General features: G+C 44.8%; 2 long non-coding RNA genes across 3 annotated transcripts; both read left to right on the plus strand.

The window, feature by feature from the left end:
- Window positions 1–44,522: 44,522 nt before the first annotated feature.
- LOC141573905 (uncharacterized) lies at window positions 44,523–89,700 on the plus strand. 2 transcript variants are annotated; one of them, XR_012500346.1, is made up of 4 exons: window positions 44,523–51,873; window positions 52,423–52,539; window positions 76,297–76,381; window positions 77,046–89,700. It is a non-coding gene; the product is annotated as an uncharacterized LOC141573905 (long non-coding RNA). The 2 variants fall into 2 exon arrangements; XR_012500345.1 differs by having other exon boundaries at window positions 44,523–51,581.
- Window positions 89,701–93,708: 4,008 nt separating this feature from the next.
- On the plus strand, window positions 93,709–120,368 carry LOC123618555 (uncharacterized). The gene is made up of 7 exons (XR_006727005.2): window positions 93,709–95,170; window positions 107,834–107,986; window positions 109,227–109,335; window positions 111,114–115,850; window positions 116,028–116,234; window positions 116,553–116,714; window positions 117,353–120,368. It is a non-coding gene; the product is annotated as an uncharacterized LOC123618555 (long non-coding RNA).
- Window positions 120,369–130,635: the final 10,267 nt, after the last annotated feature.

Genomic DNA, 130,635 nt, shown 5'->3' on the forward strand with positions numbered 1-130,635 from the left:
CCGCATCTCCTCCCCATTCGCGCTCTCAGTTGATGATCATGCTTCTTATCTCATTGGAAGAAACGAAGCGGTCAGAAGCGGGCTCACACTGCCTCCCACAACCTCATCTCCCCACGTTCTGACGTTGGCGCTCAGTCGTTCTGACTTCCCACACTTGCCCATAGGGGAACTGTGTGTGCTCCCATCTAGAGACATTTCCTCCACTGATGCCCTGCAGCCCTCCTCCCTTTGACTATTTAAGAACATCACTCCATCTATTCTTCCCTCTCCTCCTACATCATTTTTTTTCTTCCTTTCCAGATAATTCTCATCATTATATAAACAGACAATTATTACTTCCATCTTGAAAAAAAACCCCACTCTTTTGAGCCAGACTCCTTAGAGGTTCTGATTCTAGGGCTTGGGCAGGAAATACACGAGATAAGCCTGGAGCATCTAGGTTGGCAGCAAGTGAAAAAATTCAAAAGAAAGAAAGAAACAGAAAAAAGAAGAAAGAAACTACCTCAAAATGATGGGAGTGTGTCCAAGAGATACAGGAGCCAACGGAATGAGCTCCCAGCCGCCAAATCTGGGACAATCTGAGCAAGAAAATCAAGCTATATTGGATTAGAACCCAATGCATAAAATAAATACCCATGAGTCCATACTGAGCTCATCCAGCCTCATGGCTTTGGATGTCAGCTTTATGGTGAAGACTCTAACTTATTTCTCTAGTTTGGACCTCTCTCTTGAACTGCAGAATTATAGATCTAAACTTCACTTGGATATCCAATAGACACCTCAAACTCAACACATTCAAAATGAAGCTTCCGATCTCTTGCCCCACCCAAACCTACTCTAGCCTTCCTTGTGTTAGTTGATGGCAACTCCATCCTTCCAAACAATGAGATCAAAAATCTCTTTCCTTTGCATCTCATGCCCAGTCCTGTGGAAAATCCTCTTCTGCCCTTCCTTTGATATATATCTAAAGTTCAGCCTCTTCCCTGCCTCCAATGGGCTTGGCCACTATCATCTTTCACTTGGGTTACGGCAATGACGTCCTAATTGATTCTCTTGCTTCTCCCCTGTCTCTCTTCAATCTATTCCCAACACAGCAGGCAGTGGCTGTTCAAATGTGAGGTCATGTTGTTCATTTGCTCCACAACCTCCTCATTTGACTTCAGTTAAGAGCCAAAGTCCTTAGAATGGCCCATGAGGCCCTCCAGGATTGGATGTGTCCCCACCACCTCTCTGACCTCATCTCCTATTACTCCGCCTTCACTCGCTCTGCTCTAGGCACTTGTCAACTCCCCTGCCATCTCACGGTCTTTGCATTGATGGTTCTCTCTGGCTGTAATGTGTCCTTTCTCTCTTCCTCTTCACTTACCTCCTTCAATTCTTTGCTCAAATGTTGCTCTTCAGACATCATGACCTGCCTCCACTCCACATTCTTAGCTCTCTTGATCCCCCTCCCCTATTCTACCGTCTCTTCCTTCCTTCCTTCCTTCCTTCCTTCCTTCCTTCCATCACTTAATAAGCCATACTTGTACTTATTTTGTGTGTTGGTTGTCTCCACTGCAAAAATGTCAACTCTGTGAAAGAAGGGATATTTTCCTGTTTTCTTCACTAATGTACCCCAAGTGTGTAGAGCAGTGTTTGGCACATAGTAGATGCTCAATAGATGGTTGGCAAATAATAAATCAATTAATCCTGCCATTTGTGACAACACGGATGAAGCTTGAGGGCATTATGCTGAGAGAGCCATCAGACAGAGAAAGACAAATATTATATGGTCTCACTTAAATGTGGAATCTAAAAAAGCTGGACTCATAAAAACAGTGAGTGAAGTTGTGGTTACCAGGGGTTGGGGTGTGTGGAAATTGGGGAGCTCTTGTCTAAGGGTACAAACTTACAACTAGTTGGTAAATAATTTCTGGAGATGTAATGCAGGGCAGAGCGATTATAGTCAACAATACTGTATTATAGACTTCCAAGTTGCTAAGAGAGTAGATCTTAACTGGTCTCACCACAAAGGGCAATAATAACTATGTGACACGATGCTGCAATATATAAATGTCTCAAATCTACATGTTGTACACTGTAAACCTACCTAGGTCAATTACAGATCAATTAAAACATGCTGGAAGGAAAAAAAAATCAAAACAAAGTTATCTCGCTGAGTTTAGGATAAATAAAGTAGAGACAATGACTTCTTTGTCTTTAAAACAGTGGTTCTCAACCAAGGGAGATTTTTGTCTTCCTTCCTCCCTCCCCCTCTCCCCCACCCCCGGAACATTTGGCAATGTCTGAGACATTTCTGGCTGTCACATACTGGGGGACGCTACTGGCATCTAGGGATCTGGTAAGCATCCTACAGCGCACAAGGAGCTCCCGTAATAAAATTATCCATCCCCAGATGTCAGTGGGTCTGAGGTTGAGAAACTTTTCTGTAAAAGAACCTGTCTGAGAAATTCCAGATCACTTGAACATTAATTTCATCCATCACAGCCTTTGCTGACACAGAGGGCCTTATTTACTTGATTCAGACAATGTTCCCTTTCCCAGGGGGCCACGTCTGAGAGTAGGAGCGGATTTCATTTGCCTCCTCGTAAATCTCTGAAATGGAAAACAGGTCTCCATCTCCCTCCCCGCTCGCCAGCCTTTGAAGCCCTCCAAAGTGGGCCTCGGTGGTTTGCTCACAACAGATTCCCCAGGCACAATTTAAATGTCATTTCAGGGCTGGGGCCAGGGCATGAACATTTAAGATGTAAATTGTTTGGGTCGTGCCTCAATCTTTTCTGGATTTTACTCGATGAGGAAAAAATGAGTCACTACTTTTTGATAAAGTTTGCTTTCCCTCCATATTATTAACAAACCCAGCCAAGTGAACCAGACTGCATCTGCCAGGGAGAACAGAGATGCTCGTTTAGGGGACAATATTAGATTCTGTTCTGTTCCTGGCATGCCATGTTTATGGTTCAAAACCCAAAGAACGGGTAGGCTATTTGTCCTAGGTCACTGTGTCCTGGCTTGCAAAAGCATTGCGGCATACCAAATACATCTAAGGAGTGTTCGGAAGTGAATTAAATAATCTAACCCTGGGTGGAAAATTAGGTGCCTTGATAGTTGATCACATAGCAATATTGAAATTACCAGACCCTAACGCCGGAGATGAATCCTTTTCCATTCTGCAGATTGAATCTCAAAGACGGGGTGTAGATCTGTATATCATAGGCAAAGAAAAAGGTACAAAGGACGGAGGGGAGACAGAGAAAGAGAGAGAGAGAGAGAGAAAGAGAGAGAGACAGGGAGGGAGGAAGGAGAGAAAAATATTTAATGCTTTTAAATTCCATGGACTCCAGAAAGAATTTCTATTTTAATCTTTTTGCAAGAAATTATGCTTCCTGCATCTCACTCCCAGCCTCGACCCAGAAATTAATTTTGAATGTTAATACGAAAGCAACCTCTCTCTTCTCTGAATGCTGCGTTTGATTTTGACAGGGTATCTAAAAGGCTGCTATTAGACAAATTTTCATTAACTAATAAGCTAGTTTTGGGACAAAACATGAATTTTTTGTCATCTCATGTGAAAATTGAAAAAAAGCCATAATTAGGGAAAGAATCACTAATTGTAAGGCACAAGGCTTGTTTGCTAAGAGTAGTCATTAAGAGGCGACAAAAGCATTAGCGACTTCAGGATCAGAAAACAACTATTAAAATGCAAGTGAAATTGAGGTATTTGCCCAGACATAATAATGGCTTTACGCTTACAGGTCTATAATTGTGGTTTGATTTGAGGTGTTGCTGGTTCTTTTTTAAGGAACACTATGCAGGAGGCCTAAATACTTAAAGTACCAAGGCTTTTGGGTTCCAAATTACAGACTCAAGGTTTAATTTCTAGGGAACAGGACCCAGAGAGAGTTACTCAGCTATGCTGTCAATGCTGTGATTGCTTCAGTTGTGTGATGAATTGGGCACAAACAGGACAAAGAGTAACGTTCCTGTGGCTCAGACAGTTCACGGTATCAGTTTTGCACGTAAAGTGTCACACGTCCGACATCCGGGTGACGTTTGCACATCACCGTCTGATACATTTCCCTTCTTAAGAATGACTTCTATTGCTTTTGCTTCCTGACAAATACACCCTTTGTAGAAAATTGAGAAAAGGCAGAAACTTGTAACGAGGGAAATAAAAAATTCTTCTTAATTCCATCAAGCAGAGATAGACCCAGTGTTAACATTTTGGTGTATTTTTCTCTCCTTTGTATTGCATTTTAAACTTTTATTGAATCATAGCAATCGTATGATAAAGTACACAAATTTGGAGTGTCCAACTTTTAATAAATTTTTACTTATTGATGCATCCACCACCTAGATCAAGATAAGTAACATTTCTAACAATCCCCTCCCCCCACCCCCATTGTCTTTTCAATCAATACTCACTTCCCTGACCCCAGTCCCAGGGAACCCTTACTTTGGTCCTTCGCACAATAGATTCCTTGATATTGAACTTAATATAAACAGATTCAGACGGAATATTCCCTGTGGGTCCAGCTTCTTTGACTCAACATTATATACTGGGGAGACGCATCCATGTCGTTATACTGTGTGACTATATTCTTTGTTATTACTATTCTGCTGTTAACTGTGACTCTGTTGTATCCTTTCCCACAGTTTATTTATCCATAGGTGAACATTTGAGTTGTTTCCAGTCTTGAGCTATTATGAATAAAGGAACAAACATCCTTGAAAATGTCTTTCGGTGGAAAGGCACTCATTTCTCTTGGATTCCTCTCCTTTTGTGTGTGTGCACGTGAGTGTATTCTATTTGATAGGAAATTAAACTCCTGTCATAGCTATTTCTCTATCTCCATATCTATCTCTGTATCCTTATTAATCATAGGAGTCCAGTGTCTCCCAGGAAACAGGTCTGTCTTAACAACCTGGACGGGCACAGGCATTGGCTGGGGCAGCCTGTGGGAAGCAGCAGGGCTGTCCATGCTCGATAATTCTTTCAGTTCTTTAGGTATATATTCTCTCTCCTCCTTCGTCAAACGCAGCATCTCTCCAGCCATTTCATCCTGGGCTTCAGCCCTAGTTAGCGGCAGGGAAGGAGGTGAGGGTGGTTCTGATGGGGAGCACCTGTTGCCTTGTGAGGGCGAAGCTCCCGCAGCACCTTCCAGTACCATGGAGCTCTTACTAGAGGATAGAGGGCCACCCCCCCTGCAAAGCCAGAGATGCCAGCGGAGTTTGCAGCATCCATAGCCTCCATACCCTGGTGGGCATCCATCCAGGTGTCTCTGTCCCGTGCTTCAGGGTTCCAGCTTGCCCCTACCAGACCCCTAACCTTTGCATAACAGACCTGCCGTGGCTGAGCGCTCGAACATCTCCGGAGCCCTGCAACTTGGAGCACTTAGGTTATTAGCCTGTGTCTGCTCTTCCCTCGTTGATGGCAAAGGCTTTCTGGGCCTCACACTTTGCCATTAACTATTTGTTAACAGCCTTCAACCTGTCCGTGTTCTTTTGCAGGGCATCAGTGCAACTTGGCAGTAACCGGCCAACTCTGCGTTGCTGGCCCCCTATTTCTAGACTGCTTGTGTCCCTCCACTTCCCACAGCATTTCCCTCCACTGGGACATTTTCCCAGGCCACCATTAGTGAAATTTTCCTTAGCGATTCAGCCACCACCTCCTGATGGAAACGACCCATGTTCACTTACCAACCAGGAGACCATCTCCACCCACCAGGCGGTGGATGAGCCAGTCTCATCCCCACCCTACTGCCTGTTGTCTACTGAGACTGGCCTCACTTCTGCTAGTTCCAGTGCCCCGAGAAGCAGACACCAAGACAGGGTCAAGGATTTTATTAGGGGACACCTTCGTGAAAGGAAAGCATGGAGGAGCTGGAGAAGGCTGGGGGAACCATTGGACCACAGTGCAAGTCTGACCCTGAGTGAAGGAGGGAAGGACGGGAGGGTGGGTGGAAGCATCCTAGACTGTCACGCAGTCTAAGGAAGGTTCACAGGCTGTCAGGGATATTGTGAGCCAGTGCTGGCTGTCAGAGGAGTCTCGTGTCTCCCGGGATGTCCTGTCTTGCTATCCTGCAGCTCTCAGACTTTGGCTGGAAGCAGCCCAAGGTTGCCTAGCTTCCATGAATTATAGTGATAGATTTCCAGTGGCAGCACTTGGGCCCTTGGTCAGTTACTGTCCCTTTAGCTAGAGCTCTGTGAAGTGCCTTCTCCTGGTCACCAGAAATGGGATGAACACAATATCCGGAATAAATGTCCGTGCGGGTTAGCTGTGGTTGCTAAACATTTCTGTACATCCCTACCACTTAGAGTGTTTTTGATTTTTAGTTTCATAAGCAGCGCTGCTTTGAACATTGCTGTACTTCACTGCTTCCTTAGAACAGATTCCTGGAATTGGAATAGTGGAGTGAAAGAGTGTGAACATTTAACACTCTCGACACAGGCGTACTGATTGCCTTCTTGAAAGGTGGGACCCATTCCCATTCACACTCCCCACTTTGGAGCCAGAGGTGCCTGCTTCCTCTTACCCATGTGTGCCATACTTCTGTGCTCTGGGTACGTGAAAGCTCATGTTGCACGGTGTAGAGCGCGTGGCTGGGCCTCATGACCCGGGCTACCGGGAAAGGGAAGAGGCCAGAATGATTCGTTTAGCATGGGGTGGTTTGTGCATGGGCTTCCTTGACCAGAATGGTTAGGTGAAGAGGGGGCGTGGATTATCCGGGCTCATAGCCTCCTCACGTCATCTTCATAGTAGATATTTAGTTGATAGAACAGCTATCTTCTATTTATACCTAATTTTTGGAGGAAGTGATATAGAAGCCGAGAGCCACCGAGTGGCACAGTGCGTGAATGTCAGCTGGAACAGTGGGGAATGCCCTGTAGGTGGACCTCGGGTTGAATCCTGGCTCTGCAGGTGGATTGCTGCATCTCCCTGAGCCCCCGTCTGTCCAACTAGTAGCAACTGGAAGTAAGCATTTCCTTCTTCCTTCCTTCCTTCCTTTCTTTCTTTTGTTCTTTCTTTCTTCTTTCCTCCCTTCCTCCCTTCCTTTCCTCCCTTCTTTCCTCCTTCCTTTCCTCCTTCCTTCCTTCCTTCCTTTCCCCCTTCCTTCCTTCCTTCCTTCCTTCCTTTCCTTCTGGCTGCCTGTTTTCTAGTCCCACTTCCTTACAGAAATCAATCTGCCTTTTGAGGAATTATCATCTCTCCGTGATGATGCGATCACTGTGGGGCAATAATACACAAGCCCTTTTCCCTTTGGAAAGCCCTTATGCAGGCACTTCCTTTTAAGAGTCAGGAACAGACAAGGAGCAGGCCATGTGACCTAGGATATGGAATTCTGAGCAGAGAGATGCAACCTCCGTAGGTGCCAATTCAGTCCTGTTGGAGGAGGGCACTGAGGTGAGAATGATGAACAATTTCTTCTGCCAGGAGCATCTCTGTTTAAGTCCTAGCTCTTCAGTCTTCCCCCTGATGAACTCTTTAGTAAATTCCTTCTCTGCTTGTGTCAATTTCTGTTGCTTGCAGCCAAAGATCCCCCAACCAATCAGCATCTATGCCCTAAGGTTTCTGGTTTTGTGTGTGTGTGTGTGTGTGTGTGTGTGTGTGTGTGTGTGTGTGTGTGTTTTCAAACGAGAATTAAATGAGAGTGCATATTAGTTCAATCACAGTCTAGAAAGGTTGAATTTGGGGTGGGGGGAAATCTTGATTTCTGTTTTTCTCTCATCCTCCAACTTGTGCCTCCTTATTTTTGCTAGCAACTGGCCTGTTCCTCCACCAGCAATTTTTCCTTACAAAATGCTTTATAAGCGTGATATAATTATCCATGCTGATATGCTGTGCTGTGGAATTCCTTTGGAGAACAGACAATATGAATTGCAAAGAGCTGGAAATTAACTTATCATCTGTTTTGAAGAGATGTGGCGGGGGATGGAGTGGGGCTTTTTGATTGTGGCTCAAAAATTGATTTTAATTGCTGTTTTTATTGCTGGTGTAGCTGATGCTGCCATTAGTTCTTTACCTTTGCTTCTGTTTCTTTTCTAAGTGACTTGGGAAACAGCATACTTGACTCCACCCCAGATGTATTTATTCAAACATTTAGAACATGTCTCCGTTCTCATGCGGTCAGGTGGTTTGGGAAACATTGCACACCCAGCAAAATTCCAGTTTTACTTAAAATATTGAGACCAAAGTCTCATCTGACAAGAGTAGTGCTTGACAATCTGAATAATGTTCTTAAATACTGAACTACTCATTTTATTCTGAATACAAAGATACATCTATGGTACAGTGCTTAACGGAATTGGCTTTGGAGTTAAAGCTTGGTTTAAATTCTAGTCATGCCATGTATGAACTGTCAATGTAAAAACAGTTTTCTCAGTGGTGAAATGGAATGATAAAGCTATTAGCATAGGTTTATCTTACTTTATTCTTCAGACTTTGGATAAAGTCTTGGGGACACTTTCCCCAACACGACACTCCCATCCTCAGTCTAGACTAGATTCCCTTTTGATACACATTCACAGAATGAATTCTTTCAGAGACACAATTGCAGTTTGAGTCAGTAATCTTTAAAAAAATGTTTTAAATTGAAGTATAGTTTACAATGGTTTACAAAGTCTGGTGTACAGCATAGTGATTCAGTTATACATATATATTTACATATATTCCTTTTCACATTCTTTTTCATTATAGGTTACTAAAAGATATTGAATAGAGTTCCCTGTGCTCTACAGTAGAAACTTGTTGTTTATCTATTTTATATATTAGTAGTTAGTATCTGCACATCTCAAAATCCTAATTTATCCCTCCATCCTCTTCTTTTCCCCAGGTAACCATAGGTTTGTTTTCTGTGTCTGTGAGTCTGTTTCTGTTTTGTAAATAAATTCACTTGTGTCTTTTTTTTTAGATTCCACGTATAAGTGATATCATATGATATTTTTTCTTTCTCTGCCTGACTTACTTCATTCAATATGATAATCTCCAGGTCCATCCATGTTGCTGCAGATGGCATTATTTTATTCTTTTTTTATGGCTGAGTAGTATTCCATTCTGTGTATATAGACCACAACTTCTTTATCCAGTCATCTACTGATGGACATTTAGGTTGTTTCCATGTCTTGGCTATTGTATATAGTGCTGCTGTGAACATTGGGGTGCATATATCTTTTCAAATTAGCATCACCTCTGGATATATGCCCAGAAGTAAGATTGCTGGAGTATATGATAAGTCTATTTTTAGTTTTTTGAGGAACCTCCATACTGTTTTCCATAATGGCTGCACCAAATTATATTCCAGTCAACAGTGTAGGAGGGTTCCCTTTTCTCCACAGCCTCTCCAGCATTTATCATTTGTGGAACTTTTGATTGATGGCCATTCTGACTGGTGTGAGGTGATACCTCATTGCAGTTTTGATTTGTATTTCTCCGATAGTTAGTGATAGTGAGAATTTTTCATGTGTCTATTGGCCATTTGTATGTCTTCATTGGAGAAATGTTTGTTTAGGTCTTCTGCCCATTTTTTGGATTCGATTGTTTATTTTTTTGTTATTGAGTTGTATGAGCTGTTTGTATATTCTGGAAATTAAGCCCTTATCAGTCTCATTGTTTGCAAATACTTTCTCCCATTCTGTAGGTTGTCTTTTGTTTTTGTTTTTTTTATGTTTCCTTTTTGAGTCAGTATTCTTTTATTAGGTTATTTGATTACATCTGCCCCAACACCCTACCTCACACTAGATATTAAATTAATGATCCTGCTGTTTGGTGAAGCAGAAGGAGCGGAAGAGAGGCCAGAGAGACAGGGAGGATGGTGGATACAGGACAGACTGACTCTCTGTGATGTCATCACATACGTGACACAGGGGTGATGGAGTGTGTGCCAGGGATGTGTTTTTCAATGTTTACGGATTGAGCCGCAAAAGGCCAGCAAAGTAGAAAGAAGGATTAGGAGAAAGGCTGTTGGGGAGGGCGGTGAGGTGGGAGGCGGAAGGACTAGGACCCAGCAGAGTCTTTTCCTGTCATCTGTGTGTCCGTTACAACGGGAAGCAGAAATGCAGACTTGGACTGCCCACCCCGGCCCCACCAGCCTGCCACTCTGCCAGACGGCCGCCCCTGCCAGGTCATTGCCTCGGAGACTTATTCATTGCTCCGAAATCTGGGGCCAGGAGGAGTCGCTGCCGGGATGCTCAGGTGGAAGCTTCCATCTAAATCCTGGGCTTGGTCTCGAAAGTCACTGCGGCTGAATGGGAGGAGCAGTGGGAAGACAGACCTTGATCTGTACCATGGCAGCTTTTCAACCTGGGGAGGGTGGTGTTTTTTCTGCAAGTGGCAAGGAGAGCCCTTCCTGCTACCTAGGGTTGAGCCTTAGCCTTATTCCTCCCTAGCAGAGAAACACCTTTTAAGACCCACACAAATTTCCTAATTCAACTCTGGCTATTTTTAACCAGAGTTTAAAAACTCAATTATAAAGTAGATTCCAATGATTAAGAAGTTACAGTGTTAGGGTAAATCAACTATACTTCTATAGTGAAAAAGAAAAGAAAAAGAAATATAAGAAGAAATAAAACTTGATTAATCTATTAAAAAAAAGAACTTACAGTATTAGGAATGCTGCAAGGGTTAAGTCACTTGGTCCTGGTACAGCGTTACGAGGGTGGCACTGTAACTTCCCGCTTTGCAGGTGAGATCACTGAGGCTCGGGGACGGGGAGAGACTCACCCAGGATCCTGTTTCTGTGTGCAGATGAGCCCCTCTGTCTGGCTGCATTTCCCAGTCACTGTGCCCCGCCCTGCCCACCCCACGCCCATTATACAGATGAAGACATCGAGGCTCAGTGCGTCTAACCACTTGCCCAAAGTCCCATTAACAGAAAGTTGCAGAATGAGGACTTGCACTTAGGTCTGTTTATCTCGAGGGCCTCTGCTCTGACCCGTGGGGTTGGGGTCTTTTAGAAACAGAGACTCCCTCCAGGTGGGGGTGTGCTGCACGAAGAAGGAAAGAAACAGAAAGCTCCAACGGAACTGTGTGCACACTTAAAAATGGGCAAGACGGGAAACTGCGTGCTATGTGTATCTTACTACAATTACAAAGTTTTTTGAAAAGAAAATAAAAAGCTCCAGTGGTCACCCTGATGGGAGTGGATAATGCACCTGGGAGTCGTGCTATTTTTATGATGGATGGATGACTTCTGCACATTCATGGCTTCTATTGCTTCTTGCAGTCTCTGTATGCCTCTGGGCTTCTACCCAGCCCCTCTCTTCTGTCTGTCTGTCTGTCTATCTACCTGTCTGTCTGTCTATCATCTATCTATCTATCTATCTGTCTATTTATCTTCCAAGTCAACCTTCCTAAGACAGAAGATCTGATTGATTGGCATCTTAGTTCTGGCTCCCTGGAAACAGGCTCTCAGATGGAGATTTGCCTCAAGGAATTTTGGAGGGAGAGCTTTTAGGATAAGCAGCACGGAGGAGTTAAGCAAACAGAGCAGGGTAGAGGAGGAGTTGCACGGCGATGCAGTCTTGACAAAGGCCTCAGAGGACCCCATGGCGCCTTGAGCTGGGATGAGTGGTTCCCTTCAGACAAGCAGGTTACAACTTTACACCTTGACCTCGGCCCATCTTTGGATGCGGGTTGCCCTCAGGGTGGGGTGGGGGTGGGGGGACATGACCTTGGGCGAGGTGACTCCATTCCACTCAGGGCGATTCCCAGAGAGGGAGGAGGCAGCTGAGAAGTGTTAGGCACCAGCACTCCCAGTAGCGGGGAAGATGGGAACCTGGGAGGGAGACCTGGGTGGTCCCCCAGCCGCCTCTACTGAATACGGCTGCCCCAGCGGGGCTCCCCAGCTGCTCCTGGTCTCCCCCGCTCCATCCTACAGAGGGCTATGTTGGCCTCAGGTGCTATTCCTGGTCCAATCAGGTGTGATTACGTCCTCAAGTCATGTGACACGGAGTGAGGCAGCCACGTGCAGGGCCTGCCTGAGGCTTTGCTCAGCAGGGGCCAGGGGCAGAGCAGGGTCATCAAGCACAGCCATAAGGCCTTTCCTGCTTCCCCAAATCCAGAGAACTCCTGTCCTGCAAGTTATTCATACTATTTAAGACCTGTTGTCTCAGCTAATAAGAGCAGAGCGCGAAGGAGCCTCTAAAACTGATCTCCAAACAGCATGATTTCTCCCTGCCCCACAAGCAATTTCCCCTGGTGTCATCCGACCCCAAAGTACTGGCCGCTGGACACAGATGAAGCATTCTGAGCACGCAGGTCAGTCCGAACAAAGCCACCGCCCCTCCGGAGCAGGAGCTGTCCCTTTGCTGTTCAGCCGGACTGCCATCTATAATTCCCCAATTCCTCTGAAGTTTGCTTGTGGACAATTTTTTTTTCCCTGCTTAGTCTAGGTCTTTCTTTCCTCTCTATCTATTTCTCTCCATGAAGTTAACGGAGGTGGAGACACATGCTACACGACACCAATATAACGCTGTCAGTCAAGCTGCACTCTCCCCCGGCTGCAGCTAAGCTGTGGCAGGGCTCCCATCCTCTCTTTCCCCCTAAGTGATTTCCAAATTCAGCCTCCTGGGATGGTGCCTTGGCTGGCTTTCCAAGTTCAGCCTCTCAACCTTAATTTAATGCTTCTCGGGTGGTGAGAACTTATGTTTCCCACCTACTAGTTGGCATCTGGCTGATTTCCTCATCCTGAGGAATTTAGTTTGATTAATGTCGAACCTTCGTACGTTGCGTTCGGGTTGTCAGAAATTATGCGTACTCATCTTGTTTCCGGTCCTTCTGAGGAGAGAACTTGCATCTGCTCCAGGTCAGAACTGGCATTTGGAAGGGTCCGGTCGTGACCCATACCCAGATTATCAGCTGCAGGATTTGCTCCATGAAACCCAGGAATCAAAGGACCCTGGCTGGGAAGATCTGATGGATGCTAAATGCAGTCTGGGTGATTCAGAATCTGCTTAGCTTTGCCCAACCAGCCTGGTGTGAGGTCTTGGAATGAAACCTTCCCACTTTCTCCTTCCAAGATTGAGCCAAAGAGTCTATTCTTGGAGCAGATAACTTCCAGCACCGAGTTGGCAAGTGTTTATGATTGGTTTTTCACACGTCCTCCTGGACCTGAGACAATTTTTGTTATAATTAAAATTTAAATATAGGGTTATGATAACCCAAGGCACCTCAGAAGGGCGGGCTCTTGGCAGAATAGCGAGTGACATGGTGAGACATGCTTTCTGTATTTCATTTCCACAACTTGATTCTTTTTAACCATTGAGGAAACTCACTTTAAGATAAATGTCCAGGCGACATGGGCTCATAGCTTTTGCTTCCTCCTGCTGGACCCCCATGAGTTTCCAGAAGCCCTCCAGGAATGTGTCATGTGTATAGGAAACAACCCCACTCAGTTTCTTTCGTCCAAGTCTTTCCCTGAAGTGCGCCCTGCAGACCGTCTGAGGGCACCCACTCTCTGCTGCACTGCTGCTGAGGTCTTCCACGACAAGTCTGATTCCCTGCCACTCTGCTGGGCGCTGTGGGCACCGTGGGTTCTTGCACAAATGTGCCACAGTCCCTGCTGTTGTGTCCCCCTGCTGCAAGGGGGAGAGCTTCCCTCTGCCCATCCTTGCACTTAACTGGGCCATCAGGCCCCCGGAGCAGTTCTGCCTGTGTCCAGAGCCTCTCCACTCAGACAAGTGTCAGTTTCTCCTCTCCCATCCGGGCTCAAGCCATCGAGACATAGATCAGTATTGCTTCTCAGGTCTCAAAGCTCATGAGAACTTTACCGAAAGGGTGATTGGATCTCTGGGCTTTTCTCCCTTGTGTTCAAGGCATAGAAGACCCTGCATTACTATTAGGAAGAGGGGGAGGGGACACCAGGGGGAGATGCGCCATCAAACAGCCGCTAAACAGATTTAGTGATTTATACGCAGTAACATCCATCAATCTAGCTCTCCAAGCTGTTTTTCTAGTGACGTTGTCTAAGCCACACGTGGTGGGGGGAAAGGACTTAATTCGTGCCAAATGAACCACAGCAAAAATCATGACATCATGGACAACAATAAAGTAACCCAGCAGCAACAGATGGAAAGGAAGAATTCCAGGTATGCTGGGGAAATGCATAAATTGTTTTAGGTCCTAGCTGGTCATTTCCACTAGCCAAAGAGTTATAAGAGACTGTCCTTTAGCCAGAAACACTAGCCAATCAATTCCACTGTCCAGCAAAGTTGTCCTTCAGGGTGTGTGTGTGGCGGGGATGGGGAGGCAGGGCAGCAATTTCAAAACCTCTCCCTCCGCTTGGCGTCAAAGAGCCCTGGTTTTTCACTGACACCTAATACATCAGAACCAGGGAATCAGACGAATTTTTCTCTTGCCTTTTAGTTTCCTTTATTAATGGGCGCTTTTAGAAATCTGTTTATATTTTTACTTGGACAAAATCACAATCCTTCACACAAAGGGAGCAGATGGTACTGAAAGCTGGAGATGGGGCTGGAATACATCTCCCATAACTGGTGTTCACAGAGCCTTGTCTTGGGTATAAAAGAGCTGGAATCTAATTGTGGGGTTGGGTTTTCCATTCTATATAACTACTTGTTTCTTTGTCTGCGTTTCTTCCCCTCAAATTTAATGCTTCTCCTCTGAGCTCCTGTCAAATAGAAATCTGAGTAGAGTAACCGAGATTGAGTTTTAAGACGACAGTTTTCCTGGAATGGTGTCTCTAAGACTCTCAGAGCACAGCTCCCTTCAGAGGCTCCTGTTGAGATGCCATCTTAACGTCAGGTGAACCCTCCACCTGACCACAGGTAGCTGGGCAGCGACTGGCACCTGAGCCAAAAGCAGCCTACGAGGTGGCCTTTTGTGAGAATCCTGCCTCTGTACAGGATTATGATTAATTAGCCCAATTAGATTCTCTTTCTGAAGGATCTGAATATGAGACATTCTCAGAAGGAGTGAGGTGTAAGTTCATGCCAGTAGGAACCTTGTCTCTTTACTGACTTATCACCATTGTCTCTCAGAGTATAGGTACATCCAGTGAATACTTGCGAAAGAAATCAAATGCATGGGCCCTTATGTAGCAGTATTTTCTTGTCAAAAAATGAATCTGCATCCATCTTCCTGTATTTTACCTTTTTCTTCTGCCTCCAGGGAGCTAGGAGCCCCCCACCCCCACCACACACACTTCTAATTATTATTTTAAATACATTTTATCTTTTAGAGCAGTTTTAGGTTCGCAAGAAAATTGAGCAGAAGATACAGAAATTTCTCGCATATCCCCTGCCCCTTCCCACGCACAGCCTCCCCTATTAGCAACATTCTGCAGCAGAATGGAACATTTATTGCAACTGATGAACCTACACTGACACATCGTTATCACCCAAAGTCCGGAGTCTACATTAGAGCTCACTCTTGGTGCTGCAGATTCTATGGATTTTGACAGATGACACATATTGTCATTATAGTATCGTACAGAATGGTTTCAGCGCCGTCAAAATCCTCTCCGCTCCACAAATGCACCCTTCCCTCCCTCCTAACTTCTGGCAACCACTTTTACTGTCTTTTACTTTCATTTTACTGTCTCCATAGTTTTGCCTTTTCTAGAATGTCATGCAGGTGGAATCATACAGAATGTAGCCTTCTCAGATTGTTTTTTAGTGATATACATTTAAGGTTCCTCCGTGTGTTTTCATTGCTTGGTAGCTCATTTCTTTTTCGTGTTGAATAATTCCGTTATCTGGATGTACCCCAGTTTCTTTATCCGTTCACTGCAGGTCATCTTGGTTGCTTCCAAGTCTTGGCAATTATGAATAAAGCTGCTGTAAACATCTATGTGCAGGTTTTTGTCTGGACGGAAGTTTTTAACTCCTTCGAGTAAACACTGTGTGATTACTGGTTCATATGATAAGAGCATGTTTAGTTTTGTAAGAAAATGCCAAGCTGTCTCCCAAAGTGACCAACCAAATCATTTTGCACTCCCACCAGTGATGAATGAGAGTTTCTGTTGCTCCACATCCTTGCCAGCATTTGATGGTGTCACTGTTCTGAATTTTGGCCATTCAATTAGGTGTGAAGTGATATCTCATTGTTGCTTTAATTTGCAATTCTCTGATGACATATAATGTTGAACATTTTCCATATGCTTTTTTTGGTCTTCTGTCTGTTTTCTTTGGTGAGGTGTCTATTCAGGTCTTTAGCTCACTTAAAAATTATTATTATTATTTTTTCACTGTTGTGTTTTAAGGGTTTTTGTATATGTTGGATAACGGTCCTTTAACAGATGTGTCTTTTGCAAATATTTTCTCCCAGCCTATGGCTTGTCGTCTCATTCTCTTGACTCTCCCTCCTTTTTGTGACTTTCTACTCTGAGGGGCAGTACAGTGTAGTGTCTAAGGATTCAGATTCTGGAGGCATCTGCCTGAGTTTGAGTCCTGATTTTGCCACTGGCTCAGGCAAATGATCATTCCCTTCTGACTCACCATTTCCTCACTGGTGAAAAGGAGATAATAATAGGGCCACCCTGTAGGGTTGTTACGAGGAGTTAGAACTATCCTGGCAGGTAGCTGGTAAGTACTGTATAAGTGGTAGTCATTATTATTGAAAAATTTTTTTTTTGCTGATTTGAACCCAGGCACTAACTCGGTCTCCTCTTTCACTCATTTTCTCCCTCCTTCACCCACTCTATTCGAGTCACACTGGCTTGAATGTCTTTTTCCTTTTGTTTCCTCCTCCAAATGTGCGTTCCTCCCGATATCCTCGCTCTTGCTCTATTATCTCATGATTCAGGATTTTTGGCAGTCTAAGCAAATGCAGTCTAAAGGCAACGGAGTTTCCTGTTTTTATAGAAGCTGAGCCCACTGATGCCAGGTGTCCCAGAGGGGTGGGGTGTACTGGAGAAGCAGGGAGCTGCGGAGGAAAGATCCCATGAGACTGGAAGGAAGAGGGGTCTCTGGATCAGAGAGCAGTGGGGACTGAGCCCGGCCCTCTCAGGATGTTCCTCAGGGGAAGGATGCTGATGCTCCCAGGGGAACTGGGTGCCCTTAGCCTGCCAAGGGTCCTCAGTCCCTGGGTGTGGTCTATAAACCGTAGAACCCTTAGAACTGAAGGCACCATGGGGACTGAAGCAGCTGGTACCCTGGTGGTACCCAAGGGGGCTGATGCTTGGGGAGACACTCTCTAATGCCCCTGCAACATGAAACCGTATCCTCTGTCTCAGCCTTGAGTGAGAGGCTAGCCTTCCTGCCAGTTCCAGGGGTGGGGTTTCAGAGCCGGAGGGAAAGCCCACATAATGCCGATTTGTAACTGCAAAATACAGAAAGTCCTGTTTCCTTTACCTGTAAGTTTGGACTTGAGAATTGCAAATAAAATAAATCTGCTCCCAGGTTCATCCCTGCACGTTGTAACTTGAGACAATCCAGTTTCTGGTAAGGTGGCCTTTTAGACAGCTTTCAAATCTGCTCTTCCCCGTGTCTTTCTTCCTTTCCTAACCCGCTCCTCTAATCCTTCAGTTACTGGAAGCAAGTTCCCTTCTCAGACCACACTTTTTTCCCCTAAATGCAAGCTCTTAAAAAAAAGTGATATCAAGATACAAACTTTAAAAAAATTCAGTATTTTCCATATTTACCTAAAATTATTTTTTCCCTCAGTGTAAGCCCTAAAAAAAAAAAGTGCTATCAAGATGCAAATTTTTAAAAATTCAATATTTTCCATATTTACCTAACATTATTTTGCCAAAATAAGTTACATAGGTTCTTCCTATGTAAGAAAGAAGTGAAAAAGTGAAGAGCCACACTATGCGATTAATTTTAGAACATGACCCTTGTTCTAGCTGTAATGTAAATTAAAAATCATACCTCAAAGTACAGTGAAGTTAGAAAAACATGCTTTGGAAACACTGTAGCTTGGTTTTTGCTTCTGCGTTTTGTTGTGTTGTTCATTTTTTCAGATCACACTTCTGAATTGCTCACCTGCCTGGGACAAGTCTTGGTTATTGTGGGTTTATCAAGCCACTTTTTTTTTTTTCCCCAGAGGGAGGTAGTCATTACCGCTGATCAGTGCAGATTTCTAGTTCTCCTCCCTATTGGATACTTGACTGGAACACTTCTCCTGGCTTCTTGTGGTTGGAGGAGACCTGCTAAGGCATCCTGACCAATGACCTGTGAGTGGACGTGACGTTCGCCGATCCGGCATGGGGTGGTTAGTCCACGACTCTCCGGAAGTCTTCCCCCTCGCTGGCATGGCGCTGGCAGTGTCTGAGATGGGAGCTACTCTGTCAGCCTGCCCTGAATTAACTAAGATGAGCAGAGCTGCCCCTAGCAAGCTAGGGGTCGAACTCTGGGCAAGAAATAAACTTTGATTGTTTTAAGTGAGTGAGATTTGGGCATCTTTGTTATCACAACCTCAACCAGCTTATCCTGGCTGATACCCACATGTTACTCTCTAAAGACACTGTTGCCAAGCTGTTGAAGCCAAAAAAAAAAAAAACCCCCCCAAAAAACCCAAAAAAACCCCAAAACCCAAAAACATTGGAATTGGCATATCTCTACAGACAAAATATTTCGGCTTGGCGAACATGTCCGGGAGGAAGTGGATGTTGCTGTATTTAGAGCATGAAGCAAATGTACTATTTTGGAATGTTCAGACAAACATGCTCAAAATCATGTTCAAAATGGCCCACCTAATCGCCTGATTGGAAACAGTAACAAAGTAGAAAAGTTGACAGTGTTCCCCTTTGTACGTCGCACGCCCTGCACCCGTGGACACACGCACATGCATATAGCTAAGAGTTGTGTGGTTGCAAGAAACAGAGAGCCTTTGATCAAATTTAGAGAAGCTGTATTAATTGTTCATGATCAAACTATGACGTGGTCTTCGGCCTTTTGTGTCCCCTGTTGTCATTTCGAGGCTTCCGAATTTGATAAAACCATGAAGAGTGTTTTCAGTCTCTCCTATCATCACAGTTGGTAGAATTTTCACAGCATTTGCGTATCAGTTCCTTGTTGAATTTTCCCTATTTGACCGTCCTGTCTTATCCCCTCATTTCTTTTTATTAGATTCTTTACCCTCCTGGGACATTTTTCTCCCCGTTTTATGATATACTTTGTAGTGTTTGTATGTCTGTTATCCAAGGTCAGAATTTCTATGAAGGATGGGTTTAGGAGTCGAGTTGGAAGGAAGGTTTGGACTAGAGGTACGTTTCTACAGCACTTAAGAATGAGAAGGTGTCAGTTGTGTATATCAGGATGCGGGAGTTGCTGATGGAGGTTATGGGGGAACAAAGCCCTCCTTACTCCAAAACCAGCCCTCAGCACCATGACTGTTATCATCCCAGAGATTTTTTTGTTCTACAGGGTCTGGTCCCTTTCTTCTGTCCGTTCTTTGGAACAAGACTCTCACCAGCTCGTTTTGGGTATTGTCACAATGGATGGAGAGTGGAATGGATTGGTATCTGGTCAGTTAGCGGTGAGACTTTCTGGACAAGTTGCTTAGCTCCTTAGGTGGGGGGTCATGCTATGACTTTACTGAGTTATTATACAGATTACACAAGATCATGTCTGGGAAGGGCTCTCTTATGGTGGGTGCTCAAGAAACACTTAATTCCATTTTTTTTTTTCCCCTACAGTTAAGGAGAGAAGCCCGTAGCCTAGTGCTTAAGTGTGCAAGCTCAGAAGTCATACAGCTGGGTTTGGGTCCTAAATTCTGCCTTCTGCATAAACCGGTGGCAAGTGACTTCACTTCTGTAAGCCCCCTTGCCATGCCTGCACACAGAGAGTAAGACGGGCCCTTGCTATGTTGTGGGAATTAAATGAGATATTGAATAGATGACATTCAGTATGTTGTAAACACTCAAAAGATGGTAGTTTTCATTAGCTCTGCTATTAGAAACAAGTTTTTCATTTCCAGTCTCTGTCTTCCAATACAAGCTCCCAAGCCCTGATCTGGGAATGTGGTGCCTACACCATGCATTCTGCTATGCCCATCCCCTCCCCTCCCCTCCTCCCCCCTCTACCCACCGCCGCCCGGGGTCTGCGGTTGCCCTTCGGGATCGGCTCACCACTGTGGTGACACACGTGAATGCTCATGCTAACTGGGACGTGGGATAAAGGGTATAAAGCCTCATGTCCGCTCTAGTCCAGTTTTGCTGCCAGATGAGTTCGTGCCAAAGTTAATAAAGAAATGTTTGGCTGCCTGAGCTTTTTTGAAATTCAGAGACCTGTGCAATCATTGTAATGTCTCCTGTTCTGTGTTTATAAGCGATTTCTAGTACCCATTTCTGCTTTAAGCTGTGCTTCGCCTGCATTTCTGTGCTGCTATTTAATCCTTCAAGGCTTCCTTTGAAGGCTTAGCTCCCCTCCCTCAAAATCCTGTGTTTTACTTCGTCCTCTCATCTCTGACTCTGTTCTTTATCTGCTCCTGGATTTCTCCTCTCTTTCTGGGGCTCTCTGGCATAAAGCCCATTTCACTTTTTTTTTCTTCCTTCTGTTACATTCTCTCTGGGCTCTCATCCCTGCTGCCTCTGCTCCTCTGGATTTCAGACAGTCGCGCCTCTGCATGGAGGGCTTCCTGCCTCTTCTTGTGGAAGGGTCATCTTCTAATTGCCCTTTCTGTTTATTGCTAATGGCTTCCCCTCCCCAACTACCATATCATCATCTCTCTCCTTTAATTTCTTCATCTCCTCCAGATATTCCTCTCTGTCCAGTCTTCATTTTACAATGCCAATAATATCATTATGATAATTTATTGAGCTCTGACTGTGTACTAAGCACTTTATATGGATCATTTAATTTCATCCTTACAACTCACCAAGAGGTAGGGACTCTCTTAATCTTCGTATTTCAGATGAGAAAATTCAGGCTGAGAGATAAAGCGACTTGCTCGACTAGTCAAGTAGCAGAAATGGAATTCAAACCTTGTTCCATTAACTCTTTGCATTTAATCCTCATTGCATTAAGCTAATTCGGAAGCTCATGATTTCAATCACTGTGCGTATATTTCCTCCACTGCCGAGAATATTACCAATTAAGATATTAAGAATCTTGTAGATTCCAAATTTGCCTCACCTCTGCCTGCCTCCTTTTTCAGTGTGCCATTTTACTTAGGTGGGTTGTTCAAATGTGTCCCTTTCAATGGTTGGTCCTTATCTTTTCCTGGTGATACACTGAAATTACTTCATAATCCCCACATACTTAGGGTGGACTATAGAGAGAGCCCCAATTTCAAATATTCTTATTCTCACAAACCACTGAGGTGTCCTGGAAATAGATACTGGGCTGCAGAAGTAGTATCTGTTTCCTTTGCTACCATATGCCTGCCTCAGAACACATCATTCAAAGTCACCTCTGGGCAAAATGGCCTCATATCATAGACTTGCCAGGCATCTGTGAATAACTGGACCCCTGGCTATTACATTAGTCAGTCTAGGCTTGGCTATGCTGCAGTAAAATAAACCCCATATTTCTGGCTTAACACAGCAAAGATGCGCATCTCTTTCGCATCACCATCGGAGTGGTTCAGGCGGCTCTCCTTGGCTTTTCTCATTGAACAGTGACTCAGAGGTCCGGGATGCTTCCATCTTGCAAGTCTACCATCCCAAAGTTCTTTGCTTCCAGCCACTTGGATGGGAGAGCAGGCGTGGCATATTCATAGACTATTAGGCACAAGAATGGTCATTATCATTTTCATCTTTCAGATGAGGAGACATGTTCATTAAGATGACTTGCTCAAGGTTTTCCAAACTAGTAAGTGGTAGATTCCACACCAAAAATCACAGCTCCCATTCTTCTTTATGTTATGTTTTGTACAACTAGAATATTTTATTTATGTTGCTGCTTTCTGTCTTGGTCCATTGATTCACAGTAAGTTATTAGAATTTCTCTTCCTTTTTCCTGATAATTCTAGCAGGGTTTTAGGGAAGACTCTCATTGGTTGAACCTGGGTCACATGTTTATCCTCAGACCAATCAGCATGGCCCAAATATTGCAGTGTTCTGACTGGTCAGGTCTGTGTCAGGTGTTTAACTCTAGCATGGAGGAAATGGAGTAGAGGGTGTGAGCAGAGCATTCACTCCTACTCTATGTGCCGGGAACAGTGGGGAACTAACCCTCTCTATAAATCCAAAGTGCTGTTACTAAAAGAAAAGTTGGTAGGTGTCAGGCAGGCAAATCAAGATAAGGTTCATCACACTGAACAACTGAGTGAGGAAGGAAATGTAAGATAAAATTAGTGACTAGGGAAACAAGTTAATGGAAGCATGACCTGACCACTCATAACACGTCATTGTCCTGGGCCATTGTGATTGGCTTGAGGGTGATCATGTGGCCCAAGCCCAACCAATGAGAACCCTCCCTGGAGTAAATGAATGAACAAATGATGCTGCTTTAGTGGAGGATGGGAGAATCTGTCCAGATGGTGAAAAGTGAACAAGGACAAGATGATGGTACAATGAAGATAAATTTTGCCCATGGCATAGTTTTTTTGGTGGGGCTTATCTTGTTTAGGGTGAGTTTTCAAGAACCCAGAAAGTTTTTGGTGCAGAAATGATCACGGTCTCCCAGTCCCCCTTTGACTTCTCTCAATCCCACTGAAGTGGGGACAGCTTTGGCTGTTAGTCTGTTCACCCCCAACAGAAGGAACTTTGTGAAGAGAGGGTGGTCCGTCCCTTCCTCGCCACCCCCCATGCTTATCCCTCCCCTTCAATTTCCACGGGCCTCACCCTCCTCTTTAGAGAATACTTTCTCATCAGCGAGGCTGAAAAACAGCCAGGGGGCCCATCAGTGTTCACTTCCATGGGCAAAGTGACTTCTGCAGCATCAGGCCTGGAGTTTGTGTATATTCCTCTGAGTCAACGAGATTTTGTCTATAGGCCTTTGTACTATGTTTCTCCAGAGAGAGGTAAACTGCCTTTAAGTAATTGCTGAAGAAGGCATAAACCAGTGAAATTTGATTTGAACATGGAATTCGAACTGGGAGATGCTCATATAAATAACCAGGGCCGCTGAATGCGGCGGGTTTGTGCTCTATAGGTTTTTTTTTTTTTTTTTTTCCCCTAATCTCTGGGACTTCAGAATAGAAGTTCTGCTGCAGCAGCTTAAACCATCCCAGGCCTTTGCTCTCTGCTCTCGTGCTAGCTAGTTTGGCATTGTTAACTGCCTGTCTGGAGTTTTGTAAGTTTGCCTAATTAACTTGTGTAGTTGGAAAAGGAAAAAAAAAAAAAAGATTGAACCCCCAAACAATACTATACTCTAGAAAAGTGACACAATCTTAACCAAAACCCCACAGTTTTTAACTAGGAAGGAGTTTGGAATCATCTAGTGCAAATCCACCCATGAGGAAATTAGAAACCAGAGAAAGTAAGTCATTTGCAGGAGGTCACTGAGACTTTGGAAATGTCATAGTCAGCTTTTCCTGCTTTATTCATGGTAAGTTATTAGAATTTCTCTTCCTTTGTCCTGATAATGCCAGCAAAAGTTTCAGGGAAGACTCTCATTGGTTGAACCTGGGTCACATGTTTATCCTCAGACCAATCTCTATGGCCCAAATGTTGCAGTGTTCTAATTGGTCAAACAGCCTCCAATCCCAGAGGTGTAAGTTTCTAGCTTATATTCTGTCAGAGCTGCAGGTTGCCCCTGGCTCTCCTGGGCTGGGCCAGGCTGGCCCTGCTCCATGTGTTTTCTCAAGGAACAACCATCGTCTGGGGCGCGCTGATCTCTTGCTGGGTGATGGAAGCTCAAGAGGGGCAGAACCAAACCGCAGGAGTGTACTTACAACTTTTGTTTGGATATGGTGTGCCTCACATCTGCTCACCTTCCACTGGTCAAGACAGGTCCCCTGGCTGCCAGGCCCAGTGACAACAGGGCAGGGAAAGCTTGGTAAGAGTGGGTAGGGTACAAATTGTTGTGCACAAATAATGAAGCCCACCACTGGAAGATGTAGAGATCCTTGCTGTGATGGAAATCCAAGGAGAAAAGTGTTACCTAGAAAGTCTCTGAAGTGTCCAGAGTCTACTTATTTGATGAAGTCACCCATTTTGATCAACGGCTAAATTTACCCAATGATATAAGCTTGCTATTCGGGCATCATCCCAGATTCCTCCCTCGTCTCTTCTTTTCACATCCAGTGACCACCCCAGTCCTTATCAGTTTTACTTCTCAAATATAACTTAGAAGTCCAGCTTTCCTTCCTGCACCCCATTTCTCTGGTCTCTCTTTCTCTAGTCCAAGTGCTGCTCTGTGGCCAGAGCAACTGTACTCACATCATCTCTTGGTCACTCCCCTGCCTAAAGTCCCTACACAGATACCAGGATAAAATGCCCTACTTCTTGTCTCCTATATTATAGATTCAGTTCTTGCTACTCCCCAGCCTGCACCCAACCCTGCTTTCAATATGTAGTTATCCAAGGCTGGCCAGCCGAGTTACAGATTAACCAGGTTAACATGGGGGCAGGACTCAGGACATGCTCACATCTCCACTGAGATTTGCAGTGTAGGCAAGAATTGAGGAAGAACTGATTGCAAGTCCCAGGGAACCTGAGCCAGGATCATAGACGCTCCATTTGTAGAGGGATGGGGTGAGATCCTATTCTTCCACAAGGCTCAGCTGCAGAATGAGATTCTCACCTCGCGATACCCTGGGACCAAAAAATGTGACTCATCACCTCTTGCAGCTTAAGCCCCATGAAGTGGTCCCAGGACTCCGTTATGTTCTGAGTCTGAACCACTCTCTCCCAGGTGCTGGAGCGTTGACTCTCATTTCCGTCCCCCTATTCGTGAGGTGGTGACTGAGCTTGGAATTAGTTGTAAATTTCACTCTCTCCAGGTGACTCTGTGCCTTGGGGCACGTTCAGTAGTAGATCTTCGGCTGTGAGGCATTTTACCCTCCATTCTGTCAGTCCTCTGTCCTCATCCTGCTCCTGCTTTTCTGCCTTTGTTCATCAAGAAAACACCTTTTCAACGTTTTGAGCCTAGCTCATAGCACCTCTTCATTGACAGCTCCATCCTGTCTGGAGCTTTTTACATCCTCTCCTGAGCTCTTAGACTGCCCTGCACATCATCACCTCCATTCATCCGGCCAATTAATGGTTAGTTGTTGGGAGTTTATGTGCCAGGCACTGTTCAAGGCACTGGGAGTACAACTGTGAATGAGACAGACAAAGGCCCTTCCATCGGGACTGGCGGGAAAATGATGTCCAATGAACCAACAGATGCCCCAGATGGTTATCAGTGGAGAGAATGGTGTGTAAGAAACAAATAGGTGTGAGCTAGGGAGTACCTGGGAGAAGTCGCTTACACAGTGAAGTCTTTGAGGAAGTAACATTCCAACTAAAAGATGGGAAGGAACCGGGCTTGTGAATAAATGGAGAAAGAACAGTGCCCAGGGAACAGCAGGGCAAAAACCTGGAAGCAAGAAAAGGCTTGATGAGCTGAGTCAATAATCAGGAGTGAATTCTGGGGGGAGGGTGTAGCTCAAGTGGTAGAGCTCATGCTTAGCATGTATGAGGTCCTGGGTTCAATTCCCCAGTACCTCTTCTAAAATAAATAAATAAACCTAATTACCTCCCTCCTCCGTCAAAAAAAAAAAAGGAGTGAATTCTGCGATGAGGTTATGGGAGGAGGTGGGGACAGAGCATGTGGAAACCTGGAGGCCACATCAGGGATTCTGGAATCCAGTATCAGAGCAGTGGGAAGATGTGAAGTGTTGTCAGCGGAGGACCGGCATGATGTGATTCATGATTCATGATGTGATTCTTTTAAAAGATCTCCCCAGATGTTGTGTGCAATGCAATGGGATGCAGGTATAGACACAGAAAAAAAACCACTTTTTTTTCTTTTTTTTTTTTATTGAGGTATAGTTGATGTACAAGGTCATAAAAGTTACAGGTGTACCACATAGTGATTCACAATTTTTAAAGGTTATGGCCCATTGATAGTTATTGTAAAACAAAGCCACTTTTTTTTCTTAAGGGTGGCCTTTGCTGAGCTGGTACCTTGGACTGGGGGTAGTGGCCATGAGCCTGCGGAGCAGAGAATGGAATCAAGAGCTCTCATGGTGCTGGATCCAACAGGACTTGATAGATTGCAGGTGAGGTCGCGTAGGAAGAGAGCACTCAAGGATGACTCCATGGTTTTGGACATGAACAGCGGGACAGAGGCAGAGGTCTTTTACTGAAAGATGGAAGACGGCGGAGGGGCACGGGGTTGGAAAAAACTAGAGCTCCGTTGGAGACAGAATCAGTTCAAGATGCGCATCGGTGGGCCAAGCCATCTGTCTTCCACTACACTGTGCTGTGTCCCCAGTGTTGAGCCCAGTGCTTGGCGTGGATCGGGCGCTCGGAAAGCATTTGTTCAATGAGAGAACCGAAATGATACGCTTAAAAGCTACAGATGACTAATGGCTTCTAGAACAACAGATGATCCAAAGTCCGTAGCGATGGCTAATTAAACCACTCCAATCCGATGTCCAAAAAACTGTATGCTAGACACCGCCCTTCCATTCTCCCCTTTAATTGAACAGGCTTGTAGCCTGCTCTTGTAGCCCATTGTTCTTCAAATGTAATTAGCCTTTGTGTTTTGACAGTAAACAAGACTCTGGTACACCACTTTGACAAATGCCTTGTTTCTGGGAAAGGAGTGTTTGTGAACACAAAACCCAGCCTTCGCCCCGCTTTCTCCCACCTCTTCCTCCTACATCTGGAGGCCCTTGGGCTACACTGTTACCTTCAGGAGGACCACGTTTCTTAGGGAAGGATGGCAACACAAAAATCGTAGTTATCATGTCTCGAACATCTATCACATGGCAGGCAGATACATTATATGTGTTAGGACAATCTTGAACAGTAATTTAAAAAATCCATGTGTTCCAGCTGAGTAAACCAGAAAAAGCTCAGAGAGGGTTAAAATCTCCCAATAACCAGGAGGCTGAGCTGAGATTCAAAAGTGTCCAGGTGTGTTTGATCCTGGAGGCCGAGTCCTTTCTGGGATTCTGTGTTTCCCTTAACAGTAAGTACCTGGACCTTATGGAAGAAACTGTAGGTGCCTCATTAAAAAAAACAAACAGTTTATTGAGATATAAGTCACAGGCTGTATAATCAGCCTATGTAAAGTGTGCAGTTCTCGGAGCCTCATTTGTTATTGGAATAGTTTCAGCTCCCACTCTGAGCAAGGAACAGCACCCTTCTGGCGTGTGTGTGGGGTGATGAGTGCCTGCACCTCACTGCTGAGAAATGGACGACGTCACGCACGGCTGTGGTCAGCATGTCTGAGCACGGAACCTCGGGTAGTCTGACCATCAAACCCGCTCGCTTAGCCTCTACATGATCTGGCCTCCAACAGCTCTGTAGCCCTTCTCCACTGACAAAGGTGGTTTTGTCATGTCCATGATCTCATTTGACCCCCCACCCTGAAACTGATTTGCCAACTGAGATTTTTTTTAGAGCTGAGAGCAAGATGAAGGATCTCCCGAACCAGTTCGGCTGGTTTCCCTTGTCCTGACCCAGAGAGGGGTGCTGAGTTTCTCAAAACTCTCTGTAGTGACCTCATACACATTAGGATGGCCGCTTTGAAAAGAACAGAAAAAGACAAATGCGGTCGAGGATGCAGAGATATCGGAAACCCTGTGCCCTGTTGGCGGGAATGTAAAATAGGGCAGCCACTATGGAAAGCAGTAAGGGGGTGCCTCAGAAAATAAAAAATAGATCTCCCACATGATCCAGCGACCCCCCCCCTGCTGGATGCGTGCTACTCAAAATTCAAGGCGGCACCTTGACTTTTTTAGATGCTACATTGAAGTGAGATCATACGATGTTTGTTTTTCTGCGTCTGACTTATTTCACTTAACATAATGTCCTCCAATTTCTTCCAAGTTGTCGCAAATGGCAAAGTTTCCTTCTTTTTTATTCCACTGTATATATTTACCACATTTTCTTGCAATCTAAACAAGTCAGACTCATGGAACCAGAGAGTAGAATTGTGGTTTCCAGGGGCTGGGGCTGGGGGATGGGGAATGGAGAGATATTGATTAAAGGAGAGCTTGTTTGTCAAACTTTCCGTTGTAAGGTGAATCATACAACCTGGTGACTGTAGTTAATAATACTGTATTGTGTACTTTTTTTTTTTAACATTTTTTATTGATTTATAATCATTTTACAATGTGTCAAATTCCAGTGTTCAGCACAATTTTTCAGTCATTCATGGACATATACACACTCATTGTCACATTTTTTTCTCTGTGAGTTATCAATTTGCTAAAAGAGCAGATCTAAAGTGTCCACAAAAAAATGGTAGCTATGTGAGGTGAGGGATGTGTTAATTAACTCAACCGTGGTTATCATTTCACAATGTATATGTACATTAAATCTCACGCTGTATGCCTTAAATAGATACAATTTTCATTTGTCAATCATATCTCAGTAAAGCTGGGAAAATAAATAAATAGAATCATACAGCATGGAAAACAAACTTAGGATAAATAAAACACCAAAATGCTAAAAAAGTGCAGAACCTCGAAGAGGTCTTTGTATAGCCATGTTCATTGTAGCCATAGTGGCAATAGCAAAGAAGTGGAACCAACTCAAATATTCATCAATAAATGCGTGGATGAAGAGAAAGTGATACATACATGCAAAGGAATATTATTCAGCCTTCAAAAATGAAGGAAGATCTGATACTTGCTGTAACACAGTTGAAACTGGAGGTCATTAAGCTCAGTGAAATAATCCAGCCACAAAAGGATAAATACTGCATAATTCCACCCACGTGCAGTATCTGAAGCTGTCCAAGTCATAGGAACAGGAGATGGAGAGATAGGGGCTGGGAGCTGGGAGCAATGGGAATTAGTGTTCAGTGGGTGCAGAGTGTCAGTTTTGCAAGATGTAGAAGTCTTAGAGATGTGGTGCCCAACAGTGTGTCCATGCTTAGCACTATCGAACTGGACACTTAAAAATGGTTAAAATGAAAAATTTACTGTTATGTTTGTTGCTAGCATAATCAAAAAAACTGTCTGTGGTGGACTTAGGACTTGAACACATGTCTCTATGATCCAGTGTAGTTAGCCCTGAGGGAGAATGCTGTCTGCACATTTTTTTGCCAGGGTTGTACTTTTGTCTCAGGTTGGGCTTTTTTTAAAATTTTTTTCCTTTGGCCCTAGCATCTTTGAGAAATAAAAGAGTGCTTTTGCCAGATCTCAAGGGGTATCAGGTGAGCGGGGTGGACCTGCCAGAGAGTGCCTATTGCAAAATGGATTCATCTCCCCTAGGATGGAGGCTGCAAATGGCCCTGTGAGGTAAGCAGGGGTGGCAGTATTCATCCCACATGGAAAAACCAAATTCAGCATGATTAATGGGGCATCCAAGATCATTTGGGGCATCGGTGATGGAGTGGAGACCAGATCCCAGAAATTCTAATGCTGGGTCCAGTGTTAGTGAAGTGGGCAGTGTAGCTCATTTTAAAGGTTAGAACTTAAGAAAGAGGTGGAAAATTTGCATGCTTTCCTTACTTTTATTATTTTACTTACAGAAATTTCTAGAACACCAAATTGCACAGTTCCGTTGAGTTGTTCAGCCCTGACTCTCAATCCCAGTGTGAATAGTGGCCTTAGGCCTGCCAGACCACGGGACAGGTACGAATGCACTTCCTCCAGGCCCTGGGGCCCTCTGAGCCCTCTCCTTCCAGCTGTAGACTTTTCTTTTTCATGCTTGAACTCCAGAGGTCCCCAAGGGCGTCTGCCTTAATTAAAATTTAAATTCACAAATCATCTCTTAAACTGTCTCATAGGCAGCCAAATAATCACCGACATGAGCAGCTGGTTGGAGTCACTTCTGCTTTGATGCTTTTCGAGACATCAGCTGAGTCCCAGCCGGTCACGACAATCTTCCAGCAACCTCTGTCGCCACAGACCTTGCCAGGGAACTCTGCTTGAACACTTTCCACTGTTCCCAGTTCAGAGTGTGCTCAGGTGTCCTGGTCTGTCCCCATCCCTGTCTCCCGGAGCTTGTTTGTGCCCTGGGGGCGTATCTGGGGAAACATCCTGACTTGGGGACCAGCTAGGTAGCGGAGAAGGTCTTGAAGCCCAGGCAGAGCGAAGACCCACCCCCAGGCTGAGCAGACCGGGGCCCTGGCCTCCGCTCCTGGGAGCTCACAAGCTGCCCGTCACAGCCTCCCACCCCACCCCGCCCCCCGCCCCAGCCCAGGGCTTCTCGGCCTCCGCGGCACTGACATTTTGAACTGGATTGTTTTCATTGTGGAGAGGGCTGTCCTGTGCATGGTAGGATGTGTAGCCACATCGCTGGTCTCTGCCTACCAGATGCCAGTAGCAGCCCCCAGTCGTGACACCCAGAAGTGTCTCGCGACAAGGTCAGATGTCCCCTGGGGGCAGGGCCGCCCAGCTGAGAGCCATTGCCCTAGTCCACTGGCCTCTCTAAGGCCAGTCCCCTAGATTCAGAGTCCTTTTCTCATTTCCCTATAGGTCTGTCTTCATATCTCCAGACCCTGACATTGTGTAAAGTAAGAAAAGTGTATCCTACTGCCTTCCCGCTACAACAAGGTCTTAGAGCCTAAAAAGAAGGACTCAGACCTTGGAGACCAGAAAGAGTCTGTTTATTCTTTGTGGAGGGAGGGCCGGCCTGGGTGGAGGCGAAACATCAAATGCCTTTCACTCCTCCTGGAGAAGCCGCCGCTCCGCACCACTGAGGGTGGCCAGCCAGGACCTCGGACCAGGGCTGTCTGAGCCTGGAGCCCATGCTTCTTTCATTTTCAAATTTTTTATTTAAAAAAGTTTTTTTTTTTTTAAATTGAAGTATGGTTGCTGTACAATGGTATATAAGTTACAGGTGTACAATACAGTGATTCACAATTTTTAAAGGTTATACTCCGTTTATACTTATCTTTAGTAAGAAGAGAAAACTTCATACAACTATGAAGAGAAACATGAGTAAGAATTCCATTTATACTTATTATAAAATATTGACTATATCCCCCATGTTGTATAATATATCCTTGTAGCTTAATTTATATCTAAGGGTTTATAAACCTCTTACTCCCCAACCCTTATACTTCCCCTCCCCCTTCCCTCTCCCCACTGACAGCCGCTAGTTTGTTCTCTACATCTGTGAGTCTGTTTCTTTTTTTTGTTATATTCACTAGTTGGTTGTATGTTTGAGAGTCCACATATAAGTGATAGCATACAGTTCTTGTCTTTCTCTGTCTGACTTATTTCACTTAGCACGATGCCCTCCAGGAACTAAAAATAGAACTGCCATATGACCCAGCAATTCCACTCCTGGGTATATAACCAAAAACAACCCCCCACTAATTCGAAAAGATACATGCACCCCAATGATCATAGCAGCATTAATTTCAGTAGCCAAGACATGGAAGCAACCTAAGTGTCCACTGACAAATGACTGGATAAAGAAGATGTGGTATAGATACACAATGGAATATTACTCAGCCATGAAAAAGAACAAACTGGAGCCCATGCTTCTAACCTTCCTGCTCCCTGCCTCCTCCTTGGACTCACCTCAGTGGTGGGGTGGAGGAGCTGGCAGGGGGGCACTGGGCCTAGCTCACTAGCTAGCTATATCTCCCTGGGTTTTTCCATCCTCCTCTCAGGGCCTGGGAAAGTGTAAGAGATGAGATAGATAGTCCCTTCCATTATTTCCAGCTCTGATGATTCATGCGCCCTGGCTTCCAGGCCCCACAGAAGGGAGTCCTCGCTGAGTGGAGGCAGAAATCCATCCACCAAACAGGTCGTGGGCTCCTCATGGGCTCCAGGGGCTGGACTGGGTCCCAGTGCTCTAAAGATGAAGGAGAGAGGGCTCTGTGACTGAGGACCTCCTAGTCTGGAGGGGGAAACAGACAGGCCAGCAGGAACAACAATGAGTTATTGCTTGTACAGGCAAAATAAGGCGTAGGTCAGCTGGGGCAGTGAGAGATCATCTCAGCATGAGGGGCGAAACAAGTTCCTGGAGCAGCTCTTTTCTTAGGGCCATGGGAATCGGGCGACTTCATTGTCCCAGCATCTGCCTGTCCCAGCATACAGCTCCATTGCTGCATCTATCTGGTGACAGACCACCCCACATTTAGTGGCTTAGAGCAACTGTTTCATTACAGATTCTGAGGGTCAGGACTCGGGGCAGGAAATTTTGGGGCTACCTTGCCTAGGACCTCAGGTGGGAAGGTTTGGGTGGGATCTGGAATCACCTGGAGACTTCTTCCCTCACAGGTCTACCATCTGGGCTTGACTGGGACTGTGGACCGGGGCACCTGTACGTGGTCTGTCCCAGTGACTTGGGTTTCCTTTCAACATGGCGGCCTCAGGGCGGTCAGACTTCTTTCAGAGGGGCTTGTGGCTCCAATAGCAAGGAGAAGCTGCCAGGAGGAGGCTGCATGGCTTTGGATGACCTAGGCTTGGAAGCCACATGGCATCCTTCCTGCCACATTTCATACATCGAGGCAGCCCTGTCTCACTCAGATTCAAGGGGACGGGACACAGACCCCACCTCTTATGGCTGGGACATAAAAACAAAAACCAAAAACCAAACTTGCAGGCATCACACCATTCTTATTTCCACGTTCAGGGGTCTGAATTTCTTCAAATCTTGAGCAGAGAATCCCACCTTGAAAAATATCTCTCCAGGTGTATTTACACCAAAGCCTACTTCAATTAATCAATTCTAATGCTCCAATTACTCAGCTTATATTTTCAGACACTCTAACAAGCAGCACAAATGAATAGGAATTAAACTGATGGTGCAGTCACCCTCGACTATTAGAAAGATTACACTCGATTTCCCCAGCAGCCTTCCCCTTTGGGAGATGAACTTCCTTTTCTCACTTCTGTTTAGCACAGGGGAGTGTTTCCCTGGGGCTGGGATGGGGTTGGAACCGGTGGGAAGGCTTCTAAAAAAAAATACAGCAATTGTAATAAAGATAAGTTTTAAAGGACGGCTGGAACCTTTTGGGCGGGTGTCTTTTTCATGGTGGGAAGGACCGGGGTTCCTACCCAGCCTTTGGCATTAAACAACCTGGGCTCCGTTCACTCATCTGTAGAGTAAGAGGGTTGGGTTTGACCATTTCTAAGAACCCTTCCAGCTTCAAAAACGTCTGTGATTGTAGGAATATTTACCAAGGGCAATTTTCTAACACCAATACCCAGAGGGAGCACCCGTGTAATAATCACATTCATTTGCATAACTTGCGTTCAAGAAATACTGCCGCACTCCTGGTAACCAGACCTTTTCCTCTGCGTCTACATAAATACACACGTACGGTAGGTTTTTTCCTGCAATTTCCTCCTTTTCCCCACCACGATAATATATACTGAGAAGTTTCCATATCAGTACATAAAATTAAACTTAATTCTTTTCTACTGCTATGTAATAGTCCACTGTCTAGATACACCATAGACTATTTAAATAGGCCCCCTTTGATGTAAACACAGATTCCTTCTTTTTTTGTCTTTGTTAATAAGATTGTAACAAATAATCATGTACATACGTCATTTTGCCCATTATGCAGTGTGTCTATAAAGTAAATTTCTGGAAGAAAATTTGTTGGGTCAAGGGCTTTTTGTCATTTTGATAGATATTGACAAATTCCTCATCATAGAAATTATACCAATTTATTCTTCTATCACTAGTATATGGAGGAGCCTCTTTTCCCTCTCTCATAATAACCGACCCAACTTTATAATTCTTGTCATTCTGACAAGGTGAAAATGGCGTCTCATGGTGGTTTTAAGTGGCATTCCTCCTGGGTGAGAAAGCTAGCATCTTTTCTTATATGTGAGAGTCCCTTGTATTTCTTTTCCTCAGAAATGCCTCTTTATAGACTTTGGAAGGGGATGCACTTAAAAGAGTTTTAACAGATATTGTTCAGTTTGTCTGGTGGACCCACTAAGTGGCACCACTTCGGTGTCCTCTTTCTACTAGTTTCCAAAATTATCCATGAGCCCTTAGGCAGATGGTGGCCTCTTCAGCTCAGCAGTCCGCCCCTTTATAAGAAGCTTTGCCTATAGGTGGGCTGGAGCAGGACACCCCCAGCCACCGAACTGGTTTCTATTTGCTACAGAAACATTTTGTAGAGAATATGAGCCGCCAAAGCCTCTCTGACTCCCCCACGCGATCTTGTCCACCAGTCTCAGGAAATGATTGCACTTCATTTCTGATGAAGACCGTTTCTCCCAAGTACATTTTGTTATCGTGATGGGTTTTGTCATTTAGAAAAAAAAAATAAACCAAGCCATCGCCCTTCTAGAAAAAGGCAGACATTGACGGGTTTCAGCCTTTATTGGCATCAGTTTTTCTACTGGCGATGATGGTGACAAACCGCTTTTTCTTGACACCTGCTTCATTCCTGCTTTTCACGGTCGACACATAGAGACAGAAGGAAGGCTAGGTTTGGCCGTAAGCCTAGGGCCACGCTCGCCAACATAGTGGAGCCGAATTTGAGGTGAATGGCCCTCTGCTCAGCCAGGGATGAAGATGATAACTTTACTTAGGCTGTCATGTAGTCTTGCTGTCTGGTACTGTAGACAGCTAGGGGAGGTGGTTCCCAGAGCCAGAGAACCGGGCGAAGCTTTCTTGACATAAGAGAAGCCATTTTAAGCCTAAGCCATTTTGTGACCTGAGCCTGGCCGCAACGCTCACCTTTGCAGGGGACGGGTCTCAGTGGTTAATTATTTTAAGGGAACAAAATGATGTAAAAACAAACAGCTATTACCAGGCCCTGGAGATAACCACATCGGAGGCGATCTATCAGTTGTAAAGACCCTCAGTTGGGTTTGGAAGGTACGGATTTGCCCAGAGCACATTCTTGAGCTGTTTGGCAGGACCCTGACCCTTCGAGCACTCGACCACCAGATTAACTGTAACCCAAGGAACGATGATGCTGATCTTCGCTGACCCTCAAGTGACTTCAATTAACTATGCTTGGACTCTGTCAACCTTTGTCCTGACTCTAGGCTGAATTCTCCTCTGCTTAAGCACCTTCATGAATACACACGCACCCTTGCCTCCTCTGTAACTATGTGCGTCCTCTTAGTTTAAAACTTCCCCAGTTTTCTTGTCCGGGGAGACACTGCTTTGGGAAATATTCCTGGTGTTCTCCCTTCTTGCTGCAAATAATAAATTCCTCCTTCTTCTTCTCTTTGGTTTGATTGCGTATTTTGGCTTGATAGCCACCAAGAGGCGAGCCGACTAGCTAAAATCCTAGGGAGAGGAAGTGCAGACAGTTAGCCGAGTTCCAGCATTTTGCACACTCCGGGTTCTGTGTTAGGGATGCAAAAATGAGTTGCTGAGATGCAGCCCTTGGGCTCAGGTAGCTCAAACACCAGCATAGGGCAACCCATCAGCAGAGATTTGTAACACAGTGTGGTAAGTTCCAATCTAACCCAAAGAAGGATTCCTGGAGGAGGTACACCTCGGTCATACTGTCAGTGTGCATTGCTGTTAGACGGAGGCAAGACCGCGTGGTCAAACACATGGAGAAGAGAAATAAAAAAGTGTGTGGATGTGTGTAACCGAAGGTGGTTTGGCATTTTCTGGAGCAGAAAGCATGTCACGGGTAGTGGTTGAGGAGGTAGACAGAGCGTGGCGTGGCCTGTCTGCTCTCTGGAAGACTTGTGATTTACCCTGCAGGTGAGCTTGTGTTTTCCGCAGGGCCAGGCACACAGGAGGCGTCCACTGTGTAAAGGAGTCTCTCGGGTGAGCCGGGTCCCACGCACAGTTACCATCTCAGTGTCTCCGTCTGCACTCCTTCCTCTGTCCAGCAAGACGGGGAAAAGATGAGGCTTTCACAGTCCTTCTAATGCCTGGACCCACCAAGTTTGGAGCTTGAAGAGGAGTTGAGGTCAAGGGAAGAGAGTCGAGCAATAGGTGTCATGTCCCAGGAGCTCAGACCCCTTCCTATGGAGTCAAATCACCTGTGCATCTTGACTTGATCTAACTCAACTTTTCACGCCCAGCAAAGAACACGAAAAAGTGAAAGACGGAGACCCGCAAGGGAGGCTGTGGGCACAACATCAATGGTCCAGCAACTCCATCCTTCACTCCCTGCACAAAAGGGCACGGGAGGGGAGGAGCGAGGTCCATGTCCCCAGCATCAGGTTTCTCGTGTAACTCTCATAGATTTGGGCAGTAAACGCAAGATAAAAGGCTCACCAAGGAACCAGTGAGTGACATAGCCATCGCTGGAAGGAAGGCTGGCAGGGTGGGCCATATACAAAACCCAGCCTATGAGGGGCTTTAAAGAGGTAATTCAGTTTAAATGAGGTCATTAAGGCCCTAATTTAATAAAACTGGTGTCTTTGTAAGAAGAGGAAATTTGGAAACAGACACACGCTGAAGGAAGACCATATGAAGGACACAGACAGAAGAGAGTCTACAAGGCATCTCAGAAGAAACCAGCCCTACTGACGCCTTGATCTCAGACTTCCAGCCTCTCAGACCATGAGAGAATGCATTTCTGTCCTTTAAGGCACCCAGCCTGCGGCAGTTTCTTGTGACAGCCCTAGGAAACTAAGACATTTTAGAAGGGGGCTTGTCACATCAACTCTGTCTGTCCCACCCCTCTCCAAACTGTTCAGATTTATACACAAAAAATGAAGCCACTCACAAACATTGGCACATTAGTTGCTTTTGGTTGAAAATGCCTTGTGATGCCCCTCCCAGCTCATCAGAGTGGGAAAACATTGTCGTGGGCGAGGGGGCCGTGAGATCATTGAAAGCAGAGAAGAACAGGGTGGATCTGAATTTGGGGTAGATCACACACGTAGTCACAATATGTGACTGAAAGGGCAAGACGGGAAATGGAGAACCGTTAGAAAGCTTTCTCATGCAGTAGCAGCACGGATGGAGCTTTTGGAAGGGGTCCGAGAAATACTTAGGTATGAGAAGAGTATTGGTTCATGGGATGGGGAGTGAAAAGAGGGAGGAGAGAGGGACGACTGCTGCGTTTCTAGCTTGGGCGTCAAGTATATGGTGGCGCCATCGACTACCGGAGAAAGAATTTGTTTATCTGCATGGCACCTCATTCCAGAAAGAACTTAAGCTGGCTTGCACAAATACTGACCATGTCATCATGAAGATAAGTAGATGAGGAGAGGAAACCAAAGAGCAGTTGAAGTAGGAAGGAGAAGATGAATCCTCATCTGCAGTTTCTAAACACTTGTCAGAGATGGGCTGTATGTTTCTCTTTAGCCCAACGAAGGACATTATTCACGCTTGTTGGTTTGATCAGTGTTGTCCACCTTTTCCAAGAACCTAGAGTCTGGAAATCCTAGCTTGGTGAAAATCTGGCTTTTGAGGTTCTAGGCGTCAGAGGCACCAGGGATATGGGGAGAAGCATAGATCAAATATTTGGAGAGTCCATACAGAGAGGGTTCAAAAGCCATGAGCATCCCCAGATGCACCCTAGGGCAGACTGACATCTGAACACTGAGCTCAGAGACTGTCTGAGCAGACAGGGTGTCTGTGCTTTGATGCGACCACGTAAAATCTGTTTATTTGGGGAAATGACATGGATATGTCAGATGTCTTCCATGATGCCACTTGACTGATTTGCATAGTGTCACTGTTTCTGCTATGTGAACATACAGGTTATATAAGCAATCTGGCAGCTTAAGTCTGGTTCCTGTCATTTCTAAGGTGGCAGATGGTTCAGAACAAGGGGACCTTTTCTGTCACACAATCGAGCGTGAATGCATCGCCAGTCCAGGCACATTTCTATTATCCCTTCATGATTGCACCTTTGGAATACGCCCAAACCGCCAGTGTGAAGGCTCTTGGGTTGGGAAAGGAAATGGTTGTCCCTGTGCTCTGTTTCCTAGAGAGGCTTCTTTCTGACGGATGTTCCGGGGTTGTGTGCAGAGTGTTCAATAGATTTACATTCTTGCTGCCTGTGGGGTCCCTTTCTCTCCAAGGAAGGGCCAAGAAGAGGGACTTTGGAGAGTGAGTTCTATAAAGTGGCTCTTGGCACTCGTATTACTTGACCTCACTAGTTCCAGAACCAGCTGGAGCTTGATTTGCTAATCTTTGCAGCTCACGAATGTGTGCGTGCATGTGTGATGTGCGTGTGGACATGTGGGGTTGACTTGCTCTGTTCCCTGCCGTGATCATCTGTTGCTGCTGCCTGCCTGCATCCATCCCCTCTTCTCCAGCGAAATTACCCTGATTTCCTCTTGGACGGTCACCTTCTCCGACTTTCAGTCCAGAGGTGGTGACGTGACTCAGGTCACTGGCTCCCATCTTCCTGACTTCTGTGACTGGTTCAGGAAGGGACACATGACTTCATCCAGGCCAAAGAGAGCAGTAGTGGCCCTTTTGATGGAACTGTTGGAGATGAGATGTTCTCATTTCTTCTGGGGCTGCTGACCTAGTACCATATGAGCCGGGAGTTGCTGGCCGCCATCTTGTCCCCTCGAGGAGAGGGCATCCTAAGGATGGAACAAACACAGGGCAAGTGAGACCTGAGATTTGGGAGAAGACAGCCTGCATTGAGCCATAAATGAAGCCCGATGGCATGTGGACTTCCCAGAGTCGTGAACCAACAAATGTATTGTTGTCGTTGTCATTCTGCTTACACCAGCTTTATTTCTGTCACTTGCAACTGTCAGTCTTGCCTAAGACAATCTCTCTACCCTCTTATGTTTGACTATCTCCAGACAAGCTCCCGACTGGCAATCAGCAATATCGTGGGGTGGGTAGCTTCACCCTTTACAAATTTATTCCTCCTTTACCCTCTACATGTACCGGGTCAGTCACGTTGGCTTTGGAGTCACAGAGATCTGGGTGGGAATCCACACCATGTCTTTCTTTGTGTAACTGATTTAACCTCTCAGGACCTCAGTTTCCTTATCTGTAATGCAGGGGAAGTAACTCATGGGATGGCTGCAACTGTGACAAGAATGTAAATGGGTGGCTATGAATTTGCTGCATGGCATTCAAATGTGACAAGTGACAAAATATTTTATTCACTTTAAATCAAATTAAATCTGGCTCCAGACCCCCACTAGGTGGAGTGTTGAGACATTTATTTATTTATCTGGGGGGAGGTAATTAGGTTTATTTGTTGATTTGTTTGTTTGCTTATTTAAATAGGGGTACTGGGGACTGAGCCCAGGACCTTGTGCATGCTAGGCACGCACTCGACCCCTGAGCTCTACCCTCCCCCACTACAGCGCTGAGACATTTAATCAGAGGCATGTTTAGGGTCATTCCCTGCCAATCCCTAAAGATACACAAAGTCCAAGGAACTTGTGGCTTAAAAATGAGGGAGGGGGTTGGGTCTCAGTCTTTGGGAGCCACCAGAGTTACTGATGCTCTTTCTGCTCCGTGATATCACTGCCCTTACCTCACTTTGTCCCTCAGCCTTTGTCCTCTCCAAGGACCCAAGGATGCCCCTTGTTGCTGCTGTATTTTCCTCTAGCCAGAGGTTTGGCCAGAGTTTTTTTGCCGGCACTGTCAAAGCCTTAGCAGCTGAACACTGGAATTTGACAGAACATTGTAAAATGATTATAAATCAATAAAAAATGTTAAAAAAAAAAACGAAAAAAAAAGTCTCGGCATCTTGTCCAACCTCCCTGGTACCCCACAGGGATCTCTGTTCAAACAGGATACCAGTTCTAACACTTGTGAAGATCTCAGCCTTCATATTCCTCCTGTTATGGGGAAGCCAATGCTTAATCTACCTCCCCGCCACCAGTCCCCACCCCACCTGCCTATTTTCCCTGCCCGTCAATGAGCGTCCGCCTCCTAAACAAAACGAGGGTGAAGGTTCTCTTCTGGATGTCTCATAATTTGTGTCTTTGGCCCTTTGACCAGAATGCTAGTTGTCTCCATCAAGTTTCTCTTTCTTTCTTGCCAACGGAAGTTTTAGCTGTCTAAGCACATGCCCAGAATAAGGCTGATAATTTACCAGCCTGACTTGCAGCTGAGGGAAGCTGTACAGCTAAGTTCTGGTCAAAGGGATGTAAGTAGAAAGGGTGGGTAGAAACTTCTGGAAACCTTCTTTAAGAAAGGGTTCACACCTGCCATTTGTCCCTTCTTCTTCCTTTTCCCCATCCTGCTGCCTGCAATGTAGGTGGTGCCATCTTGAACCAAGGGCATGGTGGTCATATCCTAAAAGATGTGAGAGCAGTGAGTTGGGAGGGGACTGATACTTCAATTATAGAAAATACGCAGAGGAGGAATCTCCCCTATCTTTGGCTTAATGTTATGATGATTGAAATGGGCAGCTCCCATCTTGTGACCATCAAGGGGCAAACTCAAGGATCGAGGCGACTACTGAGCATGACAGAACTGAAGGAAGGAGAGAGCCGAGTCCCCTGGGGCATCACTCCCCTGAGCTTCCCACCTCCAGACTTCTTGTGATGTAAAATGAAGTCGTTCGCTTACTGTTTAAGCCACGTTTATTTGGGTATTTCATGACCTAAAGTCACCCCAACTGATGGGACATGAAGGAGCGCAGTCCCAGAACACCAAGGCTTGGTGGCTTGTTTTTAAGATGAGGCGAGGAAATTCCCTCTTGATCTTTTGAGCATCCTTTCAGCAATGAGAACAGAACACAAACAGATATCACAGTAAATTATCCGCCCCTATGTAAAAAGCACAGCATGGAACCTGACACATTTAAGCAGCCAGTAAAAGGTAGCTATTTTTCTTTTTCTTATTAGCATAATGCCTCAATAAATGTTAGTTTCCGATCCTATCTCCTCGAGTGTCTCTCCCTCTGCTGCTAAATTCCCCAGTACCTTTACATTTATCTCCCTTCTCCCCTATTAAACCTGACTCTTGAAAAGACTGTCAACTCACTCTCATTGAGGTGTCAGTGATAGATAAGGCTTAATGTATGACCTCATTCCCCAAACACTACCAGCTTGCCAGGGAGATTTACATTTAATAGAGGATTAAAGCCTTAAGCCAAAGGAATGAATCTTTAATGGTGAAATTTGAGGCATGGGAAAGCTTATGAAAAACCAGTATTGCAGGGGAGGGGTCTCCCTGATGATCCCAGTTTTCCCAGGGGTTCTCATAACATTCTCCAAACTTTCCCAGGTTTAAAAGCATCATGCCATAGAGCAATTCACAATTAGTGTTTGGCCAACAGTAGATTCTCGAGGAAGCTTTGTGGAACTGAACTGGAGTGGGAGGGGGACATGTGAAATCAAAGGCACGAGAAGGGGGTGTCGGGTCCAGAGGGGGTTGTCTGTCGGCGGGGTGAGTCAGGCTGCCTGGCTGTGTGGATGGAGCTTCCCCGGGGGCAGGTGCCGGCTGTGTTGAGCCACATTTGTTTTTTGAAGCAGTGGTTTCTTGCTTCCTCTTGACATCAGTGCTTCAGGGGCTGTACCAGTTATCTCCCTCCCCACCCCCATCCGCACCCCCCCCACCCCCCATGTCTGCACTTGAGTTTTCTCTCCTGGGCTCATCCATACCTCCAGTCTTCCTTCTGCTTGTCCTGACCTCCTGGAGGGCTCTTTGCCCAGGCTCCTCGAGTTCTGTGAGTCTCTCCTTGGATCCACCGTGAAATCTCTGGGCATCTTGGTTGGACCAGCAGTGCAGACGGGACAGGCTGTGTTCTTGGTCTCCAGGATTTCCTCTTTGAGCTCCAGCCTGCACTGTTTCCTGCCCAGCATCTCCTCTTGGATGTCTCTCTGATACTTTAAACCCAGCACGTGTGTGCCAGATATCTCCCACCTGTCCCCCAGATCCGCTTTCTATGGAAGACTGAGCCATTTGAACCTCATCAACTCTGGCTGGGTTAGACCTGTTAGGAGGAGGGAGGGGGGAGGCTACAGTGTTTGTTCTCCAACCCTCCTCCTGAAAGCTAGCTCCTGCCTCCACCAAAAGCCTGCCCCGTTCAAGGTGGCCTTCTCTATGACACACCCTCTTTCCAAGCTGTGGCAACCTCTGGTTTCCTTGTCCCTGCAGGTTTGGGGTGGTAACAAGCCCTCCACCGCTGCCAGCCCCAGGTTACTGCTCTCACCCTCATGTAGTTCCCCTGAATGAGCTAAGTCAGCCTCGCCTGGGAATTTACTCAAAATGCAAATTTGGGGGCCAGGCCCCAGGCCTTGGGAACTAGCAATCAGGTGTGGGGCCCCACAGTCTGCATTTTAACTTATCCTCTTAAAGAGCAGGATTCTGATACGTGCGGAAGCTTGGTGTCACCACACTTTAGCTTTCCACGCTTCTGTGCTTAGTAACAATTTCCGCCAATGAGGCGAAATTGAGCGCTACCTCTATTTTCCATTGAGATTCGATCTGAATAACAATAATGATGATAATAACAGAATTCTGATCCTCCTGCACAAAAGTGACTCTCCTAGGGCCTCTATTTCACCGAAGGGAGCACCATGGGATTTGATCTTACAAGTCTTTTTACTCTCAGCACTTGTCAGCCTGTCTAGTACCTGGTAAGTGCTCAGTAAAGCTTCATTTCAATGGAAGTGTTTTTTTTCTTCTTCTTAGTTTTGTGCTTTTCACAACACACCATCCATCGATTCAGCCATCCACCCACCAGGTACCACCATGTAGGTGGGGGGATAAAAGCCAAATACAATACAGGATTTGGTGTCATAGGTTCCATGAGTAAGTGGGTGAGAGGCCAGTTCTCGGAGCTTTCACGGAGGATCATCATATTGTCTACCTCGGGAGGGGCTGGTTGTGAGGACTGAATGTAGCAATGCATGTGGGATGCTTGGCGCAGTGCCAGACATCAATGTTCAGTGTCAGTGTTATTTATTACGATCACAATCGACAAATTATGATACAGCTTAGCAGGACCCAGACAGAACTTCATGGAGCCATGCAGTGTGGGGGAGTGGGTGGGAGGGAGTTGGGGGAAGGGGCAGGGAGCGCTTTGCTTCCTAAAGGCTCATCAAAGCACTTTGTATATTACTTGGCGCTACTCAGTATAAAGGCTTTGCTTAACTGCTCCGGCTGATATTCTTGACCTTGTGTGACATTTCCTCTCTGCTTTCCCTCTTCAAGGCTACTCTTTAGTTTCCTTTTGACCTGGTTTTATTTCTATTAAAAGATTAGCCAGTACATAGGACTGACCCAATGATTTATCACCATCAATCTCTGCACTTATTTTTTTCTCTCCAAAATGAGTATAATTTTATCATTTTCGTTGGTTAAGAAGGTTTCATGTTCACTGTTTTAAAAAAATCATTTGATAAAAAGAAGTGCCCTAGAACAAAACACACATCACTCAGAAATACTACTTGTAACGGTTTTGGTGAGCCTCCTTCCAGATGTAGCATGATACATTCAGCTTAACCTCTATAAAACTTTTAAATTTTACTTAAATGAGGTCATTTTGTACAAGCAGCTCACTTTTTTGATAGAAACCCATCAGCAGAAGCGCTAGGAAAACTTTATCAAGAGATGCTCCCTGGCTCTCTCTACTATGACCACCAGATGGCGGTGGTTCTGAATTTATCAGACTTTCCGGTCCGCGGTGCTGGCTGCAGAAAATAAATGGTCCACGTCTCAGGTCCTGGTCCTTCCTATCACTCTGGCCCGGGGTTGAAGACGGATTGATTTTTGTCTTCAGCGACGCCTGTGGAGGGAAAAAGCCATGCCTGCATTCTGACATGGAGCAAAGCTCTCTCCTCTGTGCCGCCCCACCTCACCAAGGCAACTCTCTAGGACTGAACAAATTCTGACTTGTCGCCTCCTCTCTCAGCCTCCTGTCCTTAATCGGATTGAGCGATCCCTGCAGGAAGAGAGCCCTCACCCAGAGCTTTGGGCTTGTAAGGCATTCGATACCTGTTGAATATTTCAGTGAAGAATAAGGTGACTTGGAAAATAGAGTTTGGAAAGAAAAAAAAAAAGTGTGTGTTTCAAAGCAAAAAAAAAAAAGCATAAGAAGAATATTAGACTGGGCATCCGAAAATGTGATTTTCAGGCTTGAATTTGGTATTAACAGACCAGCTGACTTTGGACAAGCCATTTGATCTCTGTGGGGTCAAGGTGGCTGATGTGTACCAGGGGGAGACTGGGCAGAATGATCCCCAGTCCCCTTTAGACTTGACATGCCTGGTTACAGAGGTCTCTCTAGCTTTTTTCTTTTTCTCTTCGTCCTTCCTTCCTTCCTTCCCCTTTCTTTCTTTCTCTCTTTCTTTCTTTCTTTCTCTGTTTCTTTCTTTCTTTTTGTCAAACTGCACCCAGAGATGAGTCGCTCTGGGTGCTGCTGGGAACCCAGAGAATCAGGTCCGGTGGCGTCCAGAACCCATTATCTACCCACCCGCGTGCAGAGCCTCACGCACCCGCCGCACGGGCACAGCCCATACATCATTATTAGATTCCCTTCATCGTGCTAATTGACACAGGATAAGAAATATCCAGCCAGGGAAGCAGCAAACGCTTTCGCATGCAGCCGGAGTGGCTGGCAAATGGGGGAAACTGCTGTAAAAGTTAACTGAGATTGAAAACAGGCCTGCTCGCCTCTTGTAGGGCGAATGTTTCCTGTTCCAGGGAACAGGGTCCGATTGGCAGTGGGAGTGGTGGGGCTGGGGCGGGGGAGGGCGGCCCGGGGGTTCCTCGTCTGAAGCCTCTCCAGCAGCTGGGGTCCAGATCCGTGGAGAACCAAGACAGAACAAACAGAGAGGGAGCGAGAGGAGAGAGAAGGGGCTGCTTTGTCACTCCCAAACTGCAGTGACAATCACAGCCCCTGTTGAGGATCATTTTCTCGTGAGAGTCTAGTTCTGGGCAGAGGGGAGTGAGGGAGTCCTGGTTTTGGCTTCAGAGCTGTGCTTCTCAACTCAGGGGGTGGGGCTGTCTGCCCAGGGGACATTGGACAACGCCTGGAGATGTTCCTGTTTGTCATAACTGGGGTGGGGGTGACACTAGCATCTTGTGAGTAGAGGCTGGGGTGCTGGTAAACACCCTACTGTACAGGACAGTCCTCTCAACAGAGAATCATCCAGTCTCAGATGTCAGTAGTGCTAGGGATGAGAACCTCTGTTCTAAAACATCTTGGGATTTTGGACAAGTAACTGAACCTCTCCGGATCACTGTTTTGTTAAGCTCTGTTATTAATTTCAGATGGTGTAGTAGATGGCTGAGAAAAACACCCCAGTTCTCCAGCCTCCTGCCCTGCCCTTTGCAGTATGACTTCATGGCTCCCGCTCTCCAGACGTGGAGTCTGTCTTTGCAGCCCTTGGATCAGGGCTGGCCTTGTGATGGCTCCAAGCCTAGGCTTTGCACAGTTCTGCTAGTTCCTTTGGTGCCAGCTCTGCAACAAGCCTGGGCTGGTCTGCTGGAGGATGGGAGGTCTTGTGGAGAACAGACAAGATGCCCTATCTTATGGCCGGCCACTCCCCCCAGATGTGAGAGGGAATCCAGCCCACAGCAAAGCCACCTACCTGACCCACAGATGACCAGACCACAGACCCAGCTGAGACAGGAAGAACCACCGGCTGACACATTGTCTCAGGGGCAACCAGAGATTCTTGCTGTTTCAACCCAGTGAGTTTCAGGGTGGTTTGTTATGCAGCAAGAGATAACTGATACACATGGCCTGGAACTTCAGATTCAATTCATGGTGAACTCTCAGGGCCACGGAGGAACTGCTCAAGATTTGCCCTCTTTCCTAATATCTGACATTTTCTTAAATCAGATAGCTTTCCATGGCCCGAGATGCACAGAACTGCATCTGTGACACCCAGTTAATGGAGCTGAGCAAGAGCTATCTGGATAAATCTGACCAGATTTATCCACTTGTATCATGAATCCAACTCTGACATAAACACTGGCCAAAGGGCATCTGTGAGAGGGACCTGGAGAAGCCGATGGATGAACAGTTCTCAGGGACATGAGAAGTCAGTTTCCCTCCAGGGTGCTCAGCAGGAAGGATGTGTGATTTTCCTTCTGGGACATTGTCAAGGGTGACCACAGTGTCCTGAACCCTTTCATTAAAGTTGAGGACCAGGATGGGAGACCCTGACAGACTTTCTTGTGCACCTGCCCTGTCGATAGAGGTGATATCATTTCATTGGCAGCTCTGCCAAGCCCAGATGGAGAGGGACAGGGGCATCAGACAGAAGCCAAAGGTGCCCTCCCCTTCCCCTGCCCTTCCAGCCCCAGTGTGACAGACTGGGACAGGGGAAAGGAGTATGCTTATGATTTTTGGTATATGGTCTGGATGGTTGGGACATTTCATCATGACCCAGTTGGAAAATGAAAAAGCTCAGTCAGAAAATAAAAAAAGTCAGACTTGGCTGTGCTGCTGTAACCTTCCCCGGTGACTCTCGCCTTGTCACATGGATGTCAGAATTCGGGGTGATGTGTTGGAAGTCGATAGGGCAGTGAGAAGGGAGCTGGCCTCATTCTGTGAAGGTCTCACTCATTGAGTCACATTTGGACCAGGACATTCTCTGCCATTTATGCCACAGCAGACGCCACATATTATCAGGACCTCCTGACTCTCTTGACCAGACATTAAGTTCTACTGTCCATGAGTCACCCCGAGATCCCAAAGCGTCCCGGCTATAGAAATGCATGAGGCCCTATTTCCCAGCTGGAGATTAAGGAAGCTGAACAAAATCAGTGGTTTCCAACTTTTAATCTTCCTGAATCCAACAAGGGAAGGTGGAGCCCTTCTCAAAGAAGGGGCAGTAGGAGGAGGAAGGGGCAGCCTGGGGACCTCACCTGGCTTCCCCCTGGCTCCACCACGGCTCCAGAGACATCTCTGTGGTCCCTCCGGGGTCAGGAGACAACTCTGTGAAGATCGTGGTGCCACTAAGCAAGCTTTGAGTGTGATGCTCTGTGAGCAGGTTCGAGGGACTGGCCTTCCTTTGTGCCGAGGATTGAAGGTAAATGGGAGGACGAGCCCCAGAGACGGCAGACGCTGGACCAGGTTCCCGAGACAAGGAAACTGACGGTCATTCAGTGTTTTCGCCAAGGATGAGAGTGGCCTCCAGGGAGGGTTTAAGAGTCTGGGATGTGAAAGAGGAACAGTCTCGGGTTCGAGTCCCCTCGGTTCCTAGAGCAGGAAGTAGATCTGCATGTAATGGTGAGGTGCTTGGCGGAGTGGTAAGTCCTCGTGAGTTCTTAGTGCTGCTAACATTACTGTGTCTGCAGGCAGGCGGAGAGCTGGCTGGAAGCAGGATCAGGCCGTGAAGTCTCTGCTCTTTGCCCCTCCCCACACCTCCTTTCGGGTAAAGGAGATGAAGAAAGGAGGGGGGGAGCACCCCTCCCGCGAGGGGAGTTTGCTCTTGGCATTCTCGTCGCTGAGGCTGAGGTCCGGTCTCCTTTCGCTCTCTTTCCTGGGCCATTTTCTCGTCCTTTTGTCCCCTGGGAAGTACACCAGGAGAGAATTAAAGAAAAAGGGCTCAGCTGTCCGCAGTAAGAGGACAGAGCGTGCGAGGACGACATATAAAGCTAAATGCGCTAAGTGGGCAAAACCAGTGCTCCAGAAGCGAGTGAGACCAAGCGAAAGCCGTCCCCGAGAGCTGCAACACGTAACCCAGCAGGAGCAGCGGGGGCCGCGGGCCCCTGCAAGAGCAGCTCTCACTCGCGTGGAGCAGGGCCTCGGCCCGGCATCCCTAATTCCCCGGACGCAGCAGACCGGCTGCAGCTCCCGGCCCCCGGGGTTCCAGCCATTCGGAGCAGGGCTTCCGGCAGCAGAGATCCAAGGCCCAACCTTAGCCCCGTTACGGAAGGAAGGGAGAACTGGATGGACCCCTGGGAGACCTGGATTTCAGCTCTGCTTCCCTGCTTTTGTGCTTTGTGACCTTGATCAAGGTGCTTCACCTCTCTGAACTCCAATTTTTCTCTCTCGTGGAGGTTGGATACAGAAATGTCTACCACTGTGGGGACGGGCAGAAGCCCTTTCAAGCAGGGTGGTCCCACAGATGTGATTTTTGACATTCTATTTAGAGGACTGGGTCTCAAAGTGGAGCCCTCGGGAGGAACAGTATCAGCATTCCTTGGGAAGTTTCTAGAAGTGCAATCTTTGGGCCACACTCCAGACACACTGAATCAGCAATTCTGGGGGTGGCATCTGGCAGTCTGGGTTTGAACAGGTCATCTGATGTATGCTGACATTTGGGAACCATCCCTTTGTAGGAAAGAATCCCCAGCTTGTTTTCTTGTTCCCTCGCATCCTAGGTGCTAACTTAATTTAGAACAGCAGAGACAGCGCAAACTCAATGTCTGGGGGTCCAGCTGGGCTCCCACGCAGTCCCTGGGACTGGTAATGAGAGTCCCTGTTCCAGGAGACATTTGAGGGGGGCTGGGGTGAGCTCTGCACCACTCAGGGGGTTTTCCGCATGTGTGTGTGTGTGTGTGGTCCCTTCATCCCAGACCCGATCAGCTTTCCTCCCTTTTCACTGCCCTTGGCTTTAAAAAAAAAAAACTTTTCCTCTCCCAGACTCAAAAACTGCTTCCAGTCAGGGAGGTGAGAACTTTCCTTTGCCCAACTGCAATTTTTTTTATGCTCCGATTTTCTTTAGAGATGCCCTTTTGAAGCTCAAAAGCCCAAGTTTTGAGATTCACAATATGAGCCATTTGAAGCTCACAGGCTTCTCTCTGCTCTTCTGCAATCCCTTCCTTAAATAAATAAATGTCATAAAACCTAGTTGCCGCTAGATTAGGGGAAGGAGTTAGCAGCAACAGGAACCCATGGAGGAGAGAGCACAGGCAGTGATTTCAGTGGCAATGTCTCGCCACATGTGCTTGTAAGACAGAGGGGCAGGCCACTCCCCTGAGCATCGCTGGGCAAGCTTACTCTTTATTTAGGAAACTCCGCACACATCGCTTTGTTGGGAGGACAGGGGCCCATGATGAGGACGCCGCTCTGGTCAGCCTCTTAACCCACATTCCATGACCATTGATTGTCAGAACTTTCTATCCTGTGCATAACCCGCGTCTCTCTTCCTCTAATCTTACGGAAGACCTCATCCTGCTGGAGTGAACCATCCCCACTTTTCACGATCCTTGTCCGGGTACTCCTTTGATGAGAACTACAGGGCAAAACTGCTTTGTGTCTATTTTAAAACCTTGCAATGCTGGTTTCAATGTGGTTTTTAGTAGTTACACTAGAGAAGCGTTGCTTTTATGGTGTCACACTTTTAAGTGTGATCTCACTGTTGTTGTGAATCCAGTGGGGTGGGGACTTAAAGGCACTGCAAACAGCCCAGCTTCCACATGATTAGAGATGCAAAGAAGATTTGAAGAGACTCGTTCCTGGAATCCTACATTCCTGGAAGTGTAAAACTCCACATTCAGCAGGAGTGAGAGAGGGGTCAGGTGGATATTTAAATTTCACATGTGTATGATGCATTAGCATTTATAAACTGTATTAATATATATTAAACATTTGATGGGTAACTAATATGAGCTGGGTTAAAGTAAGAGGGGTTGCGAGTCTGTTTCTGTTTTGTACATAAGTTCATAGTGTCCTATTTTTTTTTTTTTCAGATTCCACATATGAGTGATCTCACATGGTATTTTTCTTTCTCTTTCTGGCTTATTTCACTTAAGAATGACTATCTCTAGGTCCATCCATGGTCGCTGCAAATGGCATTATTTTACTCTTTGTTATGGCAGAATAGTATTCCACTGCATAAATATACCACAACTTCGTTATCCAGTCATCTATTGATGGGCACATATGTATGTATATGCATGACTGGGACACTGTGCTGTACACCAGAAACAGACACATTGTAATTGACTGTACTTCAATTAAAAAATAAAATAAAAGAAAGAAAGTTGAAAACATAAATAAAAAGAGAGGGGTTGATAAGATTTAAGGACCAGTCAGAAAGTTATCAAATGGTGTATTTTTGAATCATGCCTTCAATTGCATATGATCTGTGGTTAGAAAAACTCATTGAGGATTATATTTAACTTTTTAATAAAATGTTCTGTTTTATTTTATATAGAAAAGACATATTAGAGCAGACTACCCTTAGTAATAGTAAGCTGAGGTAAGCCCCAGCTAATACCACCTTCTAACTACTGTACAGGAAGAGCTTTCTAGAGGGTTTCCTTGTAGAGATTCAGCAATGCCACAAGGCTGAAGCCAGAGCAACTGCAGGAAATACAATGAGGTCAACCAGCTGGTGCTTCAGATGACCTTGGTTCCAGTTTCCCCATGGTCCTCTGTCCAGTCTTGACCAATGGCACGATTCTGGTTCTAGGTGTAGTTGAAGGTCTAGGTCAAGGTCTAAGTCTATGTCAAGGTCTAGGTCAAGGTCAAGTCTAGGTCTAGTTCTAGTCATGGCACTGACGTGCTCTTCTTGCTCAGCAGAGAAATGCTGGTTATTCCTTTACCTGGGAGGTTGTGCTCTAATTCAGCAGAAAGAGGATGAAGAGGCATAGGAGGTGACAGCCTGGAGCCAATGTGGCTTTTGCTGGACATCAGCAATGCCAAGTCAGGTCCCATCAGAGGCACACATTCTTGTGTCCTATGGACACATCCGACTGACTTGTGTCATGGAGAGAAATTAGAGCGGGGCTTTGGCTGTCCTTTCTGAGTGTGATGAAGGATTTGCCCCTCATCCTCCATGCCTGGCTACAACACACCAGCCCAAATGACCTGCAGTTTGCAGCCCAAATTAGACATCAAATAGTCAGTGACTTCTCTCTGGTCAGATAATGAACAGCCTCAATACCACTGTGGAGGGTGATTGGTATTCAGCTCTCATGGGAAATTCTACCTTAATTGCTGCATGCAGTGACAGCAGGGGTAGGGGGCCCAAATAACGAGGTGCATCTCTAAATCCATTCCGTTTTGGCTTGGCAGGCGTGTGGGTGGAGCCTGATTCTGTCGGCCCCTCTCTCAGGACTTGCTAGAAAATATGATCAGTAGAGATTGAGGAAGATGGGAAAGGATTATTGACCAGAAGGGGTGCCTCAGTGATGGTGGGTGGAGAGAGATACATGATGTTGCTGCCTCAGAACATTTCCTGTGAGGAGTGCTCTCCCTCCTTGGACCCACAAAGATGGCTTTAAAGTGGGGAGTGAGAGAACAGGCAATGGACTAGGAGTCAGCAGGTCTGTGCCCTGCCACTTATAACCACCTGATTCTTGGACCCCGAATCCAACCCCTGAAACGACTGTGTCCTGGTAAAACCCCAATCATTGGCGTGGGAGCTATGTTGCCAGCGCATGCTCAGACTGTCCCTTCTGATTACTTGTTAACAGCTTCTTTGTCCTCCTGATTCACAGGTATCAGAACTTGTCAGGAGCAAGAAATAGAAAACTCAGCTCAAACTGGCTCAAGCAGAAAAGGATATTTGTTGGCTTAGGTCACTCATTTAGATCAATGCACTGGGGATCTAGGGACTCCAATGGCCTCATCAGGACCCAGTTTCTTGCCATCTCTCAGTTCTGCTTTCCCCTGTGTTGACTCTATTTTCAGCAGGCTCGCTCCTCCTGGTGGCAAAATGGCTGCAGAAATGCTCAGCTTATATCCTCAAAGCTTCAACTTCTGTGTAGTAGAGAGCTAGCCTCTGACCCAGCATTCTCGGCAGAAGTCTCCTTGTGTTTCACTGGCTTTGGAAAAATCACGGGATGCTCCTGATTTGGGAGGAGGTCAAAGTTTCCCCCACCCCCACAACTGCAGGAGGTGAAGGTCCACTTGAATCACTTGGGCTAAAACTGGGGGTAAGTTTGATCCCAAATGAAAAGCGGGGGTGTGGCAAGAAGAGGGAATGGATGGATGCAGTGGTACCTTCATTACTTTACCTCCCAAAATGAAACCTGAAGGCTGACAAAGACTCTTTGACCAAACTTCAGTCAGGCTCCTCTGAGCCCTCTTCTCAGCAAAGCCCTAATCTTGAGCTTCTGTGTCCACCTTTTCTCTGCCTGGTTTTAGCAAGAATCCTGCTCAAGTTGGTTTAGATGAACCTCCACCCTCGACATCTGGTGAAATTTTTCATCCTCCACCATCCCTCAGGTGATGATCACCCTGGCCTTCCTTCAGCAAGAATCCTGTCAAGTCAGCTTAGCCAGAAATCCCTCCTTACCCTGGCGTTTCCTCTTACTAGTAGCTTTCCATCCATTGACCCCCACCCTGCTCCTTGGCCAACCCCCCTTGTCCATGCAGTATTCAGAACCGAGCCCACTTCTCTACTGAGGCCTCTTCCCCCCATTGCAGTGGCCCTCAATGGAATCTGTTTTCACTGCTTTAACTACTGCCCAGCTCTGACTTCCCTTGGACAACGTTCTCCAAGAGCTGGGATCTTCAAGCCACTTGATGTGAGCTCTGGGAAGTGGTGCACTAGTTTCTAAAATTCGCTAGAATTTGTAAGAGGTTTTTATGTTTTAAAATAAGTTAGAGTGAGTTCAGTTATCCTCGGCATACTTCTCAGTGATGGGTTTGTGGACATTTATTATACTGTGGTTTCTCTTTTTGTAAAAATTTGAAACTTTTGGTAATGGGAAAGATATATCCTGTAAATAATGTCAATGTCACTCACTCGTTTTTCAAAACACTTCCTTGCAGGGGCGTGAGGAGGCTGGAGCGGGAGCCCTCAGACCTGCCCAGTAGACCTGCAAAGGCTTCCCGGCCAAGTGATGGCTAAAAAGATTCCAGAAGGATGAGGGAAGACGGAGCACCCAGGTGAGTGGGTGAGCGTGCGCTTCAAATGCAAAGTGGGAAGGACTTTGCAAACTGTAGAGCGCCATGAAAGTATTGTAATTGTGCAGAGGAAGAATATTTTTGAAACAAAAGTGTGTTTTTTCCTTATTCACTTCCTCCCCTCTCATTACCTTTGCTTTTCACCTACTCAGCCAAGCCCTTCAGTGTTCGCTCTGCCAGGAGAAAGAGGATGACAGCAAAATGAAGACTAGAGAGAGTCTGTTCATGGCGTTTGAATGTCAAAAGCAGAGGCTTGTGGGGAATAGAAAAAAAAATAGAGTTCGATGGTCTTCCCCATCTCCAGACGGGGCCGGGGGAGGGGGACATCCACACATTCTGTGGCTGCTGCTCTCTAGTGGTAAAATCTGGGCTGGGGGAAAGACAGTACCCGATGATGCTCCAAACCGTGGACCATTACGCAGCCATTAAAGTGAATGCCGCTGTAAATCTGTGAATTTCTCAGGATGCGTGCACTGAACCATGCTTTCTGGTTCATGACACAAGCGAGATGGAGAAAATGTATGTTACAAGACCCCTTATGATAAAACCAACGATGATCACCCTAGTGATTAACATATATTTGCATGTTTACAGATATTATTAAAAATATGGACAAAGGTAAGGAAAGGTATGCCTTGTTTCCTGTCATTGTTTTCCTGAGGAGAGAAAAAAGATGGAAGGGGAGGAAAGGAGAAAGAAAAGAAGTGTTCATTCTAACTGCTGAGAATGTTCCTCTCTGGTTGGCTAATTTGTGCTAATAGTGGTGGAAAAGCCTGCCTGAAGCCGGAGCTCTTACCATGCTGGTGCTGGCTGCCTGGGGAGGGGGGTGGAGGGGGCTGGGTGGGCTGGAGTTTGGGAGAACTTTCATGTTCGACTTACACATTTCTGTATTGCTTGATGCTTTGCAAATGTTAAGGCATACATTGTATCTCTAATTGTAACAAGCAATGCATATTATATACATAGAGAGGCACGTATATACACATCTACACATGTTAAAAAAGTATGCGCAATAAAAAAGCGTTTGTGATCATTCCATTTATATTAAATTATATATATTTATATATATATATATAAATATATATATAGGAGAGAAATGGAGAGAGAGCTGTGAATATATTACCACCAACTCAAACGGAACAGATTTGTATTAGGAAGCTCGAGATAAAATAATAGTTTTTAACATTTTCAGTAGTTGAGTGTCCCTACACTTCTCTAAATTGTTTGAATTATTTTTTTACAAGGCTCATTGATTCCCGACTTTTAAGCAGGCATTAACAGCACCCATCCTAAAGACAACACATGTGGATTTACCGACGCACAGTAGGAACATGATAAATGGTTTAAAGGGAAGTAATACAACTCTTAAAATCCAGTCAAGCTGTTGTCACTGTGGAGAAAAAAAATTTTTTTTTGCTTGGAGAAGCCAAGGGTGGCCAAGAAGAAGCTCACACACCATCCTCTCATTAGAAAGAAAAGCAAAGGCAGGTTCAGCTCAGGAAGGTCCAAGAATGATGGAGAGTGGAAGAGAGATTTTCAGCCCAATATCTTACAGCCAGAACTTTGCAGCAAGGGCTGTGGACCTTGTGCATCTGATGTGCCAAGAATCGACCTTCTTACCACGAACAAAGTCAGAGACATGAGATGGACTTTCAGTTTCCCGCTACTGCTTGGAGTGTGCGAGGCTGGGAGGCTGCATAAATTAATGGCTAATGGTGCTGCTTTCCCGATGCCCTGGCTAAGCTGGGAGCCACTCTTTCGTCTTCTGTCCATCTGGTGAGTCTGTGGGGTTGTGTGCACTATTTTATTCCCAAGGGCCAAGCAGAGCGTCTGGTGCAGGGCAGCCACTCAGTGATTTTTGGGTGAGACACCAGTAAGTCAGGGAATGAGTGAAGGGAGGGTTGAATAACTGAGTGAATAGATGAGCCAAGTGAATAAACACGTATCTAAGAAGAAACCCCGACGCGGTTTTGAATTATTCCTCCAGGCGAGGGTGGCGGTGTGTACAGCTGTCCATCGTCCTTACCCAGTCTCTCCTGGCACAAAGATGCACTCGAGGACCATGACCTGTTGGCTCGCAGCACATAGATGGCAGCCGTGGATGGGAGCAAAATTAACTAGCCTCCATCAGCCTCCTTGTCAAACACCGCTGAACCCTTATCACATGCATGGCATTGACCAGAAAGATTAAGTGAGAGATGGAGGAATTCGAGAAACTCCTGACTCTCAAGGAATGTTCAGATTTACAGGGTAGCTATTCGATAAAGGCATAAGAATATCCCCTTCTAAAATGCAAAACTGTATCTGGGTAGATGCTGTCATCCCTGAAGACACTCTGGGGAAAGTGGTGCTGGAGGAATGACTTTGGAGGTCACAAAGGTTCCCCAAGGAAAGGAGGAACAGTACAGCATAGCGGTAAAGAGCGCGGACCCCGAAGCCAGGTCACTTGCCTGGAATTCCAGCTCCCACTAGTGCCTGAATGTGGGCAAACGATTTCACTTTCCCCACCTGTAAAATGGGTATAATGACAGTAATGATCTCCCGATATTGTTGTGAGGATTAAGTAAGCCAACACACAGGAAAGGCTTAGAACAGTGCCTGGCGCATCATAAACATGATAGGTGTGAGCTGGCAGCCTTACTCTCTGCCCTGAAGAGCTGGTTAGAGAGCACAGGGGGACCCTGGGAACAGAGGGGTGCAGCACAGAGCAGTGGCGAGTGTTTGGCTGGCAAGTTAAGCTAACCTGGTTTGAAGCCTGGTTCTACCATTTTATACCCTGGGTGACCTTGACCTAAACTCTCTAAAGCGCAGTTTCCTCACTTACGAAACGGTAACAATAACCCCACCTTCCCTGAGAACATATGTTAACCACGCCACGCTAGAGGGTGGTTATTATTGAAGAGAAGCGGAGTCAAGCAGCTCCCGGGGGGAGGTGAATGAATTAAGCCTGATGACACGTCCTGCTTCTTCTCCGTCCTTCCCTTCTTCCCCCAGGTCTGTTCGAGGTTTCATCATTACCGGTTTGCAGTTCTATTTTCATCATGTGAAAGGTTTACAGTATTTTTCCCCCTGCATCTTTATCTGCTATAATTTGGGTACTATTTTTACACAACGAGGCCATTTTTAACCGAGAACAGATTCAATTGTCTTTCAGCATATATCATTGTTTATCTTAATTAATGCTAAAATATTCTTAGGGGGAAAAACACATCCCACAGAGTATTATGCAAGGAAACTTAGCATTCATTTTTGCCTCCCTCTTGTCTGGCATATCAATTTATAAAGGTTTTAGTATCCTGTTATTTCAGTGACAAGAAGGCACGCTCTTTAACACAGACGCCCATCTGTGGGAATTAAGTCGCAAGGTGTCAACAGCAGGTTGGGGGATCAGCACCAGCAAGGTGTGTGTTGGGAGATGGAAGATTGACAGCTGAAGGAAGACAGGAACTCTGCAGCCGTGAAGTCTGCAGTCACAGGCTTCGCCTCTGATTGATCGCGGAGCGTTCCTTAAGTAGAGCTGATACAGTCCTGGCTCTGGGCTTGGCATGCCCTAGTGGGGTTGTTAGAACTCCCAGCCACTGATGGCCACCTTCGTTTTCACTCAGCATCCTCAGTGTTCATTCCCCTTCCTTCTAACCAGATGCCCCGCTTGACCCTGGGGGAATCACCCCTTCCGCACTCAGCCCAGTTGTTTTGGGGGAAGCTGACTCCCTCCTCAGTTCCCAGGGTGGACATACAAGTCAGAGCTGATCAATCGATACATATTAGCTCCCTGGCCACCGTGATTGGGGGAGGGGTGGCCATGTTCTAACCCAGCGGGACCCTACGGGTCCTTCCCTGGACAGATTCCTCACTTACACAATGGTAACATCCTCTGCCTCTTGTTTGTAGAAAAACTTCAGCCCCCTAGGCCTTCCCTGGGTTCCAAAGAGCAAATTTAATCAGTGAGAAAATGCAGAAATGAAGGAAAATAGTCAAGCAAGACAAAATAATAATAATTTAGCCATTAAACAAAGTCAAGGACCTTTAGCTCTTCCTCAAGGGCTCTAGATAATATTCTGAGCCATGTCCTTGAGCTGTTTTGCAGATAGAGCAACCCCCACCAGAGAGAAGAAGTTAACTGTATCCTGACCACAAGCACATAGTGCCCAGGCTGGTTGGAACCAGAAGGTTGATAATGTTGACTCCTGATTGCTTCACCTCCCACCGATCAGAAGAATGTTCACAAGCTGATCATGCACCCCACAACCCTCTCCTTCACCCTATATTTAAAAAATTTCCCCTGAAAGCTATCAGAGAGTTCAGGTCTTTTAAGCATTGGCCATCCATACTCCTCTCTTGGCTTTGTAATAATGCTACACTTCCCTTCACCACAACCCAGTGTCAGGAGACTGGATTTACTGCATGCAGGCGAGCAGACCCAAGTTTGGTTCGGTAACAACATGACCCAATCAGAGCCGAAGAGACTCCCTTTTAGGACTTGAGATGGAACCACTGGGAAAAGGGGTTCTCTTTCCATTGGGATGCTAAGCTGGTAGAAGTATTACCTGGAGCTGTCCTCTTTACTATGAAAAGAAGTGAACTTGTCTGAGAATGAAGCCAACATGAAGCAAAGAGTTGAGGAATGGAGGCAGATTCTTGATGCCATCTCCTGGACTGTGGATCAAGTCTTGCTCAAAGCTAGACTACCCTCTGGACCTTTAATGTAAGCCAATTGATTCCCTTTTTTGCTTAAGCTAGGTTGAGTTGGGTTTCTGTCACTTGCAACCCAGAGAGCTCTGAGGAGTGCAGAGTCTCGATAGGGAACCAGGAGAAGCTGGGATATTCTGCTGCTCAGAGGAGAAGGATGTGGTCTTGACTCATTCTGGGGGCATCTCTCACCCAAGACCCTGCTTGTCTTCCTAATATTGGGCAATGGTTTGGTACCTGGAAAGTTCCAAGCAGTCTTTAAATCACACAGTTAGTTTAGAGGAACTCCCAAGAGGCTGGGTGACCCTGAGATATAAAATGTGGAACTTTACTAGGTTATGCAAGAGCCTCTGAGGGGGATTGAAAGGGAGTATGTCAGGGTATAAAGAACTCAGGCTGGGGAACTAAGATGGCACGAAAGGGATGTGGGGAACTTGGGCTGTATCCTGCTGCAGAAGACGTTCGGGGGCTTGATCTGAGTGGCGATGTGAGGGCTGAGTTATGGGAAGTGTCCACAGGAAGTGACCAACTTTTACTGCCAATTTAGCATGAACTAGATACTGTTCTAAATGCTTTGCACACAGTGTTGTATTTAATCCTCCCAATAAGCCTGTAAATGATAGGGCTTATTATTTCCGTTTTTATAAGTAAGGAAACTGAGGCTTAGAGAGCTGGAACGACTTGATCAGCCAAAGCGAGGATTTAAACTCATGTCTGTTTGGCTCAAAAGCATCTGGTGGGTGGTGACCTTGGGTTCTGGACTTCATATAGGATTTTAGCTAGCAGCTAGGGGATGTGGAAGAGCGGATGTGTCTAACCTTCCAAGTTGAGAGGGCTGCCAAGACTAAGCCCTTGGTCATACATACACTCGACAATACAGGGAGACCCTGATCCCAGTGGGGGGACAGAGTGTGACAGTGTTGGCTGGAAGGACTGCCATGGGGGTCAACGGGCATCTGGGGGCTTGTGGCAAAGGACAGACACAGGACTCCAAAATAAATTCCAGGACCTCTACCAGAGCTTGTTCAGGGTTGATTCAGGACTGGGAAAGGCTGGGAAGGGACAGAGACTGACAGAGGAGGGAAAGGAGAATCTTGCGGAGTCTTGAGATTAAAAAGAAAGATGCCTTTTTAGCACAGGGAACTATATTCAGTATCTTGTAATAACCTTTTATGAAAAAGAATATGAAAATGAATATGTGTATATAAATGTATGACTGGGCCATCATGCTGTACACCAGAAACTGACACATTGTAACTGACTATACTTAAAAAAAAAAGATGCCTTTTATTCATTAAACAAGTACAAATTACCAAACACATGGCCATCACTGGACTAGACTCTTCCTCACATGCTGTGATCTGAAACTCAGAGAGGTCAACTGAGTTGTCACAGGTCACACAGGAGCTGAGCAGGCAGTAGAAGCCAGATCTGCTTAAACATAAAGAACTTTCCACAGAGCCAGACGGAGCCTACATCTGCTCGAGAAGTGAAGTAGTGAATTGACCGTCAGCTTGAAAAGATGAATCCTAAAGACAACTCACATTTACTGACAGGTCCTCTGGTTGAGGCAAGTTGCTAATTATCTCATTTCATCCTTAAAACCATCCCACGACATTTCTCATCATCATCATCATCATCTCTATTTTACTGATAAAGGAACTGAGACTCAGGAAGGTATTTTGACCTCTACTTGGTCAAGATCACACAGCCAGTGAGTGAAGACTCAAAGAGTGTGGCCTGAGGCAGCATGCACTTGTAGACAGGCCCCAGCTTTTAGCCATGACACCACTGCCTACAGCTGGGCCTCAGTTTCTCCATCTGTAAAATGAAGACAGCGGTAATGCCGACGTTCTAAGGTTATTAGACTGACCCGATACATACAAAGAGCTTGGAAGAGCGTCTGGCACACAAAGCTCAATCAACGTTGGCTTTCACTAGGGTTATTTTCATTTTTGCATCACCTGCTCTAACAAAAAGGTACTTCTCCCTTTCCCACGGCTAGTCTGCGGTGCTCAAGTGTGCCAGGAAAAAGGCGAGGTAGCGTGCATGTGCCAGGCCTCTTAGGGTAATCCCAAGGCAAGAGGTAAGAGAATCTCACTTGACATAACTTCATAAACCCACTTTAGTCCAAACATTGATTTTCCTTTGGAGTAATCCCCTCCCAATTCACACGTGTAGTCCCTCCACAGAGTCTGCGCCTCTAACACAGACGTGGGGTTCGCTGACATTATTGAGATAAAACAGTCACCTCTTTCTTATTCCTCTTATTCATCAGTCACCCGGGCCTGTCTCTGTCTTTTTTCACCCTCTGTTACCCAGCATCATTCACGGAAGTGCCTTCCTATCCCTCACCAGTCGTAACTCAAGGTGAAGATTTCAAATAATGACAAGAAGTAAAAGATGAGCGATTTAAGCAAATTCAACTGGAAATAGTGTGAAAAAATATTATTCGCTCCAGACACGTGCCTTTCTTTTGATCTTCCTTGTCCAGGACACATTTTTTTTTTTTTCAGTGCTCCTTTGATAGCCAAAAGCGAGCAGATGCGAAAAGGAAATCTTCTATCTTTGTTGGGAAATAATTAGTCGATCGAGTTGCTTGCTTTCTGGTGGACAAAAGAGTCTTTAAAGAAAATCATTTGTGTTTTTTCAGCCCCTTTCAGCAGCAAGGCCTTCTTAGACTTGGGGTTTTCGGGGACAGTTGGGGAATGGAAAATTTCCTTGAATAAGAAATCAGGAAATTTGACCTATACAGTTACGTCCCTCTTAACGTGACAATTGGCAATTACTTTTTGATCCGAAGTGTGAGGGTGAATATGGAGAGTTAGGGCAAATCATTCTCCTTCTTCTGCAACTGACTCTTTCTTTAGCTCAGCACCTGAAGCTGATTTCCTTTTTTTCAGTCCCAAAGATTTAATATAATCTCTAGCTGGAAATACCTATATTAGCTGCAGCTGGGGGGGAGAAACAGTTGGTAAATTCATGAATCAGAGTTTCTTTTCTTCTCTTGCAAAGGGTATCTGTTCTCATAGCTCAAGGATGATTTGAAATCAAGTGTGAGCTGCTTCCTAGTGTTAGCACACTGCACAGTAGTTTCAACCAGCCTGCCTATAACTGAGGGTGGCATCCACCCATGCTCCCGGCGTCGCAGAGACACCAATGGCTCTAATGAAGGCAGGACATTGAGTCTGATGCCTAAGCATGATTGTTTATAGGTCTGATGGAAAGAGAGGCTCTGAAATCCATCAGACTTGGGTTGAGACTCTGCCACGTCTGTGGTTTGGAGCTGATTGCTTAATTCTTCTGATACTCCGTGTCCTTGACTACAGGACAGAAATGCTAAGAGCAGCAATCTTACAGAGCCAAGTTTCTCAGCCTTGGCACTGTTGACATTTGGGACCAGACATTTGCACGGTCCTGTGCGTTGTGGGATGTTGAATGGCTTCCCGGGCCTCTACCCACTAGGTGCCAGCAGCACAATCTCCCCACCCTCAACCCCAGGTTTGACAACCATTAATGTCTCCAGATATTGCCAAAAACGTCTCCTGGGAGGCATAGTCCCTCATCTCGCCCTGCACTGAGATTCACTGCCCTGGAGCTATTAATGAGGTTGAATAAAGTGGTCCATGTAAAGCTCTCAGACCTCTCCTAGCACATACTACATAGCAGGTGCTCAACCAATATTAGTTTTTACTATGTCATCATAACTGTAAAACAGAAACCTAACACAATCTTTTTTTCCCCTTTCCTCTTAAATTCTAATGGGATTCTTGAATCTCTGGGGTCCCCAAATTTCCTGGTCTTACACACGAATCCCCGGTCACCCCACCTGCCACTGGTATAATAGTTTGCTTCTTTGCAAAGCCACCAGCTGCTAGGAGTAGAGAAGTTGATTTTCAGGGAGTTCTGTGCATGAGGGCTGTCATCTCCCCTTGGTCCGAGGGGAGTAGAGAAGAAGTTTAGGAGTCATGAAAGGAGAAATATATTCCACCTCAGCAGTGGCAGTAACACTGAAGATCTGAGTTATTAGAAGCATCCATGCCTGGGGCCTGGGGGAAGACACAGCGTGTCCAAATTTTAGTTGACTGACTGCTCAAAATTATTAACATGTTTAAATACAGTTATGGGCTGAATTATGTCCTACTAAAATTTGTATGTTGTGGGGAGGGTTTAGCTCAGTGGCAGATTGCATGTTTAGCATGCACTGGGTTCAATCCCCAGGACCTCCATTAGAAATAAATAAACGTCTTCTGTATCAGTGTCTGGTAGTGACCTATAACAGGGCACTGCTGCTGGGAGAAAAGAGCTGATGTCTGGTCTTAAGAAGTCATGGGAAAAGTTTTTAAACTTTACCTTTTCTACAATTTTAATCCTACCAAGGATTCTGGGGATGCGTCATGGGCGAGGAGAAGGTTCGGGGATGAAGGACACGGGAAGACCTGAGTGGTGGTGAGCTCACTCCAGAGCAGGAGGCGGCCAATGCCATTTATTAGTGGTCGCAGGCTTGTTTCTCGGGAATCTGCATTTATGCAAATTAAAACCAGAGGTCTCAGCCTGGGGAAGGACAGTGAACGCCCCTTCCCCAACCAATTTCATTCCAAGTTATGTCCTTCTCCTGTTGGGGGCTTAGCAACAAATTGCTTCTCCCTCCTTCGTTTCTATCCAAGGACAATGAATAGTGATGACTCAAAGCAGCGCCAAAGAGCCTACATTTGCGTGGCGCAGGTCTCCAGTGTGTTTCGAGGCTGACTGACTTTACCTTCTAATCACCAAGAGGCAGGTGCTTTCTGGCAGATGAAGTCAAGGTACAGAAGTCAGGACACTGGACCTCAAACCGCTGTACTTTGCCCAGGTGCCGCCACTGGGCTGGTGGTAGGGCTGTGGCCGCTTGGCATCCCGTCATGGTGAAGGGCGGATCGAAGCTCGAATCCTACCCCTAGCCACCTTGCTGGCTTTGTTCACAGTTACCTGACCTCTTTGAAGCTGCTTTGGATAAAATAAAGATGGAGACAATCATCATCTCCCAGGGTCCACCTCACGCAACTTGGGCTTATGGATGGAAAGCGTAGTGCTTGGCATATGGTAGAGGCTTAGTAGCTATTTTCACTGCTCTCGGTGGATAAGAACTTTCTAGAATGTGTAAGGTCAGTACTCATGATCCTTAGGCATTCCCAGGTTGGGGGGGGGTACCCTGAGGGACCTTGGAAGTTATTCTTATTTTGTCTGGGGTTCCCCTTGGGTAGGGAAGATGACATAGTTCCAAATCAGGCAGTATCTGATCAGCGATCACCGAGCTGCTGGCCAACAACTCTGATGCCTGAGAGTCAATGTGGCATATCATTGATGAGCCACAGGCTGGACGTCAGACTCAAGTGCCAGCTCGTTACTTACTAGCTGTGCAACTCTGGTGCACGTCCCAGTGGGTTGTTAGAATCTGATGGGGTGTGATGTCCGGAGCCTGCCTGGCACGCAGTAGCTGGTGGGCTGACTCGGGCTGCCCACAACCCCCCACCTCCCCGTGACCTCCGGGTGGAAGGTGGACAAAAGTAACCCCACAAGTAGGTCTGGTTTCCTATCTGTTCCTCCTTGTCTTCCCTGCTGGGGGACAGCTAAGGTAAAAGTCACTTGCTTTTCCTGAAATGACCCAATATGGTGCCTCTGCTCCACCCAGTTGTGTTAATGGTCACCTTTCCTTCTTAGAAAGGAATTTTGTATGAAAACAAATACATGTATGTATACGCATGACTGGGACACTGTGCTGTACACCAGAAATGGACACATTGTAACTGATGGTACTTCAATTAAAAATAAACAAACAAACAGAAAAGAAAAGAATCTTGCAATTTTGCAACCAGAAGTAAAGATCGCTCCTCCTTAGTGACAGATATGAGGCATAAGAACAAATTTAGGATTTGTTTTGGATTTTGACCAACTTCATGAGGACTGAGCACTTAGACTTCCCCCAGGCTCAGTTACGTTTGTGATGTAAGCATGGAATCTGGTGCCAAGAACCCTGGAGTTCTTGGCCAACACTTGCCTCTCACTTCACACAAGCTGGGTGAGGGCATCCTGCGCACTTGAACCTCAACTCAAATGGCCTGAAAGACAAGGCAATGTCTCAGATCCACCCTCATTTGGATATTCTGTGTTTCTGCCATTCCCTTGATAAGCAGAGAGAACCTTAATCATTCCTAAGACCTAAGGTGGTGAAGCATTCATGCCATGTCTTGTGTGTCATCCTCTTCCCTGTCTCCTTAGCTTAAGTCTGTATTTTGATTAGGAAGACTTGTGACAAGTGATGGTATGTTCTACCCAAAGCTCACGTTACTTAAGTCTGACCACACCCCCCGCAGTGGGTTATGGTCATTAAGACTGGGGGTTTGGAGTTCAAACCCTATTTCTGCCACTTACTGGCTGTGAAGCTGAGACCTGGTACTTCTTCAACATTCATTCATTCCACAAACAAATAGTGAGGGATGCCTTCAGCTTGTGGATACAGTGATAAGTAGGGTGGACCCTGCCCCTGTCTTCAAAGGTACGATCTAATGACAAAGACAGCACTAGCCAAGTGTCACCGATGCCAGGACACGGGAAGACCTGAGGCTATGAGGTCACATAGCAGAGGCCCCTAGTGTGGCCTGAGCAGGGGGAAGGTCAGGGAGGTCACCAGTGGGAGCAATGTCTAGGCTGAGAGTGAAGAATGAATGGGACGTTGTGGCAAAGAAAGCCCCACGAGTAGACGCCAGCGGGCTGGAGAGAGTGGGGTGACATAGACTCTAAAATAAACTCAGAAAAGTCCAGATGAAGGAAAGCAGAGTCAGGAGTGTGTGGTGGAGAGCTGGGTCATGAGAGGGGTTTGTAAATCATATTAAGGAGCCTAGACCTTAATCCTCAGAGTAATCTGAACCCCTCAGACAATTGTGAGAGGAAATGACATGATCACATTTTTATTTTGGAGAAGTCAGCTGCACAGCAGAGGAGGGTTTGTGTGGGAGGAGAGACGAGGGGGAGCACCCTGGAGGATGTGGCAGGGATCCAGGCAAGAGAGCGCTGGAATGAAGCTTCCCTGAGGGCTGGGATCTTGTTAGATTCGTTTTTTCCACGTGTCCCCAGGGCGTGGGCCAGGGCTGGGTGCACAGCCGGTGATCAGTAATTGCTTGTTGAGAGACAGTCTCCTAGACCAAGACAAAGGCAGTGGGGCAGAGGGGTAGAGAGCCATGCATGTGGATTTGAGACCTAATTTGTAGACCAAAGAAAAGATTCATAATTTATTATTTGGAAATTAAGAACAATTCCCAGTCCTGTGACTTGGACAACTGGGGGGAAAAGGGTGGCACTCTGGGAGATGGAAAATCCTTAACCTCTTTGAATCTCTGTTTCCTCATCTGTAAAATGGGACCAATAGCCCCCATATGACAAGTCTGTACAGGGCGTGGCCTGGCGCCTGGTACACATCAGAGGGAATCAGCACATCAATCCTGCATCCCCCGTGCTCGGACCCCAGCTCTCCAGAATGCAAACCCCCTCGGTGGGTTAAGAACAAAGCCCTACACATTTCCCCAGGGTCTCCAGGCTTGAAGTCCCCACAGAGATGTTGGCGGTGGCGGCAGCAGCAGCACAAGTGAAAAATGAACAGCCAGGAAATGAAACAAGCAACCGAGATTGCTAATTGGAGTTTATTTTCTAAAAATGAACTGCAATTCTCAGTACAGCTCAGTCACCTGCAAACCTGGTCCTTGATGAGCTATTCTGCTCTTTGTCAACGTGAAGAATTTTATTGGACAGAGGAGGAGGCTGGTAGTGAGGCTTTCTGGAGCTCAGGGGTATTTGGGGGGTGGGGCGGGAGCAGGGAAGTAGCTGAAAGGAAGTACGTTTGTTTCTCAAACTCAGGATCCTCCCTGGAATGCAGTTATTTAGGATCACTTCTCCAGTTCATTTTCTGGGGAGGGGAAAATCCCACCTGGTTGTCGGCAGGGATGGTATTTTTGAGCTGGTTTCCGACAGAGAAGATGCAGCCGCTGATGCTACAGAGGCTGAGAGGCTCAGTCCAGCAGAGCCATCACCACCCCGCCCCTCCTGCCCGCTCAGCGAACGGAGACTGGGCGACAGCTCTGCCATGCGCCACACTGCCCTAGCACAGGGGATGCTGAGATGCACACGTCCCAGCTCTGCCTTTTACAGGGAAAATAGACCAGCAAAGGGGCAATTAAAATCCTGTATGATGGGTGCACGTGTGAGCTTCCTGGGGCTGCCGTAACAAACGATCCCAGGCTCGGATGGCATAAAACAACAGGAATTTATTTTCTCACAGTTCTGGAGGCCAGAAGCCCAAAGCCAAGCTGTCCGTGGGGCCATGCTCTCTTTGAAGTCTCTACAGGATCCTTCCTGGCCTCTCCTGGCTTCTGGTTTTGCTGGCAATCCTTAACATCCCTTGGTTTGTAGATGTATCAGTCTCCGCCTTTGACGTCACATGGCCTCTCCCCGAGTGTGTCTGTGTCTAGTCTTATCAGGACACCAGCTGTATAGGATTTTGAGTCCAACTTGCCCCAGAATAACCTTATATTTACATTTGTAAAGACCCTACTTCCCAATAAGGTTGTATTCACAGGTACCAGGGTTCAGGGCTTGAACATATCTTTTGTGGGGAGGGGGCCACAATACAAAATGCAGCCATACAAGTGAAGGAGTATCTGATGATCTGTTTCATCAGATTTCACCTTGTTACCAGTGTTATGGGAGGAACCCCAATGATACGATCCACTCTTCCTCCTCCCTCCCTCCCTCTCTCCCTTCCTCCCTCCCTTCTTCCTTCCATTTTTCCTTCCCTCCTCCCTCCCTTCCTCCCTTCCTTCCTTCTATCCTTCCTTCCTCCCTCTCCCTCCTTCCCTGCTCCCTCTCCCTCCTTCCCTGCTCCCTCTCCCTCCTTCCCTCCCTTCCTTCTTCTCTCCCTCCCTCCCTTGTTGTTGGCCTTACTTTTTTACTTGTTTCTCCCCTTTCAGTGCTTCAGTCAGCACGTGCCTGTAACTTGTCTTCTGTGGACTGGGCAGTATGCTAAGTGTGGAGGGGGTGGGGAGCCAGAACAGACCAGTTCCGCCCTCTGAGGCTTACTGTGCTGTCGGGGAGAGACAGTAACCAAACAGCCACACAAATACATGTGAGATGACAGCTGAGATGTTTGGAACTGGAGCCCTTCTGAATACTTAAGCTAACATCTTGAATTGACTTTCTAGAGTCACAAGACTTCTAAAGTCATAAAGACCAATGTCTAGCTATGGACTGTCTGTGTATTTCTGCCCCTAAACTTCAACATCTCCTTATTGCTAAGGCACAGAACAAGAGAGGCTAGAAGCTTACTTATTTAGGAGTGACCATCTGCATGGAAACTTCTGGCTAAAGAATGGGCTTGAGAAAGGGGCTTTCCAAGCTCAGCAGCTGTCCACATCCCCAAAGTGGGCAGTTGGAATGTGACATCCACAAGAACCCCTCTGCAAGAAGCCACTAGGATGTAACAATAAACTGACCATCAGATTAAACCAGGGGCTAGGATATTAGAAATGGTGTGAGGCATCCTGGGTAGTGGGAACACTGACAAACCTGGCATTTCCTAGGGGGACCCTGAGGAAGCCTCTGGGAAAACCATCGTTAGTGGTGAGGCTGCAGTGGTGGGGTACATGGTGTGTGGGAGCAAATGATGGCCTTGGCCTGGTCAGGGGAGGCAGGGGGCTCCCCAGGAAGTGATGCTTGCCCTCTGTCAGACCCATGAAGACAAAGGTGGTAATAAAAGGCATTACCTGTGGACGACACAACACGATTGGATCTCTGGGTATTACACACAAACGAGTTCACGCTGGATGATTTCAGTACATGAAATTCTAGAAAAGACAAGAAAAAAAATGTATAGAGATAGAAAACACTGAGGAGGGATTTTCCGGAAAGGAACAGAGGGAACTTTTTGGAGAGAGAGAAATACTCCATGGTTTGATTATTGTGGTGAAGAGGAAGGTTGTGTTTATCAAAACTCACCAGAATGTACACTTAAAATGGGGGCATTTGATTGTTTGTAAATTAGACCTCATTAAAGTGGATCTTGAAAAATGCTGGTCAGGTCCTTGTTTTAAATCTAAGTCAAAACCATGGTAGAGGTCTTCCCAATCTTTCCCCCAAGTCATTGGGTCTTCTTATGACACATGTCAGCGCCAGGAGAGACCCTCTAGACAATCAGGATCAAACCCAGCATTTCATACAGGAAGTGATTGTGTCTTAGGAAAGAGAAATGATGAGGCCACGTCATGGAGGTCAGAAGGATGCACTGCAGACTGGAAAAATCCGGCTGGTGCTCACGCCACTCACACCGCATCTGTTAACAGTCACGCACACTGTTTGCATTTCTTTTCATATCTCTTTGCGAATGTTCTTCCACACCAAATATGTCTTGATGTGGCTCCTTGGCCTCAGTGGTTTGGGTAACGATGTAGATTCAGCTCAGGCACAGAAATCAGTTGGGGGCCAACATCACGCAATGGAAGAAATTACAAGCCCAGAGTCATAGTCTACAGCAGAGGTCCTCAAATTTCCATGTGTATCCGAATTAATGTCCAAATCCCTGGGATTCATGTCCTAAGAGTTTTGATTCACCGGGCCTGGGTCATGCCCAGGAATCTGCATTTATAACTCACACTCCAGGTGATTCTTGATGGAGGCGGTTCGAGGACCAGGCTTTGAAAGTCACTGTCTTCTAGGGAACCTCTAAGTAGGTGAGACAAAATATCAGACCTGTGTTGTTGACTGACCAATCGACTGTCAAGGTGGCCCAAGTTCAAAAGCAGATTTTTCTCTCTGTCCAAAGTGAGGCTGTGGGAAAACAACAGTGGAAACAAAACTGAGCACGTGCTTCTTTCTGGCAGTTTCCCAGAAGTATATTATTTTCTAATGATGGAGTTATTTGTTTTTCTTCTTCTCTGTTAAGCTTCCTTTTTTTGAAAAAGAGCTTTATTGAGCCATAATTCACATACCATACAATTCATCCATTTAAAGTGTACAATTCAATGTATTTTAGTACAATTCAACTCACGGAGCTGTGCAACCATCACCACAATCAGTCTTAGAGCAGCTTCTTCACCCCCCTAAAGCCCACGCCCATTAGCAGTCACCCCCCATTTCCTCCCAACACCCCTCCGCCTAGGCAACCACCAATCTACTTTCTATCTCTACAGATGTGCCTGTTCTGGGCATTTCATGTAAGTGCCCACAGGCAAACAGTACATGGTCTTTTCTGATTGGCTGCTTTCTCCCAGCATCATCTTCTTAAGGTCCGTCCATGGCGGACTCCATCTCCATAGTTTGTTTCTCTTTATTGCCAAGTTACTTTCCTAACGATGGATTTTAAAATGTTGGCCTCTCTCTTTTTCATTAATATCGCCAAAAGTCGAGCCATGTTATCCAAGGCCCAGGTGACTTTTCCATCCCTTCTCATAATGTCCTAACCACACAAAAGGCCTCTGGGGGCCCTCCTGTTGGCCTCTGCTGGGGATGACATGCCCCTTGGTCTCTGCAGTCAGTGCATCCTCTAATCCTGAACACAAGCATCTCTTTCCATGGGCCTCCTCCTCATTTTTGACCTTTCATCTTGATATGCATTAAATCTCTTTCCATCTTGTGTTATAATGGGCGATGGGCTTTCCCTCTGCATGTGGCTCCCCCAAGACAGAGCCCAGGGCTTGTTTATTTTTGTATTCTAAGTGACTGACTAGCTCTTGGCAAGTCTGAGATGTTTGGTTCATACTGATTGAATGAATGAATGAATGAATGAATGAATGAAAGAGACCCACGGAAGCCGGCATATACAGCCTGGAAGCCATTTCTCCCGGCAGGTTTTAACACAGCAGTTTTAGCTCCTCCTATTTGAAATGACTTGTTTGAAAGAGAGTGGGAATGAGAATTTAACAAATATTAAACTGCATAAGCATGAAGTGGTTATTTCTGGGGGAGGGGAGCCGGCCAGGCTGGGGGTGGCTGTTACTCATTCTTTCATTATAAACCTCAAAAGAAGAAAGTGGTGTCATAATGGGTGACTTTTACTCTTATGATTTGGGGGGGGCATTTTTCACACAAAGAAATATAAAAGGAGCACATGAATAAATGAGGAATACTGTTTTAGGGTTGGATCTGAATACTAGGCTGGCTCTGGGCGACTTGGAGAAGAATCACTTTCCCCTCTGAACTTAGTCTCCTCGCCTGGGGAAGGGGAATGAGGAAACTTGCCTCGTGGGTCTGTTGTGAGGACTGAAAAGCATGGAGCCCAGCACAGAGGAGGCGTCGAACAAATGACGGCTAGTCTTACTGTTAATGACAACAGCAACAAATAGGCAAATGATAAACCAGGGTGGACGGAGGTCTGTGCCATCTGGGGCAGTCCTCGAATCCTATTTTATTTAGAGCCTGTCTCCTTACACTGAGAGGCTTATCAGATGGATTCTCTGAAAACCATGTGACTTAGCCCTAGAATGGAGGCTTTTTAAAAAAAATAAACTCTACTTCCTGGGTGATTATGCAGAAGGCAGCTGCAATGACCTCAGTGACCAAGAGAAGTACTGTGGTAACAGTAGCTGCCATGTACTGAGTCCTTACTGTGAGCTGCTTGGTCCTTAACACAATTCCATGCGATCTTATAATCCCCATTTTACAGATGAGAAAGATGAGGCACAGATGGGTTAAATGCTTTAAGACTGCACAGCTAGTAAGTGACTTACCCAAGATTCAAACCCAGGTCTTCTGGACTAAAGTCAGCGATCTTTTCATTAGACCCGATGCCTCTCAAGTTGCAGATAATGTGGGATAAGAAAATGGAGGAGATGGTGCAGAGGGGCCATGGGGCTTTGCAGAAAGGTTTACAATTTCCCAATTTCTGATGGCTCACGTTATGCTCCAGTGAGTCCTAGAAGTCTTGGAATGAGGCATAATTACTTCTGGCTGCTGTCCCTCATGCCAGGGGTGCTGTGAACTCTGTCAAAGAATGCAGGCTGCGTAGGTAGGAGGGTTGCCATGGATACCTGAGGATGCTGAGCAAAGGACTATCAGTTGTCCCTCTATCCAGTCTTCATTTCTTCTAGAGTAAAAGGATTTTTCAGGGAGCACATGGTCACCTAGAATAAAGACTACGTTTCCCAGTCTTCCTTGCAGCCACAGGTGGCCCCATGTCTGAGTTTTGGACAAGGGAATATGGGCGGCGACATTCAGTTTTTACTTAGGAGCAGAGCATTATGGTTTGCAAAAACCATTTCCCAGGAGTGACTCATTTAAAGTTGAGCTTTTTTTTTTTTTTTTTTTAATCCGAACAACTGTTCTTCACTGAACTTCCTTGATAGATTATAATAAAAACTCAGAACAGAAGGGGATGCTATCAGGCAAGTCCCAGCTCCTATCTAGAGACCAGGGAGGGGTAATTCTTAGTCTACTGGAGTCCAGAGTTCCAGTTCCTTTGCTGGATGGTTGATTTAAGGTCAACCTCTCCTTGACCTGAAGTCAAGGGGTAATTTTTTAAAAAAACATTTCTCCTTCTGGGTCAGATCCATGGAAATGTCCCAACAGGAGAGAAGGAGGGAGTCTTGCTCTCCTGCCTCACATGTCCGTGTATCGGACTTCTAATCACATTCATTTAAACCAGTGCTCATGGGCATCTACGATGAGCCATGCACTGCATTCCACCTGGGGGTATAATGGAGAACACGACACAGACATTATCCTTACCAAGCATACAGTCTAGTGGGGAGACGGACAAGCCAAAGGTATAATACTGGGCTGGGAAGCAGGGAAGCGGAGGTTGCACTGGGTCCACAGAGAGACGTTGAAGCCAGCTTGTGGGATTGCAGAGGGCTTCCTGGAGGAAGTTCTGTCTAAGCTGAGACTGACGTATGGGAGGGAGCCGGCCAGATGAGATGTGGAGAGAGGAGAATGTTTCTGGGGGAAAGGGGAAGAGAGAGGGCAGCTCAGCACTGCTGGAGGGAGGGTGGGACTGGTGAGGGGAGGGACACGGGGCCAGAGTGGCAGGATGGGGTCAGACATCTCAGGACCTTCTCTGTCATGTTTGGCATTTCAGACTTCTAAGAGCAATGAGGAGTCACCGGAAGGTTTTAACGTGGAATGATAAGATCAGACATAAACTTAGAGCCTCCTCTGAATGCAGCGAGGGAAGAGATCGGAAGGGCCGAGGCCGCGGGTCTGGAGCCCAGTTAGGTAGCTATTTTAAGGTGTGTGCACCCACACATACCTTGACACCAAAGATTTATGCAAGCACCAGAGTAGGTCCACCGTCAGGGGCTGGAAAAGAGTGTCTTAAGCCCTTCCACCGTTCAGTGCTTAGTTTCCTCATCTGTAGAATGGGAGCAAGCACAGCTGTCTCTCAGTGTCTCCCAGGACTTCTGAGAGAAGGGAAATGTACAGCTCAGCGTGGATCCGCACCGAGGGCTGCTTCTGCCCCGTCTCCCTTCATTGCCTCCAGGCCTTCAGTCCCCAGCGCGTGAGGCATCCCTGAGGGCTGCACATGGAAAAGGCATTCAGGAAAGATGTCCAGGTGTCAAGAAAGGACAAGCGTTGATTAGATCCCATTTGGTGTCAAAGTTGAAACGAGGGTGGGGAACTGGGGCTTTACCTCTGACACTAAATTCTAGAAATTACATAATTGGCTGGAGACTCGCAGGCAAGGGTAGGAGTCCATCCGGCCTGGGATTCCCTTGAACGGGCAGTTCCGGTGATTATGAGGGTGCGTTCACGCTGTCCGTGGTGGGGAGCGTGCATGCGTTTTCTAGGACTTCCATAAAAAAGCGGCACAGACCGAGTGGCGTGAACAGTGGAAATGCATTGCTTTACAATCCCGGAGGATGGGAGTCCAAGATCAAGGTGTCAGCAGGGTTGGTTTCTTCTGAGACCTCTCTCCTTGGCTTGTAGATGGTCACCTTCTCCCTGTGTCCTCACGTGGCCTTCCCTCTGTGTGCTCCGTGTCCTAATTTCTTCTTGTAAGGACACCAGTCTTATCCGATGAGGGCCCAACCTAATGACCTCATTTTACCATAATCACTTCTTGAAAGACCCTATTTCCAAAGACAGTCACATTCTGAGGTACAAGGGGTTGGAACTTCAACATGTGAACTTCGGGGGGTGGGGGGACACAGCTCAGCCTGTAACTGTGCCCAAGTGGCTTATTTATATAGTCTGTGTAAACAAACTGCCAGGAGACCCAAAGACTGTGAAAACTCCCGCTGAAGTTTATCCCCAGACTCAGAGTCCCCGACCGAACTAGATTCGCTGCCGCCTTGGAGGGGGTACCACCCACCATCCACGTTTTCCTGTTCTTCATCCCGGCTGCACTGCGCTGCTGCAGAAAAGTGCTGGTCTCCACCTGGATTTCTCATTACTGCTTTGCTGAGCAGGTTTTGCTATGGCAACCGCTGGCTGGGAAGTGGTCACCCGGGGATGGCTGGTCAGCCCACACTCGACTCTTCTCAATCTCGGACAGCGGATGGTCCGGGGTGCACTCTAGCTGCTGCAGAAATCTCCAGAGTGGAGTTTATTGCTAATAGTTTCGTGTGTGTGTGTGTGTGTGTGTCTGGGCAAAGTGGGACCTTCAAGAAAGCAGTCACATGGACAACAGGATCCCCCAAAGAGGGAAGCCTCTCATTCACCAACTGATGGGTCGTGTTGGGTTTTCTGCCTCACGCGGACCTGCACTCTGATTATCTAGCAGCTGTGGCTCCAGTGACACTTCCTGGGAGTTTCAGCAGGGCTCCTCTGCCTCCCCTGCAGCTGGAAGTAATGATCTGCAGACTTCAAATCCTCCTCAGTCCTTTGAAGATGGGTTTCACCCACGGTGCCCCTTGGGGTTTGGAGTCCGGGTCGTTCACAGCATCCCCTCTGATGTGTCAGGAGGAGCAGTTCAGCTGTGGGTGGAGGAGGCTGTAATGCAAAAGGATTTGACGTTCAAAGGGGCATGGGACTCAATGATTCACCTGCCTGAGAGCCATCCTCTGTGTCCCCAGGGCCCTGAGACTTCGTAAGGCAGGTCTGTGTGTTGGGGGTGTGGTGGCAGGAAGTGTGCAGAGCAGAGGGAGTTCGTTCAAGTCTCCTGATATGAGCCAGATCCCTGTTGTGTGGTCCCAGGGGTCCTGAAGCCTCTGGAATCTGCCCTGATGCCAGGATCTCCTTTGAGTGTCTTCTGTTTGCACAGTGATGTCGGCTGCCAGCTTTGTGCAAAGTTTGCCTCCCCAGCTCAGCTCCTCCGCCGCAGTTTAGGAGACTTGCTAGTTGACAGGCATAGCCTTAAGCCGTCCCTGCAGCTTCCCGGGCATCTGTCAAAGCAAAACGTGTGCACAGAAGCCAAAGGAGGCCTCGCTCCCCAGGAAACCAGACGTGGCACTCATGATGGACACTTTCGATCTCTGGGCTGTTTCTCCACCTCCCCGCTGGCCCTGTTTAGATAGTTTTAGCATTTATTGTTCATTCATTCATTTCACGAATACTCATTGAGCACTAATGGTGTGCTAATTACGATTTCGATTTCCTGCGGTTCATTTTATGGGTCAACTTGTCTGGTCCCCAGGCACTTGGCCAAACATTATTCTGGGTGTGTCTGTGAGGATGTTTCCAGATGAGATTAACATTTGAATCCACAGACCGCGTAATGCAGATTGCCCTCCCTGATGTGGGTGGGCCTCACCCAATCAGTTGAAGACCTGAATAGAACAAAAGGGCTGACCTTCTTATGAGTAAGAGGGACTCCCCCTGCCTGACAGCCTTCAAGCTGGGCCATTAGTCTTCTCCTGTCTTTGGCCTCAGGCTCAGACTGGAACTTACTCTACTGCTCTCCTGGGCACCCAGCGTGCCAGCTGCAGATCTTGGGACTCCTCAGTCTCTGTAATCTTATGGGTCAATTCCTTATAATAAATTAATCTCTCTCCTTGCCCCCTGCTCCCACCTTCTCCTTATATATACCCTATTGCTGCTGTTTTTCTGGAGAACCCAGACTAATACGTCTGAGAAAACAGAATTAAAATAAGCAAAGCTTCTGCCTTTGGGTGCCTACATTTTGGTGTGTGGGAGTGGGGTGGGAGGAGGCCTTTACCCTTAGTTTGTCATGTATTATGACAAATTTGCACAGCACTTTTAGTCACATAATACTTTCTAAGTAGAAAAGGAATTCTCTGAACACACACCTCCCTGCTCACCCCTCACCTCCATCCCAAGACTCATACTATTTTTTCAAGTTGATCTAGTTTTTGTAAACCTAGATCCAAACTCAAATGAATATCCAAAAAGCCATAGAGTGGGGGAAATTAATTGCCAAATATGTATGTGATAATGGTCTGGCATCTAAAATATGCAAAGAACTTTAAAAACTCAAAAATAAGAAAACAACTCAATTTAAAACTGGGCAAAAGACCTGAACAGACACCTAAGCAAAGAAGACGTACAGATTAAAAATAAGCATATGAAAGGATGCTCAGTGTCATCTGTCATTAGGGAAATGAAAATGAAATTAACAGTGAGACGCCACTCCACATCTTGCTGTAGACTGAATGCTCATATTCCTGCCCCATTGATCTACGGAAATCCTAACCCCCAATGTGATGGTCTTTGGACGTGAGGCCTTCGGGAGGTGATTGATCAGGTCATGAAGGCAGAACTCTCACGAATGGGATTAGTGGCCTTATAAGAGAGACCCCAGAGCGCTCTCTCACCCGCTTCTGCCATGTGAGGACACAGAGCGAAGATGGTCTTCTATTATGAATCAGGAAGTGGGCTCTCACCAGGTACCAAATCTACTGGTGACTTGTCCTTGGCTGTCCCAGCCTCCAGGGCTGTGAGGAATTTCTGCTCTTTATAAACCACCTAGTCTACGTTATTCTGCTATGGCAGCCTGAGTGGACTAAGTCCACCCACTAGAATGACTAAAATCCAGAAGCCTGACAACACCGAATCCTGGCGAGGATACGGAACAACAGGAATTCCCATTCATTGCTGGGAGGGATGCAAAATGGTACAGCTCTTCGGAAGACAAGTTAACATTTTCTTACAAAACTAAACGCATTCTTAACATACAATTCAGCAATCAGGCTCCTTGGTATTTACCCAAATGAGCTGAAATGTTACACCTGCAAAAACCTGCACACAGATGTTTATAGCAGCTTTATTCATGACTGCCAAAACTTGGAAGCAAGCAAGATCTCCTTCAGTAGATGAATGGATAAACAGACTGTGATGCATCCGGACAATGGAATATTATTCAGCTAAAAAAGATAGGATCTATCAAAGTATGACATGACATGGAGTAAACTTAAATGCATATGGCTGAATGAAAGAAGCCAGTTTGAAAGAGCTACATGCTGTACAATTCCAATTATGGGACAACTCATATACGGCTTGTAGTCTCTCAGCAGAGTCCTGTAGGTGTGCTCTGCTCACACTGCCTGTCTACCTGTCTTTCCTTACTTTGTCTTAAGCTGTGTAGGCGCTGGGTTCACGTCTCCCTCATTGTTCTGTCCCAGATCCTGGCCCATCATAAATAAACAGCAAATGTTGTTGAACAAATGAATGGATGAGTGCGCGAACTAAGGTTTCTGGAAGCCACTCTTTGCAAATGTGCTTAGGGTCCTTCCCTCTGTGTCCTCCACCATGTTTGATGTCATCCAGGGTGCTGGCACTGGGTACGTGGAAAATCAGTCTAATTAGTAGAAAAGTTGAAAAAATCCAATAACTGTGGGATGTTTATTCCCTAAGGGCTACCTTATTCCCTCCACACGTAGATGGTTTATTCAGCGAAAGTTGTAATGTTTTGGATAAACATCCGGGTCTCCTCGTAAATCCATCTCTTTTGCCAGCTAACTGCCACTCCACTTCTGGGCTCAGTTTAAGTGCCACTTCTGAGACGCCTTCTCTGGCCACCCCACCCCCTGCCTGCTGCCGTTCGGCCCCAAGTTACCATTTTCTATAGTGGACGTATCACAATTTATAGTTAAGTATTTATGTGAATTCATCCTTTCTAATGTCTCTCTGGCCCAGGACACTGTCAACTCCAAGAAGTTGAAGCTCATCCTTGTTGTGTTCACATCTTGTCTCCAGGACCCTGCACGGAGCCCACTGCGTAGTAAGTGCTCGTTTGTCATCATTGGATGAATCTTGTTGCTGATGGCAGGGGCTTAGCTGCAACACATGCTCCAGGGGTTTCCAAAAAAAAAATTTTTTTTTTAAAACAGCAGAACTCCTTTCACTAAATGAAATTGTTTAGACTTCTTTATATAAACCAACTCATTTCTGTGGTTAAATTGGGGGGTGACTGGGGAGACCTGCTGGCCTGGTTTCTCCTTGCTGCTCTAATGGGATCCCAGAGGCACCTCACACAGTGCCCCTCGGCAAGCTTTTCCAGGCGCTCCCTTTGAAAATGCCAGAAGGGTCAAAGGGTCTCTTCGCCAAGGTGACGCCCTCTTTGTAGGTTGAAAGGCAAACAACGTGTCCTCTTCTCCCAGCTCCCTGGGGAGCCTTGTGGGGCACTTTGCTAATAGAGCCATAAAATCCCCCCTCTCATTGAGCATCCCAATTTGATTTGCTCTTCAGATGACCTCTTCCTGGGGAAAATGATATGTTTTCCCTGCGTTATGGCAAAGACCCCAGTGGGCGGCTGTGCTGTGTCCTGCCTCCGCCATCTGATAGTCTAATTCGTCTCCAATTTACAGGCTTGTCAGTTCCCCAGCCAGCTCCCACCTCGCTGTCGCTGACCCAGTAGCAATATTTACCTGTGTCATCTTGCTCAGACAGACACAGGCGTCCCCGCTGAGGAGGCAGCCATCCCAGCCCTGTCATCTCACTGACCGACCCTGGCTGACTCCATCCATGTCGGGGCAGGAAGACCAGACATCAGAAGGTGGAGCAGGCACAGCTCCCACGGCCAGGGAGGCTCTCCTGGTCATCTGCTTCCCCGCCGGGAATTCTCAGGACAACTTCTACCTTTCAAAGGCGTGGGGCTGCTTCCTGCCCTCGGTCCGGTCCTTTCTTCCTGCTGGGCTTTCTGACTTCCGTATCCTCTCCTCCTTGAATGCTTACTTGCACATTCTGTGGCAGGTCAGGTGCAACCCCCTTGCTTTGAATCTGACTCCAAGAGTGGCAAGAAATGGAACTGGCCGTACTGTCTACGTGCCTCCATTTCCTGGCCTCTGGAATGGGCACAGTCATGTATATCATACCACATTTTGTCTTGTAATCTTGGGCAGAAAAAGAAAACAGACACACACATTTTGCATGTCATGGCAAGGGGCTGACAGAAGCTGTTAAGTCCACCCACTAGCCCTAGGCTGAGATATGATGAGCTAGACAAAAATTGGACACAACCTAAATTGTCCATCAACTGGTAAACGGATAGTCAGATGTGATACAGCCTTAGCATGGAATACTACTCAGCAATGAAAAGGAACTGTTTACAGATAATGCAATGACACAGATGAAACTTCAAAAATATTATGCTCAGGAAAGGAAGCCATACACAAGAGACCTGTATAGTGTATGGTCTATTTATATAAAAGATCCAAGAAAGATCCAAAACTATAAAGACAGAAAGTAGACTAGTGCCTGCTTGGGACAGAGACAGGAACTAACGGTAAATGTGCATGAAGGATCATATGGGAATGATGAAATGTTATAATACTGATATGGGGATGGTTGCATAACTTAATAAAAAAAAATACAGGCATATCTTGAAGATACTTCAGGTTTGGTTCCAGACCACCGCAGTAAAGTAAATATCACAATACAGTGAGTCACATGAACCTTTTTGGTTTTCCAATGCATATAAAAGTTATGTTTACACTATACTGTAGTCTATTAAGTGTACAATAGTGTTATATCTAAAATACAATGTATGTTACACATCTTAATTTAAAAAATACTTTATTGCTTGTGATATCCAATGGGGAGTGTGTGATTGTCCCAGGGGTTGGGGGCATACATAACGGACTTTCAGATGTGGTAGATGCGGGGGCTAGAAGTCCCACAACCTGCAAGGAGTTTCAGGAGTAGAGTCAGGATGGAAGTATCTCAGCCCATTGGGCAATGTGTTCTCTGTCATGCATACCTGATGTTGCCGTTGGAGTGTAGAAACATTGCAGGGCATTACTGAATCCCAAAAAACCTTTATTTAAAACAATACTTTATTGCTAAAAAATGCTCACCACCATCTGAGCCTTCAGCAAGTCGTAGCAGTAACACCAAAGATCACTGACCAGGATCACTGTCACAAATATAATTATATTTTATAAGATATAAAGTATAATAATAAGGTTTTGAAATGTTGTGAGAATTAACAAAGTGTGACACAGAGACATGAAGTGAGCCAGTGCTTTGGAAAAATGGCACCAGTAGACTTGATCGATGCAGGGTTGTCGCAAACCTTCAATTTATTTAAAAAAAAAAAAAAAACAGAGTATCTGTGAAGTGCAATGAAATGAGGTGTGCCTGTACGTTTATGTGTCTCACAGGGCTCCACGAGGTGCAGGATTTAGGAGTGAAGTGTCACGAGGGCTGTAAGCACTTTTGAAGTGGTTCAGCCTGTGCCGACAGCTCCGGCAATATCTGTATTTAAATCAGTTTTAGTTTTGTGGGGTTGCCTCAACAAATTAGCACCAACTGGGTGGCTTCAAACAGCAGAAATTTATTTTCCTATGGTGCTGGAGGCCAAGTCTGAAATCAAGATGTTGGCAGGACCATGATCCAACTGGCTCCAGAGGAGATGCCTTTCTTGTTTCTTCTGACTCTCATGTTCCTTGTTCTCCTTGGCATCATCTCTGCCTCCATTTTCACGTTGCCCCCTCTCTTCTGTCTGTGTGTCTCTTAGAAGGACACTTGTCATTGGATAATCCAGGATGGTCTCTTCACCTCAAGATCCTTAGTTAAACCTGCAAGGAATTCTTTTCCCAATAAGGTAACATTCACAGCACCAGGGATTTGATGCAGTTATATTTGGGGGGTAGGGGGCTACAATAACATCTATAATCAATACCATCCACCTCTGTAGCTGCATCATCTACATCTTATCATCTATATCTATAGATTGATGGAAAAGCAAAGATGCTGCAAAGGTAACAGTGTCTGGATCTAAGTTGCGTGTATATGGGTGCTCACTGTACATGTAAACAATTGCTTATCCAAAACTCTTGTGTTTTCGAATTAAGATGTTTCTAGATTTTAGGAAGGCATTCAGGTGCATGCACTGCATGTTCCATCACACCCTTAATGGGGGTCTGAGCAGCACCTCATAATCAAATGTATTAATATGTCTGCAGAGGTATTTTTGGAATAGTCACACTAGGTGGATTAAATACGGACATAGGTAATTGTAAACTTATTTGGGTCAGGTTTTGCTACCAAAGGACTTTTAGCACCAAATGTGGATACACTTCTGGATTTCAGAGCTTTTTGAGTTTCAAACTTATGAGGGTGGGGAGCTGTGCTATTCTTTCTCCTTTTTGGTATGTTTGAAAAATTTCGTAAGAAAACATTTTGAAAATGAGATTGTGAGTGTAACACGCTTAGTGCGGTGCCTGGCACATAACGGGAACTCAGAATGTATAAACCTTCAAATTAACTGCATAATTATTATTCTTTTAAAAGATATTTTTAAAAGCTTTTTGTAAGATTTACTTTTTTAAGCCTTATTTTATTTATTTATTTTTAACTTAATTATTTTGGGGGGGAGGCAATTAGGTTTGTTTATTTTATTGTTATTATTTTAAAAGGAGGTCCTGGATTGAACCCACGACCTCATGCATGCTAAGCATGGGCTCTGCCCTTGCCCCCATAATTATTATTCTTAATGACAGTATTAGACAGCAGGCCGTTAGGAGCTGTTGAAGATTTTTATGCAGGAGAGGGATGTGATCAGGGAAAAGCGAATTTAGAAGGATCCCCAGAGCGGTAGCACAGGAAATGGGTGGGGCAGGGATGGGAGGGAGACTGGCTAGGAGGTTACTGTCCAGGCGAGACACAATGAGTAGGAAGAAAGCTTGACTTAACCTGACAGCACTTGGCGAGCCTTCTGGGAGAGCAGGATGGATTCTTGTCAGCTTCCCTGATACGCTTCTGAGTGACAGCGGAAGCGAGACATACAGGGTGCCTTTAGGAGGGAAAATACACATTAGACAATTCAGGAACAAGTCAAGTGGGACTCTCAGGGCTACCTCAGCCTCCCATTTTGGACAAGAGCCTTAGTAAGAGCAATGTGTTTGATTGTAAGGGTTAATATGAGGCGGTGGGCTTGCTAATCAGGTCCACCTGGGCACAAAAGACAGGCTAGTGCTTTTCTGCAGAAGAAGTGTCACTCCAGACCTCACTCCTTTTAGCCCTACGGATGCCATGTGGATTACAGGGGCTAAGGTATGGCTTCTCAATGCAGGCTACACATTAGAACCACTTGGGAGGGTTTAAAACTCTCCACTGCAGACCAAGTACATCGGAGTCTCTGGGAGGGGGGCCTTGGCATCCTAGTTTTAAGACATTCTTCCAGGTGATTCTAAGATGCAGCAAGTTTGCAGGCCACCAGATTTCGTGTTCGAAAGGGAAGATGCTGCTGCCAGCCTGAGGGCTCTTGGTCAGTAAGGAAACTGTGACCAGCTGGGAAAGGATTTAAAAAGTGACAAGGAGGGAGAGAGAGAAGACTAACTGAAACTGGGTGATACACAAAATGAGCAGGAAGGCAACACTGTCGTCAACGGTCTCTATGGTAAGCGTGATGAACTACTGCAAAGCCATAGCCCCTGGGGCGATGGAGGATGGAGAAGCAAGAAAAGGACAAACAGAGAGTGAGGTGGTTCATAGGGTCATTGAGACCCTTCGTCAATGCACATGGAGTGTATTCTAGAGGTGGGATTAAGACGTTAGGTACGTGACAAGGTGGGGGAACTATGTCGCTGTAGTAAGAACGATTATGACTGGGAAATCACTCTGCAGCCTTTTACAACATCTCTGGAGCATCCCCCAAGGTCTTCCTGGTGGAGAGCTGTGAAAGAGTGGGGTCTGAGCCTTCACCCCTCTCACAAAGCCCAGGCAGCTTCCTATTATTTCTTTAAAATGGTTTGGTTATTTACGAAAGCCGTGTTTATCCTGGAAGAGCTTGAGAAATACAGATAAGCCGAAGTAAAACAAGACCAAAGCCACATCCAAGGGTCACTCACAAAACCATCGCAGAAGTTTCTTTCCCATGGTCTTTCTTCTCCTCTGAGTGCATACTTTTTCTTTTTAGACAAAAAAAAAAAAAAAAAAAAAAAAAAAAAGATCCCACTAGATCCAGTTTTATAGTTTTTTTTAAATTTAACAATAGACTGGCAACATTTTTCCTATGTTAAAAAAAATCCTTATGACCCTTTTTAATGGCCATCATTTCACTGCACACATGTTTCAACATTCTCAGTTCTCTCTCTTTTTCATGGTACATCTGTTTCAACACTCACTACTCAACTCTCTCTTTTTTAAAAAAATTTTTGAGGGGGGAGGTAATTAGGTATCTATCTATCTGTCTATCTATCTATCTATTTATTTAGAAGTACCGGGGATTGAACCCAGGACCTCGGGCTTGCTAAGCACGCACTCTACCACTGAGCTATACTCTCCCTCCCATTCAGTTTTTTTAATGAGCATATACGTGATTTCCAGTTTTTCACTTATAATCATTATTGCAGTAACAGCCCGGAATGCCCATCTTCATGCTGACTTTTGCTTTAGGATAAATTGATCCAAGTGGAATGGCTGTGACAGAAGGTAGATACGTTTTTAGGTCTTTTGATATGTAGCACGAAACCACCTGTGATTGCCCCCCCCCCCCTTAACCAACCAATTCAAACTACTTTAAGCATTTTAAACTCTTCCTGCCCTCGGGCACGTATAGTCCAAGCAGCAAATTCACAAAGGTGGCTATTGCATCAGCTCAAAGAAAATTAGACTCCTTTCATGTGAAAGTTCCCCTCTGCCAATGCACTGTTTAAATCATCACTTCCAGACAATTTGTTTTATAATCACCAGACCTAATAAAGGGAACTTCCTAGAAATTAATCAGCTGAGGAAGAACTGCAAGGGTTTGGTTGGGTTCTGAGTGGGTGTTTTGGCTGGGGACATACTGGCTCCTTTTGAAAAGTGAAATTTCCAGAGCGTTTGCAAGCCCTAGTGGATTTCATGCCTGTGGGCCCTTGTTTTACGTCAGCCAGAGGTCCAGCTCGGGGTCACAATCTTCCTCACCAACCTTCACTTTCCTGTCCTCTATGCCTTTGCTCACAAGGTACTTTCCCCACCTGGAGTTTCCTCTGGGTGGGGTTGCCAGATTTAACCAATAAAAATACAGGATGCCCAGGTCAGTTTGAGTTTCAGGTAAACAGCAAATGTTTTCAGGGATGCTGCCAGTTGCTGAGCATGTCTGTTCCATTTATGCATTCCAGAACTGAGGAATTAACCACAGGACGGGGTCAGGGACCCACCAGACCTGCTGTGAAATGGACCTGAACTAAAACTTTGATTGATAGCCTGACCTCCATAAGACCCTTCTCTGGCTGGTGGACCACAGTGATGTCTTGAGTCTTCTGGAATTTGTGTTAGTTCACAGCCAGTGTCCAGTATCCCCAAAAGGTCTGATTGCTTCCTTTTATCTGATGCACAGTCATCCTGGTAAAAGGCTGTGTGTCCCTCTGGGGAAGGCTGGGGGAAAGGTTAACCACATACAGTTTTGGCAGCATAGCCTGATTCTTTCATGAGGGGACTCAGCCCCCTTTTCATTCAAAGAGTTCTGGTCTATTAACTGGCTCAAGTCTGGACATTGATTGGGGGGGCCATGACTCTCTGTTTTGGTGATTCAAGTTAGGCTTCTGTTCACGCGACCTAAAACTCTTCTGCTTGTGCAGATCAGGTGAGAATTTAATAGTCTGCCCATCTGTTTATTTTCCAATTATACTGTGATCGGATAGCTAACGGCATACATCTCTGTGAATCAGACTATTCTGATTACTGCTTTGACTCTGCTGTCTATTACTGGAGCCACGCCCACCTTGACTTTGGTGATTAAGTGAGGCCACTTGGCCCCCAACCCCCAGGACACACTTATCCCCATCGCATGTAGGGATCTCAGCGTAGTGGCAGTAGTTCCCACTGTGACTTCTGCCACACAGAGAAGAGTGACCACAGAACTCCTCAAGGATGCTGGGGCTCCTCTCACAAGTTTACTTCCTACAGTTGTAGTGACCCTCCCAGGGCAGGTGAGCGAGTCTTACACAATAAATCTGCTCTGACGTACCATTCTCCCTAAGCCTTTGAATGCCCTCCTCCCCTGTCCTCTGCAGCACACCAAAGCAGCTCTGGAGTTTCAGCTTCACTCAGTGTCGGCCACCTTTGGCTCCATATTTCAGCCAAAAAACCACCAACCGACCAATCAGCCAACCAGCCAACCAGCCAACCAGCCAACCAGCCAACATACCAACCAACTAGCCAACCAATTAACCAACTAACCAAACAACCAGCCAGCCAATTAACCAACTAATCAAACAAACCAGCCAACCAACCAACCAGCCAACCAATTAACCAACTAACCAAACAACTAGCCAATCAACCGACCAACAAAACCATAAAAACCCTTTCTAACCCCCTCAAGCTGCAGCAGTGCATCTCTTAGTGAGCTCATATAAATAAACTTGGCCTGATCCAACCCTAGATTCCTTCCACCATTATCCCACACCCTTAATATCCATTCTTACACATATTTCCCAGATTTCTGTCTATACATTGTATAAGCCAAACAGTTCACTTGGAGTGTAGTGCCCCTCCACATGGGTCCCATTTTGCACCTTACTCTTTGGAATCTGCTAGGACTTGAGTCTAATTTTAGGTCTAGAAGCAAAAGGGGGTGGTGGGGGCAGGTGTTGAGGAGAGCAGCAGTGTTTTGCAAGGTAACTACCTCAGGGGAGATGGTTACAGTTTCTTGCAGAAAAGCAGGGTTAACCCCAAGACCAGGATAGAGTGCAGTGGGTAGGAAGTGAGGAAGAGCTGTATCTATTGGTAAAGTAGACTCAGCTAAGTTTAGGGGTCCCATGTCCCCAGATTCAGTGGGATCTGCTCATGTGGCCCATTCCAGGTTTCAAGTGGCCTGTCTTCCTAATCAATGCGTCACTTTAACAGTAGCCGCCTGTTGGGTTGTGAGTTCAATTTGTGTTATAATCCAGCAACTCTCAAGTCAAGACTCTGGATTTGGTTTCCAACAATCTCAGCCCTACAGGAGAGACAGAGAGAGGGATTTCTTCCAGGGCAGATACAAGGCTTGCTGGCCATTTATGCAGAGCCTGAGCTGGGATTTGAAGTCCTGAAGCCTTCCTTTTCTTTCCCTGCTTTCTCTGGCTCAGTTACGAACAACCAACCAATCTCATTATATTCATCAGTTTGACTAAAGTGTTCTAAGTTATCAGGAATACACAGTCTTCTAGAACCTTGCCTATTAGAGGTTTTTGATTTGGAGTGCCCAGTATTTGGGACATGCCTATACTATGGAATTATTAGCTGTTTATTTGAAATTCAAATTGAACTAGCCATCCTTTATCCAATCTGGCAACCCTACCTAAGGAAATCACCTGGTCCACCAAAATCTAACTAAAGTGCTACGTTCTCTACAGATTGCCCCCAGACACAAGTTATTTTGTTTTACTACTTGTTCATATCATTTATTGACAAAGCACAGTGTGCCAGGCATTGCCCTAAGTGCTTTACATGGACTAACTCATTCAAACCTGACTATAACTCAGAGGTAGATACTCTTATTATTCCCATTTTACAGATGAAAAAACTGAGCCTCAGAAAGGAAGAATAACTTGTCCAGTAGCTCACAGCTAAGAGGCAGTTGAGTTAGAATTTTACCCCAGTCAGGGACCTGGACTCACAGAGATGACCACGGATAACACGATGCAACTCTGTGACCTCTTCTATCGGGAGATTCCGTGGAGCTGTGCGTGTACATCTCCCAGGACCCTTCCCTCACTGTGGTCTGTCTGTACTACCAGGCTGTGTAGGTTGCTGGCTGACAGCAGAAATGATGTTTTATCTATCATCACACCCCCAGTGTCAGGACACTTTCATTTGCACAGTTATACTCATTATTTAGTCTTAAAAAAGAATGAAATCCAGATACACGCTACAACAGGGATGAACCTTGAAGACATTGTTCCAAGCAAAATAACGCAGACACTAAAAAACAAATACTGTATCACTCCACTGATACGAGATTCCTAGAATAGTCAAATGCACGAGACGGAAAGTAGAACGGTGGTTGCCAAGGACTGGGGGAGTAAGGAATGAGGAATTATTGTTCAATGGATATATAGAGTTTTAGTTTGTGATGATGAAAGTCCTAGAGAAGGCTGGTGGTGAGGGGTGCACAATAATGTGGATGTACTTAATGCCACAGAACTGTGCATTTAAAAATGGCTGAAATGGTCAATTTAATGCTATGTGTATTTTATCACAAAAAAAGTTACAGCCATTATGGAAGACACTCTGGAGTGTCCTCAAAAAACTAGAAATAGAGCTACCAGGTGATCCAGCAATCCCACATCTGGGTATACATCCAAAGGAAGTGAATCTGGATCATTGCAGCCTTGTTCACAGTAGCCAAGCTATGGACACAAGTCAAGTGTCTGCTGATGAATGAATGGGTGAAGAACATGTAGCATATACACACAATGGGATATTATTTAACCTTAAAAAAGTAGGGAATCCTGCCATTTACAACAACATGGATGAACCTGGAGGACATTATGCTTAGTGAAATAAGCCAGACACAGAAGGACCAATACTGCACGATCTCAGTTATACGTGGAATCTAATAAAGTCAAACTGATAGATGCAGAGAGTAGAGTGGTGGTTACAGAGCTGGGAGGTGGGGGACATGGGGAGATGTTGCTCAAAGAGCACAAAGTTTCCATTAAACAAGATGAACAAGTGCTGGAGAGCAAATGCACAGCATAGTGACTATGGTTGGAGACGCTGTATTGTATACTTGAAATACGCTAAGACAAGAGGTTGTAGCTGTAACCACGGGGGGTGATGGATGTGCTCATCCGCTTGGCCATGGTGATTATTTCACAACGTATATCAAAACATCACATTAGACACCTTAAATATATACAATTTTAACTTGTCAATTATACTTTTATAAAGCTGAAAAAAAAAGTTATACTTAATCTAACATCGGAGGTTAAAGGACCCGGGCCCAGAGTTCAGGTCGATCTGGGTTGAAGTGTGGCTCAGCTCCTTTGCAGCTGTGGCGTTTGAGCCTGTCACTTCAGTTCCATCAGCTGGGTGGGGATGGGTGATAATGCACACGTCTTAGGTTAGTTGTGAGGAGTAAGTGAGATAAAGTCTGCAGAGCGTTTGCCCAGGGGTTCCCATCCCTGACTGCACAGTGCCATCACTGCGGGGAGGTTTTTAAGGCTGCTGATGCCCAAATTCTCACAGGCCAATTAAATCAGAATATCTGGCATTGCATCTTTAAAACTTCCTGTTATGAAAAATTCCAAATGTGCCCAAGTAATATAATATAGTTCCCATACACCCATCACACAGATTAAATATTTACCAATATTTTAGCATGGGGATGTATCTTTTTTAAAGACCAAAGAATTACTGGGATAACACAATGTTTGGCACAGAGTACTTGTTCAACAAATTTAGCTATTATTATTACTTTTATTCAGCTTCTAATTATGGAGTTTGGTCCCTTAAGTATCTTGATTTTGCAAAGGATGCTCTGAGTGGGAGAGGTGCCTACTGGCTTCACTGGCAATGTATGGCCTCTACTTAAATTTTCCAGAGACAGTTTTCTTCTGTCAATCATCCTTGAAGGATTCCTCTTTGCGAATGGAAAGAAATCAGTCGAACTAATAGTAAATTTATTTTTGAACTGCCATGCTGCAGTGGATCGGACAGGAAGGTAAGCTGGGGAGAAATAAGCAGCATGTGGAATATGGAGAGGAGGTAGAATGTTCTAGGCCTCAGGAAAAAGAGCTTTTCATCTGGGGACGTTCAGTTCCAGCATTCCCCACCCGCGCACCCATGGCAGACATTACTAATCAACCAACATGCTCTTTCCCCCTGAATCTAAAGCTGGGTTGGAATCCCTCTTAAGATGATGCTCCAGGCATCCACTAACAATCAAGGAGAGGTGATTTAAGAGAAGAGACCTATTTATTATTCCTTTTATACTCTCTTATTGTGCCTCAGGTAAGCAATACTATATCCTAAGAAAGAAGAAAGAACTTTTTGAGACAGAGAAACAGCAACTGTCTTTAACTTCCTCAAAATCCACCCACAAAAGATAGAGCCTTTCCCATGAGATCACCACGGGGCCACAGGTCATTCTAAGACGTGGATCCTTAGAATCCATCCAAAAGCAGCAAAAGGAAAACTGCAGAACTGCAGGTCCGGCCTGGCTTGCTGCTCTGTGTTGGCAATTGGTTTGAAATGAATGCGTTCCAACGCTCTTCAGGTTATAAAAAATTTGCTCTGCCTCATGGTGTCAAAGTAGCTCCGAGTCTGCAATGTGTGTTGAGGCAGTTAAAAAAAAAGAAAAAAGTAAATAGGGTCCACAGAACTGGGTCAGCGAGGGGCTGAAGATGGCCATAATAACTCCAGTGAGAATGGATTGCGCATTTTCCATTTGCCCTGCCTCGTGCTAAGGTGAACCCTGTGGGGTTTACTCATTCCTCCGAACAAACAACCCTTTGAGTCAGATGCTATTATTATCTGCCTTTTACAGATGAACATCCTGGAAGCTCAGAGAAGTTAAGGAATTTGCTCAAGGTCATACAGTTTGCAGGTCATGAATCTCGCTGTGGGATTTGAACCCAGTTTCAAGAAACTATAGTCTTGAAACTGTGCATTTCAGATCAGCCAAGTCTTTTCTTACAGCGTGAAAAATGGCAACTTGGAGTTTTAAGCATCTCTCCTACTGCCTCATTAAGGGCAAGGACTTAGTCACCTTTGTATTTCCTACTGCATAGCACAGTGCCTGGCGCATGATCCAGTCACCTGGGGTTGGATTAATACTCAGTACAATTCAAGGTTTTCCAGTTCAGCAGTGAGCTCCGCCGTAGAGCAGTCATGGGTTCTTCTCAGCCTTCCATTGCTCGTCCCAGAGCTGGGGTGGGTACGGTTCCAGTGACCGTGCCACTGGCACTCTTGGTGCGTGCATTCCACACACAGTTTTTGTGCACCTACTATGTGCTAGGCAGTATGCTAGCAGGACAGCACTGAACAAGACAGATCCAGTGTCTGCCTTTAGGCTTGCAGACCAGAGGGAGAGTCAGACTTAAGCAAATGATAATGGAAACATGGGAAAGAACTAAGAGCGGATGCTCAGAACTGCCTAGGAGGGGCTCTTCAACCCAGACCTGGGGGCTCACGGAGAACATTCTAGTGAAGCCTGAGCAATGATACGTGGAATGCTAGACAGGTGCCAGGCACAGATCTTAGAACGGGACATGATCACTTTTTGGAAACCTCCCATCTATTGTCAGTTCACACAGTGATCCTCTCACCGCCAATGTAGAGATGAGAAAATTAAAACCCAGAAACGTTAGGTAACTCTCTCAAGTACGTGGTAGAGCTGGATTCAAAGCCAGCCTGTGACTATAATTCAACCGCTCTCTTAATCTACTGCTCTGATCTGATCTTCTTCTTTTTTTTTTTTCCAGTGAGAGCTGAAAAATGAGTTGGAGTTAGCTTGGAAAAATAGGCAGAGAGGACTGTTTGAGCAAGAGGGAGTGGCAGCTGTGAAACTCAGTCTGGACAGGAAAGGAGGGGAGAGAGGTAGGACGGGAGGCAGCTAGTTGGGCATGAGTCAGATCTGAAGGCTTTGTAAAGCCCTGCCAGGGAGTTCAGCTTTCATCCCGAGGGTGCTGGTCAGCCATCAGAGGGTTCTTATCAGAGGAGAGACAGGATCAGATTTATCCTCTAAAATGATCACTCTGGCTCTAGACGAGGCTAATGAGGAGAGAGGTTGGGGAGATGCTAGAGATGGAGGTAGGGGACCTTTTGGCAGGGCTGGGACTGGAGTGGGCAAGCGAGGTGCCTAGAGCATTTACACAGCCCCAGGAGTCAGTGTCTCCTTAAATTTTGTGGCCTAGGTGCCTCCTTGTCTCACCCTAAGTCCAGGCCCTGCTACTTGGACAGCTGCTGTAAGAATCTAGGTCAAGGTCACATACACCAGACCCACATCAGGGAAGCTGGAAACTCATAAAAATGGAACAATCTTTTTCACCTCTTGGGTATTTATGTTCGTTTTTGACTGTTAGCTCTTATCATTACTCAGCTCGTTTTCGCTTTGACATCAGAAAGGGTGGAAGGTTTTATAGAACGGAAATCTCTTTGAGGTCCAAGAGTTCTTTTTTTTTTTTTCTAATTGACAGTGGAGGAGGGGGAGGCAGGAGAGGAGAGAACGGTGGTGGGGGGGGGGAAGTTACGACATAGGCTTAGATTTGAAAAAAACAAAACCACCTCCTTTGCAAGAGTGGAGCCGAAGGATAAATAATAAAAGCAACTTCCAGCAGAGTGGAAAGAAAGCACAATGCTACCTTGAAATGAATGACCTGCTCTAAATGTGTTAACTGCACTTTCTCAGCATTATTACAGGGTGTTTGAGGTCCTTTTGTGAAAGACACTGTTCATTAACTACGCCTTCATCTCTGGGCACATTTAATCCAAAGGCCATAGGAACCTGTGGGGTTCGCTGGGACTCAACTAACTTAGATGCACTCTCAACAGAAACGACATTTGAGGTCGCTCGCTAGAAGCCCCAGGAAGTTCCTAAAAATCATAAAGATTAAAGTGCTTTTGAAGCTGGTTTTAAATACGCACATCAGGAGAATAGGGAGCCGAGTACAACAGAATTTCAATAAACTACTCTTTGGAGATGCTGAAGCGTGTGGGTCTGTAATCTGGGATTCTGAATTGGGGCAGCTTCCAGACGGTGACTTTCTTTTTGTTTTTCCAGATTTTTAAATTTTCAATGTAACTAGTCAAGTAATTTCATGAATACATGTTCAATGCAAAAAACATTACAATGACACATAGCTCTGAAGAATTAAAAGAAAATAAAATGTATTCTTCACTTTCTGTTTGCACTCGATTCCATTTCTTTCTCCAGAGGTCACCACAATTAATAGTGGGTGTGATACTTTTGAGATTTACACACACACATGTGTATGCACAAAAATACACTATTTTGAAAAGTAAAGAAGCCACATTAAAAAAAAAAAACAACTGGAGGTTTATAGCAGTTTTATTCACCATAGCCACAACTTGGAAGGGACCAAGAGCTCCTTCACCAGGTGAATGGATAAACAGACTGTGGTACATCCAGGCACTGGAATATTATTCAGCACTAAAAAGAAACAAAGGATCAAGCCATGAAAAAAACATGGAGGAAACATACGTGCATATTTCTAAGTGAAAGAAGCCAATCTGAACAGGCTACACCTGTATGATTCCAACTATATGACATTCTGGAAAAGGCAAATCTATGGAGACAGTAAATAGATTTGTGGTTGCAGGGGTTAGAGGGGAGGGAAGCATGACTGAGTATAGAAGCTTTTTAGGGCAGTGACGCTACTCTGTGTGACACCACAATGGTGGATACCTGTCATTATACATTTGTCCAAACCCATAAAATGTACACCGAGAGTAAACCTTATGTAAACTCTGGACCCAGGTGATGATGATATGTCAATGTAGGCTCATCACAAATGTACCGTCTGGTGGGGGATGTTGATAACAGGGGAGGCTGTGCACCTGGGGGTGATGGGGAAAAATGGGAGAAACCTCTGTATCTTCTGCTCAATTTTGCTGTTGACCTAAGTCTACTCTTAAAAAAGGTCTTTTTTTTTTTAAGTAAGAGGGATCACATTACACATAAAACTTGCCTTCCTTTTCTTAACATATCTTGAGTTTCACTCCATTTCAGAACATAAAACCCTATATTGTTCATGACCACAGCTGCAAAGCATCCCACGTCATGGCCGTACATGTCCTCCTATTCATGGATTTTTAGGGAGCCCCCCCCCCATGTAGTAGCCTCCTAAGCCCTTTAGCAGTGGACAGCTTTGTGTGCACACCTCTGTGGCACTTGGGTGAGACACAGAACTGGGCAGGGGTTGAGAGCTGGCCGTCTACCATCCCAGAATCTGGGCTGGAGCTTTAGTTCAGCTACTTGCTGTGTTATCTTGTGTCAGTTAGTTCTCCTCGCTACACCTCCTCTTTATCATCTGCAAAATGGGAATATTGATAGCCCTTCCAGAACTGTTAAGCATTTGTGAGAAAAGCCACCCCTTAGCACTGTGCCTATGCATAGCAAATGCTCAGTGATGGATAATAAGTACATTTATTTTTCATGCAGAGTCCAAGGGGCAGGACACCATAGTGACGGGAGCACAGACTCTTAAGAGGGATCTCGTGTTTATAAAGTGCCTTGCAATGTCCTAATCACTGCATAACCATTTCCTATTATTACTAGTATCCTAGGGGTAGAATTGCTGGGTCAAAAAGATATGGTCGGGGGAATGGTATAGCTCACTGGTAGAGGGCTTGCTTAGAAAGCATGAGGTCCTGGGTTTGATCCCCAGTACCTCCATTAAAAACAAACAAATAAATAAATAAACCTAATTACCTCCCCATCCAAAAAAAAAAAAAAAAAGATTAAAAAAAATCATAGATTGGCCACTATGTGAAAAATAATTACAAGGCTGTCATTAAAAGCAAGAAAAAAAGATCTGTGCCCTGAATATGTTAGGACCTACTGCCAAGCCACAACCCCCTCATTTCAACCTCTAAGGCACGACCAGTTTCCATTCCCACTGACGCACGGAGACTGCCGGTTTCCCTACACCCTTGCCAGTACCGGGTACTACCAGTTGGTTTAATTTTTGCCAATATGATGGGCTCATTTTTCCTTTACTGAGTCTCTTACAACTGGATCCTGCCATAAAACCAGTGTCTGTGGGCCTTTGAGAAGGCTGTCGGTGAATGCCAGCAAAAGCACGCGTCCCTCTAATTTGCCACAAGTTCATTTAGGCTCTTTGAAGGATTCACAAATGGTTATCAGGGTAATTCTGAAAAGAAGTGGGGGCAGAGATCCTCAGACAGAACCTAATGGTTTCCCGGGGGAGGAGGGGCTTTGCTTTGATTGGCTGCAGGACCCCTTCTGCCAGATGTCAGCAAATCAAATACATTCATCCAGCTGAAAACCAACCCATTCAGCCTTTCTGGGCAACATATTCAGATAGAACCCAGCATGCCGGGCTCAGGGTGGTGAAATAAATAGGACTTAATTTATATTTTAAAGCCTTTTATCTCTCTTTAAGCCCCTGTGCCTCGCTGAAATAAAACTTGATCGAGCTGGAGAGAGGGCAGAATGCACCTTTAATAATGCATATGATCTGCAATCTTGGCCCTTTCTTTCTTCACCTTAACATTTTATAGGAGGTTTGCCATTTCCCTGTGCTTTCTCTGCGTGATTCTTGAACGACAGTCCTGTCCCTCTTCTAAACCAGGTTGCCTCAGCGTTCAGATGGTTTCAGGTGGGACTGGCAGGTTTGATATCCACTCCGCCCAATGAGAGACTCTAGGGGCAAACTGCGGTCCTTACCCTTCTCTCCACGAGCCACGATCTGCCAGTCAGCCGCCATATTGATAAGATTAGCTGGTAATGAGCAGCCCAGCCCAGCCCAGCCGAGAGGAAGACTCAATTAGCAGGATGGCACTGCATCTAATTCACTTTGCTGATCAGAGCTTGATTCTCTAATGACTACAGGAAGAAAAGCAGGGCGCCTTCAGTGCAGGGATCTGAGGGGTTTAAAAGCTTAAATGTGGTCTAACCTCTGCCTGCTGGTTTGCCGGGCAGTAAGGAGGATCCTAATGCCAGTATGGACAAGGGATTGCACTGATATGTGTGCCTTGAGCTCAAGACAAAGGAGATGGAATGACTCTCAGCATGAAAGCTGGTGCTTAGATTACAAAGTCTTTGCTCCTTGTTTGTTGCTTAAATCTCTTCTCCCTTTTTTTTTTTTAAAGCTAAACTTGTTTATCATATTTACTTGGTGTGGAAACTCCTTCCATGGCTAGTTAGCTTTGGTTATAGTAATAGTAGGAGCAAAAGTTCTACCTGCAATAATAATAAAGAGATAACTATTGAAGTCCTCAGGTATGTCAGGCGTTGTATTCAACCTTCCACATTGAGTGAATAACTTCACCTTCTAAGCAGGCGCTGGAAAACTTTTTCTTAAAGGGCCAGAGAGTAAATATTTTAGTTTTGCAGAACGGAAGGTCTTGAAGCCACTACTCAACTTTGCCATCGTATCAAGAACGCATACATAGAATACACGTAAATAAACGAGCATGGCTGGGGTCCAACAAAGCTTTCTTTACAACAACGGGCATTGGGCCCAGTTTGGACCGTTGGCCAGAGTTTGCCAACACTTGCTCCAAATCGGTGTTTCTCAAGCTTCAAGTTGGGCTCCATTAGTGATAGAATCAATTTAGTGTGCTGCAAAATGATTTTTTGAAAATATGAAACAAACCAAAATAGAATGAAAACTGTGGGAATGCATCACATCGCATATGGATAAACCCCTATTTGGGAAATTTAAATTTCAGATATGTGCATATATACATAAACATGTATGCATATATGTGTATACGTGTGTGTGTGTATTTGTTTGTGTGTGTGTTCTGGGCTTTGCTGTAAAATGTATAATCTTATGGATTAGGATCATAAAATTTCAAAAATACTGTTCTCAACACCCACACTGACATGTGTCAATACAATATGTGTTTTACAGCCAAGGAACCAGAGACACGGAAAAACTTTGCCCAAAGTCACACAGGTGGAGGGGCTGGGATTCAAATGATACTAAAATACATCGCCTCTCATACAATCAGCGGTTCCTGGTGGTGGAGAGCTGAGTCTGGGGAGGAGAACAAAGTGCCCAGGCTGGTCTAACAGGTGTTCTATTCTAAGATGACAAGCATTTGAGATAAGCTTTTTCCCTTGCGCATTTTGGAAATGCTAATGAACAGTCAAATGGTTAAAATTCTTTCCAGAGGAAGGAGAATAAAGGAAAACAGGGGACAAGATTTTTCCACATATAGAACGGTTTCCTGCTGAAACCAACCGAATGTCTTATTTCCTTCCTGGCATTTCCACCGCATTTGCTCTTTATCACAATGTATTTTTTTTCCCCCAACACATTTTAGAAAGTCAGTTGGAATTGATTGGAGACTCTAAACAGTCTCTTGAATGAAAAAAGCAAAGTGTAACCTATTCAAACAGCCCCTCTCCTTTAATCTAGTAACTCTGGGAGATGCAATTTAAATGATAATGTTAACCAAAATGGGAGAAACTCAAGGCTACAGTATAAGAGTTTTTTATTTTAACCCCCACTGAAAAGACAAATGGCTGAGACATTTATATCTGCAGTGCTTATTAGGTAGAAAATGCTCAACCCATTAATTTTATTGCTCCGGTGCCAAATATGGAGCGAGAATGAAGTTCGGAGGCTGTTACAAGACTCTAGCGGCTCGTGCAAGATGACAGCCGGCAGAGAGGGAAGCGCCAACAAAATCCAGGAGTTTTTTCAGAAGCTCTTCCCCCAACTTTCATCCTGGTGTGCAAAACAAGTGTTTCTCTAAAGTGAGACTCTTTGGAAATTTTTTCTCTTAAATGGAGACTTGAGAGTCAGTTTGTAAGTTTTTGTTTTTAAGGCAACCTTCCATAAGATGCTTGCTGATTAATTTAAAGATGGTCTCCCTGGCAACTGTGTTTTACAAGGGCGGATTATGCAAGCAGAAAATAGAAGCTGGAGTTATCGCAGATCATGTAAGTACATGCTAGTTTCAGTAAGAAAAACAAAAAAGAAAGGGAGCATATTTTTTTAAAAAAAAGTATTCCTAAATTTAAAGACATATATAGAAAAAATAAGGAGGAAAATAAATTATGTGTCATAATGCTACCTAATGAGACCGCCATTACTATTTTGGAACGTTTTTTTTTCCCTAGACTTTTTTCCTACGTGCTTTGGTTAAGAAGCTTCATGGCTCTTCAGAGTTAGCATCTTAGTAAGCAAAGCGAAAAAATGTAAGATGGAAAAGGTAGCTCTCTGCACTCAGTTTTACCTTGTGCCCTCCTGCTTCAGAGCCTGGGATTTGTGTTCAACAACCAGGGAGGCTTAGAAGAGTGCGCCCTAACCACCTCCACCCCAAAGCCTCCTCTAGAGCATCTGGGGTATCAGTACCTCGCCATAAACCTCTTACACATGCCTTGCGGGTTTTTGTCTACCAAGGCTTTGTTTGCAAGAAATCCAGAACTGAGAGACCCCCACTTAGTGTATTCCTTCTGGAGCTATGCCTTCAAGTGTCAGGCTTTGCTATCCACGTCTCATTACCCAACAAATTCAGTTTCTCCCATGGGCATGTGTGGCTCAGCGAAATTGCAAATCCCCTGTCCTATGCATGCCTGTTGACTGATTTTATATACATACATACAAATGCACACGTATATGCACATACAGGCGTATTAGTTTGTATATGTATATATATCATATATATAAACATATGTGTGTATATGATCAAACTTAGATGTCATTTAAAGAATCGAGAGTTCTACAAGCTTGTTAAAAAAAAAAACAACAGAGCAGAAACTTGCTTCCCTTCATTTCTTCCCATTTCTCCCTCTCCAGAAGCAACCACTGTTGACTCTTTCCACTGGATCATTGGGGCTCTCCGGATATCTCAATAACATGCTTATAACGTTACATACAGATTCGTCGTATTTAGGCAGTAGCTCTTTCCCTCAAGGAAAATGAGGATTTAGCTCTCTGGTCACCCCTCCTGGCTTCCACCCCAACCACATATCCTATGCACATTTCTTGCCCCTGAATCTTCCCACTGATTTTTTGATTGTTCAATATTTGTTTGTTTTCTATGCCACGACCATGCCAAATAGCTTCCACGGTTGAACCATGTAACACATAGTCCATGATTTTTTTTTTCTTCTTTACGGCACAAATTTCCATTTTCCATGAAGTTAATACTTGCCTTTTTAAAATTTGCTCAGTTTTCCATGCTCTTGTCACAAAGTTGACCTCCCATTTTTGGCTAGCAATGACATTTATTCTCATCAGGTAAGTTAGCAATTTTACCCTTTAGGAGTTTGAAGCTCCTCGGGGCTTCAGATCTGCCCCTCTGCTCCTGATGTCAGGGAAAGCAGCTTTCATTCTGGCTCGTTTGCCCCTCCACCCTCGCCCTTACTCCCAGGTTCTCTGCAGTGGATGCTCTATTTCTCATAACCCACGTGATCAACATTCCTGACGTATTCTCTCAGCATAGTTGAGCACTACTTTCACTAGATTTCTGAGAAAGGAGTTATCATTATAGTTTTTATTATTGGAGATATGGTACATAAATGTTGCACATAGAATCCTAGGTTGGAAATCAGTTTCCTCGAAATTTAAAGACATTTCTCCGCCATCTTCTAGCTATTAAAGTTGGAACCGAAAATTGAAGCCGCTCTGTTCTGACTCTTTGCACAGGACCCGTATTTTCTCTTGGGAACCTTGTGCAATTTCTTGGAACCAGCTTTTTCAAATCCCATGGCCATGGGCCTTGGTCACAGCGCTGGCCCTCGGAAGCTGGAAACGCATGCTCTTTGGGTCGGGAGAATTTTCTTGAATTATTTAATGAGTAATTTCTTCCCTTCCTTTTTTTTCTGTTTTTTTTTTTCTTTCTTTCTTTCTAAAACTCTTGTTATCTAGCTGTAGATTCTCTAGTCTAACAATTTCTTCTTCTCTCCTATTTTGCGTTCTTCTGCGTTTTTATTCTGTTCTGGAAATTTTTGTCAATCTAATTCTCCCAACCCTTTCATATTTTTCAAAGTATGTCTTTATGCTCTCAAATCTTTTACTTCTGAGGGCTCTTTTTCACTCTCTGAATGCTCATGTTTTTAACAGCAAGTAGAACAGTCAGCATAGTGCCCAAGACCCCTAAGAGTAACAGCAAAGAGGAGGACGTGCCTGGAACACAGTGAACAAGAGTGAGTGTGGGAGCCAAAAAGTTCAGAAAAAGTCATGCAGAGGAGGGGGGCACATCAGACAGGGGCTATGGACCCTGACTTAAAGGCATGCAAGCTAGTGTCCATGCCTAGCTTTGTCCTTCTTTGGAAAACTTGCTAACCTCTCCGAGCCTTCGTTTTGCATCTGTAAACTGAGCTGTTTGAATCTCTGGGGAGCCTTACAAGGCTAATGTTCTCCTGGATCTTTAACTGCATCAACATTCTTTCCCCAAGGGAGGAACATCAAAATATTTACATTTGTGTCTATGCACTCTATGTTTTTCTAAATGCCCATGTATATCTGACCTTTACCTCACCCAAGAACAGAACTTTGACCCCCGAGGCAACTATGGATTGGTGGTTAAGTGACTTGCCCAAGGTCACTCAAGGAGTTAATGGCAGGGTCAGATTAGAATGAGGGTCTTTGGTCTCCCCAGCTGAACTTGGATGCAGAAGCCATGAGCAAGTCAAGCCTCTCAGTCATGACCAAGTAGAAGCTAATTCTTCGGAAGGAAAAGTTGAGCCTGCCTTCAGAGTCCTTCCAAGCAAGCCTGCTTCTCCACTAGCCGAAGGAAAGGACAGTGCTGGGAGTTTTACACCAGAAATTCATCATTACTCAGCCAGGAGCTGACACGATATGAATGGCATACATGTGGAGCTACTGAGATACAGCCCATTAAGAAGGCACCTTCTTACCCAGCATGGGTTTTACAGCCACCAAGAGCCTGGCGGGCTGGACAGTCTGGCGGTTCAGTTTTCCCCACTGTTTGAGATGGATTTGCCATACTGGGGACTGACCTCTGCTGAATCCTCTCTCCTTTAAAGGACTGTCCTCTCTAAATCTATCTAGTTGATAGTGAGAGCAAAGAGGGCCAAATTGATGGCACCCAAGTCCATTGGGGAATGAGCAGAAAGTGCCAGGGACACCGTAATTTGCATAATTAAAAAGTATTGTTTTAAGGGAACAAGGATCAGGGTTTTCCATTTTGAAGTTGAAAAGGCCCCATGATTAATTTCCTCCAACCTCTTCCTTAATGATATGAAAAGCAATCAAAATAAGCGATCAAGACAATCAAAGTGTCCTAAGTACTTTAAGATAATAATGCCAGCAACAGCCAATAACAGCAATAACCAGAGCTATATTTGACCTTTGCATTTTTAAAACTAGGTGTCAGGCACTGTGTTAAGTCTGTCAAGGTCTTATTTCATGCCCAGAGAGTGTCATGATGTGGGGACAATTATTCTTGCCATTTTACACACGACTTAGATGCATTGCTTGGAGCTGAGCTGGATGTCCAGAGTCACACAGCAAGTAAGGGCAGGGCTGGAGTTTGAATCCAGGCTGTCAAAATGCAAATTCCAACCCTCTCAACTTGCTCTGCTATATTGCCTCTTAAAGAAAGCCTGCTTTACTATTGTCAACTCTGAATGTCACGTTGAGTACCCGAGAGGAAGTTTACCTTTTCTTTACCAGTCAGCAAGAAAAGTTATTTATTTTGCAATTTGTAAAATGTGGCCACATACACCTAACAGAAAATTTACCATTGTAAGCAAGCTTGAGTGTGTATGAAGTACATTCACAATGTTGGGCAACCATCACCGCCATCCATTCCCGATCTTTGTCATCATCCCAAACAGAAAACTTTAAGCTTTAAACACTAACTGTCCATCCCCTGGGGGAACCCCAGGCCCTGGTCAACTCTATTCTACTTTCTGTCTCTATGAATTTGCCTGTTCTAGGTACCTCCCGTCAGTGGAATCATACAACATTTGTTCTTTTGTGTCTGGCTTATTTCATTTAGCATACTGTTTTCAAGGTTTGTCCATGTTATAGCATGTAGCAGAATTCCATTCCTTTTTAGGCTGAATCATATTCCATTGTATGCATGGATGGATCCCATTTTGTTTATCCGTTCATCTGTTGATGAGTATTCGGACTGTTTCCACCATTTGGCTGCTGGGAATGACGGTTACTATGAACACTGGTGAACAAGTGTTTGTTTGAGTCTCTGCTTTCAATTCTTTTGGATATTTCTCTAGAAGTAGAATGACTAGATCCTATGGTAATTCTATGTTTAACTTTTTGAGGAACCACTACATTGTTTTCCCTTTTCCATTCCTACCAGCAGTGCACCAAGGTTCCAATCTCCAACACGTCTTATTTTTGGTTCTTTTGATAATAGACATTCTAATAGGTGTAAACTGGTACCTTGTATTTTGATTTGCATTTCCCGAGTGACAAATGATGTCAAACATCTCTTTATGTGCATGTTTGGAACTTGAATATCTTCTTTGGAGAAACGTCTACTCAAGGCCTTTGACCGTTTTTTTTTCCCAAGTGAAAATATTTTATTTTATTTTATTTTATTTTATTTTATTTTATTTTATTTTATTTTCTAACATTTTTTATTGATTTATAATCATTTTACAATGTTGTGTCAAATTCCAGTGTAGAGCACAATTTTTCAGTTATACATGAACATACATATATTCATTGTCCCATTTTTTTCTCTGTGAGCTACCATTAGATCTTGTATATATTTCCCTGTGCTATACAGTATAATCTTGTTTATCTGTTCTACAGTTTTGAAATCCATTTGACCATTTTTGAATTGGGTTTTTTTTTCTTGTTGGTGAGTTGTAGGAGATTTTTTGTTGTTGTTTGGTTTTTTGCATATTCTTGATATTAATTCCTAATCGGATATGATTTGCAAATATTTTCTCTTGTTCTGTGGGTTGTCATTTCACACTCTTGATAGTGTCCTCTGATGGACAAAAGCTTTTAATTGGATGAAGTCCAATTTGTGTATTTTTTTCTTTTGTTGCCTGTACATTTGGTGTCATAAGAAATTATTACCAAATACGATGTCAAAAGATTTTCCCTTACTTTTTCTTCTAAGGATTTTAAAGTTTTAGCTCTTAAATTTAGATCTTTGATTCACTTTGAGTTAATTTTTGTATATGGTGCAAAGTAAGGGTCCAACTTTATTCTTTTGCGTGTGGATATCCAGTTTTTCTGGTACCATCGGTTGAAAAGGCCATCTTTCCCCATTGAATGGACTTAGCACCCTTGCCAAAAGTCATTTGACCATGTATGTGAGGGTTACTTCTGGGCCCTCTGTTCTACCCCATCGGGCTATGTCTGTCCTTACGCCAGCAACACACTATTTTGATGACTGTAGCTCTGCCGTGTGGTTTTGAAATCAGCAACTTCGAGTCCTCCAGCAAAAGTCATCTTAATTCACATGAGATGAAAGTTAAAGTGTGTATTCATCTTAGATCAGTGAATGCAGAGATGTCAATCAAACTAGTTTGAACACCAGAGTTTCTGTTAGCATTACGCAAGCTGTAGACTTCCTTGGAAGCTGCGCCTACCATTTTTCAGTCTTTTAGATGGAGGAAGGGGTCAGGATGAAGACCAGGGATAGTGGGCAGGTCTATGAATTGATCCGATCATTTTGGGAGGCATTTGGCTTTAAGAATCACAACCCTCGGCAATGGGCTACCATGACCCAAGAACAGTGTTTTCAGGTAGATTAATAACAAATGGACTTACGCAAAAATTTGCCTGCAAAAACGTCTAACCCAGCATTGTCAGCATAATGATAAACAACAATCGAAATTTGAGTGGAGCTGATTAAATTATGGTACAACTATACAATGGGATTCCAGGTGGCTGTTCGAAACATTTTCTTGAAGTATGTTTGTTGACATGGAAAGATGATGATAACTATCTAAGTTAAAAAACAAATTTTATGTGCTATGCAATTTCATAGTCGTCAGATTTAGAGATAATAAAATATCCCAACACACACACACATGCTGAGAGGATAGATGCCATTATTAATCATCACTATGTTAGGTCTCACCTTCCGGACAAGATTTTGTGTGCAATGAATTTATTAAGGAAATGCTTCAAGGAAACACTGGTCAGGGAATGGGGGAAGTGGGACAGAAAAAGGGAGGAAGCAAAGTGAGGATACAGTTTCAGGCCAAATCCTCCCAAAGTGACTCCAGACTGATCCCCTAGAAAACCTCTGGGGTGTACCTCAGCCTTGTCCTAACCTAAGGCAAGGAAGGGGGGTTTGCAAACTCCCTTGCCCAGCAGTCATTGGCCAAAGACCACCCTGGGGGGATGTAAACTCCCAGGCATTCTGGATAAAGCCATTGACAGCCTAAGGGCAACCCTCTGGGGGTAGAGCCACAGGTGACCAAAGTCTGCTGGAAGAAGTCTGCAGAAATGGAAAAATGGGTTCTAGGGTATCTGGGTGGGGCACCCCATTTAGCATTCTCTAAACTTTCATAGGCAAAGGCATTATTTTTGTAATGATGACAAGTTTTTTAAAATATATATGTCAAAACATATACCTTTCAAAGTCTGCAATCTCACATCTGTTTCATAGATTTATGCTCAGTCTTTAGTGACAAAAGGCTCTCTTCTTAGCAGCCATGCTGGATTGGCTGTTCTAGCAACATTCTAATAAAGCTTTGAGGCTTTATAATCCTCATTCCAGGGAGACAATATTTGTAAACCATATATTTGACAAGAGGTTAATATTTAAAATATAGAAGGAACTCATACACCTCAATAGCAAAAAAAAAAAATAATATGACTTAAAAATGGACAAAGGACTTGAATAGACATTTATTCTCCCCCCTCAAAAAGATGTACAAGTGTCCAACAAATGCACAAAAAGAGACTTGACCTCACTGACCATCAGGGAAATGCAAATCAAAACCACAATAAGATATCACCTTCCACATGTTAGAATGGCTATTATCAAAATACAAGAGATAACAAATGCTGGTGAGGATGTGGAGAAAAGGCAACCCTTGTGCACTATTGGTGGGAATGCAAATTGGTGCAGCCACTAAGGAAAACACTATGGAAGTTCCTCAAAAAATTGAAAATAAAATTATCGTACAATCCAGGAATCCCACTTCTGGGTATATATCCAAAGGAAATGAAACCATTTTTTCAAAGAGGTATCTGTACTCCCACATTCACTGAAGCATTATTCACAATAGCTGAGAGATGGAAATAACTCATGTGTCCATCGACAGATGATGGATAAAGATGTGGTGTGTATGTATGTATATTTCATCTGTAAAAAAGAAGGAAATTCTGGCATTTGGGACAATGTGGGTGGATCTTGAAGACATTATGCCAAATGAAGTAAGTCAGACAGAGAAAGACAAATGTTGCATGATCTCACTTATATATGGAATCTAAAAAAAGCTGAGGTCATAGAAAGAAAGAGTAAGTTAGTGGTTGCCAGGGGCTGGTGGTTGGGGGAAAGGGAGAGATACTGATCAAAGGGTACAAACCTCCAGTTACAAGATGCATAAGGTGTAAGGATGTAATGTACAGCGTGGTGACCATAGTTAGCAACGTTGCTATGAGAGTAGATCTTAAATGTTCTTACCCACCTCCAGAACAGAATGAAAATGGTAATCATGTGAGGTGAAGGATGTGTTAACTAAACAATTGTGGTAAATATATACATGTATCAAATCATGTTGTACATCTAAAACTTACACAATGTTATACGCTAAGTATGTCTCAGTAAAACTGAGGGCAAAATCCTCTTTCCAGGGACCAACATGTTTCATTAGTAATGAAAACAATAATGGTAACAGTGACGATTCTTGGAACCATCCCGTGCATTAATGTTATTAATAATAGTAACGTGTATTGAAGCTCTCTGTGGACTGGGTCATGGGTAAAGCACTTCATGCATTATCTCACTGAATCTTCATAATAACCCTACGGGTTAGGTACAGATATTAGCCCTATTTCCCTATGGGAAAACTAAGGCTGAGAGAAGTTGAATAATTTGCTTCAAAAAAACCAGTAAGAGGCAGAGCTTGCCCTTAACCCAGGCTTGCCTGGTGCCACAACTGACGTTCAGAATCACTGCAGTGCATTAGATCTCAATCCACGGGCCTTTCCTCTTACGTTTTAAGAGAACGTAAATCTTGAATTCTGATCATGGGCCAGTTCTTCTGCTGTTATATTGTGCTCTTTCTTTTTATATGTAATCCTGAGACTATTTCTCTGTTGGTTTTCCCAGACTCTTTGGACAAGCCATTTTAGCTTCTTTCTGTTCATAATCTCTTGGGAGAAGGGCTGATGTATTTGTAAAATTATAGGCAAAACCCATTCTATTATCTATGGAGAATACCTGCCCCAGTGCATGCTGGGTTGAGCATTTTGTAATATTCAAACTTCAATCATTGCATTCCCTGAATGACAGCTTTCTCTGATCTAAGGGGAAACCTCACCTTTTTGTCTGCTGCAAATATACATGGTAAAAATGGACAGAGGCCAAGAGGCAAATTATAATGCGAGAAAAGCATTTTCTAGGACAGTAGAATAAAGGTGATAATTTTAGAAATTGCCACATAGGCTAAATGGGTGGCTTCCTTCTTTTCCTTAACAGTTTTCCTTTCATCATCAGCTTGAGTCTAAATTCCTGGCATAGAACTCAGCATGACACAGGCTGAAAGAAACAGGTTGAAAGAAATGGAAACAAACAGATAGTTCAAAAGAAATGGAGAGGATTTAGTTGACTTTTATAGGTTAAATTTCTATCCAAAGATTAATTTGCTCTCACCACAGTCATAACTTTCCAGATTTCTGTTTACTTATGTATGAGGAAAAAAAAAAAAAACCAGAAAGCAAGCTCAGCTAGGCTGAATCTAGCAATTAGTTAAATTACGCAGACATCCATTATTGAGGAACCTCGATTCCACTTGGAGTTGGGGTTTGTTTAGTGCCGCCTGATAATAACTTTCTGCTTGACTGATGGCTACTAATTCTGACAGCGCTAAGTGAATGTCAATCACAAATGGAAACAGACATGCAAACTCTAGGACCCATTAAGCCGGTTGCCATGATCGCGCTCCCAAATGTGTGTTGATTCAAAATACAGGCCAAAGAGATTTAATTGCCTTCTGGATGGGAAACATCTATGCTTTGAGTTTGCCGTTTGAGGTGTGCAGCAGAGAAAAGAGCTTAGCAGAGGGGCCTCGGGGGATCGGGAGAGCATCGTGCCCCGCTGACAGGTGCAGGAACAGACTAAACATCTGTGAACGGAAAGCCGAGTATTTAGAGACAAGGTGGTAGGAAATTAAAGCACCAAGAGATACTTCAGATTTTCAGGGAAATAGGCCGGGAAACTGATTGTGTTTGTGTTGATCAGGAGCCGCCGAAATGAAGACAGAGCCCACCAGCCTTCACTATCTCCCTCCTCTTTGAGCCCACTGGTGGTGATGTGGGCTTAAAGCGTGGAAGGACGCCTCCAGGAGCCCAGCTACACTGTCGTGGGGTGAAAATGAGCACTTAAGATGTAAACGCTTCTCCCAAATTCACGCGCTCCAGGCAGATGGGTTTGGAAGATGTTCGCCCGCTGTTCTCATGGAGTGGCTGCTCTGTGGGGCTCCTCTGGGACCAGCTAGGCTGGGGTTTTTTTGCTTTGTGTGTTTTTTATTTTATTTTTCAGATAAGCCATCTGAGGCTTGGAGAGGATGGAGAATTTGGGTGGCAGTCTAGTGTCACGCTCAAGCAGACAGGCTCAAGTTCTGGATCTGACACTTGGAATTTCACTGGGTGGTTGGGGCAAGTTTCCATCTCCCTAAGCCTCTGCTGTTTTTTCTGTAAAGTAGGGGGTGAAGATAAGAATATTGATGACAGAGCATTTACTATTAGGATTAACTGGGAGAATGCATGTAAAATACACTGTATTTATTTAATGTAGATTTATTGAGCACCTTCCACATCTCTGATCAAGTTCTAGGGGCTACATAATTTTGCTTTTTGCCCCTGGGTGGACAAACATAGCTAATCGAGGCAGCGGCCAACTTTTATTAGATGTCTACTGTGTGCCGAGGTCCTATGCTTACCTTTTACACACACACATCTTATTCTATCAGACGGTAACCCTGAGAGGCAGGTACTATTCTGAATCTCCATTCTGAGGTTTAAAGAGCAGAAGCAAGTAACTTGCCCAAGGTCACACACCTAGTGGGCTGAGCTGCGATTCATTCAATTGATCCTTTCAACTGATATTTAACGAGCACCTACTATTGTGCTAGAGGCAGGCAAGGCAACAGCGAACGCTGAGCAGGACTCTGTCCTAAAGGTGCTTCTGTTCCAGTCGGGAGGCTCACTGTACAACAAAGATTTAGTTCTGACGGGGACAACTTTCAGGAAGAAGCCATGTGAGGGCTAAGAGTGAGATCTGACCTGGTTTTAGGGCGTGACATTTAAGCTGAGCTCTAAAGAGTGAGCAGGATTGGAGTGAGAGGGTGGGACGGAAAGAACATTCCAGGCTGGAGGCTGTTTTCACGGTATCGTGGCTCCTCTTGCTTGTCCTCAGTCTGTTGACAAACAGCGTTGGCTCCGGCTCCGGGTGTTGGCGGCTCCCGTCCCACCTTTTGCCAGCTGGGCTGACAGCCCTGAGCCCCCACAGATGCCTTTTCTCTGTCAAAGGGTTTTGACATCACTTCTTAGAATGAACCTTTTTCTTGACTGAGGGCTTGTGATTGGCCCTTGGCAAACTGCAAGACTAAAGGCCTTCTGTGTGTGCGCATGTGTGTGTGTATGTGTGTGCCTTGTAGCTGTAGAAATGCCATCTTCGGTTATATCCCTTAACCATCCCAATTCTCAGCCCTTTTGCAGTGGGCAGGCAGTGAAGATGGTTGTTTTGAGTGATAAAGAAGCTGGCTAGTTCCTGGCAGTAAACCCTGAATAACCCCCCTCCCTGCATAACCGCAGACAGAGAAACCCACTCGGCATCAGGGCTGACAAACACCAACTTGTCAGAAACGCCCAGGACACGGACAGGACCGTTTTCATGATTCCTCGTTGGGGAAGACAAAGAGGACAGGCAGCCGGCTCAGAGCCGGAGGACTTTGAATTAAACAGGAGGAGGTATGAGATTTTTTTTCACATTTCCCCCACTCAATTCTATTAAAATACTTTGCGACTCTTGGCTCAGAATTAGGGCCTCAGACATTAAAAGGGTTTCTCCTCCCTGTCCTCCCAGCCCTCCCGGAGCTCTTAATCTAATGCCGGAAGGAGACGTGTTTCAATAAGCAACTTTAAAATGAAGTAAGGTGTGCTCGGTGTCCATTACAGGGCCCGCCCCCAATGGGCACCTAATAAAGTTCTTTTGAATGACTACACGAACAAATGAATGCATGAATAAATGAATGAACGTCTATGAAGAAGCGTAAGACACCCATGTGCAATTAATAAATCACATTATTAAATTTTGCACTGAGAATGGGGGGCGGGGCTGGAGTACGTAGGACTTGAACTGATGAAGAAGAGAAAAAGGCAAGTGATGGGGACACCCTGATCTTCAGGTTTGGGGGCCCCATTTCAAGCTTGACTGTGTCCCCACCTGCCTTAGAGTACTGTGGTGGTCGTGTAGTATCCTGCAGGGGTGCTCAAACTTGAGTATGCTTTGGATTCACCTGGGAAGCGTGTTAAAACCTAGATTTGGGGGCCCCACCCACAGTTTCTGATGCAGTAGGTCTAGGGTGGAGCCTGTCAACTGAAGAAAAACACACGGCCTAAAGCTGCAGGTTATATTTTCTTCGGGGAACTTACTGAGGACTGTAGCCTGGGAGGCAGCCTTTCAGTTGGCTCTGAGAAACCGATCCAAAGAGGTAAGGGAGGAGCCAGGATATATAGGCGTTTTTGCTGAAAAAAAGATATAATCAAATGTCAAAAGATTATTGCTAATCACAAAAAGCAGACATCTCAGGTTAATGATTTTAGTGCTCTTATATGTATGGGAAGATGCAAGAATCCGGGCTCATTTAAATTATTCCTTAGATATGCACCGTAAGTATCCAAAGCACATGCTTCCTGTTTTTCTGCACCCTAGATTCCCCTCAGGGTGCACCCTCAGTGGGTAGAGGGTAGCAGGGTGGGGTGGAAGGCAGTAGCTACAGTGGCTGATGGCTTGGGTGGGCAATATTCCTTGTGTGCTGGAATGGCAGGCTATATTCTTTGTCCACAGCACTTCCTCTTGGTCATAAATTCACCCAAGGTTTGGGAGGCATTTCACGACCAATTTGTCCCACGGAGCTAGGGATTCTCACTCCTAGGTCGAGCCGGAGAGCTTGCATTTCTAGCTGTTTCCCATGTGAGGATGACAGTGTTGGTCCTGCGACCACACTTGGAGAACCACGGGCAGAGTGCCTTGGAATAAGAGGTTTGGATTAGGGTTGCTAGATAAAACAAGATGCTCCGTTAAATCTCAATTTCATATAAACAGCCAATACTTTTGTAATGTACGTTATGTCCCAGGCAGGAGACGTTCTGTATTTTCATAGGCTGCATCTGCAACCCTATTGGGCTTAACTCCCAGCATTACTGCTCTGGAGTCTCGTTATTTAAGGCAAGTCTTTGTGCTTTAGTATCTCCAGCTACAAAACGGGGGTGGCAAGAATGCCACGTGTCTCCTAGGATGCTCGAGATGACGAAAAGACTGTGTAAGGACCTACCGCCGAGCCGAGCCTGCAGCAAGCACTCAGTAAATGTCAGCTGTTACTATTCACCATTAACCTCAGGTGAGTAACTTCGGGGAGGAAAAAACATTATGCAGAGGGTGCTTTGTGAAAGGGTTCTATGATTCAGCCTTTTTCAGTTTTAAGCAGGAAATATTTCTCTTCTTAGAAAAGGTTCTTTTAGTCACTGCCCCCTCCCATTTCTGTCATAGTAGATTAGGGAAAAAAAAATGGGTTGACTGATTACATCTAAAAGCTGTCCTTTCAACAACTCCTACTCTGGCTCAGGGCAGGATTTGGTTGTCCTTTCTCTTGTGCCCGAGTGTTCAATTTCTCAGAAGCTGGCAAGGGCAGGTCTTCAGGGGCAGAGCTAAATCCTGCCTCTGGGAAGTACAATCCTCAGCAACCTGCTGCTTACTATTTAAAGAGAGACAGCGAGAGAGGTGGTGGGGGAAAGAGAAAGAGACAGAGAGAGAGGAAATGTAAAAATGCTTCTAATCCTTTGTATGTAGAATCAATCTGAATGTGACTCAGTTCCTTGGAATTAAACTTTTTCCCTCAATTATTTCAAATTTAGGTCTCTCTGGTTAAAAGCTACTAACTTAGCATCACCCAATAGCAACATCGGAAGGGGTCTTAGATATCACCTACTCTCATGACTTCCATGTAAATGTGTGTCTGTTTATACGTATTACACATAAATCGAGAGCTAGGAAGAGGCTGGGATGCTGATTGTCCCTGCACTGCGTGGAGTCCTGGCCCTTTCTGGAGGCTGGAGAGCTGGTGAGGGTCAGCCTGACATGCTCATGTGTAGAATGAGTGATCTAGTGGGCCCGGCGTGGGACGGCAATGTCCGGAGATTTCACTGGCCCTCGGTGAAATAAAGGTGATTAGGTCTGTCATTTTCAACCTGTAGGTTGTAACCTATATGTGGGTCATAAGAGGGTCTTGCCGCTGCTAAGACAGTGATTTTTGACCACGGGCAGTTTTGCTCTTCCAGAGAGATTTAGTGACGTTGAGAAGGTTTTGATTGTCACAACTTTGGACGGAAGGAGGCATGCTATTAACATCTAGTGGGAGGGGCCAGGGATGCTGCTAAACATCCCCCAGGGCACAGCTCAGCGCCCCAACAGCAGAGAATTATCCGTCCCGAATGCCAATAGTGAAGAGGTTGAGAAATACTCTCTAGCATTTATTGAGCATTTAATATATGCAGGCACACTGCTAAGTGCTTGCATTAATGAGCTCTTTTAATTCCTACGACATGTGGGAGATAAAATTATGTTCTCATCCCCATTTTCAGATAAAGAAATTGAACAGAGTGATTCAGGGTTACCTGAGGTTGCACAGTTAACAGAATTAAGATTCAAATCCAGGAATTCTGTTTCCAGATGCCTTGAATCAGCCCAAAGGTAAAATATATACAACATAAAATTTGCCATTTCAACCACTTTTAAGTGTACAATTCAGTGGCACTCATTTGTGCAACCATCACCACGCTCCCTTTCTACAATTTTTTACCACCTGAAGCAGAAACTCTGTACCCATTAGTCACTCCACGTTCCCTCCTCTCCTCAACCCCGCTGTGAACCTCTACTCTCTTTCCTGTCTCTATGAATTTGCATGTTTTCGATATTTCACGTAAATGGAATCATATCATATATGATCTTTTGTGTCTGGCTTCTTTCACTTAGCACGCCTTTAAGTTCATCTGTGTCGTTGCACTTACCAGTATTTCATTTATTTTTATGGCTGATTAATATTTCACTGTGTGAATCGGTCACATTTTGTTCATCCACTTCTATTGATGGACCGTTGGGTAGTTTCTACCTTTTGGCTCTTGTGAACAACGCGACTGTGGACCCCAAGTTCCTTTACACAGCTGCGGGAGAAGGCTGATGTCCCTCAGAACAGAAGAGAAGCTAAGTTTCCTTTGGTTTCAGATACTGTGCCCTGCCCTCTCTCATGTTATCTCATTCAGTCTTCACAATGGCCCGTGATGCTCCCCCATTTTTTACCCGCATGAAGGACAGAGAGAGTGAGTCACCTGCATAGGGTCACACAGCCAATCTAGGTGCATCATTCCATGTCACAAAAGAGGAAGCTATGTATGACGTAGCAGAACTCTGAGTGGTGGCTGCCTTCTGGAGCGGGAGCTGAGCTCAGTTCTGATTTGCACAGAAATCTTGGTGGGCAGAATTCCTTCAATACTCATATTGTACTGTTTTCTGGTGCTATATTTAGACATACGTGAGGAAACCTCAAATGGGAAGAAGGAATGTTTTCACTGTGCAAGAAGAAAGCGATTTTTTTTTTTTATCCCTAAGCTTCAGGGCCATAATTTCCGCTCCTTCTCTATTTGGTGAGGTTTCCTTCAGTTCATTCATTCCTTCAACGTTGGTGAGGGCTTCCTACGCGCCAGGGACGGCTCCAGGCACGGAGTATGGCTGTGAGCAGGACAGAGTCCCTGCCCGCCTGAACCTGTGGGGGCGTCCAGGTCCTGAACACATGAACAAACACAGGAGCATATCAGACACTGACACAGGCAGAGAGTTCCACCTTGCTCTTTATTTATTCCTTGTGATCTTACTTTATTATTTTTTATTGAAGTATAGTTGCTGTACAATATTATATGAGTTACAAGTGTGCAATATAGTGATTCACGATTTTAAAGGTTATACTCCTTTTAAAGTTATTACAAAATACTGGCTATGTTCCCCATTTTGTACACTAATATATCTTTGTTGCTTATCTTATACCCAGTAGTTTGTACCTCTTACTACCCTAGCCCTACCTTGCCCCTCCCCTCTTCCATCTCCCTACAGGTAACCACTAGTTTGTTCTTTAATATCTGTGAGTCTGCTTCTTTTTTGTTATATTCACTAGTTTGTTGTAATTTTTAGAATCTACGTATAAGTGATATCACACCGTATTCATCTTTCTCTGCCTGACTTAGTTCACTTAACGTAATGCCTTCCAAGTCCATTCATGTTGCTGAAAATGGCAAAATTTCCTTCTTTTTTATGGCTGAGTAGTATTCCATTGTTTATCTATACCACATCTCCTTTATCCATTCATCTGTTGATTGGCGCTTAAGTTGCTTCCATATCTTGGCAATTGTAAATAATGTGCTACTATGATCATTGGGGTGCATGAATCTTTTTGAATTAGTGTTTTTGTTTTTTTTCAGGTATATACCCAGGAGTGGAATTGCTGGGTCAGATGTATGTACACCTTGCTCTTTAACTTATCTACAGACTTGAACAATAGAAAAAGTCTATCCACAAAAGAGGACACTGAGCCCTGAGGCTGGAGGGCCAACCTGACCTCTTCAACTTTCAATCTCACTGTGTTTCCAGAAATGACAATGCGTTTATTGCAATCAACTGAGCAATAACATCATCCTCTGATCCTTGGTGTCGCTTTGGTGGGAGGAACAGAGCCTAAAGCTGGACTCATGCTTTTTCCACTCACTTTTCTGGAGTGCTGTCAGTTTAGGGAAACACTCTCAGGGTTTAGGCTTACCTTCTATATCAAGAATTAGCAGACTTTTTTCTATAAAGGGCCAGATAGTGAATAGATTTGTCTTTGTGGGTCATAGAGTCCCTGCTGCCATTATAACACGAAAGTAGCCAGAGACACTACACAAATGAATGGTCATGGCTGTGTTCCAAGGAAATTTTATTTAGAGGCCCTGAAATTAAATTTCATATAATTTTCCTGTGTCTTCAAACATTATTAAAATATTTCAATCTTGCATCGAGTCGAAATATACCTTCTTGTATCATTCATTCAATAAACATTTCTACAAAATAAAACATTTTAACTGCATATGATGAAAGTTTTGGAATATACACGGAGGTAGAGAGAACAGTAGAGTGAATCCCTGTGTCTGTCGTCCAGCTTTGCCATTATCAACACGTGGCCACTCTTGTATTACCTTCCTGCCTCCGCCCACCCCACCGGCCATGCATGGTTCTTCCAAGGAAATCCCAGAAATCGTATCACTCCATCAGCCAATCCTTCAGTACACACCTCTGAGAGATAAAGATGCGATGATTAATAACTAAAAAAATTAACCCTTATTTCTTAATATCATTTATATCCAGTGTTCAAATTTCCTTGACTCATTTTCTTTTATAGTTGATTTGCTTAAATGCAGATCAAAATAAGATCTACGTGATGCATTTAGTTAGTAACTCTCTTAAGCCCCCCTTTTAAACAGCAGCTTGTTGAAGTATAATTGGCCCACTGTCAACCGCACATATTGAAAGTGTACCATTTGATAAACTTCCACATGTGAATGTAACCATGAAGCCATCACCACAGCCAAGACAGTGAACATTTCTCTTGCCTCCTAAATTTCTTTGACCCTCTTGGTACTCTCCACTCTGCTCCTCCCCACTTCACCTCACCACCTTCCAATCCCAATGCAACCACTAACTTGCTGTCTGTCATTATACATTAGTTTGTATTTTCTAGAGTTTTATATAAATGGAGTCATATAGCATGGATACTGTGTTTTGTCCAGCTTCTTTTGCATTCATGATTGGTTTGAGGTTAATCCATGCTGTTGAGTGTGTCAATAGTTTATTCCTTTTTCATGGTTATTGACAAGCTTTCTACTGGATGAGCTTTCTACCATGGTTTATTTATCTACCCACCAGCTGATGAACATTTGGATTGTTTCCGGTCTTTGGCTATTCTAAGTAAGGCTGTTAAAAGCATGAGCCACAGACAGGGGGAGAAAAAGATTTGCAAAGCATATATTCAACAAAAAGACTTGTATCCAGAGTAAAGAAAGGACCCTCAAATTTTCATAATAAGAAAACAAACAACCCAAGTGAAAATGGATACCAAATTTAAATTGCCACTTCACCAAAGAAGATACACAGATGACAAATACGCACATGAAAAGATATTCAGCACCTTTACTTAGAGAAAATGCAAATTAAAACCAGAAATGAGGTATCAATGCATAACTATTAGAATGGCTACAGTCAAAAGGGCTGACCGACCAAACATTGACAAGGATGAGAAAGAACTAGAACTCTCATTATACTATTGGTGAGGATGTAAATGGTACAACCAATTTGGAAAACAGTTGGGCAATTTCTTAAAAAGTTAAATATACACTGTGGTAGGCAGCATAATGGTCCCCCTGAAGATGTCCTCATGCTAATCCTTGCAGCCCTTCAATAGGGAACCTTATATAAGTAAAAGGACTTTGCGTATATGTTTAAATTAACAATCTGGAGATGGAAGAAATACCCTGGATTATCTGGGAGGCCCAATATAATTCCAAGGGTCCTTATAAGAGAGAGGGTCAGAGAAAGAGACTTAAAGCTGCTACAGTGCTGGCTTTGAAGAGGAGGAAGGAATACAGGTAGCTTCTAGAAGCTGGAAAAAGTAAGTAAGAGAATGGATTCTTTCCTGGGACTTACAGAAGTAACTCAAGTTTGTCAACACTTTGATTTTAGTCCAATAAAATGCATTTCAGACTTCTGACCTCCAGCACGGTCAGATAAAACCTTTGGGTTGTTTTAAGTCACTGAGTGTGTAGTAATTTGTTGCAGCAGTCGTAGCAAACTAACTCATACACCTACTTGTAGTCCAGCTGCTCCATTTCCAGTTTCTTGCCCAAGAGAAAAGAAAACATATGTACACTTGTACACAAATGCTCTTAAGTCTTTTTAAATCTGTGAGAGTTGCCTCTCCTTTGGCTTCGACCGTTTACAACAAACATTGAGTGCCTACCACATCCTTGATCCTACTCTTTAGAGACATAAAGTAAATAAGACTTATTTATCTTTCTTTATGAAGTATTTCATAGGTGCTTCCAGGCCCTAGAGGTCTCTCACTGGCTTATAGTTTAAACAAGCTCTGTTTGTTTGTTTTTTTCCTTGTTCTCTCTCTTTTCTTTCTCTCTTTTTCAAATTGAAGTATAGTTGATTTACAATATTAGTTTCAGGTGTATAGCACAGTGGTTCAGTATTTTTATAGATCATACTCCATTAAACGTTACTACAAAATAATGGCTATATTTCCCTGTGCTGTACCATATGTCCTTGTTGCTTATCTATTTTATACATAATAATTTGTACCTCTTAATCTCATACCCCTATTTCGCTCCTTCCCTCCCCTCACTCCCCACTGGTAACCACTAGTTTGTTTTCTATATCTGTGAGTCTATTTCTGTTTTCCTATGCACATTCATCTGTTTTATTTTTCAGATTCCACATATAATTGATATGTATTTGCCTTTCTCTGACTTATTTCACTAAGCACAATATTCTCTAGGTCCATGCATATTACTGCAGATGGCAGAATTTCATTCTTTTTATGGCTGAGTAATATTCCATCGTATATCTATACTCATCTTCTTTATTCATTTGTCTGTTGATGGACACTTGGGTTACTTCCAGGTCTTGGCTCTCATAAACAAAGCTCCTATGAACATTGGGGTGCATTACCTTTAGCTCTGTTTTCCCACGTGGTCCTCATTTGATTGTGTGGAATTTGATTAAAGGATTGTGATCCTGAGCCTCATACTCAGAAACCTGGTGTGATTGTTCAGGGTGCTCATGGTACTTAAGGATAGGCTGTGTAGTGAACATCTGTTTTTTTCCCCTCTTACCAGGGTCCTTCAAATTCTTTGTGTAAAGACACCCCCATTTCCATTTGGGGCACCATCCTCCCTCTCTTTCTAGATCATGTGACTTTGTTGTGGCTTGACTGACCTCACTCTGTGGTAACAGAACAACCACATGTCCCAGGCTTGGCTAATCAGAGAACTCCAACACCCTGGACAGAGGGGCTGGTTTCAGAATGGGTACTTGGCCTAAGCTGGGTCAGTATGGAAATGCTTGGGGTGTCAAGTCCCTCATCAATGGGTTTCTGGTGAACAGAAAATCAGAGTAGAGGGAATTAGGTTAACTTCAAGGGTGCTAGCTCATGCTGGGGAAACAAGTTGGCAGGTGAATCGTTCTCAAGAGACGCTGATGATGTGTTTCTCGTTTGGGGACATTTTTGGAGCCATCTGGGAAGAGCCTGGCAATGTCAGTGGCTTCGTTCATGCATTGGATCAGTGCACAGAGACACATCAGCCTCCTTGTATCCATTGGCTGGGCCACTGACAATGGATTGAGATTGGCTTTCAGCCCTGCTCAGGTTTCCAAGCTGGCTGATGCTGACCCTACTTTCCCTCTCCAACGACACCTTCCATCCTTTATACTCCCTTAAACAGACGTCTTCTTGCCTTACCAAATCCAGATCTCTGTCCAAGCCCTGCTCAGCTTTTCCTTCTCTGTTAAGAGTTCTCTGATTCTTCCAACCTCCAATGGCTTCCTCTTACTTCTAACCAGACTGCAGTCAAAGACAGCATTGTGGCAAATGCTTATTTTTGACTGTTTCCTGTATGCTACCCTTATCTTTCAACCACATTTCAGGAACTTTGAGATCAGATGTACCTCTTGTTTACTTAGAGATCTTGGCAGTCGTTTCATAAATATTTACTGAGTACTAAAGATTCCAGGTAGACAAGATCCATGTCTTCATGGAGGTTGCAATAGAGCAGCTGGGAAAAGATTGTAAATAGGCGAATAAATAAGAATTTATCATATAGCCATGAAATTCAAACAAGATGATGGGATAATGAGCAATGGGAGGAGGGACCACACCAACATGGTGGCAAAGAAGGCTTCTTTGAACAGGTGGCATTTAAGTCAACACAATTAATAGATTGATTGGCTTTTCTCCCTCTTTTTGATTTTAGTGTGGTGGTTTGTGGCAAGGACAGTGGCCAGAAGAATTTCTAACTTTCCTTTCTTCTTGTGCTTTCGCCAAATTCCTTCCAAATAGCATGAGATGCTCCAACAGAGTATGGAAGACAGCCTGTAAGAGGGTCCCCAGTGATCCCTGCATCTTGGTATGCATATCTTTGTGTAATCCCCACCCCTTGAGGGTTCGCTGGACACACTGACTTTCTTCTAACAAACAGAGTATGGCAGAAGTGATGGGGTGTCACTTCCAAGTTTAGTTTATAAAATGACTCTGGTTTCTCTCTTGCTCTCTCTCTCTCTCTCATGATTCACTCCGGGTAAAGCCAGCTTCCATCTCAGGAGGCAGCTCTATGTAAAGACCCACAAGGCAAGGACTATGGGCTGTGACCTGCAAATCCATCTGAGTGGCCTTGGACATGGAGTCCCCACCTTGGGTCTTCAAGCGAAATTGCAGCCCTGACCGACAGTTTGAGCCAGAGGCCCTCGGCCAAGCTGCACTCAGGTTTCTGAGCAACAGAAACTGTGAGATGGTAAGTATTTTTTGTCTTAAGCCACCGGATTTTGGATAATTTGTTATGAAGCCACAGGTAATAAATAGGGCCAAACAGGTGTGGTCATCTGTGGGGTCAGTCTGGGTTTGCCTGTGTCTACTGATGAGTGGGGAAGATACCACAGTATCCAGGCAAATCTTCTTCATCAGACTAAACAGCCATCCCCAGGAGCCCCTCTGATGGCCTTTCAAGCATTTGCACACTGGATTGTAATTGTCTACTTAGGGTATAGTTTACATTACTAGAATGTAAGCTTCACGAGTAACCTTGAATGTGTTCTTTTTTCCTTACTTCCAGTACCTTGTTATCATCATCAACATGCTGAGAATTGAGAAGGCTGTACACCCAGTAACTCCCTTTACCTTTGTAACAACCCTATGAGAAAAAGTATTAGAGCATCACTCTGCAGATGCAAAGCCAAGACAGAAAACAGTTCAGTTGCCTAAAGTGATGCCACATGTAAGTGGAGGAGCCGGGATTTGAACCCAGGCAGCCTGACCTTAAAGCTCTTAGTAAACTTTTGTGTTTCAGTAAGTGAGGGAGTGTGACTTCTGAGTACTGCCCCGGGGAGCTGGATCCCTCTCTGTACTTTTTGTGGGTGTTTTTAACCCCTTGAACGTCATTTGTTGTCAACATCTTACAGGCTAATTTTGCTGGACCATTTGTACACATTCTCGGGGCATCCTGTGCCCTTTTCCATCTCCCTGTTCACTCTGCTAAGCCCTCCCCAAAAGGCTGGGCTCTCTTCTCTCTTTTGGAGTTGTTCATATTTTCAGATACTTTCTTCACCAGGCATGTTGATATGTGAGTTGCAAGCAAAGCCTTGCAGAGACAGATTTTTGAGCAATTATCAGTTTAGGGACTCATGTAACAATAAACTTCTCTTCAAACAAATCAGAAGGTCCCAGAGCAAAACTCTTTAAGCTCATCATTTTATCAGAGACCCTCAAAGGGCCTTTCTTTAAAATTTTTTTTTATGGCTTATTTTTTTTAATGAAATATAGTCAGTTTACAGTGTGTCAATTTCTGGTGTGCAGCATAATATCTCAGTCATACATATACACTTATATTCCTTTTCATATTCTTTTTCATTATAGGTTACTACAAGATCTTGAATAGAGTTCCCTGTGCTACACAGTAGGACTTCGTTGTTTATCTATATTATGTATAGTAGCGTGTATCTGGAAAGGAATTCAAGGGGCCTTTCTGACTCTGGGTTGCCACACTGAGACATTTCAAACACAAACTCTTATCACTTTGGTTGCTGAGAGCCAGGCTTCTTTGGAACAGATAACGTGGCTTCATGCCAGTTCTGCAAGAATGTGCCTGCAAAGGGATGATTACATTTCTTTTTAAAAGTATTGACAATTTTCCCCCCTAGTGGCTTAATTTGGGTTGTGATGTAAAAGAGAGGCGTGAAACAGAATTTTTCAATAAAAAAACATGACTCACACTCTGTAATGTCGTCTGGGCTTGGTTTGGCCTTGATGAATTCAGCGCTTTAAAGGGTATGTCAACACAGCAAATTTTATGCCCTCAATAAAACTTGTGAGTGAGCTCAGTGAGAAATTCCAAGGTCTGGGAAGACAATTAACGTTTGAAATATATATTGAGTTGTTTACGGCGACATTTTATGTGGCCACAGAGCGGTCCCCGGGATGTCATGAGGGAAGAATTTCCCTAGGAAATGCAAGGTTTGCTTTTCAAATAACACTGGTGTGTCAGATTGCTCCCTGAGCATAGGGGCAAGTAAGAAACGGCTACCAATGGACATCCAGTTCTCTAACCATATCATGCCATTCTGCTTGTTTTCCGTTCCACCTGGCAATAATCTCCTGGAGGGTATTTGCTGTCCGCATCTTAGCAACTTAATTTCATTGGGCCATTTGTACCGCTTTGTGGTAGTTCTGTATGTGTATGTGTGTGGGGGGAGGTTTTCTTAATCAATTCCACTTGAGTTCAATCCCCAGCCTTGTCTCTTAGTCAATGTGTGACCTTATACGAGTCATATTACCTCTCAACTTCATTGTCTGTGGTGAGAATTAAATAATACAACATGTTATAAAGAGCTTTATTAATTATAATATGGCTTATAATTTAGGAAATCACTATTACTTCTTTGTGTAGCACTTTCTGAGGATGACACACAGAATGTGGGAAGATCTAAAAATGTAATCTGCATGTATTGGTCAGTTATTGTTGCATCAATGCTGTGTGACAAACAGCCTCAGAATTTCATTGGTTTACAATAATATTTTAAAATTATATATTGTTTTATTATATACATACACATATTTGTTTATTTTTTTGCTCATTGGTCTGTGGCTTGGCTGAGATAGCTCTACTTCAGGATGCAAATTGAGTTTAGACGTGCTCTACGTGTACCACCTGGGATATGCCCTTTCGTGGATGATGATAGCAGTGCAAGAAGGGTGAGCAGAAACACAGGATGCCTCTAAGTCCCAGGCTCTAAACTCACACACATTTTCCCATATTCCATTGGCCAAAGCCAGTCATATTACTGGCTCAGCATCACTGGGGCTAGAGAGTATACTCCTTTGGTAATGATCCACTTCAAGAAAGAAGGGAAACTTGGGGAAATACAATATCACCTACCGCAAAATATTTGTATAAATAAAAAGAAGAATCTGAGGTCATTATGTAAACAAAAGTCGCCCAAGAAACATGTAGTTTTCTCTCTTCTATATTTAAGCCTCAAATTACTTGAATTGACCTTCTATGCTACAATCTAAATAAGGGTTAAGTTCTTTCTTTTCTTGCGTTTGACGAAGTCATAGATTGAATGACTCACTTTTCCTTTCAGAAAGTCTTGTACTTATTAGTCAAGGTTTTGGGAAAGTCTCTGGCTGACTGTGAAATGTCTGTTATATCAGTTCTTCTTGAAATGTCAATGATCCGTCAAGATAGGAAAAGAGTTATGTGTTTACTCATCTATTCAAATCAAGTGATGCTATGGTGTGCGTGAGACCAGGAGTCAGGACGAAATCCAAGGTTCCAGTCCCAGCTCTGCCACTGAATTTGGACAAGTCTGTGATCTTCTCTGGGGAGAAAAGGAGAAAAGAAGCTGGGGGCGCTCCAGGGCACATCATTTTATGATGCTAACTCGTCTCAGTAATCTCTCAGCACAGAAGTCATTGCCTAAATAAGCATTCCTTCCCAACTGCAGTCTCGTCATTTCACCTAAAAGTTGGCAGATGTGACTTGCCCTCGGGTGTGAACATCTTCAGGAAAATGTTTTAAATGTAGTGTTTAAAAAATCTATAACAATTATGCAGGGTTTTTTTTTTAAAGTTCATAGAACAATTTCGCTGCTTTTTGCTCATTAAATATTTCTGTTTTTCTCATTGTTGATCCAGTAATTTCACTTCCAAGGAAATAATCAGCGATGAGGAAAGAGGTTTATGTACCAAGATGTTCACTGTGGCACTTTTAAAAAAATTAAAGTGAAAAATTGAGCAGAACCTAAATGTCTAATAATAAGGGACTGATTGGGTAAATTATTGTAAATCTACTTAATGGACTATAATGCAGATGTTAAAATAATGTTTTAATGACTTGAGAACATTCTCATAATATAATAATAGATGAAATATGTAAAATAAGTAAACCGTGGTCTTGTATAAACATCAATTCTTTAAAAATGTACATAATAAGATTATAAGGGAATTCAGAAACGTGAGTAGTGGTTGTCTCAATACTGTGAGATTGTTAGTGCTTTGTATTCCCTTCTTTATGTTTTTCTGTATTTTTTGGCTTCAACAAAAAACATTACATTTTCATTTTTTTTCATTTTTATTAAAGGAATACATGTATGTGGTTAAAAATCAAAAAAATCTTAAAATGCCTAGAATGAAATAGATCAAGTCTAGCCCCCCAGAAATTGCTGTTCATTCTTTTTCAGCTATTTCTTTGGGTATTTCTCCCATGTGTCTATATCATGTACTTAAGCCTCTATTACTGGAATCATGAGTTTTAGGAATTCCTTATCGACTTCTGGTTGTGACGGTTGAGGATTTAGTCCTCTAATCAGCTTCGCCACTTTCTCTTCCCACCCTTCATTGTCTCAATTTACCATGTTTCAGTTTAATTATATCAAAATGTTTGGTTAAATCAATAATAATGTTTACATTATTATGACTGTGTAAATATTGTTTACGGCTGATATGTGTTTAGTTCCCTCTGTATGTATTCCTTTTCTTCTGAATTCCCCAACTATGTTAATACCAGTTGACAGTTTTCCAAATGTAGGGACACAGTCCCGGGTGCTCTGTAGCTTCTGTCCTTTTCCCCTTCCCTGACGACATGTCCCTGACCACCCTTATTGGATGGCTGAGTCTTTAAGTCCTTAGCTCAGTACTGTTCTGGGACTTACTGTCCCTCGTCTGCCATGTTGGATTCCTCAGATCCTGTTTCTTCCCGTTCCTTTATTTACTCGCTCCTTTAGGTGGAGTTTATCCATTCAGCAGCGTCCCAAAAAAGAGTGCATGAGAGACAAATATTTTTGATCCTTCCATGTCTAAAAATACCTTGCTTGTAGACTCCCATTTGACTGATGGTTGAGCCTGAAATAGAATTTCCCCCCAGACAGTTCAAGAACTTTCCATCTCCTGGCACTCACTGTTGCTGATCAGAAGTGATGAATTTATGGGTCCTGAGCCATCAGGATGCAGGCTGAATGGGACAGAGGTGAACAGAAAGAGCCTGGACCAAGAGTCTAGCTGGGAGGAAGAATATGAATGGATACAGAAGAAACATAAATAGTCGGCGCATCACAGAGGTCGAACTCCGATGGATTGTTCAAGAGTCGAGCAGGGACTGCTGTGATGCAGGCGAGAGAAGTAGCTCAGAGAAGTCAGCTCAGACCTGCCCCACGGTTCCCTGGGTTCAGAGCTCAGGCTGTCAGAGATACAGAAGGTTCCAGGTAGCGGAATAGCTGAGGTGGGCTCCGATCGGAGGAGCGGCTCTGGACTCAGGTGTGCGCTGTCCTGTGCTGCCTGCTCCCACCGGGAAGTCAGAAGCCTTCGGTGCAAAGACTTCTGACCGAGACAGACAGGCAGAGCTCCTGAGACCCAACCAAAGGCTCTGAACTTGATCTTGATTAAGGTATTACTAAAGAATCCTACATCCCTCACTCCTTCCAGCAACCTCTCCTTGAATTCCAGTTGGAGGAAAAAAAAAAAAAACAACTGGCTTTAAACACAAGGCTTCCCCAGCCTCAAGGTCAGCTCACACTCTGCCACCCGCGTCCGTGGGGAATAGTCAGCTCCGCGGGGTTGCTGATGGTAAGGGTTAGGTACACTCAGGAAACACCACTGTGATCTCCACTGAAACAGCGGTGCCCTGCCATGGAACCTGTCCGTCTGGCCCTATTCTCACAGTGACATAGGGGAGAGACAGACATAAATAGGTGTGGGTCTGAGGTCACCCGTGGTTTTCATGCTGAAAGCGATTTTGGTGGAAAGGAAACAGCTGAAACCCTCCTGACGCTCTTTATTGTCGTCAAAGAGCCTAAAGCAGGAAATACAAGACTCCCTTTTACAACACTGACCTTCTTTCAGATTAGCTTCCCCAGAAGTTTGAACAAGGAATCAGCGGGAAAAGAAAATGATTCGGGATCACTGTTGAATGGTGGGCAGTTTTTCAAAGTGTTTTATTGTCTTGCAAGAGTGGATCCGCTTGACTAGAGTTGGCGGCTGGCTGCCAGGGAGGGTTGCAAGCTCAAGAACTCGGCACTTCGGTCTTTCTAGGGTTTGATCTGCTCTAACACATTATACTTTTGCCAAGGTCATTGCCACCCTTTAGAAGATGATGAGACAATACTGTGTTTAAGGCAGACTTGCAAGTAAGTTACCCACCCATGGAAGAAACTTTTGGTAACTAGCCCCAGCTTTTTTTAAAGCTAAACCCAGGTACCTAGATACAATGAAGCAGCATTTCTTTGTTTCCTTAATGTTGTGCTCAGTTGAAGTGAGAGTTTACAAATATACATTTTAATTTTGTTGAGCCCCTGTTATATGCTAAATTATGGAGAAAAAGGTTTTCCAAGGATTCCTAAGGTGGTCTTAGATGCTAAAAACTTATGAATGAGAGAATAAAGCCGGAAGAAGAAAGTAGAAAAATATTATCATTGGTGCTACTACCAATGCCACCATCATTACTATTATCTCTTCTGGACCAGTATGAAATCCCACAAGGAGAGTCTCATTATAAGGACACGGGCAGAGGGAAACCCGTCCCTTCACAGCTCCCCAGCTGGGTCTCTCCCTTTCTTTCTTCCTCTCTCACACACACTCACAACTCAGAAGTGTACAGAAAAGTGTCTTTGATTGATCACACAACTTCACTTAGCTGACCTATTTTAGTCTAAAAGGAAAATCAGCGAATGCCCTAGATTTCGGAGAAGACTGGCAAGTCTCCGTTCATCTTTCTGCTCACGGCTCTCATTCTACACCCCAAACTCAAGATGACAATTTTTCTTCTTAATAGGCTTGGGGAAAGGAGACCTGGGGGCTCCCATCTGCCTTCCCCTTCCTCCTTCCCCATCCTAGTCCCGACATGTATACGTTTACTGCCAAACAGAGCCCACGGAAGGGAGGTCTGTTAATTATTCCATTTGATAAACATGCTGACTGAGCACCAATAATAGTAGCTCATACTGCACTCTTACCATGACCCCTTTACACATCGCATCTCCCCCTCACTACGGTCCTAGGAGATGGTCCATAATCACCCCTCTCCAGAGGGCAGACAGTGAAAGTTCAGATGAACTTGTTCAAGGTCACTCAGTTTTAAGCAGTGGCATTAGGACTTCACTGTATTGTGCAAAATAGTAATTATATTTTGGTGGGAATCGTTGTGTGTATGCAGGGGAGAGAAGATACAGATAAATAACACTCAATTCCTCACTTCAAAGTTACCTAGAACCCAATCAAGGCATAAAGTGGGGATGCAGGTAAACAAAAGCTTGACCAAAGGACAAGGTGGAGCTTTGGAGGGGGGGGGGGTCGGGGGTTGGTAAGAAACCGGGTGCTGAGTCTGGGCTGAATATGAAACTAACCAGCTTCTACGCCTCAATATGTGAGTGTAGGACCCAATGGTGGGTCACAGCATTGAGAGGCCACTGGGTTAAATCCGGTCTGGGGTAGAAACAGGCAGGACAGGAGAATTAGCCGACTGATGGTGTGAAAGCTGATGCAGACAGAGTTTTAAAGAGTCCAGCTCCCTGCGTGACCCCAGGTGCTGTTTTTCTTCTGTATGAAAGACATATTTCCCATGCTTTATAAGCAAATGTGAAGTCACAGGCAACAGCTCCTTGTCCCAGTGCAGAGGCCGCAGGCTCTCAGCCTTTGGAAGAAGCAGTCTTTGGGAAGGAGGCCCTTATAGAGGTCCACTGGGCCATTTCAAATGATACCTCTCCTGTGCTTACTTTAAAAAAAAAACAAACCTCACTTCATTGAGATATGCTAGTTCTGAAATGATCTTGCACTGTACACTTAAAATTTTGCGAAAAGGAAGATGGAGACCTTACATTATATGGTCTTGCTACAAAAGAAAAAAAATGTTAAAATAAATAAATCAATAGAAGTAAAAGAGGTAAGAGGGAACTTTTGGAGGTGATGGGTAAGTCTGTGGTTTCCTTCTGAGGTCTGAGTAAGAACGTATCAAGTCAAGAGGAAACGCTGTGTCTGCAGAAGAAACAGAAAGAGTAGCTCTTATCATCCCCTGTTCTCCCTGTTTAGGGAATGGTGCCTTCCTCTTTGTCTGCCTCCTGCACCGACCTGCCCTGCCTTATCCTCTCTGCTGATTTCCTGCTTCAGTGCAGGGAGAGTGGCCCTGACCAGGTGAGCACATAGGTAGAGGAGAGATGGTACAAAGGTTCAAAGCAGTGGGGTGGTTAGTACAGCAACATGGGAGGAAATGAAAAAAAAAATAAAGGTCAGTGTGGGCAGAAATGAGTGTGTTAGGGCCAAAGAGAGGAAGGGAAGCTGAAGTAGTAGGGGCTTGAATTTTCAGGAACATGGTCAAGAGGCTGGTCTAGAGCCCATGATCATGAGCTGGGCACAACGTAAGAGGCTCCCTGGATAACCAGATTCCTGAGTGATGGAGGGTTTGGTCCTCCACCCAGGAAAGCTGGCCCTTGTCATCCCTACAGTGTTTGCACGGATGAAGTGGGTGTGGGTTATCTTTTTCACAAGTCAGGGATCCCTCTGTGATGCTGAGGACGAAATGATAAACAGAGAAGATTCAATGATGGTGTCTTTTTTTCTGTAGCCTGCCTTGAGGAAGGTAAAGGAAATATGGTTTAGAACCGGGAATGCCTTCATTTCCATAAGCAAGTGCAAAGGAACTGAATTGGTCCAGGGCATCTTCAACACTGTGCCCATTTTTATGATAATGCAGACTCTCTCGGCTGACTGGATCCCTGCCCACGAGCATAGGGTGTCCTGTCTGGCAGAGAAAGGAACACAAATATGGGACCCTCTCTCAGGCCAAACTCTGCCTACCTCCTGTCCGGATCTGTTGTGAAGAACTCTTGATCTCATTTCTCATCTAATATCAGTGAGGGCAAGAGGAGGGCAAGAGGAGGCTGAGAGGAAGGGTGGAATCAAGGATGGCTTCCCTGATGAGTGTTGGGTGATTAGATGGATGTTAATGCCACAAACACAGGGAGAGATTTGGAGGAAAAACTGATGAACTCCATTTTTGATTTACTTGGCTTGAGAGTCTGCAGGACATTTGGTTGGACACCAGAAGGTAGTTGGAAATACAGCTCTGAGCTTGTGAAAGCAGAGGACTTGGAAAGTTGAAGCAATACCTTCTAGGGCAAACTTTCCCCTTCTCCTCCAAACTCTCCCAGCTCCACCTCTCAGACAGCTCCAAGTGGCATTTTTGGAAATTGTTTTCCCAACATCCTAAAGAAAGAGTCAAGCCGTCTAAGCAAAGGTAATCTTAGCTGCATCCACACAACGCTTTCCCCCTTCCCTGACTCTGTCATCAAGCAAAGCAGTGAATGACTTTTTTCCCCCTGAAAGAGATCTGTGGTGTGTGTGTGTGTGTGTGTGTGTGTCCCACATTGACAGGCAATTCTCAGACGCTAGCTGGGTGTCCTATAGTTCAATTCAATTCTGACACCGTCTTCACTGGACCCTACAAGGCGGCCCCCCCCCAACCCTCCTTCGGACGCCAGTGGGGGGTTGCCCCCTGTGCTTCTGCCCAACTGGCTCTAGACTGAGGGTTCCAACAACTCCCTCCTTGGCTTTGTTTAATTTGCTAGAATGACTCACAGAACTCAGAGAACTATTTTACTCACTAGATCGCCATTTATTACGAAAGGCTAGAACTCAGGAACAGCCAGATGGCAGAGACGCACAGGGCAAGGCGTGGAGAAAGCGAGCAGAATTTCTCCACCCTCTTCTAGCACCTTCTGTGTTCACCAACCTGGAAGCTCTTTGAACCCTGTCCTTTTGGGTTTTTATGGAGCCTTAATTACTCAGGAACTATTGGTTAACTCAATGGCCATTGGTGATCGGACTCAAGTCTTCAGCCCCCTCCCCTCCCCGGGCAGGCAGGGTGGGTGGGACTTAGGGTTCTGACCCTCTCACCACTTGTCTGGCTCCACTGGCCAGCAGCTGCCATCCTAAGGTACTTTCCAAAAGTCACCCAATTCACATAACAAAAGACACCTTGATTGCGCTCCACGCTTAGGGTTTTAGGAGCTCTGTGCCAGAAACGGGGATGAAGACCAAATATGTATTTCTTATTATAAATCACAGTATCCTGCTCCCTAATTCATCATTGATTTCAATTTTCATAATTTCTTAAAGGTTTCTGATTTTTAACAGTCCATGAGACCTCCAACTGTTTCATTCATTCATTCATTCATTCATTCATTCATTCATTCTGTGTGCCTGTCACTGAGGAACAAGAAACACAAAATCTCCACTTAGATCTCAAGGAGAGGGAGACACACATTAAACAAATAATAATCAAATAACCATTTAAATTTGGATTTTTCGTAAATATTATAAGAAAGAAGGACATCTCTCAGACTGGAGGATTTAGTCCAGTCTGGTCTCAGTGTCTACGTGGAGAGTGATCCCATTTTCTGAGATGGGACACCCAGGAGGAGGGCCCAGTTTGGGTGTGGCTCTTGGGAGGCAAGTAAGACTCAAATGCATTTAGAGCTCACTATGCACCGAGCACCATTCTACGCCGGTTACATTCATATGATCCTCCCAGCAACCTATGAAGGAAGGACCAACATGATCCCCATTTCACAGACGGAGGCTCAAGCAAAGAGGGTTAAGTGACTCTCCCAAGGTCACACAGCTGGTGAATGGTAGGGCCAGGACTTCACACCCACACTGGCCGGCCCCAGAATCCACACTCTTTACCATCTCACACAAAGCAGACTCGCTCATCAAGCTTTATTTAGATGTGCTCAGCTGAAGATTCTGGTAGGACAGCTGAGTGACAATTTGATAAACAAGCTCCTTATCACTTAAACCGGTCTGAGCTGGGATTTCTGTTATTGCTGGCAAAAGCATCTCAACACAGGCAGAAGTGAGTGGCTGGCTGAAATCGTCAAACTCAGGAGAGAGGGCTGGTGATACCTTCATGTTCTACCTCCAGCAGGGCATTTTGGGTTCTCCCCTCTGCTCCAAGGTGTCTAATCCTTATTGGATTTGCAAGGACTATAGTGTCTTCTGGGAGACAAAGACACATAAGTGATGATGCTTCTTTTTAAGATTAAATCCAAAGAGCGTGTCTGCCTGCTGCATGGATAACAATACCCATTTGCAGATTCTGCCTTGCTGCCCCCACTGATACACATACACAGAAGCCATAAGGCCCTCTGAAATGACTTTATGTGTAAGCTAAGTTGGATGTGGTGATGGATGTGAAAACTGGCAAGTCTGAACAGCAGAAAAGCAAGTGGAGCAGAAACAGCTCTCAGAGCAATGGATGCAGGATGCTCAGGCTTCCTGTCCTGGGCATCTCGCATCCCACTTGTCTTGCAGCAAATATTGTACCTCTACCTTGTTCCAGACTGACTAAGACTGATTAAAACCCTTTAAAAGGCTCTTGTTGACAAGATTTGCTAAAGAACATTCTAGTGACTAAACAAAATTATGGTGCAATTTCACTTGATTAAAGACAAAACCAAAGCCCGTGCAACTTCCAGTGGATAATATTAAGATAGCAACTTAAAAACATCTTTAAAGAGAGAGAGAGAGAGACACCAGACACATGCACAGAAAGAGAGACCACCATGTGAACACCCAGCATGAAGGCGGCCACCTGCAAACCAAGGAGAGAGACCTCAGAAGAAACTAGCTCTGCTCGAATCTTGATCTTGGACTCTGGAAATAAATTTCAACCGTTTGGTCTGTGGTATTTTGTTAGTGCCAGCCTAGCAAATTGATACATCCTTGCCCCTCTTAGACAAGGTCAGGAGCCCCTTCTCCGGACAGCCCTCCTGCTTTCTTCTATCACAGCACCTATATCTCTGTAAGACCTGCCTTGACGTGTGAGGGGGTTACATCCCAATAAACCCATCATGAGTTGAAAAGATTGAAATTTGAAAATGCGCTTAATACGCCTAACCTACCAAACATCATAGCTTAGCCTAGCCCACCCAAAACGTGCTTAGAACACTTACTGCATGAACCTACAGTTAGGCAAAATCATAAAACGTAAAACTCATTTTATAGTACAGTGTCGAACATCTCATGTAATTTATTGAATACTGTCCTGAGAGTCAAAAACAGAATGGTTGTCTGGGAATGGAATGATGGTAAGTGTGTGGGCTATTCACCCTCGGGATCACGTGGCTGATCGGGAGCTGCACCTGCCGTGGCCACCCAGCTTCGTGAGAGAGGACCGTATCATCTCTCGCCAGCCTGGGAGTAGACCAGCATTCAAAATTCCAAGTACGGTTTCTACTGAAACAGTCACTTTGACACCATCACCAAGTTGAAAAATTCCAAGTCGAACCATCATGACTTGGGGACCACGTACAGAGGAGGAGTTGGTAGGAGCAGGAGATGCAGTTAGAGGGGGCACAGGGGCCAAGACAGACAGAGAATGAGAGGAACCCAGTGTTGCCAACTCATCTGAACTTTACACAGAGAGACCAGAAATCAGGATTTAAAATGATATTCCTTGATTTTATTTTATTTTTTTATTTTTTAAAACATTTTTTTTATTGATTTATAAGATACTCCTTGATTTTAAAAGGTAGTCCAGTGTTTTGGAAAAAAATTAACTACTCCATAGCTAAAACCAGTGGTTCACTGCTGGAAGTGATTTTGCTTACTGGCCGACGCTGGCAATGTCTGGAGACATTTGTGGTTTCACACCTGGGGAGAGGTGTGCTACTGGCATCTGGTAGATAGAAACCAAGGATGCTGCTAAAATTCTGCCATGCGTGGGACAGCCCCCAACCACAGAGCACCACCCAGCCCCAAATGTCAACGATGCTGAGGTTGGGAAAACTTGCACTAAGGAGAACATGCCCACGGATGGAATCTGTTGGTGTGGTCAGCAAATCTTTAAAAAGGAGCAGATGGGCCAGGAGCTCAAGGATGGCCCTCTTCCCGCCAGGCTCCCCCAAATGCCGGCCCACTTCCTTTATGCTTCAGCAGAAGTGATTTTTCCACCACACGCCTAACACTCCTCATTAAGTAATCACCACCCACAGCCCCTTATGTCTACATCTCTAATCACCCCAGGTACAAAAGATGCCCTGTTTACAAGAGGCAGCTGGAGATCAGCCACTTACAAGGCTATTAGACTAAACTCAGTGCCTTCCTTATCTCATCTCTGTGGGCTGCACACTTCAGGTTGGTAGGTTTTGCCTACTCAGCCCTTTAGTCCAATGACTGCCCAGCCTGGTTGCTGAAATCTTGCTGGTGGAGCACAATTTCCTATCCGAAGCCTAAATAGTTCCGTTGATATGTTTTAAGCAGCAGCAGCAGCAACAGCAGCAAAATCCACTCTTCCACAAACTGTATTCATAGCAGATTGTATGAATCACATTTCAATAGTCTTTTCCTCATTAAAATGAGAGGAAAGATAAATAATTTTGGATAAACCTTTGTTGTTATGCAAGAGTATGTCTAGAGCAACTGTTTTTGGTCCAATGAACTAGAAGCTGCAAACTCAAAGATGCCTATGGAGGCCAGGCAGGTAATGGGAAGGCAGGAAGCAGGCCACTAAAATAGAGAGTGGTGGGAACTGGGACAACCTGGAGGGGGCTCACCCAGGCTAGAAGGGGCATCTGTCGCTCGTGTCCAGCCAATGCTGCAGGATGGCAATCGGGTCCAGTGTAGCGAGAGCTTTTGACATTTTAATAGAACTAGAAATCTGAAGTTTTAAATAAATGTATTTGTTTTAAGATACCCTGCAGAATTTCTCTAAAACCATTCATGCTGCTTAGATGTGGCTTGTGAGTTACCGGACAGTGATCTCCATTTAAATTCTTAGGAGCTGTCTGCTTTCTGCATATGAGAGTAAATCAGTCCAGAATGTTAAAAATGGACCAAGTTAAGAAGGAAGGGGTGGTGGATTCCAGACTTGGAAAAAGAAATGGTTTTCCTACCCCTCAAGCAAAACCTCATTAACCTCGTCAGCATTATAATGGTCACCTGTGTACTAGGCTGCCCACTCACATAAAAGCCTGATCACAGTGCTTTTTATGACACTCTGGGAAATACTGTCTCCATTTTGCTGATGCGAAGCCCATGTCTCAGAGAAGTAACTCCTCATGGTCACATGACTAATAATAACTGCTCACGATTACATGACAGTATTTGAGCCCAGGTCTATGTAAGCTTTTATCCATTACCCTCTACTGACCATGGATGTCATTTGGAACTGAGGATGAGTATTTCTGAACTTTAGAAAGGCATTTTGCAGTTTTCTACCATATTCATGGAGGTGGAGTGGTCCATGGGATGATCACATGAGAATTCTAGACTCTTGAGATGCAAGACAACGTAAAGGACAAAGTTGGCTAATTCATCACTTTCCGGAGCAGCTCTCAATCCACGTCTGAGGGAGGTTGGTGTATACATACCCCAGTTCCCTCACGCCTCTTAGGTACCTGTTCTACATCATCACCCAGGGTTGCCTGCAGGAGTAACTTGCTTGATATCCTATATTGGTTTCTTTCTCTTCTCAATCTTACTGCTTTCCCCACTTTTGCCTCTCAAATCAACTACGCATGTACGAATACTTTTCTGGGGATCTGCCTTTGGGAGAACCCAAACTAAGACATGAGGGCACCTCAAGTTCTTTGGTTTTTGCAAAACTTGGATTGTGTTTGCTTCAGTTGAAGCTAGTCATGTCACCAAGT

This window comes from Camelus bactrianus, chromosome 18 (genome assembly GCF_048773025.1).
Source record: "Camelus bactrianus isolate YW-2024 breed Bactrian camel chromosome 18, ASM4877302v1, whole genome shotgun sequence".
NCBI lineage: Eukaryota > Metazoa > Chordata > Mammalia > Artiodactyla > Camelidae > Camelus > Camelus bactrianus.